This window comes from Erythrolamprus reginae, chromosome 4, assembly GCF_031021105.1.
Source record: "Erythrolamprus reginae isolate rEryReg1 chromosome 4, rEryReg1.hap1, whole genome shotgun sequence".
Classification (NCBI taxonomy): domain Eukaryota; kingdom Metazoa; phylum Chordata; class Lepidosauria; order Squamata; family Dipsadidae; genus Erythrolamprus; species Erythrolamprus reginae.
Genome location: NC_091953.1, coordinates 138,965,182 through 139,107,025, shown reverse-complemented (window position 1 = coordinate 139,107,025; position 141,844 = coordinate 138,965,182). Strand labels below are relative to the sequence as shown.

The 141,844-nt window shown below is 51.0% G+C and overlaps 4 protein-coding genes across 4 annotated transcripts in view; 1 reads left to right on the top strand and 3 right to left on the bottom strand.

Moving 5' to 3' along the window:
* VSTM4 (V-set and transmembrane domain containing 4) overlaps nucleotides 1-13,475 on the bottom strand; it is a 49,343-nt gene extending 35,868 nt beyond the window's left edge. Inside the window, exon 1 of the mRNA XM_070751477.1 lies at nucleotides 12,610-13,475. The gene's annotated coding sequence lies outside the window, so the exon portion shown is untranslated. The remainder of the gene's footprint in view (nucleotides 1-12,609) is intronic.
* On the top strand, nucleotides 12,798-22,133 carry C4H10orf71 (chromosome 4 C10orf71 homolog). The gene is made up of 2 exons (XM_070751472.1): nucleotides 12,798-12,847; nucleotides 17,515-22,133. The coding sequence occupies exon 2, from the start codon at nucleotides 17,653-17,655 to the stop codon at nucleotides 21,772-21,774; it is 4,122 nt and encodes a 1,373-aa protein (XP_070607573.1). The 5' UTR covers nucleotides 12,798-12,847; nucleotides 17,515-17,652; the 3' UTR covers nucleotides 21,775-22,133.
* Nucleotides 22,134-29,123: 6,990 nt separating this feature from the next.
* DRGX (dorsal root ganglia homeobox) lies at nucleotides 29,124-59,572 on the bottom strand. The gene is made up of 6 exons (XM_070751889.1): nucleotides 59,354-59,572; nucleotides 58,077-58,174; nucleotides 57,843-57,944; nucleotides 52,695-52,867; nucleotides 49,883-49,995; nucleotides 29,124-29,395 (listed from the first exon to the last, which is right to left on the bottom strand). The coding sequence occupies exons 1-6, from the start codon at nucleotides 59,385-59,387 to the stop codon at nucleotides 29,124-29,126; spliced, it is 792 nt and encodes a 263-aa protein (XP_070607990.1). The 5' UTR covers nucleotides 59,388-59,572.
* Nucleotides 59,573-75,688: 16,116 nt separating this feature from the next.
* On the bottom strand, nucleotides 75,689-106,274 carry ERCC6 (ERCC excision repair 6, chromatin remodeling factor). Its single transcript, XM_070751470.1, is given in 22 exon segments — nucleotides 75,689-76,258; nucleotides 77,230-77,335; nucleotides 78,391-78,562; nucleotides 80,179-80,781; nucleotides 80,880-81,025; nucleotides 82,045-82,139; nucleotides 82,356-82,475; nucleotides 82,608-82,718; nucleotides 82,948-83,166; nucleotides 83,547-83,642; nucleotides 84,844-84,960; nucleotides 85,159-85,188; nucleotides 85,190-85,336; nucleotides 88,394-88,564; nucleotides 91,623-91,758; nucleotides 92,739-92,897; nucleotides 94,327-94,455; nucleotides 99,565-100,162; nucleotides 102,593-102,734; nucleotides 103,448-103,571; nucleotides 104,181-104,625; nucleotides 105,708-106,274. Coding segments are annotated over 21 exon segments (4,269 nt in total). The 5' UTR covers nucleotides 104,621-104,625; nucleotides 105,708-106,274; the 3' UTR covers nucleotides 75,689-75,850.
* Between the last annotated feature and the right edge of the window lie 35,570 nt (nucleotides 106,275-141,844).

The following is a 141,844-nucleotide window of genomic DNA, read 5'->3' as shown; positions in this document are numbered from 1 at the left end:
ACGTTCACAATACTGTGTGTGGGTGTGTTTAAAGAACAGCGTAATGGCATGTGGGTGGCCTGAGGGAAGCCGAGGCTTTGAGGGCCGACATGGCCCGAGGCCTCCGAAGCGTTCAGAGCCAGGATGGATTGTCTTGCGGCCAGCTCTCCCGGTCCCCCAAACAGCCCCACAGCAGCACCTCCACTCAGCCTCCAGGGTGGGATCGCGTAGGCCTCCACTCCCCCATCAACAGCGTGAGGAGCCTGCGGAGTCCCTCGTCGGCCACGGCCTTTATCCCCTCAGGGACTGAAAGGGGCTGTTGTCGTGGCTCCCACAATGGAGGTTCTCAGGGAGGGCCCAGGAGCCTCAGGAGCGCAGAGGAAGATGGCGGGTCCTGCTCCTAGGAGCCGCGGGTGGCCAGAGTGGTCAGAGGGCAGCCCTGCAGGCTCCCTCCACTAACTGCTGTCTGTAGTTCAGCGGTTCAGATCTTCCCATCGGCTCAACGTTGACTCAGCCTTCCCTCCTTCCGAGATGGTCAAATGAGGACCCGGATGGTTGGGGGCAAATATGCTGGTTCTGTAAAGTGCTTAGAGAGTCGTGGTGTCTATCTATCTATATCTACTGTATCTATCTATCTATCTATCTATCTATCTATCTATCTATCTATCTATCTACCTACCTACCTACCTACCTACCTACCTACCTACCTATATCTACTGTATCTATCTATCTATCTATCTATCTATCTATCTATCTATATCTACTGTATCTATCTATCTATCTATCTATCTATCTATCTATCTACTTACTTACTTACATACTTACTTACTTACTTACTTACTTTCTTACTTATTGGATTTATATGCGGTCCTTCTCCGAAGACTTGACATTTAGGCGATAGACAGAAATTTTGTATCAATGGTTCCATCTGAATAAGGGAATTGCTATAAAACCATAATATAATGTCTTGGTAACACCACACCTGGAATACTGCATTCAGTTTTTGTCACCACGATGCAAAAAGGATGTGGAGACTTTAGAAAAAGTGCAGAGAAGAGCAACAAAGAGGATTTGGGGACCGGAGGCTAAAACATACGAAGAACGGTTGCAGGAACTGGGTTTATGTCTAGTTTAATGAAAAGAAGGACCAGCGGAGACACGATAGCAGTGTTCCAGCATCTCAGGGGTGGCCCCAAAGAAGAAGGAGTCAGGCTATTCTCCAAGGCACCTGAGAAGCAACGGGTGAAAACTAAACAAGGAGAGATGTAACTTGGAACTAACAATTAACCAGTGGAATCACTTGCCTCCAGAAGTTGTGAATGCTCCAACACTGGAAATTTTTAAGAAGAGGTTGGATAACCATCTGTCTGAAGTGGTGGAGGGTTTCCTGCCTAAGCAGGGGGTTGGACTAGATGACCTCCAAGGTCCCTTCCAACTCTGTTGTTGTTGTTGTTGTTAAAGAGGAACGGTTCAGTTCTTCCCACTTTGCTTGCAGAAGTGGACTCCACTCGCTGGCAGCTAACTCCGAACACGCAAGGCCACTCTGGCTCCCTCAGGTGTCCAAGGCTGTCTGCAGATTCTACACTTGTGCGCAGAAGTTGAGTTGGGCTGAAAGACAGTTTTTCCTCTCAAACGAAGGAATCGCTGCGCCTGCTGCTGCCTCCGAAGTGCCCATGCTGCCGGATCCTCTTGCGACAGTTGTTGTTGTTCCTCCTTCCTGTGGCATGACAGGGGCCCCTCCAGAGGGACATGGCGGAGGCTGTAGGACTGGCACGAGGTCAAGGATGCCCCCTCAGGGCTGGGAGGGAGAGGGCGGGGCTGCCCTTTGACACCCCCCCATGCGGGTTTCCCTGCGCATCTTTTTTAATAACAAAGCAGCCCTTGCTCGCCCTCGCTCGCCTGCCAGTTAGCGGATATTTCACTGTATGATTAAAATTGGAGCCGGCTGGTGTTTCCTGGCCTGGGTCATGGACGGTTCTGCTTCTATGGGCTACTGGCAGGTGGGGGGGTGAGTGGAGGAGGAGGAGGGGCCCCCTCTTCCCTCTGAGGAGAAGCATGAGTGTCCGGCCCCAGTGATGACATGCGCTATTTATGGAACCGTCCCCAGAGAGTCATGTGGCGTGAGCACATCTTTGGTCCTTCTTTTCCACGGTGACTTTCGCTCAGCCCTTTTCGAGGTGCGGCTCACGGCATGAAAATGCAGGGATGATCATCCGGACCAGCCCTGGGCTCTGGCCAGCTTCCCGGCCCCGTCTTCTGCCCCTCGGCTTCGTCTGAAGCGCTGCCAGGAGCCGAGCTGGAGGTAAAAATAGCCCATGAGAGGCTGCCTGTGCCACTCGACACTGCGTGGTTCTCCTCCTACGTAGCCCTGCTCTTCCTCCCCACTTTCCTCACCCCCCCACCACCACCCCCGCCGGGCTTTCTGCTCGCCTGAGAGCGATTTAAGTGCATTTTACGGACACTTTGGTTTTCCCGTCCGGCTCCTTTTCGGCCTCTTTGGGCAGCTCTTGGCAGGGAAGGTTTTGGCTCCTGTAACTGTTACAACTTCCACAGTTCTCCTTCCTACTCGAAAGAAAAGAACCTCCCAAGGATATAAATTACAGGAAGTTTGACGGTGAAGCAAACGACAGAGAAATTGAAGGCGCTCTGGGACCATTGGATTGGCTGAAGGCAGCGCCCTGTTCCTTGGGTCCTGATTTTAAGGAGCCTGGACACCAAAGGTAAGATGAAAGAAGCACGGTGGCCCAGGTGTGGGAGGCCCTCACAAGAATAATGGGGACGCCTGCAAGGGGACATGGGACAACATGAAGGGTCCTCTGTGTTTTTTAGGCAGAACTGGACCTCTGAATTATCCTCATCTGCTGTATATAATTCCACTCTCTGAACAGCGGCAAAACCTTAATTTTCCCATACCCCTTTCTCTTGCAATGAAGCCAAGTACTATTGGTAAATAGATCTATGCCTGGGCACTTGGGATCCTGGAGATCAGGAGAACCCATTTCTCAAAAGCATGTATAAAACTGACTCTTTGGTTTATTAAAATGTCTTTTATTTAGTGTTTGTCTCGGAGGTTGAGGGGCCCATTTGACGCATGTTTTTGTCAGAACAGAAACTTATTTTCACTTACATTCTCTAATTCACTAATAATGTGAAGGGATAAAATTACGAGGCTGTTAATTACCACCTATCAGTAAAAGTATTCTCAATAGGTTGAATTTCTCAAATCTGATTGTCAATGATTTTATTTAGTTATGTCCTGAAGCTGTTTAATATAGAAGTAAATGAGCAATTTCTCACACTTTTGAAAAAAATGGCCCGTGTAACATTATATGCACTAATATTGTTCACACACCTGGGTATATAAAAGATACCTGTGTACCACCAGATGAATTGCTTTATTTAGAGCAAAATAAATTAACTGAAAATGGAAATGCCTTATTTTCTTGCACCTGTATCCCCACCTGGCTAAATAAACCCCTGGGGGCTCTGGTCAGGCCACTGGACGTAATCCACTGCTCAGGCCTTTGGCCCCACGGAGTCCTTTGCTGCTGCTTGTCCAGTGCCTCAGCCACGGACCTCACGGCAGCCCTGCCTCCTCCTCCTCCTCCTTCTTCTCACGGTCTTCTTTCTGGAGGGGAGGCCAGCCACCCTTCCCCACCAGGACCACCAGGGAAGCCCCCTCTGGAAAGCAACGAGGCACAGACTCCTCTGGCCCATCCAACGGGACCCTTTGCGGGAGGAAACTCTGACAACAAGAACGTCCACTTCCAGCCTCTCAAGAACAAGATATGATTAATTTATAATTAGGTGGACATTATTATTTTTTCATTGTGGTTTATTCCCTGCATTAACGGCCTGTTTAAGTCCATCTACAAATGGACTGGATGTTCTGGCACAGAATGAGGGCGAACAAAATGCCACGGAATTTGCCGTCAAACAACTCGCCAGGAAGGAACGGCCGTCGACCGACGCTGAAAGTCGTGGTGGCAACCGAGGAGGAGGGAAGCCCTTGAAGTGGGAGCCACATGTGAGGGGCCACCGAGCTTGTGGACGCTGCCGTCTCCTCCTGCGAGAGGTCATTAGCCTCCTGCCCGTGTCTGCTTTGGTTGGTGCCAATTGCAGAGGAGCGAAGAAGGCCTACCGAGAAGGAACGCCGGCTGTTGCCGGAACCCGGTGATAGGAAGAGCGGCAAACTCACAGGCCCCGCTCGCGGCTGAGGCCAATTATTGGAGCAGATTGCTTGAAGTAGAAGTCAGCACGCCTCTCACGCTATTTGTGCTATTTGTGTCTTTGTGCGTGTGGCCTTCCACCATTCATCAGATCTAGTTCAGCAGGCACCAAATGATGCTGTCACTGCCCGCGAATTCAATGAGTCAATGACAAAATAACGGCTAACCCAGGAAGGGAGACCCTGCGGCTCTCAGGCTGACCATGTCTGACCAGGGGCCTGGTAGCCGTGGCCTCCGTCTGAGCCGCCCCCTCCTTGGCCATTCTATGGGGCAGTGAGGGTCCTCATGCTTTGCCTTCAAGGGCAAATTCTCTTCCTGGAGAGAAACGCTGGAAAGCAGAACGTAGAATAACAGGGCCTGGGAGGGCTCGTGGCACAGCCCCTTTTTGAGCACAGAACTATCCCTTCTTCCCTCCTAAACAAATGGGTGCCCAAGCGCTTCTTAAAAATCCCCAGGCAAGGAGGACCTACAACTTCTGGAGGCAGGCAGTTCCACCGGTCGATTGTTCTCAGTGTCAGGAATTTCCTCCTTGGCTCTAGGTTGGCTCTCCGCCCGGTGACCTTCCACCCCCTTGCTTCTTGTCACGCCATCAGGTGCTTCGCAGAATAGGAGCCACTCTTCCTTGTGATGGGCCGTAAAGAAGCGTTGGGAGACTCCCGGCTCCTCCCAATAGGCCTCGGCCAGGCCTGTATCTCCCGGCTCCATTCGCAGCCATTCGGCCTGATGGAGGCCTGGAACAAGGCTGCAGGGGAGGCTCTTGACCGGATTGCGCCGTTGCTACCTCTCCGCGGCACTAGACCCCGTAGAGCTCCATGGTTCAACGAGGAGCTCCGGGTGTTGAAACGCCAGAAGAGACGTCTGGAGAAGCGATGGAGGAAGAGTAAGTCCGAATCCGATCGAACACTTGTAAGAGCTCATATTAAGACTTACAAAGTGGCGCTCAAGGCGGCAAGATGCGCGTATCATGCCGCCTTGATTGCATCAGCGGAATCCCGCCCGGCCGCTCTGTATAGGGTAACCCGCTCCCTTCTTAATCAGAGGGGAGTTGGGGAGCCCTTGCAGAGTAGTGCCAAGGATTTTAGCACGTTTTTCGCTGATAAAATCACCCGGATCCGAGCGGACCTCGACTCCAATTGTGAAACAGAGTCGACTGACAATGAGTCAGTCGAGGTGACTGGGGCTAAACGTCTTTGTCCATCTGTCTGGGAGGAGTTTGACTTGGTGACACCTGATGAAGTGGACAAGGCCATTGGAGCTGTGAGTTCTGCCACCTGTTTACTGGATCCGTGTCCCTCTTGGCTGGTTTCGGCCAGTCGAGGGGTGACACGGAGCTGGGTCCAGGAGATTGTCAATGCCTCCTTGGGGAGGGGGTCCTTTCTGCCCCTTTATAAGGAGGCGGTTGTGCGCCCCCTCCTCAAGAAGCCTTCCCTGGACCCAGCCGTGCTTACTAACTACCGTCCAGTCTCCAACCTTCCCTTCATGGGGAAGGTGGTTGAGAAGGTGGTGGCACTTCAACTCCAGCGGTCCTTGGATGAAGCCGATTATCTAGGTCCTCAGCAGTCTGGATTCAGGCCCGGCTACAGCACGGAAACTGCTTTGGTCGCGTTGATGGATGATCTCTGGCGGGCCCAGGACAGGGGCTTGTCCTCTGTCCTGGTGCTCCTTGACCTCTCAGCGGCTTTCGATACCATCGACCATGGTATCCTTCTGCGCCGGCTGGAGGGGTTGGGAGTGGGAGGCACTGTTCTTCAGTGGTTCTCCTCCTACCTCTCCGGTCGGTCGCAGTCGGTGTTAGTGGGGGGTCAGAGGTCGACCCTGAGGTTTCTCCCTTGTGGGGTGCCTCAGGGGTCGGTCCTCTCCCCCCTGCTATTTAATATCTACATGAAACCGCTGGGTGAGATCATCCAAGGGCATGGGGTGAGATATCATCAATATGCCGATGATACCCAGTTGTACATCTCCACCCCATGTCCAATCAACGAAGCAGTGGAAGTGATGTGCCGGTGCCTGGAGGCTGTTGGGGCCTGGATGGGTGTCAACAAACTCAAACTCAACCCAGACAAGACGGAGTGGCTGTGGGTTTTGCCTCCCAAGGACAATTCTATCTGTCCGTCCATTACCCTGGGGGGGGAATTATTGACCCCCTCAGAGAGGGTCCGCAACTTGGGCGTCCTCCTCGATCCTCAGCTCACATTAGAAAAACACCTTTCAGCTGTGGCGAGGGGGGCGTTTGCCCAGGTTCGCCTGGTGCACCAGTTGCGACCCTATCTGGACCGGGAGTCATTGCTCACAGTCACTCATGCCCTCATCACCTCGAGGCTCGACTACTGTAACGCTCTCTACATGGGGCTACCTTTGAAAAGTGTTCGGAAACTTCAGATCGTGCAGAATGCAGCTGCGAGAGCAATTATGGGCTTCTCCAAGTATGCCCATATCGCTCCAACACTCCGCAGTCTGCATTGGCTGTCGATCAGTTTCCGGTCACAATTCAAAGTGTTGGTTATGACCTATAAAGCCCTTCATGGCACCGGACCAGAATATCTTCGGGACCGCCTCCTGCCGCACGAATCCCAGCGACCGGTTAGGTCCCACAGAGTTGGCCTTCTCCGGGTCCCGTCAACTAAACAATGTCGTCTGGCGGGACCCAGGGGAAGAGCCTTCTCTGTGGGGGCCCCAACCCTCTGGAACCAGCTCCCCCCTGAGATTAGGATTGCCCCCACCCTCCCTGCCTTTCGTAAACTCCTTAAGACCCACCTTTGCCGTCAGGCATGGGGGAACTAAAGCACCTCCCCCTTGCCCATGTTGTTTTGTTGATTGATTGACTGTGTGTCTGGTTTTTTTTATATATACTGTTTTTATGAGATTATTAATTTAAATTGTAACTAGATGGGTGGGCATTGGATTTGGTATTATGTACTGTACTGTTTTTTATTATTGTTGTGAGCCGCCCCGAGTTTGCGGAGAGGGGCGGCATATAAATCCAATAAACCTAAACCTAACCTAAACCAGCGGGCCCCCCCTCGGGGCTCTCCCCTGCCCGCTTTCTAGGGACTCTGCATTGGGGGGGGGGGGTTTGTGGCACCCAGAACTGGACACGGCATTCCAAGCGTGGCCACACAAGCGCAGCAGGAACGTTGATTGCAATCTCCGTCCCAAAGGAAGATTTTTTCGAGAGGCAGCTGGACTTCCTGATTTCTCTCTGAAGATGTTTCCCCCGTCATCCAAGAAGCTTCTTCAGTTCTGATTGGATGAGAAGCGAAACGTCTTCAAAGGAAACCAAGAAAGTCCAGTTGCCTCTCGGAAAAGCACCTGTGGGACGAGTGGGTGACTGGGAACCTCCATAGATGTTGAGACCTTGATAGCAGTGGCACGTAGGCTTATGCACCTCTGTCCCAGCCCTCTCTGAGCGGTCCACAGAGGGTCAGCCTCTTGCCCCCCAACAATCTGGGGCCCCATTTGACCCCCCTCGGAAGGACGGGAGGGGAGTCAACCGTGAGCCGGTGGGGGGATTTGAACTGCTGAACTACAACTACTAGGCTGGGTTCAAAACTGCGCCTGGGGTTGTTGCTGGGGCTTTTTTGTTCGTTTCTGCCGGTACCCAAAGGGCATCTAGTCTACCGAGTCAGTCATGCAAATATTTAAGTTTGGGCAACACCAGAGGAAACCAAGTGAAGGTTTATAACAGCAATAAATGCAGAGAGTAGGACTGAGGCAGATAAAAAAGTACTGAATAAAATATTTTAATTGCCTTTCAGGCCCCCAAGGCCGTATACAATTTTAAGAACCATCTCAAAACTACCAATTTAAAGCAGAACAGAACAATCTTAAAATATCAAAGAGTTTGGCTCGGGAAGGAAATTAAATGAAACAAAAGAAGCTTTACAGGTTACCTGCCCGGCCCAAAAGGGACCGAAGGGGACGTCGTCCTAAGCTTTCTAAGCCCAGGATTGCAAGTTCTGTGGCGGGCGGAGGAGTGGACGGCTCTTCTGCTAAAGTATCTCTGGACCGGTTGCCTCTCTTGAGAGGACCCCACCCCCTTCGTTCCCCTGAAAGGACTTTATGGCCATCAAGAGGGGACCTTGGACCAGGCTGGAGGAGGGAAAAGGCTGACCAGGGCTGCACGGGGGGGGGGGATCCTGGCTTCTCCAGCAACGCAGAGCTACCCTCCCCCTCCCGTGTCACTTAGAAACATAGAAGTCTGACGGCAGAAAAAGACCTCCTGGTCCATCTAGTCTGCCCTTATACTATTTTCTGTATTTTATCTTAGGATGGATCTATGTTTATCCCAGGCATGTTTAAATTCAGTTCCTTGGATTTACCAGCCACTTCTGCTGGAAGTTTGTTCCAAGGATCTACTACTCTTTCAGTAAAATAATATTTTCTCATGTTGCTTTTGATCTTTCCCCCAACTAACTTCAGATTGTGTCCCCTTGTTCTTGTGTTCACTTTCCTATTAAAAACATTTCCCTCCTGGACCTTATTTAACCCTTTAACATATTTAAATGTTTCGATCCTGTCCCCCCTTTTCCTTCTGTCCTCCAGACTAGACAGATTGAGTTCATTAAGTCTTTCCTGATACGTTTTATGCTTAGGACCTTCCACCATTCTTAATCCCAGGGACCAAAGGGACCGAAGGGGATGTCGTCCTAAGCTTTCTAAGCCCAGGATTGCGAGTTCTGTGGCGAGCAGAGGAGTGGACGGCTCTTCTGCTAAAGTATCTCTGGACCGGTTGCCTCTCTTGAGAGGACCCCACCCCCTTAAGAAACCATTCTTAAACTTAAACCCAGAGGCGGGAGTTTCTCTTGAAGGCAGCTTTGAGGGGCTGTGGAGGGGCTCTGCCCGTTGATTCTGGGGGGCAGGGGGCGTGAAGAGTCCCACGCCACAGTTGGTGCCTTCCCTCTGCAGGCCCTGCAGAAAACCATTTGGGCTCAAAAAGGCACAAAATACGAAGTGGCCCTATTAACCGTTACATGGAGAAAAAGGACATTTTGATGCTTGTGAAGGGCCGTTGTGTTATGCAACATGCCCCTTGCCAACCCTGCAGTGGTTATTCTGGTTTCCCCCGAGCAGAAGACGCTGCTGGGCATCAGCTGAGGACCATGGGCTTGTGGGGCTTTCCATGTAGGAAGTTGGGGGGAGCAGGCAGAGCCCTCGTGGCCAATGTTCCCCACCTCTTGAAATGTCCTCTACTCCAGGTCACCTGACTGGGGAAAAGAGGGAGGGGCTGAAAAAGGGAGGGTGGGCGAGGGGCTGAGCCTAGCGCCCCCTCCCATATGAGGTGGATGGTGTGTGTGTGTGTGTGTGTAAGGGTGGTTTTCTTTCTCTGCAACCCCCCCTGGCCCTGAATAAGGAGGCAGGGAGTAAATAGTCCCCAATTCCTCAAATTTCATCCTTAAGGATTTACTTTCTACCTGCCAGGTGAGAGTCAATGATTGAATAGCAGTAGCATTTAGATTCATATCCCGCTTCCTAGTGCTTACAAAAGCCCTCTCGGAGCAGTTCACGGGGGCTACGGAGAGGGGCGGCATACAGGTCGAATGAATGGATGGATGGATGGATGAATGGATGGATGGATGGATGGATGGATGGATGGATGAATAATGATGATGATGATAATGGTAATCAGCCTCTTGCCCCCAACCCTCTGGGTCCTCAATTGACCCCCCTCGGAAGGACAGAAGGCTGAGCCAACTTGGAGCCAGTGGGGAGATTTGAACCGCCGAACTGCCGCTAGTAGCCAGCAGAAGCAGCCTGCAGTGCTGCACTCTAACCACTGCGCAACCCCAGCTCATAACACAGCGGAGAAAAGACAGGGGGACACCCAGAATTTAAAACCAGGCCTGTTGTCCAAGTATGAAGTTTTCTGGCCCAGCAGAACGCCCCCAGTGGGCCAGCCAGTCTCCCCGGCCACCGCTCTGCCTTGGGCCTCATCCATCAGTCCGAGCTGCCCGGAGCTTCTTTCCAGGCTGTTTACCCAAAAGGAGGGAGAGTGCTGGGAGTTGAAGGGTCAAGTGGAGTGGAGGTTTATTTTTGCCCAGCCGCAGCCCCAGCCAAGACGTCTACACAACGCAGTGCCCACCTCCTGGACAGGGAGGGAGGGAGGGAGGGCTCAGCCCACAGAGGGTGGACGTCATCCCTGGGAGATGTCCAGCCCACCCACCCCCATCCCGGCCATGTCCTTGCCAACAGCCTGTCCGAGGGGCTGCAGCCCGACCTTCTGCTCTATATCGAGGGCGTATCAGGCGCTCAGAGAAATAATTATAGCCCACACCGAGCGTAACGTCCATCGGCCGCGTTTCGTGTCTTCACCAAGTGGAGGGACCCAGAAAGGCTAAGTGTGACATTTTCACAATCCCCTGACGCGATTCGCAAGAGTTGTCGTATTCTGCCCCCCTCCCCATTTTTATTGGAAAGCAAAAACGTCACAGTGATTAGATCGGGTGGGGCAGAACCAGGTGCAAACAGCTGCTTCCAAAGAAACATCTGCACCTGAAGGATACGAAAGGCAAACATTTCAGATGTCTACGCAAATATACCGCTAGTTAAGTATAGGTTACTATTAGTCTCCCCATCCTTCCTCTTTCAGCCATTTCCTCCCACTTAGGACTGTGTGGCTGTGACTTCTTGCTTGTATCCTTATGCTTTATATACTGATTGTCCGTTGATTGCTTATTTGACCCCTACGACAAACCTTAAGTCTTGTGCCTCCTGATTCTTGACAAATGTATATTTTTCTTTATGGACACTGAGAGCATCTGCACCAAAGACAAATCCCTTGTGTGTCCAATCACACTGGCCAATAAAGAAGTCTATTCTATACTCTATTCTATTCTATAAGAACATAAGAACATATGAAGAGCCCTGCTGAATGGGGCCAAAGCCCCTCGAGTCCAGCATTCTGTGTCCCACAGTGGCCCTCCAATTGTCCCTGGGGATCTTGACCCGCCCTTTCCTTGGACCCCCAACAAATGGGACCTAAGGCAAGACCCGCCCTTTCCCTGGACTCCCAACAAATGGGACCCAAGGGAACCCTGCCTGCTTCAACCAATAGAGAGGCGGCACTTGGACATCCCTTATCAATCACCACTTACGATACACTTGGCATCCCTGAATCTGTCTAATCCTGCCTTGAAGCTATTAAGGCTGACAGCTGTCACGACCTCTTCTGTCACACACACACACACATCCTCTCACAAGGTTTTTCTTCCTGCGCATCCACAGAAGCAAAACCTCCCCGGGACATTCATGCACTCACCCAGAGCTGTGCACGCATCGCACCGCTAGAGGCGGCAACTGGGGACCCCCGCTGGGCTGTCAAAGTCTCAGGCTGAAATCAGGTCCTCCATTCTGCAGGGAAAATGCTGACTGCTGATTGGCTAGGCTGCCCGGCAGCTGCCTATCAAAGGGCCGGACTTTAGACGCAGCCTTTGCTGCAGGGTCGCCAGGTGTTGCCAGACGAAGAGCCGTTCTTCGGAATCCGCTTCTGCCGGCCTCTACCATTCACCCGCTCCCACAGGTTTCATAACAAGCCTCATTTCTAGTGTTGGGCGAACGGAACCTGCAAAGTTCGGGTTTATACCAAACTTTGCACGGTTCAATATACCGAACCCGAACCCAAATTTTTGCAAAAGTTCGGCAAAAGTTTGGGTTTGGGTTCGGGAGAGCGCCAGGAAGCGCCAAACTCAAAAGTTCGGCAAAAGTTCGGGTTCGAGTTTGGGTGCCAAACCCGAACTTTTATAAAAATTCGGGTGCCAAACCCAAACTCGAACTTTGTTGGTTTCGCCCGACACTACTCATTTCCTACAACTTCCGCCTCTTCCTCTTTTGTGTTTATTCCGCTGCAGGCTGAAAGGATCTACAGAACACGATGAAATATGTAGCCTGGAAAGCCTTTCCCTCCCAAAGGACCCCCACTCCTCCTTCCTGGTGAGCCTCTCAAAGGGGCAGTCGGAATACGAGAAGATCAAACCCCCCCCACAGGGTCTGTTAACACAACAGGTGAGGGCCACCTGGATACAAACAGGACAAGTTCTCCATTGATAGGTAACAGGCAGGTTCTCCCAACAGTCGGCTAAGTGAACCTTTTTTTCCTCAGGTGCCGAAAGAGCATGCTCGCATGCCATCGCACATGCACGAGTGCCCACACCCATAATTCAATGCCTGGGGAGGGCGAAAACAGCTTCCCCCACCCCCGGAGGCCCTCTGGAGGCCAGAAACGGCCTGTTTCCCAACTTCTGATGTTTCACCCGCTTCAGACTCCAAAGGCTTCCCTGGAGCTGGGGAGGGTAAAAATGCCCTCCCCCATCCCCCCCCGAGGCTCCCTGAAAGCCCCAAACACCCAAAAATGGTGTTTTCCATCCGAACAATCTAACTAGGTGCTAACGATCTTCCCAGTTCTTACCTTGCAGGCTGTTTGATTGTCACTCTCTGAGAATAATGTTTTCCAAGCCCCAAGTCTTTGCAGGGTTTTTCTCGTTGCTCTACTTGCTCTGAATAAGTTTCCTTCCAGCCCTAACCAGGTGCTAATGAAGTTCCCAGCTCTTACTGCTTGCAAGCTCTTTGATTGCTACTAAGGTTTTTTAACCAGAGGCTAAAATAATGTGCTGAAACTGACCAGATGTTAGCCAGATGAATATCTGGTAAGCAGATTCTTTTCCCTATTTTCCTCTCCAAAAACGAAGGTGCGACTTATACTCTGAAAAACACGGTAATTAAAAACACGTGCGAAGTGTTTTGGCGCAAACTGACTCTGAGAACGGGGAGACCTCTTAGATCCAGGTACATCCAGATGTCTCTGGGCCAAGTTCAAGGGAGGTTTTGTTCAGGATAAAGTGACCGTGTGGAGGAGGACAGCTCGCAGGGGGAAAGAGGTGGTTCTTCTTCTCAGCAGCCTTCAGGGCCTCGCTGTGTTTCCGGCCGAGTCCCCCTTTTGCAAGAGTTCTGGCCCCTCCTGGTGCCAGGGGTCCGCTGTTCAAGGCCCACGTCATGGTCTTCCTCTGTGGTCCGTAACACAGCCAGGAGCTTCCTTGGGAGGCGGTTCAGGACGGGGAGGGTGAAGCCATCAATGCGGGCTCAGGACGGCTGAGTTCTGCTGCCCCCTGCTGCCCAACTCTAAAGATCACCGACAAGGCCTTGAAATATCGCTCCACGATCTCAGCAAGCGGAGATAATTGAGGGAGCCCAATTAAATTGAGTTTGAGGCTGCGGCCCTCCGGGGGTCTGAGACGATGTTTGTCCTGGACGGGGCTGCAGTTGCCCGGAAAAACTCCAGAACTTTGGGAGTCTCCCTGGATCCTCTGCTGGCGCTGAGTTCGAAGGTGTCTGCACCGTGGTGCCTTTACAGAAACAGGGGTGGTAGAAGGCCTGCAACCCAAGATTGGCCTTGGGTACCAACTCCTGCTTGGCCAACGTAAGGCGCTGGCCTTGTCCCCTAAAGAGGGCTCAGGTGGGAAAGCCTCTCTCGCTGGGGGCCTCCCTGGTTGCCGTATTTCTCAGAGTAGAAGAAGCGCCCTTTTCCTCCCTTAAAGAGGCTGGTGATTTGGTCCGGCTTAGGCTCTGAATGTAGCTTCCCTCCCTCCCCCAGACCCCTAACCGGCTGCTAACGATCTTCCCAGCTCTTCCATTGTTTCTCTCTGCGAAGAAGAAAGCCCCAAGTCTTTGCAGGGTTTCCCCCCATTGCTCCACTTGCTCCGAATGTCTCTTTCCAGCTGCTAATGATGTTCCCAGCTCTTACTGGCTTGCAAGCTCTTTTATTGTTACTCCCTCAGAATAAAGGTTTTTTTAAAGCCCTTAACCAGGGGATCAAATAATGGTCTGAAGCTGACCAGACTGAGGACACTGGCCAACTGGACACCTGGTGGGCAGATTCTTTTCCCCCTATTTTCCTCCCACCAAAATAAGGTGCATCTTATACTTTGAAAAATACAGTAAATCACCAGCTGTTTGTCCGAAGTTTACCTTCCACAGAGATGGGCCTTCCTTCTCCCACCTCACTCTCAAGTCTAGGAAGGGGCTGCTCTCCCCCCCCCCCATGGAGAAAGCCCCACTCCTACTTATCCAGAATTGCTCTATATATTTTAGGCCAAGCTTTTAAGTGCTGATTATTTTAATGATTCATTTATCTGCATTACTTTTGGTTTTTAAAAAATACTTTGCATTTTTATTGTTATAAGTTACTTTCAAAGTTGGAATAAACAGAATTGCAGGGTATTGTTTTGAAAAATATTTTTTGAAATGCTTTTAAATGAAAACATTAAGAGATGTACATATTAGTCTGAACCAGATTCCTTAAGGGGAGAAGGTCCTGGGAGAATCAAGTTTTATGTCTCCTGCACAAAAGCCCCCTCCCCCCTCCACCCAAACTGTCTTTATATCCTGTAGTCAAGAGGAGACACGTGGAAACTCCCCCCTTTGGGCTGCCCCCTTGAATTCAGAGTGAAATGTAGGAACGGGGGGGGGGGGGGAGGCACACGCAAGCATTCACATTCCCATCCCATTTCCTGTAGCAAGAAAAGTCGTTTCTTGTGAAACATTCTCTGCAGTATCCAATAAATATGTTTTATAAGTAACAGTTACAGATTATTCTCCTGTTACAGCAACGCTATCACTTTATGCACGAGATCTATCACCAACTTTTAATTAACCTGATTAAGGAAATAAAAACAGCCAGGAATGGTAATGGCAGATGATTTCAATAGTGTATTAAATCCTGGTAAATGTGCTATATGATTGCAAGAAATATTAAAACCACTGAAAAGTGTTAGAATGGCAGCGAGTTCCTTCAATGCTAATATCGTCACAGGAAAAATAAGATATGAACAGATTAATAAAAGGAATGATATAAGTAAAAGAACAGTGGTTAGTAAGCACATCTGTATAACTAGTAGCTGGGTACCCGTGCTTCGCTATGAAACTGAACTCCATAGCCTGGACTAGAACGGCTAAATTCCCAGCCCGCAGGCTGGATGAGTCACACTGGCAGTTGGAACAGAATTCTTTTCAGGTGGGGAGGGGGAGTAGAACGTTTAACTCCTCCGCATCAGAGCATGTTAATAATAATATACGAAATAACTAGTGCACTGATGGCCATTTTGAAAAGTCCTTTCTTAGCGAGCACCTGGAAGCCACGAGAAACATTTGTGCCAAGTTTCAAGTCTGTAAGCTTTATGGTTCTGGAGATTTTGTGATGATGCTTGAGTGGTATTTGGCAGATGATAGATAGATAGATGACCGGAAAAGAACAATACTGATTAAATTGCTTTGATAAACCAATTAACAATTAAATAATCTCTGTTTAAAAGAAAAATATTTTGAAAATATGGAGAAACAGGGTAATGCAGTTACTGGAGTTTTAGTACTGTAAGTGTCCATCAACACATGAAAGTAAACAAAAGCATTACTACGTCATAGGAGGAGGAGGAGATGAATCCAGTAAATGTATTTTCCTGGACCAGCAGTTCTCAGTCTGGGCAACTGGATGATGTGTGGACTTCAACTCCCAGAATTCCTCAGTCATGCTCATGGAAGAATTCTGGCAGCTGAAGTCCACATAGGTTCAAGTTGTTCAAGACCTGGAATGATTTGCAGTATAATTAGGAATTTTAGCAAACAGGCTAAATAACGCAACATCTACTTCACCCTTAGTTGCAGTTGGCAAATGTGAAGTAAAGCTGGGAAATTTAAAAATTAAATATAAAAAAAATAAAATTTTAAAAAACAAGTACTGTATTTTGAAATAACGGGAAGCAAGTCCAAGAGGAAGAAGGGGGACACGAAACTAATGGGGGAAGGACGAGAATGAGAATGAACACAACATGGACAGAAATGATGAACTGCAAAAATTAATAGATCAGCAATTATTGATTATTCCTAATAAAGACAAATGTCACACAAAGGGAGCCTATACAATGTTGAAACGTGACAACAGCCATTTCTCTCTGCACCCTCCATTGCCCTGCAACCCATTGAAAGGCTGAGCTGACCACCCGGAAAGCTCATCCAGCCACTGCTCAGGCCGGGCGGGTGTCCGAGCCAGGCCGACCTGGGGACTTGTGGACTTCAACTCCCAGTCAGCGTTTCCATCCTTCCTGGAGTTGAAGCCAAAGCTATTCGGGAAAGCGAAGTCTTTGCTTTTGCTCTTTCCATTGAAAATAATCGTTAATTTGCCAGTCAGCTAAAAACATTCAAGTGGGAATGTTCTGAAAATATTTTTATAATGAATGATTGATATTTGTCCCTTTATTAAAGTCACTCAGAGTCACTTTTTGTGAGGTAGGTGACCATATCTATGTGATTAACAAATAAAATCGATATAGATGCAGACATATATTTTATTATTTCCTATCCTGTAAGCATAGGTGCATCTTCATCTATCTCTTGATGTCTCCTTTCATCAGGTCAATATAGTTTAAATGGTTTACAGCTTGTAAGATTATAATTAATAGGAATTATAATAATTATTTAATAGATTTTGAACAAGAAACAAACACAAAATGCACATATTTAGGAACCTTATTGCCAATGGGCATAATGTTTGGTTTTTGTCTATCTTTGCCATATAAGTGCACACTTTCAATCAACATAAAGTTTTTATTAATCCCTTTAAGAAGCGCCCAAGCGTCGCACGCACACGGGGGCCATTTGTATTCCGGTTCAGGCCTGGGCTTTTCCTGGGCATCACCCGTTCGTCTTATTAAACACTGCAGGGGGCCCAGCACCACATTAAATATTAAAGGAGATAACGGAGATTTGCAATGCGTCCCATGTCAGCAGTCTGGTGGCTTCGTTCGTGAGTTTTGCCCTTATAAAATAGAACAAAGGAAAGAACAATAGCAAGAGGAAAGCGAAAGAAATAAATTATAAAAATTATGCACGCACTGACTTCTTATGTGTGAATGTAATTTTGGTATTACAATTTCAATAAAGGATGGCCGTAATCATCTATGTGCAATGTACCTCTGTAACCAACTCATTGGGATGTCAAAAGTAACACCAGGTCTTTGCTCCACCAAGGAACTCTCGCTGCCCAGAGTCCGGAAGGAGCTGGTCAGCTTATAAATCAAATAAATAAATCAAATCAAATCAATCAAAATACAATAAAGAAGTAAATAATATTTATTTCTTAATTATGATTATGGGGGGGCTATTCTAGTGGTTCAAAGCTATTTTGAATATATCTCATGTATGACGATTTTAAATACCAAGTAATTCTAGAATATCAGGTTAAATTGTGGACCAATGGAAAATGAAACAGAATTGAATGGAATTATAATACAATAATGTAAACTTATATGTGTTCAATTTGCAGGCTGTGCTGCCTTATGAGAAATGAATATAAAATTGCAGAACATCGAAGGAGAAAAGTTAAGCCCACGTTGTGAACCATGCCTGAGAAGCCGTAGTCCCCAAAGCCAGCCCCCCATTTCATGCCTGACCCCCATGGACCATGCAGGGGAATAGGAAGCAAGCGGATGGACAGAGCGACTCCTCCAGCCTTGGGAGTCTGCTGGACGACACCGACAGAGAGGTCTGCAGCCTGACCGACCGAGCTTTCAAAAGCCTCTGCGTGGCTGAGCAGCTCCAGGCGCCTTTTGCAGAGGCGGATCCTGCTGTGGGGCCACCCGGCATCGCCCACCAGTTCTCCGGCAAGCTCTTCCCCGGCCCCTGGAACTACGCCCTCCGCAAGAACACCGGCTTCCACAAGCAGCTCTCCAGGAAGGAGCACGCCACATTCCTACTCTCTAAAACTCACGAAGATAAAAACTATTCTATCGTCAACCCGAGCATAAGAAGGAGACTGGACTTGCCGCTGCCTGATCTGCACAACTGCACACACATCTCAAAAGTGTCTTCTTTGATAAAGACCTTCGACAAGGTCGACAGTCAGGTCTCGCTCCTGATCGCCAGGCAGCCGGGCGACGGCAGTTTGACAGAAAGCCCATTAATATGTGGAGACGACGTGGCTTTCTGGAGGGACAAAAGGATTTTAAACATCCAACCGGGGATCTCTGGACTCCCCGACCCGTGTCCGAGCGATAAGCGCAAAGGATACGGCCACATAGACCTCGTCTATCAGGGCCTGCCCGTCTCTCAGGCAAACGTTTCGGACACGCCCAGGTTCAGCATCTCTAGCAGGACGGTGAGGACCAGAAGCGGGAGAGCGAGAGAAGAAGTCTGCAAGGGCAGCTTCCTCCACAGCGAAAACAGCGCTTTCGAGTCGTGGAATGCCTACCATAAAAAAGTAATTGGAATGGGAGAGACGATGCCCCCCATGGATGGCAGCCTCGGCTACTTCGAGGAGACCCCTTTCTTCAAGAAGACTTGCATTTCTGAGCCGAGACCCATAGGTGCCTTCGTGTTAGGAGGAAGCTTCTCCGATGACCCTTCACCAAAGTCTCTCTCCAAAGCCTCCCTCTCTTCGGTGCCTCTGGCAGAGGTGTATTTTCCTTCACCGGCCGATGCAAAGCGTACAGCGGCCCAACAGCGGTTGCCCCAGGGACTGGCCCCTGTGGACGAGAGTTCTTCCCCAACCTCCCTGACATCCAGCAGGCTTTTCCTGTCAAGAATCTCCCCCTCCTCAGTTCCAATGCCCAGGGCACCAGTCCCACCGTCGTCGCCTTTCCCCCAAATCTCTCTCCCCCCAGAAGCATTATTCCACTCCACGGATACGCAGGCGGCCCCGATGCCACACGTGACTGAACTGGCAGAGAAAACCACCAAGCCAGAATTTGCACTTCGGGTAGAATGTGGCAGCCCACCCCCCTGGAGGAAACAAAAGACCACGCTTAGCAGAATGAAACTGGCGGAAGTCAGAGCGGCCAAAGGGTTAGAAATCAAAGATTCCCCATACCGAAAATCACCCGAGGTCGCCCGTTTGGTCGGGACAGCTGCCCCCGAGTCGCGAGTGATCTTGTCCGATCCTCCCTTCAGCCTCTCGGCCCTGCTTACTCCGGTTCCACCCCTGGAGCCAAAGAATGAAGGGCCGTCACCAGGGAACCGGCTTCTGGTGGTGACGCCATTCCTATTGGAAGCCGGAGCAGGCAGAGAAGCCGAGGAGCGGGCGTTTTACTCTCAGAACGACTACAAGTCCAAGGCGCCACGTTTGCTGTTTAACCTGAAGGACATCCGAAAGCGTGTGAAAAGCACGTACAGCCCCTCTCCTCTCCTGAGGGCCCTGGAGGAGAAGAGCAAGGTGAAGGAGCACCTGAAAGCAACGGTGGTGGCAGCCCACGTGTTGGAGGAGAGCAGTAAGGAAATACTTGGTGGCGCTGATAAAGTTAATATATTCGAACAAATGGACTACATTCAGGAAAAGGACAATTTCGCCAGTTTGAATGAGAATTTTATCAGCGATGGTGTTCTGTTGAGCTTATCCAAGTCAAGGGCAGGAATTTTAAAGTACCAAAATAAGAATCATTCGCGGCAAAGTGGTTCCATTTACACAGAGGACATTGAGATGGTCTCTGCGCATGAACAGAAGAGTAAAGTCCAACCTACTCCTTCACCCAAACCTCACCCGACAGACGTGGTGCAGCAGGAGGCCTTGCAGGAACATAACCATAAAAAAGTCCCTTCGGGTCAAGGTGTCGATGAAGCTTCTAGAAATTTGTTTTATCCAGCTGAAGAAAACACAAGCGACCGAGGAACCTGCTGCTCAGCCGGAAGTGACCACAAGGGCAAAAGGAGTCCTTCTCAGCAGCCGTTTCACGAGGGCCCCAGTTCCCTCATGCAGCTTTTCCAGAAGGCCTGTCTCCAGGAGAGCCGGAGGGGGAAAGACCACGTCGACGGGAGAGAAGAAGAAGAGGAGAGCAGCAAGGAGGAAGAGGAAAACGAAGCCGTGGATGAAACCGACCAGGGGAAGAGAGGGAAGGAGAATGTGGCTGTGTTGAAGGAGAAGGAAGACCGCGAACCCCAGAGCAAGCCAGGAGAGCCCCTCACGCCAACTCTATCGAGCGTGCTGAAGCCCACTTTGTTCATGATTAAAGACAACACGTTCAAGTCGCCCCCTGTGACTAGAGCCATCAAGCTGCCTCTGCTCCGGTCTTTGTCCTGTGAAGGTGCCACTCCGGTCCCCCAGGAGAACCCCAGGAACGCTGAGGAGGACGGGTGGGGGTCTCTCCAAGGGGGGAACGATGGGGGCTCTCAAGTGGCTGACAAAAGTAGCCTAACAACAAACTGCAGCTTTAGTGAAGGATTAGCTCACTTGCCAGTGACAGCAGACTCTGAAGAGACGGGTGGTTTTTCAGTGTTGCCAGAGAAAGAATTAAAAAGCCCTGAGAAATTAGCTATTTCCAAAGAGAAGGTCAGAATTAGAAAACTGAGGTCCAGTTCCGCTGTTCAGCCAAATCTAGGCTTTGAAAGTGAGCTGAGACACAGTGAGGAAAGGTCCCCTGTAAGAGAAAGGATGCATGATACGAAGAACCAGGCCTTAACGAGACACAGGGGTGGCCCTTGCGTTAAAAAGATAATAAGTCAAGAGGGAAGGTCCTCCACAGTAGCAGAGGATCATCCTTCTTCTCCCGTGTCTAGTGAGGCCTTCGGATATGCGTCATCTCCGTTGAGTAATTCAGCAGGTTCTGCCCTACAGAGTCCGAGGTCAGATTCTGTGGGGCCATCAGTTCCCACGGGTCCCTTGTCAGCTACCACTGCAAACGTCAACATCATGGAGGCTGAAAAGGCCGCACACTATCCATTATGCAAAGCAACAGGAAGTCTAGGCAGGCTCCCCATAACGCCCACGTTCGATCCAGAACCAGCGGCTCAGCTCCCTGGAGATGCCGGCAGTCCTTTGGGGGCGAACGAAAGACTCCAGCTGGTGAGTCAAATGGGGAGGACGGCAGCCAAGCCCCCAACGGTGCCGCCCAAGACAGAGAAGGCCTTGCGGAGGGCAAAGAAACTGGCCAGCAGGAGGAAGAAGATGGAAGCTCAGCAGAAAAAGGTCCAGGATGAAACTTTCGCCCAGAGTGAAGACGCTTCAGCCCTGTGGTCTCTCGCCTGCCCCGATTCTCCCTTGTCTGCCCCAAAATATGACCCGATGAAGCCTCAGCCTTTGCCCTCCATGAGCCCCACCCCATCCTTGCCCACCACTCAGCGGAAGCTGCTCCAGGACCCAGATTCCGGGGAGTTCTTCATCGTAGATTTGCCCCTCCGTCTGAAGATGTTTTATGACCCAGAAAGTGGTCGATATGTCCAAGTGCCCGCTCCTTCCTCTCAAAGGAGCTGGTCTCAAACCCCGTCTTCAGAAATGTCCTTTCCTCCTTGCGCCTGGGGGGGTCCCAGCACTCTCCCACCCAGAGTGGCTTCTGTCCCAGCCCTCCTGTCATCAACGCAGCTTCCCGAAACGTTTGCCTTGAAGGCCTCGGGGCCGGTTTCAGAGCAGCCAGCAGGGGCCGTCTCTCTGGGGCCTTTGGAGGGCCCACCTGGCCCAGAGTCAGCTCTGCTGGATGTTCACAGCCCAAAAGCTGATGGATCCCCCTCAAACTTTGAAAAGGATGTGAGCACCTCTGCCGCTACAGAGGACGTGTCGATGGGCTCGGCTGAAGAGTCTGCGGTTGAAGGCCTCTCGTGAGGGTCTCTTGGTGTTTGCTCTTGTGTTAGAAGAATCACTAGGCATCCCTGGAAGCACAAACGGTGAGGATTTCCACTTGCACAGCCATGATAACAAAACAACACCACTTCTTTTTGCCTTTTTGCCAAGATCAGGTGTAGGGTAGGAAAATATATTCATGCCAATTCACTTGATTTGTTTACTCTGAACAGTTCTAATGTATTAATGACCCTCCTGTCCATTTGATACGACAACACAGAAATACTCCAAGCTGACCACCTGAGGGTTGGTTCGGAGCCACCTGAATTCATACCTCATGGTGGAGTTATTCATAATCAAAAAACATAATTCTGAGTTTAGACATCAGGTTTTATATGATTTGAAGAGAAACTGGAATATAACATCAGGTTCTGAAACTTGAGTGATTGAATTATATTTGATTAATATATTTGAAATGAAATATGTTCACATTTCACATTTCTGTTTTCTATTGCTTACTATGATGGCAACACAGGGGGGGGGGGAAGAAAAGCTACACACATTTGTGAAACTGCTAAAAAAAGAAAGTGAGGGGAGAAAATAGGTCTAGCTGACCTCTGAGTGCCCTACCTCGCTCTGAGTGGCCGTGATCTGCCCCCTTATAGGTTTATATCTCCAGGAGGACACTGGGTGGTCAGCCTCTGCCGAGAAAGCTGCAGCTCAGAAAGAAGAGCAGAGGGGGCTACAAGTAGCCACAGGTTAGGCCTCCCACTACCCACAAAGGTCAGCTGTGCAGTTTCTGGCTGTTTTAAGGCAGCTCGTATCGTATCACCTTAAAATAGAGTTTGTGCAAATAAAACCCACACATTCTACTATGTCACTTTAAGAAAGACTTTATTGCATAAACTCACCACTTCACATCACCATCTTGTGACCTGGGCCTTGGTTTTTTTTCCTCCCCCAAATCTCTAAAGATTTTGCAACTGTTTAGTTCCAGGAGCGAGCTTGCAAGATGGAAAGGAGACTGGGGGATAGTGACCCCTTCCCTCCTCCACCTGTCCTTGTTTAAATTCCTTATATAATCAACCAGCCTAAATTTTCCCCAAAGGTGGAGATAGGTTACATGTCAGGAAACGGCACTGGAGGGCTGAAACCGTCTCTCTTGAACCTCTGCCGCACTGGTTCTCAACCTTTCTGACCCCTCGTGTTGTGGTGACCCCCAACCATAAGACTAGTGCCAATTCTCCCAACAGAGCTTGAAGCTGATTGGCAGGAAGGTCATAGGGACACCCCCACTGTCAACGCCTGATTGGTCAGATTGTAAAAATATGTTCCAAGGCGCCAGAATAAAAGCTTTAGTTCCTAACACCAGGGGGAATTTGTCTTCCCCCCCCCAGGATCTTCTTAGGTGACCCCTGTAAAACAGTCATTCAACCCACCCCAAAAGGGTCGCGACCCCCAGGTGGAGAACCGCTACTCTACCGCATCTCTCCGTTTGCTCTCCTCCCTACACCCAGATCAGCAAAACTGTCTTCCACAAGGCTAGAAATCCCCTCCTGCAATGCCCCGTTGTTGGGTGTGGGGCTGGGGCTCCTCCAATGCCCCGTTGTTGGGTGTGGGGCTGGGGGCTGGCGACTGAAGTCAGCTCTTGTGCTGAGCTCCCCATTATTGTAGCCATTCAGAGCTTCCGTTAATTGCAGGCTCCATTTCTGGGATGTTTTGCCTTCAAACAACAGAAAAGTTGAGTTGGAAAAAAAATAGCAGTTTGTTGTCGTGTTGATTGTCTGTAACTATGCAGGCCGTTCCTTCCCAGGTGAGATTCCTCAGGTGGTGAAATCAAGATATCCTCAAATATGATCTCAGTTTAGTCAGCATTCTGCAAAGAGGTTTCTCGGGGTGCAATAAGTTTAAATCTTACTAGCCACATGCTTCCCTTCAAGAGCTGGGGAGTAAGGGGGGAACCACACTGTAAAAACTGCTCTTTTTTCCTTCTGTTGTTTGAAAGAAAAACACACCAGGAATCTGGTGCCCAGCAAAGCAAAGCTCTGGATCATCTACCAGCTGTTAACAAACGTCAAGTTGGGGGAGCTCGTTTGTGTGTGTGTGTGTGTGTCTTGTTTCAAGGCATTTGTGTCAGGCACCACACAAAGTTCAACAAAGCGGGGAAGGGCCGAAGGACCCAACTGAGGCCTCAAAGGCTCCGTAGCCGCCAGCGGGAGATGGGTCAGTTCTCACAAATGGAGCCACGTTGCACTCAGTCGTCTGCCTTTTTTTCGTGACTAATCTGGTAAAAAAGCTCTTGGATTTCAAACACTTGCAAATTTTATAACACTTCAGTAAGCCAAATAAAATTATTGCCTCCACGCAATTTGGATTTTTATTTCTCGTGCCCAATATGGCTACTACTTTTTAAAAATATCATTAAAGCATATTTTATTTTAAAGAGTTTTGTCGTTTTTGGAAACAGGGAAAAATTGACTTTTAATCGAAGGGGCAGACCTGATGCAGGTAATATATTACCCTTCACCTGGCTGACCACCTGTTTCAAAACCCATTTCAGTCCCTTCATAAAAGTCCACTTGTTCTAAGTTAATCAGCGTCTCTGCTGCTCTGCCAGTGACGTTATGTTAGAAACCTTAAGACTTTCTGAACTTGCAAAGAGATGCAGGGGGGGGGGGGAAGAGTGAAAGTGCCATCGATAAAGCCTCATTATAACCTGCAATTATAATTTAATGTTATATGATATATAATATAAATTAAATGTACACAGCGCATTAACCCCAAAATCTGGTCTGCTCGATTTAGTGGGATCTCCGAAAGGGGAGAGCTATGGCTTAGCCTGTTGTGCAACTCCAGCAAATTGTGATTTGTTCTTTAAACTACGGTTAGCCAAGATGCGCCTGGTGCGAACTGTGTCCTGATGTGGGGCCTCCGTTCTGGAGGGCAGAGAGTGGGGGGCGCCCGCTGTTCTGTGCGAGGGTCCCTCTTTATTTGCAGTCTTAGAGGCGGCGGGGGGGAGAGAAATGGATCCATGGGCTACAGCCGCACTTCAGAGAGGGAGGAAGTCTCTGGCGGGAGGAGAAGGCTGAAATTTAATAAGGATTAAGAGGGAAGCAACTGCGTTCAGATGACAAAGCAAGTCTAACTTAATTAGAAAAGAAAGTTAGGCGCACGGAATTCCCCTCGGCACCTGTTGGGATCAGAGGGTCAAGCGACGTGATGGGCTGCTGACTCCAGGCCTCTGGGCCACCACGGAGGAAGCCTCCCTCCACCACCAGGCCCACCAGCAGGACTTAAAGGCCCCTCTTCCGCTCTCTTGCTCCAGAGTCCTGCTCCATCTCCAGGGGGAGGTGAAAAAGTCCCCCCACCCACCCACCCACCCCCAGCATCCCCCCCATCTATTATCCAGCTGCAAGGGGAACATTTAAGTCCTGAGAGCTTCAGGCATTGATCGTGTCTAATTCCAGCACCGGCACCGGCTAAGTACCGTCATCACACAACGCTGAATCCTGGGCCTGTTCATTTATTAATGAGAAGGAGGTTTGTCCAGGGGGGGGAGGGAGGGGGAGGGAACCCAGGTAAGGAAATCAGAAGGAAGAAATAAATAAAATTGAGGGCATCCTTTGGAGGTGAATTCAAATCCCTGTGTCCAGTCCGAGAGGGCTGAGAGAGCCTAAACCTTGAACCAATTCCTTCGCTGCCCTCTCACTTCTTTGTCCGAGTGAATGAGTCCGTCTTCCTTCTTGGGAAAGTGGAAGGCAACGGCAGGGCAGATGTTATTCCACGCAGCCAGAGGACGGGGGTGGTTGGGGAGGGGTCTGTCGGCATTCGTTACAGGTCCAGAGGCTTTTTGAATTATTTCTGCCCAAAAGTGCATGAAAAGCAATGGTTTTTAGCTAGGAGCAGCCTGATGGCGGTCAACTGAACTCCCGTCACTCCCACAAACATGCAAGCGTGCAAACGTGACGTAGCATAGTCCCAGACACGGGTTCTTCAGATAATGGTTTCTAGGATCCCACAGAGGAGAAGATGGAAAATAAATCGTGGCTGGAGACCTTGGAGAACGAGGGTCAATTATAGCAAACAGACCGAGACTGGGTGGATCAATTGGAGGCCGGAAAGAGTTTTTCCATCTCGCCTTCCTAGATTAATAGTTTGTCAGAAGGCGGAAACTCAAATGGGCCTCTATGTTGTCTCCTCTCTGCAGGATCCCCCTCGTTGGTGGGTTTGGGGTTCATTGGGGCTTGTAGGGTCACATGGGAGGAGCTCTCTGGCACACACACACACACACGCACCCCCCTACAGAGACACACCCACATGAGATGAGCCAGCCCAGGGAGAAAGGGGGAGAAAAAACCGACTCACAAATAACACAGAATTGTCTTTGGAGTCCTTTTTCTCTGAGGGTACTTACTTTTTTTTATTAAAGCCACAGACAACCCATCATGCGGAGTATTTCATACTATTATACAGCGAACCTGCCCGGCAGCCTTTGCAGCCCCCCCAGGCAGAGTTTGGGGAGGGGCCTCCAGTTTTGCACAGTCACTAGAGTGTCGCCCCATGAATTATTAAATCAGTGCTTCGTGGTAATACATAATTTCTTATCAATTATTCATGCTAATGTGTGTGCAGTTTACTTAATTGTGTTATTGACGATCAAAAGTAATTTCCTGAAAATCCTCAAGGACAGAAAATTTAATCAGCATAACTACTTTTCAGATACAATGCTGTTAAGTGTTCTTAATTTGCTCAACAGTTCACTTATTTATGTACCTTTCTGCTGGAAAAATGAGTTTAATCAAACCATTAGAACCAAGAGTTTGTGGACGTAACGGGCAAATTCACCTGAGTGGTCGGTAATTATGTTGCAATGGAAGCGAAATTGCCTCCGTTTGGCAAAGCCGCGTTGAGGGTGGGACTTTTGGGAAAGGCAGAGAGAGAGCATGGGAGGCCGAGCATCTTCTCGCGATGGTGGCGCAAATGGGCCCAGTCCCCCCCCTTCCGGGACGGGTTGCGCAGCTTCGTTGGCAGGAAGAGCTGCTCCCTCTCTCGCGCACGCGTTGCCCTTCGGATAAGTGCGCCCAGGGTGGCTGGATGGGGGGGGGAGTTGGACGCCCTGTGGGCTGCGAGTGGTTGTGTTTGCGTGTGTGTGTGTGTGTGTGTGTGTGTGAGAGAGATGTGTTTCCTGCCTCTTCTCTTTTGGGAATGCGGGCGAATCAGAGAGATCAACAGAGAGGTCAATCTGGGTCAAGTCTACAGAGAACAAACAACCCTTTTGTAGTTTGGAGAGGCGGCAGGGGGGGAGAGATGGGTGGGATCGCTGCCCCCCCCTCTGGAAAAAAGACAACACTGCAGGGCTGTTTGTCACCCTCCTCAGAAAGACCCTCCTGCCTTTGGGGCAGAGAAATGCTCTCTGTGTGGGGCTGGCACGTGCTTGGCTCTCTTCGGATCACCAGTACCGGTCATCTTGCCCTGGGGGGGGAGCAATGTCCGTTGCAGATGGAGCCTCTTCATCTCTGGTGTAGAGATCCAGGGGCTGCGATTCTACAGGTTAAAAGCCCCCCCCCCGTCTGACACACACCCTCCGGCCCCATGTCCTCTAAACTGCCAGAGGGATTGGAAGGGTGCAAACCGCACTTGTGGTGGGCGGCTGAGGGGCGAAGGCACCGCGAGTGGACACTCCCAAGGGGCTCCTCCAAGGGGTCAGTCGTAAGCCGCCATGGGCCTGCTAGGAGAAGGGAGGGTGGCCCATCAGTTGGAAACATGAAAATAAAATCAAACAAAAATAAATTTGCCAGGGCAGAAGAGGACCACACCTTCGCATCTATGGAGGACTGCTACAAAAATGGTGTGTGTGTGTGTGTGTGTGTGTGTGTGTGTGTGTAAGCTGGTTTCAGAAGATACCCAGAACGGAATTAGGACAGGGCAGGAATTGGAACTCTGGAAAAACTGCAGCCGCACAGCTTCTAATTAATGAATTACAATCACGGATCAAACTTTGGTCAAAAGTGATGGTTCCAGTGGCTTTTCCTTCCTCCTGCTCTGCAGACAAGGAAGGAAGGAAGGAAGGAGGGAGGGAGGGAGGGAGGGAGGGAGGGAAGGAAGGCAGGGAGGGAAGGAAGGAAGGAAGGAAGGAAGAATGGATGGATGGATGGATGGATGGATGGAAGGAAGGCAGGCAGGCAGGCAGGCAGGCAGGAAGGAAGGAAGGAAGAGGGAGGGAAGGAAGGAGGGAGGATGGAAGGGAGGGAGGGAAGGAAGGAAGGAAGGAAGGATGGAAGGAAGGAAGGAAGGAAGGAAGGAAGGAAGGAAGGAAGGAAGGAAGGAAGGAAGGAAGTTGGTCTTAAGCCTCTCCATGGGATCCGGAGGCAGAACTAGATACGTTTGTGTGAAATGTACAATTTGCTGCAGCAAGAAATCAGACTGACTTGAAAAGGGGGGATTTTTGGTGTGGACACAGACAAGGAGAAGAGAGCAACCGTCCCTCCCTCTTCTTCAAAGACGGGATCTGAGGAAACTGATTCATTTGCAAAACACTTCTGGTCATTATCCTACAGACATTGACCTAGAAGGAAACTCCACCGAATTCAGTGAAACTTATTTCTGGAAACACATCTACAGAATTGCACAGCCAATGACTCAAAATTAGATATAATTTACAGTCCGGCTTAAGGGGTTTGTTTTCCAAATGTGGCAAACTTAAAAAAAATGTCCCTTGACCCCTAGAACCTTTCAAAAAAGATTACACCTGAACGTCAAAAAGTTCACCAGCTGGACGCTGACCGGATGCCCCCGCTGCTGCCTTCGTGGTTCCAAAGGAGGGGGGTGGGGGGGTTTCCATGGAGGGTCCCTGGTTCCTCTCAGGTGGGCTGAGTGGTGCCGCTTCCCTCCGGGGCAGGGACAGAAACCCAGCATCACTTGGTAGAACCAGGCAAAGCCCATTAGCAGGTAGGTGATTTCGCACATGACGGATCCTTGCGCAGGCGCCTGGGTCAATGGGCACATCCAGGCCCCCTGGGTGGGCCATGCTCCTCCTGTTCTCAGGGTCTCAAGTGGGGCCATTGCAGAGGCCGGCATCTTCCTGGGCTTGCGTCCTTCCTTAATGAAGAGGCCGGTGGGCGCTACAGGTGGCGTCTCTACTCTCCCGCCACAGAGGAGACCCTCTGACCTAAATCCTCTTTCAACGGAGCCAGTGGTGGAAGGTGCCAACAGATTGCGGGAGAGCCAGGAGGAGCTTGAGGGGAGGGGAGCCACCGGTTGGAGGCGGCCAGGACAAGGGAGACGCCTAACGTCTTGCTAGTTCGCAGCAGCCGAGTCGGTTGCAGGGCCTCCCCAGGAGTTGGGCTTTCTTGGGGTGTCTGGTGGGGTCCCCGCGGGCGGAGGGCGGGCCCTCAGACGCTCTTCTCACTCTCCTTCTGCTCCAGGGCCAAGGGGGGCTTGTTGTCCGAGGCGTTCTCGGCAGCCGACTTCGGCCCCGGGGCCGGGCTGGGGCTGGGGCTGGGGGAGGCCAGGAGGTTGGCCGACTGCAGGACGGCTTCCGAGTGCTCGCGGGCCTTCATGCGCAGGGCAGCCACGCTGGCGGTGCGGTTGCTCTGGCAGCTGTATGTGGGGAGGAAGGAGAGGCCCACGTGGTCAGGGACGCAGCAGGAGCAGAGGGGGCCACCTGGGGGAGAGAAACGGGTGAGCGGGTGGGTCCACCAGAAGGACCCCAAGCAAGAGCCCGAACGGACACCCCGATCTTGGATACGGTCCAGAAGAACAGGAGGCAGGGCCTGGCCCAGCTCGGAGGGAAGCGCGCAGGGTGGATCCCGGCCTGGCAGAGATCGTGACTCCAGTGGGATGGGGAATATTTGCAAAACGGGGCCAGAATCCACGGCTATCAAGGGCATTTGGGACTATTTCCCTTAGAGTCCAGGGGCAGGCAAAATTAGCTCTTCCATGACATGTGGACTTCAACTCCCAGATGATTGGCTCAGGAATTCTGGGAATTGAAGTCCACAAGTCATAGAAGAGCCAACGCTGCCTACCCCTTGACCAGATCATGGATTGTCCGGCAGGAGCCATAAAGTCTGGATCACAGCTGGGAATTTTCTCCTCTGCCCCCCCCCCAATGCCCTAGATGCAATCAACAGGTAACACTAGGCAGTAGGTCATTCCTTCAGCCCAAACCCTTTGCCTAAAATAAGGAATAGCAATAGCATTTACACATATATACCACTTTCTAGTGCTTTCCCAGCCCTCTCTCAGTTTACAGAGAGTCAATCTCTTGCCCCCAACAACCTGGGTCCTCATTTGACCCACCTAGGAAGGAAGGAAGGAAGGAGGGAGGGAGGGAGGGAGGAAGGAGGGAGGGAGGGAAAGAAGGAAGGAAGGAAGGAGGGAGGGAGGGAGGGAGGGAGGGAAGGAAGGAAGGAAGGAAGGAAGGAAGGAAGGAAGGAAGGAAGGAATAGCAATAGTACTTCTAGCGTTTTTCCAGCCCTCACTAAGCAGTTTACAGAGAGTCAACCTCTTGCCCCCAACAATCTGGGTCCTCATTTGACCCACCTAGGAAGGAAGGAAGGAGGGAGGGAGGGAGGGAAAGAAGGAAGGAAGGAAGGAAGGAGGGAGGGAGGGAGGGAAGGAAGGAAGGAAGGAAGGAAGGAAGGAAGGAATAGCAATAGTACTTAGATGTATATACCACTTTCTAGCGCTTTTCCAGCCCTCTCTAAGCAGTTTACAGAGAGTCAACCTCTTGCCCAAAACAACCTGGGTCCTCATTTGACCCACCTAGGAAGGAAGGAAGGAAGGAGGGAGGGAGGGAAAGAAGGAAGGAAGGAAGGAGGGAGGGAGGGAAGGAAGGAAGGAAGGAAGGAAGGAAGGAAGGAAGGAATAGCAATAGGCAGCAATAGGACCTATGGCACGCCGATCAGAGGACACGCGAGACTTTGCCATGCTTCAGCATGTGCCAGCCGATCTTCGGCCTCGGGAAAGAACGTCTCACACACACCCCGGATGCTTTTGGGAAACTTCCCTGAAGCAGAAACGGACTTCCGGTTTGCCGTTGGGCTGTTTTTTGCACTGCGGAGGGTTCAAGGAAGCTTCCTGAAGCCCTGGAGTGCAAAAAACAACACAACGGCAAACTGTTTTCCCCGAACTTCCGGTTTGCCCATTTGGGCATTTTTTTCACCTACCAGGCTTCAGAAAGGCCTGTGCACTGGGGTGGTGGTGGTGGTAGCACGGGGGCGGGTGCACAGGCATGGGAGGAGGGAGAGAAGGGGTAGTGTGTACGTACATGCATGTTGGCCCTTCTGCGCACACCCCTCTTGCCTACGTGGACCAAAAAAGCTTCACCATCCCTGCTGCGGAACTTCCTGCTCCAGAGGCAGAAGACCTCCGAGTTGTTCTACGCTCTGAGTTGCTGCTTCAGCCTCTGCCGGAGTGGCCGAAGGGCAGGAGGGGGAATGACCCCCCCCCCAGTGCATAAAGGGCAGATGGGGAGGATTCTGGACACCCCAAAGGTCCCTCTGCTGGGATTTGGTTTCAAGACTCATAAATAATGTTCGTTTAATGTTTCTTTCTCCCTCTCAGAATAAGGGACCAGGTGAATTATGCCTCCAACTGGCCTAATGCGTGTATTTTATTTTAAAACCCATAACTACATAAATAAACAATTGGCAGGGGGGGGCTCTGACATTTCTATCCCCTGGGGAAGCATTACCACCAGGCACCGACCGCACGGAGATGGTAAGTGAACGTATATAAATATATAGGGTACCTATGAAAGCCAATGTCCCCCTGGCATCACAGGAGCCGCTCCGCAGGGGGGTCCGTGGCAGAAGCAGCGCCTGGGGGGCCACACGTGGGCTCTCCTCTAGCAGTAGCGCTTTCGTTTTTATGCAGACCTACCCAGTGGCCATCCCGTGACAGGCATTCGCACCCGTTACGGTGGGACTCGTAAATCTCGCTTGGTCAATCCCAGCCCTTTTTGCGGACGGAGTTTGAAGGAGCCTCATAAAAACCTCCCCAGAATCCTCGAGAGACTCCCCAGGACGAGGCGTCTGCGCTGGACGGAGCCTCGTCTGGAATGGACCGGACGGCACAAAAGAAGGAGGAGAAGAAGAGCAGAAGCTGAACCCCACCAGCACGGATGGAGCCCCACGGAGACAAGGCCAACCATGGGGGCAGCACTGAGGCCCAGGTGGCCCTTCGGTTGGGCAGCCACGTCAACTGCTGAACACAAACCCGAATTTTTTTGTTCGGGGTCGTGTTCGGCATTTGGAGCTTTGACGTCACCAGCAGGTTGCTAAGGACGCCAAGGTGATCACTTCCTGGATTCCATGAAATCCAGGAAGTGATCACCTTAGCATCCTTAGCAACCTACCGGTGATGTCAAAGCTCCGCCCCCGGAATCTCTTCGTGGGAGGGATTCCCCGTTAGGGTTCGATTTTGGGTTCGGTTCGGCCGAATTTTGCGTAAAGTTCGTCCGAACTTGATGAACCCGACCACCGTTGGGTTTGCCCATCACTACCCAAAGGTGGTTTTTCTAAAATAACGTCCATGGGGGGGGTTTCTCTCCGTTTGAAGACATCTTTCTCCCCCTCCAAGAGGCAAGATGCCTTCTGGGTTCTGCTGGGACCTACAAATCCCCAAATTTGAAATGCAGAACCTGCACAGAGGCCCCTGTGGCACTTGAGCGAGTGCAGGAAACGAAAGGCCGGACTGCCAAAGTCACGGAGAACATCAGGCGCTGGGCCTGAGCTTGGGGATCGGCCCCCGTGGTTCCGTAGTTCATGATCACTGCAGGTTCAATCACGGCTGTCTTGTGCTGAGTCACGGCAACTCTGGGGGAATCAGGAGGCCGGAGCAGAAGACCCCCAGGGTCCCTCCCAGCACAAACTATAAGTGAAATAAAAATCTGCCAAGCCCCCTTCAGAGGACCCCCAACCGGGTCCTCCTGCCTGCAAAGCAGAAAAGTCTCCACCACCCCCATCCTCCATGGGGGAGACCCTGGTGGGCAGCTCAGCGGAGGGTCTCTGGGGCTTCGGCCTTTGTCACAGGCCGGAGGGGGAATTGGCCATTATTTCCATTTCCCCTTGTTCACCCCTTGCATCTTCTTTTCCATGAGCCAGACCAGCAAACGTTTGCATTAATGGCCAAACTCTCTTGGGACTCGGTGCCCTCGAAAGGGCAGATTTTGTCTCTGGCTGCACATTTAATTTTTTAAAAAAGGACCTGTTAATAATATCATCGCAGAAAGAGTCTTCCGGAGAGTCTGCTGCCTGAGCAACACAGAACCGGATCGACCCAGACGGTCAGGCGGGATCTTCTTCGGCAGCCACAATGCCTGGGATTGGCTGCCTGACCTTAATGGCCAGTTGGGGGGATGGAAAGAAATGGACCCCAAAGGAGGCCAAGAAAGAGGAGCGGGACGGTCACTGAGGCAGCCTCGATGCTCTCGCGCTGTTCTCACAGGACCAGTGATGGTCCTTTCTTGCCCCATGTGCCAAAAGGGCACAACCCTCCCCTCCCCCCATGCATGCGCACCCCCTGCTGCTCCTGTTCATGCACACAGTCCTCCCCCCCCAATCCTCACGCATGCGAACAGGCTTCACTGAAGCCTGGGATGGGGGGAAAACGGGCAAACCGAAAGTTCAGAAAACGGACGTCTGATCTGCCCGTTGTGCTGTTTTTTGGCACTCTGGAAGGTGCAGGGAAGCTTCCTGAAGGCCCCTGAGGGCAAAAACAGCCCAACAGACCAACTGGACGTCCGGAAAAGGCACTTCTGGTTTACCCTTTGTGCTGGTTTTTTGCCCTCTGGGGTTTCTGGGAAGAGGGTGAAATGGCCCCCTCCCCACAGCTGAAAACCAGCCGGCCAGAGTGGATTGGAGTTGACACAGAGCAACATCTCCCGTGTCGTCCAACAGGGCTTTATGTGCGACCTATGGCACATGTGCGATAGGTTCGCCATCACTGTTCCAGGCCCTGAGGCCAAGGGCTGTGGGTTCTCAGGGAGTCCAGCCAGGGCGGGCTTCCCTTCCTCCCCAAAGACCCTGCTTTCTGGCACCTCCAGTCGCCCCTTTGCTTGGGCTCCACTTCCATCAGAGCTGGTAGGTTTGCTAAGGCCTCCTTTCCCTTCCCTGTGAATGCATCTGGACTCTTCAACAGGTTTTTTTAATTCTTGTCTAATCCTCATTTTCGCCCCTGCTGATTCTCCCAATACACCCAATGCCCAAGACCTCCCGTGGCTTCGGTGGCGCTTGGTCTGAGCCCAGCCCTGAGTCCTTCTCTGGAGGATCAGCCACACGGGGGGGGGGGCTGTTTTAACTTCCATGGTACACGAGGGGGGTCCTAAAAAAGAGGGAGGGGCCCTTTCGGTGCAGGAGGGCAGGAGAGCAAGAAAAATAGCGACATATGGACACCCGTAATTTTTCCAGTCCTTAAAATCTTCCGCTACTGCAACCATCAACTTGAACTGCTCCATTCCCCTCCCCTCCCCCCAAATCCAACCCATCAGGGCGGGTGGCCCATCTGGGCTGCATCAGCCATGGGACCCCCTCCCCTCCCCTGGGCATAATAACCCCGGTGCCTCTCTGGTTGGCCTGGCGGCTAATATTTCAGGCGCTTCCTAGGCGCTGCTCTGGGCCGCCTGTCGAAGCCTTTTATTTACATGCATCTGATCCTCTCGAGAGCTGGTTTCTGATTGTGAAGCATGTTAATTGATCTGTTGCATCGCTTCAGAAAATAGTTCACATGGAGCAACAAGAAAATAAGGAAATCATTAAAAAGCCTCGCTGGTGCAGTGGTTAGAGGGCAGTACTGCAAGCTCCTTCTGCTGATCACCAGCAGTTTGGCAGATCGAATCTCAGTAGGCTCAAGGTGGACTCAGCCTTCCATCCTTCCCACGTGGGTCAAATGGGGAGATAGAGAGAGAGAGGGTAGATAAATAGATGGCAGACAGACAGATAGTAAATAGAGATCATAGATAGATAGATAGATAGATAGATAGATAGATAGATAGATAGATAGATAGATAGATAGATAGATAGAGATGATAGATAGACAGACAGACAGACAAACAGATAGATAGTAAATAGAGAGAGATCATAGAGATATACAGTATAGATAGATATTGCCTTTTGTAAGCTTCTTAAAACCCACCTCTGCCACCAGGCATGGGGGAACTGAGATACTCTTTCCCCCTAGGCCTTTACAATTTTGTGCATGGTATGTCTGTATGTATGGTTTTATAATAAAGGTTTTTAACTGTTTTAATATTGGATTGTTATATGCTGTTTTTATTACTGTTGTTAGTATCCCCGAATCTACGGAGAGGGGCAGCATACAAATCAAATCAAATCAAATCAAATCAATAAATGGACGGACCGACGGACAGACAGACAGACGGGTTGGTGGATGGATGGAGACAGATATATGTTAGGCAAAGTCTAAGTAATGTTTGAATACCATCTTTAAGTGCAGTGGGATACTAAAATAACACAATAAGTTGCAGCTCAACTGTCCTGGTTCGGTGCTGCCACTTTAAGTAAACACAACTGAAGGAGCCCACACACGAAACACGCACACTTTAGTGAATAACAGCCTAACTTCATTTTGCTGCCACTGCCTTACAGCCTGTGGACTGACAGCCACGGACCCACCACAGCCTGGGCCAATGGAGACTTTCACGTGGCCTTTGTTTTACTAAATTAAGAGAAGAATTAAACCGTCAGCTTCGGTCAGAGCCTTGCTGCGAATGACCCCCCCCCCTTGGGTTCCAGAGATTGCTTTGCAAGCCAGGCTGCCCCTCCCCACCGCCTTCCTCTCCAGCTGACGGGTGTCACTCCTGGGCAGGTAGATCTCCTCTACAAAACCTCTCAACCACACCCAGGACCATCTCTCAACTGGGCCTTGGCTCGTCCGTTCCAAGAATCTGCCATCTCCCATATTCTAAATTACAAATACACAATTAGTTTTCCATTAGGTTAGAGCAAATTCTGCAAAATTGATCTGGAGCACCTACTGTTGCTATATTACATCATGCTTGAAAGGCAGCGCTCGGACATAAATACTTAATGTAATAAATACAGTCTGAAATATTTGATCCACTTGACAGTTTAATTGATCTGCGACAGACAGACTGACAGGAAAAATTAAATTAGTCCTGCCTCATTTCTGCCAAAAGCACATTTTGACTCGAAGGACTTGAATTATGGCCGGTCCACAGAGCTACCACTCAGGGGGGGTGGAAGCAGCTCAGGCCGGCCGAACGCTGGGCTCTTGGGGGCTCCTCGCGCCCCCCCCCCGTCCTCCTTCCTCAGAGTTTGGGGCCAGAGGAACCAAAAGGGAGAGAACAAATGGGGGGGCTCCATGGGGGAGGGGGGGCAAGAGGGGCAGGAGGAGTTTGGGGTCCCAGCCCCCACGTGGTTCAGGAACCAATGGGATGGCTGCATTGCTGACTTTATTTGTTTTATGTATTCAGTAGTGATACTTATATGCCCCCCCCACTCCAACAGGACTCTGGGTGGCTCACAATAATCACAACAGATAAAAACAGTTATAAAATAGAACAACAGCAAAAATAGCAAAGAGTACACGAATAACCCAAAAAAGCCACGCATACAGGCCCCCCCGTCGTTCCCAGTCCCAGGCCTGCTGGAAAACCCAGATCTCAATGGCTTCCTGGAAGACAAACAGGGTGGGGATAGTACGGATCTCCGGAGGCAGCGGATTCCAAAGGGTGGGAGCCACCACAGAGAAGGCCCTTCCCTACGGCCCTGCCAGCCGGCATTGTTTGGCCGACGGGGCCCGGAGACGCCCGGTGGGCCCTTATTGAGTTGGGAGGGATGAGGCAGGAGCCGGTCCCGTAAGTGGTCTGGCCCGGAGCCGTTTAGGGCTTTAAAGGCGACACCAACACTTTGAATCGTGTCCCAAGACCCACTGGCACCGAATGCAGCTCGCGTAGAGTTAGGGTAACATGGGTGCGGCATACAAACCCTTGCGCAGCTGCCTTTCGCACCAGCTGAAGTCTCCGAACGCTGTGCAAGGGCAGCCCCACGCAGAGCGCATTGCAGTAGTCAAGGCGAGAGGAGATGAGGGCGTGAGTGGCCGTGCGGAGAGCCTCCTGACCTAGGTAGGGTCGCAACTGGCAGACAAGACTTAAAGCAGTTTGGGATGAAGTGAGCTTTGAGTGGCAGGTCCTTCTGGGTGGCTGCCCCGAGTCCTCGGACAGGGCTGGGATATAAATCCAACCCACAAGCAAACAAGCAAACAGGCTGGCGCATCAGAGGCTCCCCCGCCATCATGCTCGTGGCCCCCACAAGCGTGGCCCCCACAAGCGTGCCAGGGAGAGAGGACCAGGTGCACCCCCCCCAAACGATCACAGCCAGGCCAGAGGGAGGCGATCAAGTTTCTGCCTGCATTCGGCCAAGAGCTGCACAGCTGTTCAAACAGCTGGGCTGAAACATGATGTTCCCCACCAAAGCAACCCCATGCTGGTTTAGCGTGACGCGGAAAGGCCCTCTGGCTGTTTTGATCACGTTGCTTCCATGTATGGCAGTAGGGTTAGCTGGCTATGATGACGAGCCATCTCCCACCTCATCAAGGGCCCTTTCTTCAAAGTGACACCGCTCCCCTGTCCTTTGATTTGATCCATTGGACTTTTAAGCCGGCCAACCTGGTGCAGACTTTTTCTACATCTCTGTAGTCTCAGTGACACAAAACAGGCCCAGCCTCTGGACCACCCTTAAGAGACGCCGTGGGGGGGGGATGGGGGGTTTGTCAGAATAGCATAGAGGGAGGGGAGAGGAGAAGACCCTGCACCCCAAGGTTATTCTGTTGTTCTCAGCGCCAAGATGTGTCCTTTCCCAGCTCTTTTTAAACAATAGCCTAAGAAAAATATTTTCTTTCCTTGAAGCATAAATAACATAGAAACATAGAAACATAGAAGTCTGACGGCAGAAAAAGACCCCATGGTCCATCTAGTCTGCCCTTATACTATTTTCTGTATTTTATCTTAGGATGGATATATGTTTATCCCAGGCATGTTTAAATTCAGTTACTGTGGATTTATCTACCACGTCTGCTGGAAGTTTGTTCCAAGGATCTACTACTCTTTCAGTAAAATAATATTTTCTCATGTTGCTTTTGATCTTTCCCCCAACTAACCTCAGATTGTGTCCCCTTGTTCTTGTGTTCACTTTCCTATTAAAAACACTTCCCTCCTGGACCTTATTTAACCCTTTAATATATTTAAATGTTTCGATCATGTCCCCCCTTTTCCTTCTGTCCTCCAGACTATACAGATTGAGTTCATTAAGTCTTTCCTGATACGTTTTATGCTTAAGACCTTCCACCATTCTTGTAGCCCGTCTTTGGACCCGTTCAATTTTGTCAATATCTTTTTGTAGGTGAGGTCTCCAGAACTGAACACAGTATTCCAAATGGGGTCTCACCAGCATTCTATATAGCGGGATCATAATCTCCCTCTTCCTGTTTGTTATACCTCTAGCTATGCAGCCAAGCATCCTACTTGCTTTCCCTACTGCCTGACTGCATAATAACAATAATAAATAACCAGAACTGCAGAAAAAACAATGGCAGCCCACCTGCCTTCCACTGAGGACCTGTAGACTGCACGAGTCAAAAAGAGGGTGGGGAAAATATTGACTGACCCCTCGCATCCTGGACACAAACTGTTTCAACTCCGCCCCTCAAAATGTCACTACAGAGCCCTGCACACCAAGACAACTAGGCACAAGAACAGTTTTTCCCCTGAACGCCATCACTCTGCTAAACAAACAATTCCCTCCACACTGTCAAACTATTTACTAACTATAGTAGTGTAGTAGTAACTAGTTTTTTCTCATCATTCCTATCACCCATCTCCTCCCACATATGATTGTAGGACTGTAACCTATTACTTGTATCCTTAAGATTTTTATGAATATTGTTCCCTGATTGCTTATTTGACTCCTATGACAATCATTACGGGTTGTCCCTCATGACTCTTGACAAATGTATCTTTTCTTTTATGTCCACTGAGAGCATCTGCGTCCAAGACAAATCCCTTGTGTGCCCAATCACTCTTAGCCAATAGAGAATTCCATTCCATTCTAAATTCAAGGAGGCTTTATCAGGAAGACGATCAACCTCCGTCCAGAAAATAAATAATCTCCTGCTTGGTTTGGTCTTCCCAAAATCACTCAGAGCTCCACACAACCCCGTGATGGTGTCCCTGCCTGCAAAGAGTTGGGTGAGTTGACAAATCCTATTAATCGGGGGGGGGGGGGACCACAATTGAGCGTTCGGCAGCCCTTCCGCAGCCCCACCAGCTCCCGAGCCCTGAATGGCCCCGATCGATCCCTGTGGCTGCTTTGATGTATAATGCAGAAGCTACTTTCCCATCAATGGTGGAGGAGGAGGAGGAAGAGGAGGAGGGGGGGAGGAGGGGAAGGGAGGAGGGGGAGGCTCTCCCCAGGCGGGAGTATCCACCGCAAGGGAGAAGAGAGCAGCCCCCCCCAAGAAAGGAGTCCTGCTTTGCCCCCCAGTTCGCTCCAGGTGAGGAGAGGGAGATTCGGGGGGGGGCAGGGGGGGATGAGGAGCCAGAGGTTCCTGTTGGTCTCCATGAATGGTTTTGCAGTTAATGAGTAGCCTCCTCCGTCCATTAAGGGAGCTGCTGGACACAAGCTTTCAGGCCTGCTCACTTCCCCTGGCAGAGTCCACCTCTCTACCTGGGGTAGGAATAAAACACGGGGCAGGAGGCAAAGTTTCTCAGGCCCGGAGTTTATTCATTTATCTGTATTTATTTACTTGGATTTCTAGGCCGACCTTCTCCAAAGGGACCCGGGGCCGCCTACACATCAAAAACAATGCAAAGCACAACGTTTTTAAAAGCCCAAAAGTGTAAACCAAGACCACAACCGCAACAATTTGAGAGCCATTCGACCTGAGTCTCATTCAGACACAATCGTGTCATTGGCCGGAGCAGAATGTCGGCGCTCAACGGGCCCCAGATCTGCCAGCACAGGTGTGTTTTCAAAACCTTTCGAAGGGCCAGGAGGGTGAGTGGGGGATGATTCCAAAGGACTGGAGCCGCCACAGAGAAGGCCCTTCCTCTCGGCCCCGCCCGGCAACATTGCTTGGCGGATGGGACCCGGAGAAGGCCGACTCTGTGGGGTCCGACCGATCGCTGGCATACGTGAGGCAGGAGAGGGGTCCCGTAGGCAGTCTATCCCTAAGCCGTGTAGGGCTTCATAGGTCACAACCAACCCTTTGAATTGCATTCGGAGAGGGATCGGTACCCGGTGCAGCTCGCGGAGTGACGGTGATACATGGCTATACCTCAGCAGGCCCGTGACTGCTCGCCCGGCTGCGTTTTGGGTCAAATCCTGTCTCCGAACGTTCTCCAAAGGGAGCCCCAAGCAGAGCGCATTGCAGTAGTCGAGCCGCGAGGTGAGGAGGGCCTGAGTGACTGTGAAGAGGGGCTCCCTGTCCAAATAGGGTCACAACTGGCGCACCAGGGGGACCTGAGCGGGGGCTCACTTGGCCAGGGAGCTCTGGGAGTGGAAGCCCAGCCGCCTCCCGGGGGCCTGAAACAGAGAAACGCAGAGGCAAAGGGTTCCCCCTCTGAGCAGCAACGGCCCCTCTCCTCGGCAGAGTGTGGGTGTGGGTCCGTGGCCTTGTGAGGTGGACCTCCACACGCTGGCCTGCCCTCTGTCCCTTTCCAGGGAGAGCAACGACGCACCAGGGAGGCCAAAGGACTGTTCGAAGGAGGAGGAGGTGTGTGCATGTGTGTGTAGGGGGGTGTTTCAGATCTGGAATGGGGGCATCGCTTGCTGACACCCCCCTTTGCCAGGACCCTCCCCTCCCCCTTCCATGCTTTCAATCCACGCAGGGCCTACTTTCTCAGCCCCCTCCTTCCTAAATCCTTTTGCAACTCAACCCCAATTTACGGCATTCGGCCGCTTCGCACTGGGCCCCGACTTCTGCATTTCATGGGCAAGAGACACACACAGATACACAACAAAGTGTGGGTTATCACCTGTAAAGCCCCACTCGGCGCAGGACCAGACTATTTATGGGACCGCCTTCCACCTCATACCTCCCAGCGACCGATAAGGGCCCACAGAGCCGGCCTTCTCCGGGTCCCGTCAGCAAAACAATGCTGGTTGGCGGGACAGCAGGGAAGGGCCTTCTCTGTGGCAGCTCCGATGCTTTGGAACCAACTGCCTCTGGAGATCCGTGTCATCCCCACCTTACCAGCCTTCTGGAAAGCCGTTGAGACCTGGCTTTTCCAGCAGGCCGGGGACCATGAAGGGTTGAGAGTACGTATGGCTTTTAGGGTAATAAGTGGTTTTTATTTATGCTTGTTGTTGTCATTTTATTTTTATTATTATTTACTAGATTTGTATGCCGCCCCTTTCCAAGGACTCGGAGCGGCATTTATGTTTATATTTATATTGTCTTATAAGCCGCCCAGAGTCCAATTGGAATTGAGCGGAATATAAATTGCATAAATAAATAAATAAATTGCATTAAATGAATGAATGAATGAATAAATGAATAAATAAGTTGCATAAATAAATTGCCTAAATTGCCTAAATTGCATAAATTGCATAAATTGCATAAATACATACATAAATAACCCAGGAGCAAATCTTTGCATCGTCCCACTTGCCATCTTGATTTTGTTGACTGCCCCGCCCGCATTGCTAAGATGCCCCTGAAATGGGGGCCCTGGACCACCCGCGACTGCTCTCAGAGGCTCAGCAGAGAAACCCAAACTGGGCCCGATCCCCCAACCAGGGGGGGGAGAGGCAGGAGGAGGCCACCTTGTCTCCTCGGAGGGGAGAGCCTCTTTCGATGAAGCCCGTGGCTAAGTGCGTGGGTGAGGGCAGCCCTGGAGCCCGTTGGGGGGGGCCTTCCGCTTGCCTTCCAGAGTGAGGGGAGTCCCAGGGGCCTTAGCCGAGAGAAACGGCAGATGGCGGAAGGGTTAAGCAGGCTCGGCAACTGCCCGCAGAAAGCCCAGCTTTTAAAAAACGAGGCCCAACCCACCCCGGGTGTGTGAGTGGTGTGAATGTGGGGCCTGGGGTCCCTAAGGGGAAAGGGCCGTGGGGTTCCTCCACTGCAGCCTCCTGGGCAACCCCTTGGAAGCACAAGGCCGGACTTTGGGCAGTGCTTCTCCAAGAGTGGGGTGGGACCCCTTTGGGGGGCACGGAGAGATGCCGGGGAGGGGGGCGCATGCTTTATTTTTGCCACAGGGAGTAGGGTTCTTTTTGCACTGAACAATAGCACATGCACACAACACAGAGCAGGAGATGTGAAGTGCAAATCACAAAACCTTTAGAGACGCCGTGGAAAAATAAATATGAAAAGAGAGGAGGAGAGAGACGGAGATAAAGAGACAAATCTCCTGAAAGCTAAGACCAGGAAATATGACAAGGAGGCCTATGTAGCGCTTGGCTTCACTCTGACTACGGTGGGAGACGAAGAAAGACCGCGATGTATACGGGGACAGCATGAAGCTAAATAGATTAAGGCGTCACTTAAACACATTACGCTTGTGTTTGTAAGAAAAACTTGAGTTTTTTCAGCAAAAAAATGCCGAATATTGCAAACAATCGTCCCGGCAGAGACTTGGCGGTGCGCATGAAATGTTTACTTCTTCCTGGGGGGGGGGGGCGCAACAGAAAATAAATGAGACACACTGACTTAGGTAAACAGGACAGGCAGGAGAAGTTGCTCAGTCCGTCTCTTGGGAAATTCCAAGGATGCATAAATTAGCTCTTTTCTAACTTGGAAACTCATCTCATTTCAATTTTAGATTGTTTTTTTAACAAAAGGCTAAGAAACATGGTTATTTTTGCCATGCTAGGACCCCTGCAACAGACCATCTATGATATTCATTGACAATATCCACCTCTAGGCTAAAAAAAGAAAAAGAAGAAGAAAATTCTTGACGTAAATATTAAAATAAATCTTTTGGAAAACAGAACCTTCCTACCCATGGCTTCCGTCAGTTCAAAGTAAGCACCTCTACCACCATAAATGATATGTACACCACCCTGACCTCTCTCTGTAAAAGAGACAATAAACCTTCAGTTCCCAGGGAGGAATTTCTGGTTGGAAAGGAAAATAAATGGAGGCCAACTCCTGAAGTCAACCAACCTCTGAAACTCTTTCTGAATGTTCAAGATTTGAATGAGGCTCCGGCTTCTCACCAGCCTCGTCTTCCATCTCTCCACCACCACCCCACCCCCGCTCACAGCCAGGAGAGTCCAGGGCCCTGAGTGCCCTCTGAAGTTGCCCTGGCTAAACACCACTCGGTTTAATCAGGCTTAATGCCAGGTAAATGCAAATATACCTGCAACTCTGCAACATCGTTTTATCTATATTTACATTTTTAAAATACAAACTTTGTTCAATATGCATCAGTCTTGGGAAAGTTTGAGGGCTACAGGAAACCGGAAGTGTCACAGTGAGAGAGGCTGGAAAATAGCGGGCTCCCTTGAGCTCCACGAAAATCCAGCCTGATGTACCATTGTTGGGGGTCTTTGGACCAGAACTGTCCTGAAGAGACGGTGAAGAAGGAGAGGCATCTCGGACGACCAAGAGGAGCGGGCAATTTCCTCGATCAGTCAGAGACAATTCTCTGGACCAGCAGTGGGGGTGGAGGCCATTTTTAAATGACCACTACAAGCTGGGGCAACTGGACTAAGTTTATGTGCAGGAGCGGTGTTTGGGCAGAGTGCTAAAACCAGGTGAGAGAGTGGTCAACTCACAGGTAAAACACAATTTTGAATTTGGATTTTAAAAGATCCCAAGCTCATCGGTATTTAGGAACCGCATATCCTACGAAAATAGACTAACAATCCTGGGCCTAGAAAGCCTAGAACTACGGCGCCTAAAACACGATTTGAGTATTGCCCACAAGATCATATGCTGCAACATCCTACCGGTCAATGACTACTTCAGCTTCAACCACAACAACACAAGAGCACGCAACAGATTCAAACTCAATGTTAATCGCTCCAAACATGACTGTAAAAAATATGATTTCAACAATCGAGTTATCGAAGCGTGGAACTCATTGCCGGACTCAATTGTGTCAACCCCTAACCCCCAACATTTCTCCCTTAGACTCTCCACAATTGACCTCTCCAGGTTCCTAAGAGGCCAGTAAGGGCCGTACATAGGTGCACTGGTGTGCCTTTTGTCCCCTGTCCAATTGTCTTTCCTCTCTTTCACCTATCATATATATTCTCTTCCTTTCTTATATCCTCTCCTCTAAGTTCACTTTTACCCTTATATATATTACTACATGTCTATTTTTCTTTCTATGTATTTGTGTATTGGACAAATGAATAAATAAATAAATAAATAAAAAATAAACTATTAAAACCCAAGATTATTCTTGCTATAATTGCAATTGGAGAAACATAAAATAATAAAAGGAAGAAATCCGTGAGAAAGCTTTTTTTGTGGATTTTTTGACAGTTTTGACTACCAGCTGACTTTTGTGGATTGGAGAGCGCCATCTTCTGGAGAGAAGAAAATATTGCAATATTTTGTGGAAACTAAAAAAGTACAGCTGTGAAATATGACCTTGACAGTAAGAAGATAACTTGGAAATTCTGAGAACTTTTACGGAGTGTTGGTTTTGCCTGTACTGTTCGGCTTTGTTTTACTACAGTTGTGGAAAATAATAAACTTTGGAATTGGACTGGATTGGATTAATATTTGAATTGAATACCTTAGAAATTGAAAATAAAGAGAGACTATATGGGCTTTAAGGTCTAATTAAATGTGATATAATATAAAAAGCTTAAAAGTCTGTTAAATTGGCAATACAGAGATTTGAATGTATGAGGAATTATTTGAGATGTTAAAAATGTGTGTGAAACTCTAAAAGGTGATAAAAAGTCAGAAATTTTGTTGGAATATACAGAGCATGAAATAGAAGAGAAGGTGGTCAAAGAGAATTCAAATGAGGAACAAGAAAACAATGCTGAAGGAGGAGGAGGAGGAGGTGGTGGTGGTTCTGAAAGCAAAAACCCGTTTGATGATTTCATAGGGATTTGAGTGGCATGAACAGGTTGACAGAGGGGAACGTCCCTCAAGAAAGAATCCATCAAAGGGAAAAAAGAGAAATAGTGGGAAGAGACCAGGAGAAATTGCGGAGAGAACCACTCAAACAATACATTGAAAAGAGAGAAAAAAGACTCAGGAGAAAAGATATATGATATATAATTTTTTTTAAAAGAAAGAAGTAAAGGTAATGGGATAAAAGGAGAAAATTTAATAAGAAGTGGAATTTTTGACAGACAAAAGAAAATGGCTAAAGAGGGGAAGGTTGGTGGAAAGGAGGAAGGAAAATAGGGTTCATATTAATAGATTTAATGAAATTGTATTAATGTTATTAATTGTGGGTAGTTAATCATGTTAAAGGGTTTTTATGTTAGATTAGAATACAATGATGTATATTGTTTATGGCAAAACAGATCAGCAGTAAAAATGGGATGGGAAGTTTGAAATATTATTAATTGTGGATAGTTAATCAAAAGGGTTTTTATGTAACATTTGAAGATGATTATGTATGTTGTTGATAGTAAAATAGAACAACAGATGGAATGTGAAAGGGTAATTTGGTTTAATTTTAAAGACAACTTAAATTAAATGAAGCTGTATGATGATGTATATCGTTTATGGCAAAACAGATCAGCAGTAAAAATGGGATGGGAAATTTGAAATATTATTGATTGCGGATAGTTAATCAAAAGGGTTTTTATGTAACATTTGAAGATGATGGTGTATATTGTTTATAGTAAAATAGAACAGCAGATGGAATGTGAAGGGTAATTTGGTTTAATTTTAAAGACAACTTAAATTAAATTAAGTTAATTAAATTATGAGACAAAGTTGACATGCAGTGGGGTAGAAAATTTGAGAAGTATATGTAGTAATGAAGAAATGAGACAGTTAATTGACATTATTGTAAGAGAATAGGAATTTAGGGCGATTAGTAATGTGGCTTATGTATTAAGAAGAAAATAAGGAAATACGTAAAGAAAATATTACAGATGAAACTGAAAACAGAGAAATGATGTAAAATGGATGATGTATATGAAAAGATATGCAAGATTGATTCAGATGACACTTTGTTCATAAAATATGCCTGTTTGAGGGGGGGACGGGGACAAAAAAATTGTAATAACAATTCATTAAAAAATAAATTCTTGGGAAAGTACAGCCTGGATCCCCCTCTCCATTGGATAACCACAATCCCACAAGACCACAATGGCCTGCACACTGACCGGTATCCAATCCTGCATTTCCTGCCACTGAGAGGCTGCCACAGACCCACCAATCACACTAGGGATAAATGGCATGCGTGGCTTTTGAGCATTGGCTTTCAACTGCTTTGAATGGCTTGGTTAGAGGTTTCAATTACACTGTTGGTTTTATTTTGTTGTTGTTGTTTTTGTTGTGAACCACCCAGTCCCTAGGGTGGCATAATAATAATAATAATAATAATAATAATAATAATAATAATAATAATAATATGTGATGTGATGTGATATATAATATAATATAATATAATATAATAATGTAATATAATAATATGTAATGTAATATAATATAATGCTGGTGAGGAAGTCATGCGATGCACATTCCTTCCTACAACCTTCATAACCAGGAGAGCCATTATTATTATTATATCTTTAGGCCCCATTCATTCATTCCTTCTCTCATTGTTGCTTCTCCTTCCGACACCTCGTCAGCCTCTTCGCTTGCTGCAGCCCAGAAAGACCAGGGTCCCAGGGCAGAGAGATCCAGAGGGTGCAGCCCGTTTCAGCTGCAGCACTGGGGCTTAATTGTGTGTGTAAAATTATATTTTAAAAAAAGCACATGCTGTTCTACTTTTCTTTTCATTTATTTACCCGGATAAAAGCGAGACAGAAAGACTTGAGCTGGAAGCAGCACGAGCTCTTTAGCCCTGCTGGCACCCGTCCCTCAGTGGCTCTCTCCCTCCCGGCCTGCGCTCTCCCTCCCTCCCTCCCTCTCTCTGCCTCTCTCTCTCTCTCTCTCTCCGTCTATTGACGGGTCGGATGGAGCCAGCGCAGCTGATGAGAGTTACAGACCTGGAACTCGATGCCTGGACTCTCCACACACACACCCCTAGAGTGCCCCAAAGCGAGGCTGGAGGCCAGAGAGAGAGAGAGAGAGAGAGAGACAGAGAGAGAGACAGAGAGAGAGAGGATTTCCTGGACAAAGTTCTGCACTCGCATCTTTCAAGTCCATTTGAATCACGTCACTTGAATCCGGCTGACTCGGTACGGAAGAGGCGCCTGTCCTGCACCCGTTGTGCCTTGTGGGTGCATTGTCTAAACACAAGCAGGGGGAAAACAAACCCCTTTTGTTTTGCACAAACGGTGTGTAGCAGGGAACCGAAACCACAAGTGACTTTAATGTGAAACAATTAGCCTTCAACCTAATCTTTTACCAACACACACCAAGGTTTGTCCAGGGTAAAACTGTTGGTGTCACACCTTGCTGTAAGGAGCATGGAGGCCTCAAACGAGCCCTTCCCAAGAACAAGCCTGGCTCCTCTCTGTATCTATCTCTCCCTTCAGTCGTTTGTTCCTTCCTTCGTTCCTTCCTTCATTCATTCGTTCATTCAGCCAGCCAGTCATTCGGATTTCTAGGCCGCCCTTCTGCAGTGGACTCAGGGCAGCTTGCAAGATAAAGTCTGACACAAAATACAAAATGTAAGGAACCCAGACAATAAAATCTAAATCTCAAAGCCCAGACAATGAAAACCGCCCAGCCCGATTCCTCCAATCCCAGCCACGCTCTCCTGGTACCAGCCGGAGCTCAACGCTCAACGCTCAACGCTCAACGCTCAACGCTCAACGCTCAATGCTCTCCACTTTACAACCATCTCAGCAAAGGTGATCAAAGTGAATTAGTCCAGCCAGGAAACCCAGACCTCCGGAGCGGCCCACAAGGTTTCATAAAAAAGGAAGTTTAAATGGCAACCCAACAACGTGGTCCGGTTGTGCCTGAATAAAGCAGCCCCCTCCTCCCTCCAGTCATTCTGCTGTGGCCCCGAGAGACCCTGCAACACAGACACACACACACACACCACCTTCACAGCAAAGACGCAGCAACTGGCATCCCCAGGCGCAGAAAAGGGGCTGAGAGTTTGGCCTCCCGTTGGGAGGAAAACAAGGGAAGGGGCCTCCCCAGGGGAAACGCTCCACTCCACTGCCCTGACCAGTGGGGCTGAAGTGGGGAAGCAGCCGGTGGGAGAGGCAGGCAGGGAGACGGAGGGGCTTAGACGGAGGGCAGCTTTCAGCCCCCCACCCCCACTCGGCAGGAGCTCCATTAAGGTCAATCAAGAAGGCTGCTAAGCTGGCACCAGTAGGGAGGGGGAGAAAAGCCCCCTAAGACTATGGGGGGTTGGGAGTTGGGGGGAGGTTTGGTTCCTTCACACATAATGGGAACAAGGCGGTCAATGCACTCCATCGGCCAAACCAGAGGGAAAACTCCCCTGATTCATAGGAGCCCCACGGAAGGAGGCCCTTCTTAAGGCTCCCCCCTCCCCCTGGGGGCTCCCAGACCCTCCCTCCAGCCTCTCCTGCCAGGGCCCAGGGCGAGAGGCCGCAGTCCCTGCTCGACGCGGTTGGAGAGGAGAATCTCCATCTTTTGCCAGCTTTCTTCGGCCCCAAAGGACGTTTCCCTTCATCCAACCAACGACAAGAGTCTCTGGAAACTTCAGAACGGGAGGAAACATTTTCCTACTAAACACCATCGTTTCTCTCTCTCTCTCTCTCCCAGTATATTTTCTTTCACATTCTCTCAATTTTGTTTTCCTTTTCTTACTCTGCTGCTCCATAGTTCTCTCTCTCTCTCTCTCTCGTAACTTCCTTTTCTTTCGGCCCCCTCTCCTCTCCTATGGACAGGGGACAAAAGAGCGAGAGATTGGGAGCCCCCAGGGCCTCCCCCCAAAACTGTCTGACATCAGCCATGAAAGCCACCAAAAAACACCCAGAGGTTACGGGAGACTGGGGGGGGGGCTTTTGGGTGGATCTACTGCACCATCCTGCTGGGCGGGGGAAGGCAAAGCTCAGGTGAACGCCAAGGGGGAAAGAAAGTTCCCAGGGGAAATCCCCCCCCCCCCGTTAGTGTTGAGTTGTGGGAGCCTCAATTCCTGGAATTCCCCAGGTGGCACGTGGCCTATTCCAGAAGCTGAAGTTCCCACGTCTCAAAGTTTGCAGGGTTGAGCAAGGCCACTTGGAGGAATGACCCAAAGGTGATCTTTGGAGAAGCAAGAAAGAGGCCGGGAGAAGACCTCCACCAGAATGAGGGCACAGAGGGGGAAATGGACGTTTGACTGAATCAAAGCTTCTGCAGATGCCACCGGAGGGGGGAGGGGGGGTCTCCTAGCCCAGCCCTTCGGTTCTTCTTTCTGCACGTCCAGCTTTGCCCAAAGAGAGGGAGGCAGCAGGGCCGAAGGAGAGGTCAGCTCAGCCACAGAACTTTCCTCACTAAAACACGGGTGTGTGTGGGGGTTGCCCTTGGGCAGAATTTGTCCAGGATAGTCGTATAGAGGGAGGGGAGGGGAGAAGACCCTCCCCAACCCTAAAGTCCTTTCTAGCTCTGTTGTGCTGAGAAGAAGCCAATGGCCCCGTCAGTCTTTCCACTTCAGCCCTTTTTAAACAATAGCCTAAGCAAGTTCCAAGGCCAGTGGGGAGGGGGACAGACTTTTTTTAGGGCTTCTCCTTTTCGGCTGAGGGTCTAACGGGATGCCCCTCTGATCAGGCCTCTGTTTCCAAGAACCCATTTTCTCCGCAGGCACTTAGCCAAATATAGTAACAGCATGAATGTTGACTCAGAAGGAATAGTTCCATCGATTTTAATTGTATCTCCTCCCAAGTAAGATTGCATCTTAAAAAATTAATAAAATTTAATTTCATTTAGAGTTGGGTCCCAAACATGCAATAATAAAATTGAACATTTAACCAAGAAGTCAGAACGTGATGTTCCAAAACACCCACTCTGCCAAGGAAGCCCAGCCAGCTCCGGGCTCCGTCCAAGGGGCAGCTGCCCTTCTCAGGGCCCGAGGAGACTCCGGCCTTCTGCTGCTGCTGCAGGGCGCCCGGTCTCTTACCTTTGAGGGAGGCCACCTGGGACAGGGCCTGGGCATAGGTCGCCGTGTTGAGGAGGGTCCCCGGCAGGCAGGAAGGGAAGAAGGATCCAGAAGGACCAACTGCTCGGCTCAGGCTGCAGAGGGGGAGGGGAGGGAGAGGGAACAGGACAAGCAAGTAGTTCAAGAGCGGATCGATCCCCCTCGTCTCAGCATCATCCGTCCACCTTCGAGAACATCTAGAGTCTGAAAAACGGCTGCTGCCCCTGCACGGATGTTGACCGTCACACAACTTTCGCCCCCTGTTCTAAAACAGCCACCTGCTAGGGTGTGTTGGGACTTCAGCCAAGGGTGTTTGGTCTGGGCCAACTCTGCACCTCCATCACTGTCTGGTTCGGTTCTGCAACCCAACAAGACCAACACAGACTTCAGAGGAGAATCAGAACTGCAGAACAAAACAATGGCTGCCCACCTGCCTTCCACTGAGGACCTGTAGACTGCACGAGTCAAAAAGAGGGCGGGGAAACTATTGACTGACCCTTCACATCCTGGACACAAACTGTTTCAACTCCTCCCCTCAAAACGACCCTATAGAGCACCGCACACCAAGACAACTAGACACAAGGACAGTTTTTCCCCAAACGCCATCACTCTGCTAAACAAATAATTCCCTCAACACTGTCAAACTATTACTGCTATTGTTATCTCATCATCCCTATCACCCATCTCCTCCCACTTATGAGTGCATGACTGTCACTTGTGGCTTGTATCCTTAAGACTTTTATTAATAGTGTTTCCTCATTGCTTATTGGACCCCTCTGACAATCATTAAGTGTTGGACCTCATGAATCTTGACAAACGTCTCTTTCCTTTTATGCCCACTGAGAGCATCTGCACCAAAGGCAAATTCCTTCTGGGTCCAATCGCATGTGGCCAGTAAAGAATTATGTTCTGTTCTGCTCTATCCTATCTATATCCTATTCTGCGTTCTGTTCTGTTCCGTTCCAGGTGCTGGTGTTGACCTTTAAAGAGCGCCTCCATCAGGCCTCCCCTGGGGCTTCGCAGCCGCACCCCTTAGGTTCTTCTGCACCCCCCCATTACTTCAGACAGGCAGCACCCCCCCCTTCAAGAGCAGGGCTTCCAGGGCAGCCTCTTCCAAAGCCAAATGGTAGTTTAGCGATTCCATTAAGCTTCCTCTCCTTTGAGTTGCCTGTTGCTACTAATCTAGTGCTCAATTTTTTTCCAGCCTATTTATAGTTTTGCACAGAGCGGTTCTCTCTTTCTCCACAGTGCAGGATACGGAGTAATGGACTGAACTTACGGGATGGCAGATTCCTCCCCTGCAACGTCCCAGGGAGCAGTTTTAACATTAGTACGGGAGAACTAGAGCAAGGCACTCCCAATTTGGCCACATTAAAACTTGTGGACTTCAAATCCCAGAATTCCCCAGTGAGCATGGGTGCGTATTGTTCTGGGTCAACTCTGAAAGATGCAGTTGACCCTTTTAGTCACACCTCTTCTCGGTGATTGGCTGCAAAAGCCACCGTGTGTATGTTGGGACAACGACAGGAGGCCCTTTGGCAGCGGCTTCTCTTGGCCTCCATGTGCCTCCTCACAGGGCATAAAGTATTCGCCTTGTCCCCTTGGTGAGCCAGGCAGAAAGCCCGCCAGATGTGGCAAAGGCACCCAAGGCTCCAAGGCCGACAGAGAGACGGGCACGGGCACCGCACAAAAGTTGGGAGGGAAGTGGCAAGAGGGCCAGAGGGGGAGGGGCAGAAGCATCGGACGGAAGAAGTGCGGTTGGCAGGGAAAGGAAGGGAAGGCTGTTGTCCAGAGGTGAGCAACAGCAATGGCAACAAAGTTAAGTTCAACTTTAAAAGACTTTACAGAAGAAGAAGAAGAAGAAGAAGAAGAAGAAGAAGAACAACAACAACAACAACAACAACAACGCCTGATCCTGCCTCCCACTTTCCACCCATGAAGGAACATGGGAAGGATGAAAAAGTAGCTTGAGCTTCATTGACTTCTTCCCTCTGTGCAACCCCAAAAGACTTGTGCAACACAACTGCAAGCCATCGCAAGCCAGGAGGGAACCCTGGTGCTTGGAGAAAAGGCTCAGAAACCCCCTCCTGAGCACAACTCCCAAATCCCCCTCCCCACTTCGCCTTCCATTTCTGTCTAGATCTCTCTTTACACCCATGCTGCCCTTATTCACTCTCTTGCTCCACAGAAGCACCAAAGCTCTTTTCAATTCCTCTCAGTTTTCCAGCACCAAAGAACTAAGCAGACAATGGAGTTCTGTCTTTATTAACGTTGCCTTAGCATGACCTTGTGTTGGAGCCATTTTGAACATCTTCTTCTCTGTGATAGGACACTACTCCTTTTAAATCTATCTGACATCAATTCATTCACATTAGTTGGCGCATCAGTTAAATTTAAATTGATGTTTCGGACTGAGGAAGGCTGGAAGCCCCTTGGACAGCTCCCCCCACCTTAGTCTGGAAGCACCTTGGGCAGCTCTCCGTCTTGGGCTGGAAGCACCGTGGACAGCTCCCCTCACCTTAGGCTGGAAGCACCTCGGACAGCTCCCCCCACCACCTCGGACAGCTCCCCGTCTTGGGCTGGAAGCACCTTGGACAGCTCCCCTCACCTTAGACTGGGAGCACCTTGGACAGCTCCCCCCACCTCAGGCTGGAAGCACCTCAGACATCTCCCCGTCTTGGGCTGGAAGCACCTTGGGCAGCTCCCCCACCTTTCATGCTCTGCGTTGTAGCCCTCCAGAACTAGCCTGCAGTTAACCGGATGCCTAGAGGAGGACCTAGACGCCAAAGCTTACCTCTGCTGGATGTCCAGGCTCTCCTTCTTATTCCTAGGCTGGTCAATGGGGGTGGGGGAATTTAAATTTCTTCCTGGGGGTGTCACTTCCGTCACGGCCTCCTTGGAACCTTCTTGGTCAGAAGACCCTCTTTCTGTTTTTCTCCATTTAGCTCTCCTGTTCTGGAACCAGACCTGAATCGGGTTGGAGAGAAGCACGGAGGACCCTCGTGTGGGCATTAAAAGAAAAAAAAACCATGCCTGTGGATTTGGACCATCTTGTCGGAAGGGGGAGGTTCTAGGAAAAGGTCATGTTCATGGGCCCCAATCGTCTTCAAAGAATAGGATAAAAACAAACAGCATATGCGCTTATACCTCTGTGTGTGTGTGTGTGTGTGTGTGTGCCAATAGGTACATCTATCTATGCAATTGTGAGGCCACCACAACTGCAAAATTATTCAAAGTGTCTGTGAAAAGCTGGCTGAGCTGTAGCTGTAGTCCCTTGCTACTAGAAGAACCGGTCCCGCAAATCGCAAATCGGAGTGCAATTATTTTAAAGGGAGAGTTTGGCTTAACTTGGTTGTTCTTTCATGGGCATTTATTAGTGGCAACGGGGCTTTCTGAGCTTCGGGCCTGGAAGCTCCCCATTTAAAAGATGATTGCAGTGCGCTGAGTATCATTGTTCTTATTATCGCTCCATTTTTATTTAGCCCGCTTTTAATTGCACGTATCAGCAAAGGCTGAATAATGATTTTTATCTGCATTCCAAATTTAGGCGTTAAATGCAAAGCCGATTGCAGACACTTCCTCGTGCCTTAATTGAATGAAGGTCACAGCTATAACAACATTTAATTGAGCTATTTTTCATTATCATATTTTAATGACTGTGCAATGACAGTTTGCCGGCTTCTGAAGGAAGCGCCTGATGAAGTCGTTTATTTTCGTATTTAGTTTTTGTTTGACAACATCATCTTCGATTAAGGCCGGCTCTTTCGGCGCATTAATCACATTTGAATGAGCGCAGGGCCAGGGTGTAAGCGGAGCTCCTTCTCCGGGGGTCCCAGCATGAAAGCGGAGCCCCCGACTCCATTGTTTGCCTGCGCGAGACTCCACAACAAGGCTAAGCAAAGCTGTAATTGCCGCCGCCCCTATCTCGCCCTTGCACCTTCCCGGGAGAAGTTACGATCTTGCGAAGGCCCCGTAATTGTCCCATTTATCTCAATTTGCAGCACAGTCTTTAGGCACCAACGGCTAAAATGGTGGGAGGGGAAACTTCCAGCCGGCAGAAGGGAGATTTCAATGTCCAAATAATAACGATAATAATAATAATAATCAGTTTAATTTCCCCTCACGTGACCGGTGATTCATGTTCAGATTTAATAATCGTGGTTGCGTAATCTGATTACGGAAGAAATGATTTGTTTACAATCCCCAATTTACTGCAGCGAATTCCATTATCTCTCCTCAGCCGTTGGGTTTTAAGAGAGGCTAACACGGCCCAGGGGAAGGGGAGGCCCCCCCGTTATGTTCCCCACAATTAGATCTTTGCATAATCTTCACCCCCAGCTGCCCCCCCATGACACAGAAAGGGGGGCAGGAACAGCAGGCAGGGGAAGCCCCCTCCATAACAGAGGGGGGGCATTTAATAGGGGGGGGAAAGAAAAACCCTTGGCCTTTGCCCAATGAGAGGCATGTGTGTGTGTTGTTGTGTGCATGTGTGTGTGTGTACACAGATGTGGGTCTATTCAGCACCTGGTTCCCTCTTCCAGGGTCAGTCTGCACTTGGAGACGTCCTCCCTGGGCAAGAAGACACAGCCGGATGGGTGTCAAGGAAGGAAGGAAGGAGGAAAGATAGAAGGAATAATGAAAGAAAGAAAGAAAGAAAGAAAGAAAGAGGGAGGGAGATAGGGAGGGGTGAAGGAAGGAGGAAAGAAAGAATAAAGAAGGAAAGAAAGAAGGAAAGAAAGAGGGAGGAAGAATAAAGGAAGGAAGGAGGAAAGAAAGAAGGAATAATGAAAGAAATAAAGAAAGAGGGAGATAGGGAGGGGTGAAGGAAGGAGGAAAGAAAGAATAAAGAAGGAAAGAAAGAAAGAAAGAAGGAAAGAAAGAAAGAGGGAGGAAGAATAAAGGAAGGAAGGAGGAAAGAAAGAAGGAATAATGAAAGAAATAAAGAAAGAGGGAGGGAGGGAGGGATGAAGGAAGGAGGATAGAAAGAAGAAAGAAAGAAAGAAAGAAAGAAAGAAAGAAAGAGGGCGGGAGGGAGATAGGGAGGGGTGAAGGAAGGAGGAAAGAAAGAATAAAGAAGGAAAGAAAGAAGGAAAGAAAGAAAGAAAGAGGGAGGAAGAATAAAGGAAGGAAGGAGGAAAGAAAGAAGGAATAATGAAAGAAATAAAGAAAGAGGGAGGGAGGAAGGGATGAAGGAAGGAGGATAGAAAGAAGAAAGAAAGAAAGAAGGGAGGAAATAAGGGAAGGAAGGGAGTGTTGTCGTTGGTTCACTGCCAGCTCCTTTGGTGATGGACTTTGAGGAGAATGAAGTAATTAATTGCTAATTAACTGGGCCAGATAGATCAGGAAGAAAGGAAGGAAGAAAAGAAAAGAAAGGGAAAGGAAAAAAGGAAAGGAAAAGAAAGGAAAGGAATGAAGGAAGGAAAGAGAAGAGAAGAAAAGAAAAGGTTGTCCCAGAGGAAACTCCTGCTGAGCGCTGAAGGGGCTCCTTGACCTCAGAGGTGGGGGGTGTTGAAGAAGGGGAGCCCCCCCCTCCCGCCGTGGCAACGGAAACTCTGGAACTTTGCACTAAGAAACCCGAGTGATTGGGGGGGGTCATTTTCCTGCCCCCGTCTTGCCGTCAGCTGCAGTTTCCGCGCTGGTTTCCCCGAAGGCTCCGAGGCGCCCGGAGGGAACGCGAGGTGGGGGGGGGAGGGGGGCACCTGTGGCTTCGTCCCTAGGAAGACTCCGCCCCTCCGCCTCCCGTTTCCCGGAGCTCCGCGGGAAAGATGCACACGGGATGCACACGGGATGCACACGGGATGCACACGGCCTCCGCCGCCGCCTTTGCCCGCAAGCGACCTCCCCCCCCCCCGAAGCGGCCCTCGGGAGAACGGGCGGCTCCGTGCAGGGCAGCCTCCGAAGGAGGGAGCCGCCCTCGCTCTCGCATCCCGGAGAGAAGACGGCCGGCCCGTCGCGGCCAAGGACAGCGCAACCCAAGGTCAAAACTAAGCGGGATCCCGGTCCACAAGCTGACACATTGTGCTAAACGTGGCTCTGTTTTCACACATTCGTTCATTTCTTCCGACACCCAGAAAGGGAGGAAAAGCTAGAAAACTTCTGGCACAATTAATATAGAAACTGCGCCGTTTTCTCTGCATCTTCTGGGTGTGAAAAAAAGATTCGGACCTTCCCTTTTAAAAGGATGAATGGAAGCAGAAATGGAAGAATGGAAGGAATGAGTCTCTCATCTCCACCCCCACAACTGTCCAGTTTGGTTCTGCAGCCCAACAAGACCGACACGGACTTCAGAGGAGAATCAGAACCGCAGGACAAAACAATGGCCGCCAACCTGCCTTCCATTGAGGACCTGTAGACTCCATGGGTCAAAAAGAGGGTGGGGAAAATATTGACTGACCCCTCGCATCCTGGGCACAAACTGTTTCAACTCCCACCCTCAAAACGTCACTACAGAGCCCTGCACACCAAGACAACTAGGCACAAGAGGAGTTTTCCCCCGAATGCCCTCACTCTGCTAAACAAAGAATTCCTTTGACACTGTCAGACTATTTACTAAGTCTGCACTACTATTACTACTAGTATTTTTCCATCCTTCCTATCACCCATCTCCTTCCACTTATGACTGTCACTTGTTGCTTGTATCCTTACGATTTTTATTAATATGGATTGTTTCCTGATTGCTTATTTGACCCCTATGACAATCACTAAGTGTTGGACCTCATGATTCTTGACAAATGTACCTTTTTCTTTTATGTCCACTGAGAGCATCTGCACCAAAGACAAATCCCTTGTGTGTCCGATCACACTTGGCCAAGAAAGAATTCTATTCTATTCTGTACATTTTATTGTTCTGTTCTGTTTTGTTCTGTTCTATTCTATTCCCTACTCTGTATTTTATTGTTCTGCTCTATTCTGTTCTGTTCTCTAGTCTACTACTCTATTTTATCATTCTCTTCTCTTCTACTCTATTCTGTATTCTATTCTATTCTATTCTCTAATATAATTTTATTGTTCTGTTCTTTTCTGTTCTATTCTCTACTCTATATTTTTTATTCTAAATAACTTCTATTCTAAATAAATTCTATTCTATTCTCTAATATAATTTTATTGTTCTGTTCTCTACTGTACTCTATATTTTTTATTCTAAATAACTTTTATTCGAAATAAATTCTATTCTATTCTATTCTCTAATATAATTTTATTGTTCTGTTCTGTTCTCTACTGTACTCTATATTTTTTATTCTAAATAACTTTTATTCGAAATAAATTCTATTCTATTCTATTCTCTAATATAATTTTATTGTTCTGTTCTGTTCTCTACTGTACTCTATATTTTTTATTCTAAATAACTTCTATTCTAAATAAATTCTATTCTATTCTATTCTCTAATTTTATTGTTCTCTTCTCACTACTCTACATTTTTTATTCTATTCCATTTTGTTCCTTTCTCTTCTGTTCTGTTCTAAACGGAGCGGCTCTTCGGGCCAAAGCTTGTTCCAGACCGGGCGAGAGCCTCGCTTGGCGAGAAACGGACCGGGGCGGCTCTTCAGATCAAGTCAAGCGGCTTTGGCCCTCCGGTCACCTTCACCGGACAGCCGCTTCGCCAGAGCCCCCCCGCCCTGCCCCCCATTCCCCGGAGGCGCCCCCTTCCCTCCCGCCCCTCCCCGGCAGGGAACTGGGGGGAGCGGCGCTGATGTAATTTAGGGCCTCAGAGACGCGGACAAATTAGTGTAGAACATTATCACTGGTTAATTATGAATGACCGATTAATCAACCTAATCTAATATTCCACATTATGTTGATGTTATTAAAGTGCATCGTGAAAATGACAGATCGGCTTCATTTCTTTCCTCTGGCCAAAGGGGCCGCCGGGCGGGAGAGACAGAGGGGGGGGGGAGGCGGGCGGGCGTGGGGGGACAGAGGGGGGGCGGGGGGGCGCCCTCACCTGCACGCGGGCCTCGGTCAGGTTGATCTTCATGGCCAGCTCCTCCCGCGTGAAGACGTCCGGGTAGTGAGTCTGGGCGAAGACCGCCTCCAGCGCCTCCAGCTGCGGACAGACAAGCGGCGCGTCGGGCGGGGCTCCCGGGAGGCCTCCCCCCCCGTCCGACCGGCCTAGGCCCAGGCCCCTCCCGCCCACCCACCCCCCACCCCGCGCGGAAGGACGGAGCCGAGCCGGTACCTGCTGGAGCGTGAAGGTGGTCCGGTTCCGCCGCTGCTTCCGACGGAGGAAGCCGTCCTCGAAGTCCGCCGTGGAGGGCCCGCCGAAGGCCGTGGCGCCTGGGCCGGGAGAGAGGCCCGTCACACGGAGGAAGGAAACGGAGCCCCGGAGAGGCGGCGGCGGGCGGAACTCCGGCCGCTCAGTTGGGCCAGGCGCGCTTGGGGGCTTCGGGACGGGGCGGCGGGGCCGCGGTCGCCCCGGTAGGAAGCCGGAGCTCCGCCGTTCTTTCCGGGAGGGTCGGCCTGGGCTCGGGCAAGGGGGGAGGCCAGCGGGGGCAGAGCCCCAGAGGCTTCAGCCGGGGTGGGAGCAGAGGAAGGGAAGCCCCGGGCCGCCCGTCCAAGCCAGCTCCGCGACCCGCCGCCCTTCGGCCTCTCGCCGCTTCCCCGCTGGGGGGTCTCGCCTGCCGTCTCCTCGGGGGTCCCGCGCACCGCGGAGGAGCCGCCTTTCTTCCGCCTCTTCCAAGGGACCCGAAGGCCTCTCCGCCCCAGGAGGCGCCGCTCCAGAGGCCACAGGTGCTGCGGGATTCTCGGGGCGGCCTCGGCCTCCTTCGCCCACAGACGCCCGAGCGGGGGCGGCCAAAGAGGCCCGAAGGCGCCCCGCCCGGAGACGGAAAGACTTCGACGGCCGAGTTCAGCTGAAGGAGCGGCCGGCGGCCTCTTCTCTCCGCGGCGCTCGCCGTCCCCGAGCCACAGTAACGCCGCTCGCTCTCTGGGGTGGGAGCGCTCAGAGCCCGCAGACCCCTTCCCGGAGGCGCCCACAGCCTCTCCTGCCCGCCAGGGTTTTCAGAGCCGGCGCTGGACCCCGCTGGACCCTCCCCCCCTGCCTTGCCCTGCCCTGCCCGCCCCCGCCGACCGTTCCCCCCCGGAGCGCCTCCCGCCCCTCGGCCGCCCAGCCTCCCTCCCCTCCCCGGGTGCGGGTCCTCTCCAGCCGGTCCCACAGATGGATGCCGCCGCCGGGCCAGCCGATTCCAAGCGAGGCGGGAGCAGCTGGGCGGCAGGAGGCCGCCGGAGCCTCGGGGCTCTTGGCCTCGCGGCGCCCGTGCGCCGCTCCCCGGCTGCGGCGGAAACTGGTGGGCCGCCAGCCGCCAGACACGTGCGGCAGGCCAACCCCGTTCCCCAATGGCCAGGCCGCCCCGCTCGCTTCTCTTCGAGGGCCCCGGCCGAGGGAGCCTGGCCTGGCCCGCCCGCCCGAGCAAGTGGGGCGCCTCCTGAGGGCGGGGGCCGCGCGCGGACACTCACCCTCCAGCGGCGGGGGACAATGGAAGTAGAACATGCCGGGCCCGGGCTGGCTGGGCGCTGCAGGCGGTCGACGCGGCTGGAGCTGCGGAATAAACGAGGCAGGTTGGCCCGACCGGACGGCGCCGCTCTTGGCCCGGGCCCGACGCGGGAGGGAAGAGTCGGCCTGGCTCGCCCCGACGGCTCCTCCAGCCTGCCCGGCAGCGGCCGAACAGAGCGGTCGGAGGCGGCGCCCGTGCAGCTCCGGCCCTCCCCGTCGGAGGCTCCCGGAGAGCGGAGGCCGAGGAAGCGCTGCCCTCTCCTGCGGAGCCTCCACCCAGCGGGGCCTCGCGGGCGGACGGGACCCCTCCTGCCGCCGCCTGAGGAACGGCGCCCGACCCGTCGGCGCTGCCCGACGCAGCCAAGGCGGCCGCCGGGGGGAAAAGGCCGCACTCACCGGTGCGGAGAGGCCGGGCGGCAGCTGTGGGCGTCGGGGCAGCCGCGGGCCTTTGCGGAGCGGTGCCGACGGCCAGCTGCCTTTCCGGCGCTTCTTCCAGCCCACTCAGGCTCCCCGCGCCCGCTTTTATAATCTCACGCGTAATTGGCCTTAATCTGATTATTGCCGGCGCTGCGAGGAGCGCGGAACTTGGATAGGTCTGGAGGGCCTTCCCAATGACCCACGTGGTGCGTGGCGGGGGGGGGCGCGAACCGACGTCATTTCTCAGTCAGCACCCCGAGCGCCAGCCGTGGGGGGGGGGAGGGGAGGGGCGGGGAGGCCGAGCGCGCCGCCCCATCGGAGCCGAGGCCTCTTGGACGCGCGCGAGACTCCGGGGCCCTCGGGAGCCTCCCGGCCCGCCCCTGCCCCCGCCCCTCTCCTGGCGGGCTTCGCCGCTGGCACTGGGGCCGGGCTGGCGCGCTCCTTCCCGGCGGCGCTAATGGGCCATTGGGCAGGCTTTCCAGGAGCCGCCTCGCCTTTCCGCGGCGAGCTTTGATTTGGTTCGCAGCAAGGGGTCTCCGGGTTGGAGCGAGCTTCCCGTCTGCAAACGAGCGGCGCTGGGACCCTCCGCAATTACTTTTAAAGCGCACCGGAGACCCGGCGGCGGGAGAGGCGGCGCAACCCCGAAGCCTGGGCGAGCACGAGGCTCGGAAGCCCCCGGCTGAACAGGCGGGTCGGGGGGCGCCCGATTGGAGCGGAAGACATCAAACGGGGGTGGGTGGGGGAAGGGGAGGGGGGGTCTAATAGGCTCCATAATAGCGGCACTGCCGACGGGTCCCCCGCCCGATTAAGAGCTTCCCTGGCGCAAAGCCTTTACGGCCTGAAAGGGGGAATCTAACGATATTTGGGTTATTAAATGCGTGTAATTAATTTATGCGCCACTGAAAATAAAGTTGGTTTTTTGACCCTCTTAAGATGCATTAGGCGATGCCAGTCAAACAACTGTTGATAAATGTATCTGACTTTCCTCTCCGGTTGGGGAACAATTCCCCCTTCGGAAAAGTTAGAAAGGCCAGACGTGCGGGGGTGGAGGGGGGGGCTTCCCGAAACACGGAATTGAAAGGCTAATTTGCAAGCCGGGACCAGCAGAGGAACACGAGAGAAGCGTCGGAAAGCCGAGATTTAACACTCGGGAGGTTTAGGAAACGGGGAAGGGGAAGAAGAGGAGGAGGAGGAGGAAGGAAGGAAGAAGCCAAAAGATTACACGTGAAATACCTCCACACACACATTTTGCCAGAACTGGTGCTGGGTGCAGGTTTCTGTCCTCGCAGCTAGCCGCAAGAACGGGAGGCGAAGGAGGGTTTTGCTCTAGACTGGCAGCCCGACAAGGAGCCGGGGGTCCGGGCGAGCAGGGCCTCCTTGGCATCGCCACCGCCCGGATTGGGGGCGGCGGATTTGCGGCGGTCAGAGCGGGTCCCGTTTGGCTGAGCAAAGCCCGGGGCGGTGGGGGCCGCGGCGCTCCTTTTCCCCGGCGCCTCCCTGGACGGGCGGAGGAGGGCGGAGGGTGCGGCACCTTGGTCGGGGCGGGCTCCCGTCAAGACGGTGGCGCGGAAAAGAGCCTCCCGGGCCGTTCCCCCGCTTCGCTTCGGCCTTTCAGTTGACCACTGGCCTCGTTCCGGCCGACGGGGGGAGGGGCTTGGGAGAAGTTCCTCCGGGGCTGCGGGAGGGGGGCAGTGGGCGGCCCGGCAGCCTCTCCCCTTCCGCGGTTCCCCCGCCCCTCCGCCCCGGGTCCAGCACCAAGGACAGCGGCCTCGAGAGGCTCCCTAGCGGCCTAAAGGCGGCTGAGCGGGGGAGGGGCCGCTCTGCTGCCTCTGCCGGGGCGGCGCGGGGCTGGGCGTGGGGACCGCTCCCTTCCGAGGCGCCTGGGAGACCCTCCCTCGCTCGCTCGACCCAGGCGACGGGGCACAAACTGCACCGGACGGAGCTTCCGCTGGAGCCGCCACTGCTAAGGCCCCTTTCCGGCGGCCTCGCCGCCTCTGCTAAACTGCAACCATCCGGGCGGGCGGGCGGGGGGCGCGGAAGACCGGGGGGAGGTTCCTCTAACCCGGTCCGGTCTGCGCGCAGGCCGCTGGCTCAACATCCGGGAGCAGCTGACCTTGATGGCTGGAAGGCCGGGGGCGCGTGGGAAGGGGGCGGGCAAAGGTCCCCCGGCCTCGGGCGCTACAATGTGGCCCCTGCGAAGCCCCGGGCTCCGGGAGCGCCGCTGGGACGGGACTGGTCAGGAGGCTCCTCCAGGGAGGGAGGGGGGCGCTCTGGTCCCAGAAGTCGCAGGCTCAGCTCAGCCCCCCCCCCCCCCCACTCCGAGACGGGTCGATTCTCCTGCCGGGGCCTCTTCCTGGGGAGGGGGGGGCGAGGGAGCCCGGCGCAGCGGCGGAGAGGTGGAGTGTTTACGACGGCTGTTATTTAGGGCTTTTATGGGGGCTTTTATTTTCCTATTATTTAGCAGCGTCGTTGACCGCCAAGACTTGTAACGGAACGTTTCCATTTCATCTCGGTCCGCGCGCAGTAAAATATACTTTCCAATTAGTCAAATTTGCAGATTCTCCCCGCTTGGACTGGCTGGTGATTTATAAGGGAAGAGGCGCTCTTTTCTTTTTTCCCTTCTTTCCTTCCTTCCTTCCTTCCTCCCTCCCTCGGAAGACCAAGGTGACTGCGCTCCATTCTCCCTCACCTTTTTTTACAGACTCATAATGTTAATTGGTTTCATGTACGGATCATCAGTTTAATGACGGGATCCATCCCGGGCGTCGTTCTTTATGGCCCTCCGCAGCCTCCGCAGCCCCGGCCGCCGCGACGGGTGGAGGGAACAAGGCCCCGAAGGGAAGGCTGCCCGAGGGAGGACGCCGGGGCGGCAGCCGGGAAGAAGCCCGGATGGCAGCAGCCCCACTCTCCGAGGAGAAGGAGAAGGTGGAAGGAGGAAGAAAGAAAGAATGAAGGAAGGAGGAGGAGGAGGAGGAGAAAGAGGAAGGAAGGAAGAAAGAAGGAAGGAAGGAAGGAAGGAAGGAAGGAAGAAGGAAGGAAGGAAGGAGGAGGAGGAGGACAGGCACCCAAGAAGTTCTCTGGGTGCAAGCAAAACAGGTTCATTCCACACACACACACACCCCAGTTGCTGTCCGTCCCTCCTTTGCTTTGGGGCCCCTCCTCCATCTCCTAGGCAGGAATGAAGGCAACAAAACAAAATCCTTTTTCTTGACCGTTCTGAAGTTCTAAAGTAAGTCTACTCATTGTTGCACAGTCCACCATTTTTGATCACCATATTTTCTGTCCGTATATTCTCATTTTTTCCTAACTGTGCAAAAGATCCTCTAGCCACTGTTAAGGTAATTAATTAATGGTTTGCTTTTGTATGTTGTCCTCTAATAGCATAATGGCATTTAGCACTTAGACCTATATACCGCTTCCTAGTGTTTTTCCAGCCCCCTCTAAGCAGTTTACAGAATCCGCCTCTTGCCCCCAACCATCTGGGGCCTCATTTGACCCACCTGAGAAGGATGGAAGGCTGAGTCCACCTTGAGCCAGTGGGGAGATTTGAACCGCTGAACTAGAGCTAGCAGTCAGCAGAAGTAGCCTGCAGTGCTGCACTCTAACCACTGCGCCACCCGGGCTCTTAATTCCTAATAAGTGTGTTTCTGCCTTTAATTCTACATGTGTTTTATTGTTTGTCCTGGAAGGGACCCCGTGGGCCTTCTAGTCCAGCCTCCTGATGGTGCAGGAGACCCTATATATCATCCCAGACCGATGGCAGTCCGGTCTCCTCTGGAAGGTCTCCAGTGTTGGGGCCTTCACCACCTCCGCAGGCAGCTTCTGTCCCACCAGTTGATCGCTTTCACCGTCAGAAAGTTCCTCCTTGTTTCCAGGTTGAGTCTCTCCTTCCGTCTGTTGATGGAACTTTGTTCTTTTATCAAATTTTTAATCCCATTCCAATTTTTTTTTTGTCTCTGGACATGGCCACCATAGGCGGCAGTAGGTACCGTGGGTTGCTCTTCCCTTCCAACATTTGATTGAGAGTAAGTCTCATATCAAAGACCGAGAGATCTCTTCTGAGTAAACATGCTATGGCACATGTGCTGGCACCACCCGCCTGGAAGGAATCGGAGGCCAGGGCTGCCCTCCCAAACCCCCTTGCAATGGGGCCAGAGGGAATGGCTTCAGAATCAGGGAGACCTGGCAACTAGCCCCCCCCCCCTCCAAGTAGAGTGATCAAATCATCCTACCTACGAAGACAGAAGGGGGAATTCTCCAAACCATCACGGAAGAGCAATCATTCTGACCACATTTAACTTTGGGGAAATTTAAAGAAAATGCAACTCAACTGTTGTCCTGGCTCACTGGGTTTTTGGCACATGACCTGGGGAAAAAATGGCAAATCCTAAAACGGGGGCACTGTTAGGATCCAGGCAATGAATGCTGTAAGACTCACCAGTGACGCTTGTCAAATAAATTTAGCTGTGAATTTCTCTGACACAAAGACAAATCGGCTAAGGTCTAGAAATTGCACTCTCCCCAACACGAAGAGTAATTAATTAAAGAAATATCTGCCCCAAAGAAGAGGGAGTCAAGCTATTCTCAAGAGCACCGGAGGGCATAACCAGAAACTATGGGTGGAAACTAAACAAGGAGAGGAGAAACCTGGAATTAAGGAGAAATTTCTTCTGAGAACAATTAATCCATTGAACAGAAATTGCCTCCAGAAGTTGTGAATGCTCCAACACTGGAGGTTTTTAAGAAGAGGTTGGACAACCCCCTGTCTGAAGTAGTGTAGGAGCCCCTGCCTAAGCAGGGGGATGGACTAGAAGACCTCTAGGGACCCTTCCAACTCCCTTATTCTGTTCTGTTCCAATTAAGCAATATGAGTAATCTTCTCATGAAGAGGGAGAAATCAGCTGCCAAGTCAGGAACATTCTCTCTCTCTCTCTCTCTCTCTCTCTCTCTCTCTCTCTCTCTCTCTCACACACACACACACACACACACACACACACACACACACACACACACACACAAATACTTCTGGCATCCCAGGATTTTCCTCTTTACCCAACCCGGTTCTTCAAGATCCTGATTGATTGCCACATTAATGATGCCTCCACGTTTTAGATATTGAGTTTAATTTATTTCTTGTATTGTTAGGAAATGTTTATTGGATTATTTTTTATTAGGATGATGTAGTTAAAGATTTTTTGACTATTACTTTATATCAAAAAGATAGAACTCTAATTTGGGGGGGGGGGAAATGGACCATAAAGTGGACTACAAAAAATATGGCTTTATATCAGGGAAAATAGAAATAATGGAATCTTGATCAAATAAGCCATTAGGAGACAAATGGACGATTTCTGTAATGGTTTCTGGGGTGTGTGGGGGGGGGAGAAGAGCGGAGCAGTGGGGAGTGTGGAAATAGAGGAAGAAAAAGAAAATTGGAATAGAAGAAGGGAAGCAGAGAAGTCGGGCTGGCACAGTGGTCAGAGAGGGCAGCCCTGCAGGCTCCTTCAGCTAACCGCTAGCTGTAGTTCAGCAGTTCAAATCTCACCACCAGCTTCAGGTGGACTCAGTCTTCCTTCCTTCCCAGGTGGGTCAAATGAGGAGCCAGATGGTTGGGGGCAAGAGGCGGACTCTCTGTAAAGTGCTTAGAGGGGGCTGGAAAAGAACTAGGAAGCGGTATATAAGTCTAAATGCTATTGCTATTTCTTTCACTCTCCTTCCTTCCTTCCTTCCTTCTTTCCTTCCTTCCTTCCTTCCTTCCTTCCCAGGTGGGTCAAATGAGGAGCCAGATGGTTGGGGGCAAGAGGCGGACTCTCTGTCAACTTCTTGGAGAGCGCTGGAAAAGCCCTGGGAAGCGGTAGATACGTCTAGGTGCTCTTGCTATTGACTGACCCCCCCAGTTTTGGTCCTTCTTTGTGCTCTGTTCTCTCAGTGGCCCAGATTAGCCGGCAATGAGGCCTCTGTCCATTCTGCTCTCTGGACGGATAGTTGGCAATTTAAAAAAGTAACAACCCAGAACAGGTTGCGTTCAGGGGATGCTATGCTCCCATTCAGCATAACTGGAAGGATCCTCATTGCCCGAACTGAGCAAGCAAAGCCTGACGGCCGTGGCCACAGCCTGAAGCCCGAGGAGGCCACCAAAGGCTGCAATCCGGTGGAGCCTCCCTAGCAAGGCTACTTGGAGGAGGGGCAGTCAGGGCAGCCTGGCAGGGGCCGGAGAAAGCCTCCGCTTGCAGAAGGGCCTGAGGGGCAAGAGGACCAGCTGAAGCTCAAAGCTCGGCTGCCTTGCTAGAGAGCCCCTGGAGGGGGGCATATACGGGGGGGGGGTGTCTCCCCAGCCTTGCCTGCCCTGCAGGATCAATCAGCTGCCCCAGGTAAAAACAAGTCATGTAGGTCATTTGGATGAATTAAACGAATCCAACCAATGGGCGGCATAGAAGTCAAATAGATAAATAGATGATAGATAGATAGATAGATAGATAGATAGATAGATAGATAGATAGATAGATAGATAGATAGATGTAAATAAATAAATAAATGAATAATGAATGAATGATAAACTAAACTAAACTAAACCAAACCGGGATAGTTGTGATCAAGATATTATTCTGTGCCACTCCTTGCCCGGGAATTATAATCTAATAATTAAGTCACTAGAAAGAGGGAAAGTACAGATACTCCTCGACTTACACCAGTTCACTTAGTGACCTTTGAAAGTTACAACAGCACTGAACAAAGAGGTCCTTTTTCACAGTTACGACCTCTGCCACTGTTAGGACTCGGTCCATAACTGTTGGGTTGGCAATATACTGGCTGCAGGTGTTGCAGACTGCCACAAGAGGGGGCTAGAGTTTATAGCTTCTTTCTCTGAGTCACCCTCTCTGTTTCTCTTTGTCTAAGCTACTCAGATAGCTTTGCTCTCCAATGTCTCTGCAATCTCTCTGTACTGTAGTCACACATTGCAGCTAAAGTGTGTTTAGGCCTGATGTCTTTGTTTGCTGACTATGACAAAGCCAACAAGGGATGAGAAAGGCTTTGGAGTTGGTAATATTTGCATTGTTATTCTGACTTATTAGGTGTGTGACTTTAGACTGTTTATCTGAAGATGTTATTTCTCAAAGTGAACTTTAATCCCAGTTAGTGCATCTCTGTGTGGCTGAGTGGTTATTCACAACCCATCACAATCTAAACGTTTCTGTGTGTGCGCAACCTCGGGAGACAAGGATGACTCTGCTCAGACATTAACAGCCACATCCCAAGGATCAGGGGGGATCAAAGTTCAGATCCTTGGCAGTCGCTTCGCATTTGTAACGGTTGCCGTGTCCCCAGGCCACACAATCCACTTTGGGGACCTAGACCATGGGGGGGAGGGGATTCTCCTAATGACCAGGCTATTGATTTAGCATCTGCTGTGACTCATTTAGAAGAAAGGCAACAACAGGTTGTAAAATGGGCAAAACCTGCTTAGCAACTGTCCTGCTCAGCAACATAAATTTTGGGCTCTTTTGTGGTTGTAAATCAAGGGCGCCTGTATTGTACAGGAATTGTATTTTGCTTTCTAGAGCTGACCAGTTTCAACCCAAATGTGGACATAGGCTAAAGAGGCTTTTTAAAAAATATATCTTTATCTTCAACACAGTCTAAAGTTAATCCATAACAAAACACATGGGACAAACTTACATAGATTTCAAAAAAACCAAGTTGTTTTTTTTAATTAAAAAAACCCAGCTAATTGCATAATGGGGGGGGCTTCCCAATTTACAGTATTTTTTCACTTGAGGAATATGGTGATAATTATCCTGACCGAATTTAGCCATGCCCGGCAATTGAAGGAGGGGCCCTCCGTTCTCCTGACTTCATTTTGCTTTTATAGGAACAACCCACTGACGCGGGAATGGAGGGAATGGGGCTAAAATGAGGGAGTGGGAGAGAAAGGGCTTCATCCCATCATGATCATCCTACCAAGGAAAAGGGATTGAAAGCTGGTGATGAATCAGTTACCGGTAGTGGCCTGTGCTGTCGGTTAGAAGGCTTCTCACACTGAAATAGTCCCAGAAGATGAGAAAGACCAAGGACCGAACCGCCAACGGAGTGGAAGTCCAGGCGCTGGACGGTTCTTTGGGAGGAAGGGCGTCCTGGGTCACCTGGAGGAGACCTTTCCGCAGCATCCCAGGCTCAACAAAGGAAAGGGGAGAGGGCCGGCCTGGCCAAGGCAAGATGGAGTCTCCAACAGGAGGGCTACAACGTCCATATATTAGGAGGGTTACCCGGAACAGCCAGGTTGCAAGGCCCGTAGCTCTCGCGGGGGATGTTGGCGGGGGAAGGTGGTGTGACTATCGTGTGGCGGGAGGCCGGCAGAAGAGAACGGGCAGGGCCGGGGGTCAGGAGGTCATCAACTGGCCTTGTGGGGAAGGTTAGAGAGGAGCTTCCTCCTTCCGTTGCCCTCCAACACTCTTCCCGCTACACAATAGTCACACCAACTTCCCCCGCGAACGTTCCCCAGGGGAGCTGCGGGCCTTGTAACCTTCCTTTCCGGGTAACCCTCCTGGAGAGCCCCAAGGGACGGGTCACCTCTCGCCTTCCCTTCCCCCCCCCTGCCAACACCTTCAGTTTGCTAAGTTTTTGGTTCTCTTCTTTCTTTTCTTTTTGGGTCGATCCCAATTTTTAAAAACTTATTTCCTCTTTAATGTTTCCTACCTGCAGTTTCCTGAAAACCTCTGAATGGCTGGTTCAGTTTGCAAAGTTGGCTGCGAATTAATCACCTTGTTTTGTTCTGTTCTTTGGGCTGCAGAAACTTATAAATAGCTGGACTGGTGGAAATTTAGGTGGAATGTTTTTCACCCCACTCCCCCCATTATTATGGACTTCATTTCCTTGCACAGTTCAGGATAAACAATTCCAATATATTTTGTTTTAATTATTAGTGTTTAATGGGGCATATTGAGAGGATGCCGTGTGGTGCGTGGAAAAAATGGTAATTTACAGTTGTGCTGTTGAAGGCTGGGACTTGGCCGTGAATATTTTTGCCTAGAGTGGGCAAGTGATGTGCTATTTATAATCAACACGCACAATGTCTTAATTGCACCTGTTTTCCCCATCCCTCTACTCCGAGCTCTGCAGGAGACAATGAAGTCCCTCTTAAAAAAACCCACCCTCCTGGAGCAGGGGTGACACACTCAAGGCCCAGAGACCAGAACCGGCCCAGGGGGAGGCCCTGGAAACACCGAGGGACTGGCCCGTGGTGCCACTGCCAGGGAAATTGGAGCTGGGGGGGAGGGCTGCACACAGCTCCCTGATCCAATAGCAGTGACCGCGAGAGGTGGACAACCAACTAAATAGGAGCAGCCCATGTGCAGCGGCAGAAGCAAAATGGACCAACCCAATCCTAAACTGCATCAACAGAGGGAGACACTCCAAGACCAGGGAGGTGCCAAGACCACTCTACGAAGCCCTAGCTGGACCACACCTAGAGTCCTGCATTCAGTTTTGGTCTCTTATCCATTGTTGAGCTGCCCAGGGCCACCCCCGGCCCCCTGGAGTCCAAGCACGACCCTGGTGGGGCCCCCAAAGAAACGGACCCTGAGACCCCCGCCCCCCAGGAGGGAAAAGGCTGGTTGCCCAGCACTGCAGAGGGAGGTTTTTGGGACACCTACCACATTAGGAATTTAGGCTTTAGCAAACCTGACTTAAAACTGAAGTACAGCACAGGAAGAAGCCACAGCTGCCGTCTTCTAATTGTATCAAATGATTTTTAAACATCTTCATGTTTCTGGCATAAATAGTGGAAACCAGCATTTAAAGATCCACGCCTATAAAGGGATTATGTCAGTGGTGGGAGGGGCCCTGCTTCATGCCCCCCCCCCCGGGCCAGCTCTAGAGACAGTCATAATAATAGAGCAGTTGAGGTGAGTGCTGACGATCTCAGGAGGCGAGGCGGCTGGAGGCCTTGAGCATAAGCAGAGTGCCGAGTAAACTTCATCCCATTAATAAATCAGAAAGACCAACACATTTGCCTTGGAGCGTGTAAGGGCAGGTGGGAAAGGGGGGCCGTGGGGCAGGGCAGACGCTTCAGAAGGGACAAACACCCACCCTGGGTTCTTGGGCTGCAAGAACAAGGAACAAGAGGGAGAAAGATCACCTGGAGGTTCGACTACTACAATGCTCTCTACGTGGGACTACCACTGAAGAGTCTTTGCACACTTCACATTGTGCAGAATGCGGCCGTGAGAGCAATCATGGGCTTTCCAAGATCTGCCCACATTTCTGCAACACTCCGCGGCCTGCACTGGCTGCCGATCAGTTTCCGGTCACAATTCAAAGTGTTGGTAATGACCTATAAAGCCCTACATGGCATCGGAGCACAATACCTCCGGGACCACCTTCTGCCGCACGAATCCCAGTGGCTGATTAGGTCTTCTCCAGGTCCCATCAACTAAACAATGTCAGTTGGTGGGGCCCAGGGGAAGAGCCTTCTCTGTGGTGGCCCTTGCTCTCTGGAATCAACTCCCTCTGGAGATTCAAACTGCCCCCACCCTCTTCGCCTTCCGCTAGACTCTGAAGACCTACCTATGTTGCCAGGCATGGGGTAATTGATGTATTCCCTGTTGACTAGTAAGATTTGTGTGTGGTATGATTGGGTAGTATTGACTGTTTTTAGATAATAGTAGGTTTTAGCTTCAGTTTTTTAATTATTGGATTCGTACTAAATTGTTTATTGTTGTTGTGAGCCGCCCTGAGTCTTCAGAGAGGGGCGGCATACAAATCTAAGGAATTACTATTAATTATTGAAGACAGACGTCCAGAGGTACATTAAGATCCCGTCCGTGTAACCTGGCCGTAGAGTTGGTGCTCCTGCACAGACCTGCCAGGTGGGACCTCTTGCCCCGTCCGACTTCGCTTCGTCTTAAGGTGCAAGAGATGCTCCAGGGGCAGAAGACACAATGTAACTCGGTCGACAACATGAAGGAGGTTTGGGCCGTGACCCAGAAAGGCCTCGTTGTTTTGCGACCTCCTTGAAATTCTCTCCCCTCTTAACCCCCCTCCTCCCTCCTGAACCCCCCAGTGCAGAGAGGGGTTGGTTGGAAGACAGAAGGGGCGGAGGGAAGATCCACAAAAGGATTATTAAACGTATGGTGCACATTATTCAACATACATGCACACGATGCTCCTGTGCAGAGCTGAGAAAGCAGAAGCATCATTCACCTGGCGCTTAAGCTTTTAGGAGAAAGCAGCTGGGGAGGAGCCCCGCTCTGTAATTACATATTGGGAGGCATGAATTTGCTCAGATCTGAATCCAATGGTTGATTGTTGGTCATCAATCTAATCCAATTTAAGCATCCGAATCAATTAGGAAAATCGAGGCATTTAATTTGATTCTTTGGTGCAAATAACTGACCAAGATGGGTCCGACCCTCCCCAGCCACGGACTCAGATGGAGGACAATCTCTCCTTTAATACAGCCTCCAATTCGCCTTTCCAACTCAATTAGGGGAACTGATTCAATTTGGAACTTGAACCAAATTGGTTTTAAATTGAATCTCAGAATTAAAGTTTTTTGCAGCCCTAGTAAATAGAAGCAGTGTTTGCTGCAGGATTTTGAAAGGTTTTATTTTAAAAAAAAATTATCTGGAAGTGGCCCCCGGTCAGGTGCCGAGTCTCAGTTTTTCACAAAAGCTTAAATTACATCAAGAATATGTCAGGTGCAGCAATTCTATGACTTTCCTGAGAACCGTGGGTGAAGGCGAACGGAGCCGTGACCAGGGATAGATGTGCATGTATATACACACACACACACACACACATATTTGGACTCATCCACTTTCCTTTTCCTTCTCTTGCACCCCACCAACCAATCCCTGGGACGCCCCAGACGAAGCTCCCCACGCCGACCCTGAATGTCCCCCCCTCACCCCCCCTCACCGTTTCCCTTGTGGAGCCAGGCGGCCGCTCGCCCTGCTGTGGTTGCCACCTGCTGGAAGAGGACCTGCAAGTCTGCTCAGTTATGGACCACCTCCAATTACAGGTCTCCTGCCCCCAACCCCCAAGGAGACCCCCCCACCCTTTTAAAGTCAGTTCCCAAAGCCTCCGGTCCCCCTCCCCGTGGAAGGAGCCCTTCTTATACTGTAGTGCAAACCCACCTTCGTGCAAGAAACTTCGGTCTCCTCCCGTCCACAGCCCCCCCTCTCTTACTCAAGGGGGGGGTCTTCCTTCCCCAGGGCCCAAGAGCCAGAAAGCGAGAAGGCCAAAGAAAAGAGCAGCCCCACTTCCCAGGGTCTGCGGGGCAGGGTTTTTAAAAAAATAACTTTTATTAAGTATAAATATTGAAAAATCATTTAAAATATTGAAATAGAAAAATATAGACAATACAAAACAAACCCATCCCATACACCACACCACACCTCTTATGACCTCTCTATGGCAAATTGTCCTGACTTTCACTTTAGGTTTATATAGAGTCCTGTTAAATTGTATTTCCTTTACAGCTCTTGTCTGTCTACTTAGCCATCAGTAAATGTACATATGTTTATACGTTATCCACATTCCTTACTTATCCTTATACATACATTTGTCAACTTAAAATAACTGTTTTCCTTTGCAATCGTATTTATAAATATATGCAATTATAGATCTCCCCCCCCCCTCCTTTCTTTCTTTCCAACCCTTGATAAAACATGTTCCAAACCTCAGAGAATTCCGAATCCTCTTTTTTGATTTAATTCAATTGTGGATTTGTCGAACTCTGCACATCCTACGATTGTCCTAAGGGTCAGCGGGTGCAACGCCTGGCTGCCAATATTGGGGTCTGCATGACATTTCATCGGTCATTTCACAGGCTGCACGTGGGGACCCACGGGGGAAAGAGCCCCACTTCTGCCTCCGTTGCGCAAGACCCCTCCCTCCCTCCCGCCCACAGGAAAGGGGGGGGGGAACCCCGCAGAATGAAAAGCAAGGTGTGTGCAGCTAGTCCTCAACGCACAGCCAGTTGGTTAGTGATGGTCAGTATTCAAAGGCACGATGGGCACCGACAACTGCTCCTGGGAACCGGGACAAAAAAGATGGTAAACCTGGGTGTGACCCACTTTAACAACCACTTTGCTTGACCACGGGCATCCTGTGGTTCTTTGTTGTTATCCTTCTCCTCCATCTTCTTCTCTCCCTTGACTTGGCCATGTAAATACTCTCTCGTCATCACACCCTTAATTACATGCGGCCCCATTGATGCCAATTGCAAATCATCCTTGATTAAACACGGCCCCATTGTTAATTGCACATTATCCTTGATTACACCCTGTTCTCCCCCTGCAGTCTCCCGCCCGGCTCCTTCATCCTTTTGAGGGAGGCCACCAAGCGCCACAGTCTCTGCTTGTAGTATCCCTCCGGGAGAACTGCACCGTGTCCCCCCCCCCATTGATTTTAATCCTGTGATTCGCACCCGGTATTTTCAACGGTTCCAATCCCACCACCGGCTCAAGGTCGACTCAGCCTTCCGCCCTTCCCAGGTGGGTCAAATGAGGACCCAGATTTTGGGGGGGACAAGAGGCCAATTCTGTAAACCGCTTAGAGAGGGATGTCCAAGCACTGGGAAGGGGCGTATATAAGTGTAGATGCTATGGCTATTTAACTGACTGAAGAAATGTTGAACAATTCTGTCTTGTACCAGGCCCGATTTTAATGGTGGCTGTTCCTCGCCTCCTTCATCCAAGCCATGAATAAAAATTATAGAGGGCCAGGCCTCCCCGGACCCAGGAGGAGCCATTGGACAAGTGTTTTAGTTGTTTATATTATCACCCCCTTATTTTTAGCCTTATAAATGAGGAACCTGTTCAGGTGGGTGCCGAGACAGGGAGCCTGACCCGTGAGCTGAGTGCGGCCACTTAGGGAGGCTCCGTCCACCCTCACGGTCATCACCAAAGACGCCTTGCCAAGGCCAAAGGCCCGGGTGACCGTGCCACCAACCGCAGTCATATCATGCCTTTTCCCGGAAAGGACCATGCCAGATTCTGGTGCACATTCTCTGGACGAAGGCCTGGCCCTTGTGGGGGTCATTCGTGGGTTAGAAGCCCCTCCTCTTCTGCCGTTTCACTTTGCCATTGTTCTGTTTTCAAACTTGGTTTTTAACTATAGCACATCACCTATTTTATCTGTAAACCCAGCCAGAGGGGCCCACACAAACGGGACGGTCTGATACAGATATCGGATCAAATAAGAGTGGAGAGGAAGACCCCCAAGAGAACGTGAATGGGGGGCGTCATCAGGGGTCCACCTTCCTCGGCTGAAGGCCTGCAGACCCAAAAGACGCGAGGGCCCCTTGCTGCAAACTCTCTGTGACGCAGCAGTCTTTTCATTTGAATGAAACCCTGGTCATTCTCAAATCCCCAGCTGCACCGAGATGGAAGAGATGCGGAGGGTCTGTCCTGTCATTCAAAACTGCCACCACCTCCATCCCAAGTCAATTAACCGGCAACGTTGGCTCCTGGCCTGGGCCTTCGCAGACGGGTCCCCTCTCCTGCTTTCTCAGCAGGCCCCCTGGAGTTTTCTCTGGGTGGGTGACAGGCACATGGAGGTGGTGTGGATTCAACAGAGGAGGGAGCCTCAGAGGGTCTGCAGGCCAAGACAAAGGTGGCCGAGGGGAGAAGCTGCTTGTATTTTATAGGCTCACAGCTTAAACTCCTCCACTGAATATGAGGAGAATGTTCTCCTATCGAAAGCTACGCAATTGTTTTTTTAAAGGTTCCCTCCAGTAAGGGCCACCTCTTGGGGGAAAAGAGAAAGTCCTCCAAAATAAAAACTTGTATGATATTTCTGGCGGTACTAAATGTGCTAATGAGGCCCCGTCTTCAACTCTAGTAAGGGGGGAGGGGGCTTTGGGTTCAAAGTCCTCCATTCTCCAGGATTTTCTTACCACTTGGTCCATATAAAGTTGTGTTATTTTTACAACCAGGACAAACTCTTAAATACCTAGCAGGCCAGTTAGCTCCCAAAATGTCAAGAGGTCTGTTGTTATTACAATCTCAAAACCAAACGTTGTCATTATTAGGAAGGGAATCGAAAATAAGTCAGTAAGTGTTGTATTGCCTCTGTACCAATCGATGGTGAGACCCCACTTGGAGTCCTGTGTCCAGTTCTGGTCAAGGAAGATAGAATGGAACTGGAAAAGGTGCAAAAAAGGGCCACAAGAATGGTCAAGGAAACGGAGCCCCTCCCTTATGAAACCAGGTTGCAAGGCCTGGGTCTCTTCAGCCGTGAGAGACGGAAGCGTTGAAGGGTGGACTTGAGTGAAGGGCCTAAAATCTCACATGGGAGAGAAAAGGTGGATAGGGAAAAATCACTTTCTTTATCACACAATACTAGGATGAGCCCCCCACCCCTAAAGCTCATGGGTAGGAAAGTGAGGCCAAATCAAGGGAAATGTTTCTTCTTCACCCAGGGTTGATGGGACTCCCTTCCAGAAGGGGCCGTGACAGCTGTCAGTCTGCAGAGCTTCAAGGCAGGACGAGACAGATTCAGGGAGGCCGAGTGTATCCATGGTGGTTATTGAAGCAGATGTCCAAGTGCCGCCTCTATGTGGGTTGGGGCAGAGGCAGGGTTCCCTTGGGTCCCATTGGTTGGGGGTCCAGGGAAAGGGAGGGGGTCTTGCCTTCTCTTTCTGCTCAAGGTCCCCACGGACCATTGGGGGGGGCACTGTGTGTGTGACCCAGAAGGCTGCAGTCGAGGGACTTGGGGCCCCACTCAGCAGGGCTCTTCTCGGGTTCTTGGGTAAAGCAGGCGAGTGAGGAACGTCCACTCTGGGGCCAGAACCTCTCTGGCCTACAGACCACATGTTTCGGTGATGCTGGTGTTTCTCAGCCCGGGGCCCCTCCCTGCAATGCTGCTCTCAGGCATCGTTTACTTAGACACGGTTTTATTGCAAGGCTTAGCAGGGAGCCCCTTAGAAAGCCCCTTAGGTGAAGCGAGCGTCCGGCCGGCCCTTCCACTCCCCCCCCCCCGCCCCCTCTGTGTAGGAGAGGAGACGCAGCGAGGCTGCTGAAAAGGCCCCGAGGGGGCGGTCAGGAGAAGTCTGCCTTCAGCCTCCAGACCCCTTGGCCCCCCGGCTGCCGGTGGAAAGTGCAGAGGCTCCTCAAAAGCTCCCGGAAGACGCACGACTGCTCCACGCTGAGCCTGGGGCCGAACTCCTGCAGGACTTCCTGGGTGCTGGCCTGGCCCGGCCGCTGCGCCTGGAAGGCCAGGAAGCTGCGGATGTCCGAGAGCAGCTCGTCGTGCGGGGTGGCTACGGGGGGGCCGGGCTGGAGACCCCCCTCGGCCGGATCCTGCCCCCGCTGCTGGGGCCTGGTCAGGTGGTTCCTCTCCCTCATCCGGGCCAGCAACGAGGAGGAGTCCAGCGCGCTCGAGGGGGCCACTCCGCCCGGGTGAGGAAGGCCACCGCTGGCCGGCTCGCCCTGCTCTCTCTCGCCCTCCTGCGAACAAAAACCCCAAAGCCAAGCGGTGGGAGGGGTCCTTGCAGAATCACAGAATATAAAAGGGGCTGAAAAGGGGTGTTCCCCCCGCCCCTCGATTCACGTGAGGCCAGTGTCCCAAGGGCGGGGCAGCTCCCTCTGTGATCCGGGAAGGTTGTTTTTGGGGGGGAGGGATGCGGTCATCATGGCCTCTTCTTCTCAGGGCCCTTGGCACGCTTGCCCACATATTAAGGAGAACATCGTGAGGGGCAAGCGTGTCACTCCACCCCCCACCACTGCCCCCGCCTACCAAGGGAGCAGCACCGTCAGAGGGGGCACAAGGGCCGCTAGACTCCTGCAGCCCCATGGGACCTGGGCAGGGCTCCCAAAAGGTGCCCAGGGTGGACCTCCCAGGACCCCTTTCTTCTCCTTCCGGGGGAACTGAGGCTCGAGGGACGTGTGAAGGGGGGAGAGGAGGGGGATATCAATGGCTGCAGACGTAGCCACACTGACCAAAAGGCACATCCAGCAGGCGGCCACAGCGGAAGGCAAAGGGCAACTAAGCCAGTGGTCTCTCAACCTGGGGGAGGGGACCCCCTTGGGGGGCTCAAATGACCGTGTCACAGGGGCCGCCTGAGACCATGGGGGGGGGGGGACAAATTTCCCACAGTGTTAGGGACTAAAGCTTCTATTCTGGCGCCTTGGAAGATATTTTTTGCAGTCCGACCAATCAGGCGTTTCCAGTGGGCGTGTCCCTCTGACCTTCCTGCCAATCAGCTTCAAGCTCCGTTGGGAGAACTGGCGCTAGGCTTATGGTTGGGGGTCACCACAACACGATTCAGGGGTCCTGGCATCAGAATGGCAGAGACCCCCTGCATTAAGTGGAGTGCAGCAAGCAAACCAAGGCAAAGGCCGGGACTGGCCGTCCGGAGTGGGGGGTGGATAACGACCGTGTGACCCTCCCCCCCATGGGGAGGGGGCTTCTCCCTTACATTCACAATGAGCTGCTCGCGCGTCCGCTTGCCCTTTCCCCCTGAGGCCGGAGAGGAAGACGGTGACGTCGTGAAATTCGGGTTCCTCTTCTGGCCAAACCTGCTCCTGGAATAATTAATAATAATAATAATAATAATAATAATAATAATAATGATAATGATAATTTATTAGATTTGTATGCCGCCCCTCTCTGAAGACTTAGCCAGGGAGACGCCCGTCACAAACTGACCGCACGGCATCGCAAGGCATACGCATAGACAGAGGACAGAGGGCCAAGCGAAATGCAGGAAGGCCGACTCCCCGCACCCCCCCCTGCTGCGGCCACCAGCCACAAACTCCACCGATCAGCGCGTCTCCCCTCCTCCCTCCCCCGAGGGCCCTTCTTCTTCTTCCCACGCAGAAACACACAACGTTTTGTCACACTGCTTGTGGGAAGTGGGCACGTCCAGCCTAACAAGAGAGGAACAAGGGGCAACACGATGGCAGCCTTCCAGGATCTGAGGGGCTTCCACAGAGAGGGAGGGAGGGCCCCACCTATCCCCCAAAGCTCCTGAGGGCGGAAACTAAACCAGGAGAGAAGCAGCTCAGAGCTAAGGAGAGATTTCCAGAGAGTGGGGGCAATTAATCAGTGGAACAGCTTGCCACTAGAAACTGCGAATGCTCCAACACTGGGAGTTTTCAAGAAGAGGTTGGTCAGCCATCCACATCTTATATTCTGCTGTCCTGCAACTTATACATAAGGTTGTTTTGGGACTGGGACTATTTAAACTTCTGACGAGCCTTGTGTCCTATTAACTTGGACACAAGGAGACGCTGCCCCCCTCAAAGCATGAAGGAAGGGTTATTACGGCCACAGGTCAGGAATTCCTCTCACAGGACAGGGTCAAGACAAGCGAGAGGAAGGGAGGGGGGCTCGCCCGTCAACCTTCTGGGGGTCCTCCGTGGGCCCCCGGGGAAATCTTTCCTTTCAGGCACTGAAGCTCTGTGTCCCTTTCACAACGGCTGAAACCCAGAGCCGGACTTTGGCAAGAAGCACGGGTCGGAGCCACCGGGCTGGCCGCTCGCCTTCCCCCTGAAGACGGTCCTGCCTTGCAATGAACCGTCCAAAGGAAAGTGAAAAGGACCCCCAGAACTGAGGGGGGGGGGCTGCTCCCTCTGACCTGGCTGGGCCTCCTCCGGCCCAAGTGGAGGCGGCTCCCCGGTACCGTTGCCGAGAGACCTTCAGGGCTCGCAGGGCGTCTTGGGCCACCCGACTGGCCTCCGCCTCCACCAGCACAAAATCTGGACTGGAGGCCTCCATGATGGCGTCATGCTTCATGATGCTGTGGATCCCTGGGAGAGGGAGGGGAGGGAGGGGAGGGAGGGAGAGCTTTTGAGAAGCCAGCCCACCCCCCTCTTTCTCTCTCCCCCCCCCTCCCTTCAGCCTGAGTGGACGCGAACGAGGTGGCTTTGCTTCAACCGTGGCTGCTCTGCTCCTAGGAAACGTCCACCGACTTCTGAACCTAAGACTGCCAGTTGCCCCAGAACAAAATGGGGCAGAATCCCCCCACACACAGCATCTCCTTGTCTGAGGGATTCTGGGAGTTTTTAAAAAAAAATATTTTCTCCACCACAAAACTATTCATAGGAAACAACAACAAAGGGCCCTAAATGTCAACTATTCGTTGCCTTTAAAGAAGGGGAACGATATCTGGTCTTCTTCCTTTTTCAATTCCAGCCCCCTAGTTTTTTATTTCTTCCGTTCAGTTTCCATGTGTTATATATATATACAGTGAACCCTCGATCATCGCGAGGGTTCCGTTCCAGGACCCCACGCGATGATCGATTTTTAGCGAAGTAGCGGTGCGGAAGTAAAAACACCTTCTGCGCTTGCGCAGATGGTGTTTTTGCTTCCACTGCCGCCCGCCCTTCGCCCGCCCACCCCGTTGCTCGCGCCCCGCCCACCCCGTTGCTCACGCTGTTGCTGGGGCCGCTTCCCAGCTGGGGAGCGGAGCTAGGGATTCCCCAAGCGCGCGCGCTTTCCCCAGCAACGCGCGCGCGATGGGGACTCCCTAGCTCGGCTCCCCAGCTGGGGAGCGGAGCTGCGATGTCCCCAAGCGTGCGGGCACCGCCCGCCCGCCCTCGCTGTTGCTGGGGCCGCTTCCCAGCTGGGGAGCCGAGCTAGGGAGTCCCGACCGCGCGCGCGTTGCTGGGGAAAGCGCGCGCGCTTGGGGAATCCCTAGCTCCGCTCCCCAGCTGGGAAGCGGAGCTAGGGATTCCCCAAGCGCGCGCGCTTTCCCCAGCAACGCGCGCGCGGTCGGGACTCCCTAGCTCGGCTCCCCAGCTGGGGAGCGGAGCTGCGATGTCCCCAAGCGCGTGCCGCCCGCCCGCCCACGCCATTGCTCGCGCCGCCGCTGGGGTCTTACGGGGGCAAGAGGGGGAAGACCCAGGGAAGCCTCTGCCCGGCAGGGAAACTCCACCATCTACGCATGCGTGGAAGGGCACGCATGCGCAGATGGTGGAGTTTACTTCCGGGTTGAAAACTCACGAAATAGCCCTTTCGCGATCCTTGAGGACGCGAAACTCGAGGGTTCACTGTATTCAATTAATGCTTCCCTCCTTTTCTCTGCCACCCAGATTTTGTCCATTCTGTTTCTCATTTATTACTCCTGTATTATAGCTACCTTACACTAACTATTTTATTCATTTATTATTTTTATTTTCAACCCATTCATAAAAATCCCCCCCCCCCCAATGTTGCAAAGCTCCCAGTCTTCTTTATCCCTAGTTTTCATGGAAACCCTGTTCATCTCCTTCTCCAAGGTTGTGAAGGGGTCAGTGACACTGTGAACGCGGATGACCGGAGGCAGGAAAAAAACCCTCCCGATGATTCTTGCAAAGGGTTGTTTATAAAAGCCTCTTGGAATCATCTCTACACAAAACAGGAAACGGCAGGAGACCAAAGATACCTGATTTTTTGAAGAGCTTCTCCAAAACGTAATCGTCGCTCTTGCTCGGCTCCTGGGGCTCCTGGTGGTCTCCCTTCCGGTGCCTCCTCTGCTTCACCAGGTGGGGGACCAGGACCCCCTCGAACCGGGCGTCCCGAGAGCGCCTGGGCCTCTTCCGCCGGCCCTGGCTAGGCTCCGGGGCGGAGGGGGGCTCCCTGGGGGGAGTGGGCAGCCGCTGGTCCCAGGGAGCTGGCCCCTCCTGGCTTAGCCCGCTGGCCGCCTGGCCCTTCCCCTTCAGGGCTCCCCCTCCTCCCCCCGGGGGCTCCTCCTGCCCCACCCTTGAAGGCTGCCCGCCTCCGGTCCTCAGGAAGGAGTCTGTCTGGGCAGCAGGCAGGGTCTGGATGGGGCCTTCCGCAAGGGGGGGAGGAGGGGGAGGGGGCGTTTCCGAGTTTGTCTCGACGGGCCCCCCGCCTGGAAAGGGGGCGTTTTCGGGCTCCCTTGCTACGAAGGCATCAGGCTGGTGATAGGAGGCCACCTTCGCATGGCGCCTCTGGGAAAATTCGGAAAGGCTGGCCCTGCGTCGCTTCAAGGGCCGCTTCGGTGCTGGGACATCCGATCCGGTTCCTGAAACAGCCACACCACACCCACCGTCACCACTGGCCTCCCTCGGCCCTCCAGCGTCCCCCCCTCTCCCTCCCTCCCTCCCTCCCCCTGGGGCGCACCTGCAAAGATGGCGCTGGTCTCCGTGCCCTGGGCTCCGTCCGGCGTGCTGAGGGTGAAGAGCTCGTAGAGGTCGTTGGACTTGAAGAAGCGCCGCTGCTTCGGGTCCTTCAGGATCCGGTTGGTCAGGAACTGTTTGAAGATTTGCCTGCGGAAACAAGCGTTCTGTGAGGAGGGGGCCGTGGCCTTCACACACACACACCCCCTTTTGTTGTGGTTGTTTTCACGTTTAATGTTTGGGAACTGAGCACTGGGGCCTGAGTAAGCGTTTCAACCTGCCGCCACCTGTTTGCAGTGGAAAAACCCGCCCCTGGCCCCAAAGGTCCCCTCTGCCCTCAGGGCTACCATGGACTCTGGAGCGCAAGGCCCAGCCAAGCCCTCTGCAACCACAGGCAGCCCGACCGACCACTTACGGGGGGTTTGGAAGGAAAACAGGGTGAGGGTCTCTGAGTTTAAGACACGTGCCGAGTGTTACATGTCTACTATCAAGTGTCCAGCCCGATGCCCCTAATTGGCCCACACCTCTCCTGCTATACCTGTGGTTGCTCTTTTCTTCTTCTCTCTCTCTCACACACACACAAACACACTCACACACAACTCAACTATGCATGAACATACTGAAGAGATCTCGAGGGTTAGAAATTGCTTCAACGGAACGAAATAAAACAAGCAAAATGATGCTCCGTTTCCAGTGGCCGGCTCCTGTCCACTGCAGCTGACCCAGGGCTGCCTCTCCGAGTGGGAGGTTATGGGGTTTGGTGAGAGCCGAGGGCTCTTTGGGTTTTGGATGCTCCAGGAGTTACCAGGACTCTTTGACTACTTCACAGTTATGTGCAGCTTGAGGACTCTTGAAGGGGGGGGGGGGCGGGAGGGGCTGTGACGTCTTCGCAGCTGCCTCTTACCTGCTCTGCTTTTGTCTTTGCCTTTCACAGCATTCCAGGCTGGTGGTTTGCGGGAGAGCACTTTGGCTTCTTATTAAAGTGCGTGTGTACAATATTTTTCTTTTGATAAACCGACTCTGTTTACTTTACAACAGTTTGTGTGTTTGAATTTACGCTTCGGACCTAATTGGGGCTCGTAACATGAGGCCCGGCATAACACCTCCCGAGGGAAGGAGGGGCCAAAAGGAGGAAAGCCGCCGGGCCCTGGCCGAAGGGGCCCACTGACCTGTGGTAAATCTTCTCCTCAATGGTCCCGGCAGTGAGAAGCCGGTAGACGGTCACGTCTCTGGTCTGGCCGATCCTCCAGGCGCGTTCCCGGGCCTAGAACACAAAGGCCGGCTGGTCTTTCCAGAGGCGATGCAGGGGGAGAAGGGGAGGTGGGGTGTTGTTGCTCTGGAGGGTCCTCCTCGCTTCCCCTGGGTGGCCCTCAAACCCCCACTACCCCCCACCCCACCCTCCCCGAGCCTGCTCTAGTGAGAAGGTGAGGCCGAGCCCACTGGACTGAACGCCAGCAGTCCTTGTCCTCCACCCGCCTACCTGCGTGTCTGTGCTGGGATTCCAGTCGGGGTCGTAGATGATCACCCGGTCTGCGCCGGTCAGGTTAATGCCGAGCCCCCCCACTCGTGTGGTCAGGAGGAAGACGAAGACGGAGGCATCCTGTTGTGAGGATTGGCAAGACAGGGCACCCTTGGGGAGCGTCCTCAAAGACCACCACCCCCCCCCGGCCACCACCACCCCGCCTTCCAAGCCAATCTCACAGCTGGGCTGGGCTCTGCACCCCCTCCTCACCGCATTGAACCTGGCAATGAGGGGCTGCCTGGAGGCCACGGTGGTGGTGCCGTCCATTTTGAGGTAGGAGTAGTCCCTCTGCTTTAAAAAGGCTTCCAGGATGTGCAGCATCTGCAGCATTGAAGGGGGGAGGGGGGAGAGAAAAAGGAACCCCCCCACAGGGGGGTGTGTGTGTGTGTCTCTGATCACAACCTCCCAGCTGTGCAGAGGAGAGGAAGGAAGCCCAGCCAGCCAGCTGGCCTCCATCGAGCCAGAGGGGGGCAGCTGAGGGGAGCCAAGGCCACTTCTGGCCTCTCTCGGGACCTGTCCACCCTCCCTCCCTCCCTCCCTGGAGGCTGACCTGCCTGGACTGGGTGAAGAGCAGCACCCGGTGGCTCTGCTTGTGCCAGATCTTGAGCAGGGACTCCACCACGATCATTTTCCCCGAGCGCTTCCAGAAGCCAAAGCGGTCCTCCTCCTTCAGGCCTTCCTCGGGGGTCCCCACCAGGATCTTGGGCCCACCGGAGAAGATGTCCGGGTGGTTGCACATTTTTCTCAGGGCCACCAGCCCCGGGAATATCTGCGCAGGAAACACGGGGGTCCCTCCCATCAAGCCTCGGCCAGACACGAGGAGGGGGGGGCCTCATGAACGGAGCCCCCCCTCCGTCAGTAATTATTAGTTCTCACCCGAGAGCCCCGAGAGAGAGAGAGAGACACGTGGGGGCTGGCGGAGGTCCAAAGCCATCCCCCCCCCTCTAGTTTTCCTCTTCAAAATCTTTTGTGCATCTTATACTCCAGGGCGCCTTATATCCCCCCCCCCCAAAAACGTGGTGGTCTGACTTCCCTTTTCTTCCATCGCCTGCCTTTAGTTTGTTCCACTGCCAATGGCCACAGCCTTGGCCCTTCTTTTCTGTGGGTCTCCCCTCTTCAATGCCCCCCAGGGCTTCACTGCCGCGTTACCTGCATTTCTCTGTTGAGGATCTGATGGACTTCTTTGGAGTCGATAAACTTTTTGTAAAGCTCTTGCTGTTCATCCGTCAGGCGACAAAACAAGACCTAGAGAGAGACAATCGAAGGAGTCCCTACGCTTGCCTTCTACTGCAAGCAAATACTGTAGAGCCATAAAGGCACCCATGCCCATCTTCTGCCCCCCCCCCCAAAAGAGCTGACCAGACGTGACCGGCTTCCGTGACTGGGATCGGCTGCTCTACGGGGACTGGCCGTACACGTTGGGCCTGCCCTGCGGGAAGGAATCCCACCTTACCTGTGCGCACAACCTTTCATTAATTCCAGCCTGTGCCAGGAGTCCCCGCCTGAGAGCGCTCTGCCCCACGCAGCAGGGCAACCCCCGACCCACAGACGCCCCTCTCAGATACAGCCCCCCCCCCCCCCCCCCGTCCTGGGGTGTTTTAATTTTAACCGACACTTTTAAACTTAACCACATGAAGTATGGACTGGGATACGAAAGGGGGTTGTAAACTGCCACCGATTGAACAGCCGGTGTGAACTGGTTGAATCCCACCGATTAAGGCTCCCTTCCAGGATAAAACATGGGACAAGTGGTGTCATTGGCCAAACTACGTACATGGCATAGGGGCGACTTAAGAAGAGCAAACAAAGACAGAGAATTTGAATAGAGATTTAAAGATCTGAGACAGAAAAGATTAGAACTGAGGACGGCCTAATATAGAAAGATGAAATATATTAATTATAATATAAATTATTCACCATTAATAACTTCTAATAACGTTATAGAATTACGTTATGCCAAATATGGGAGATTGTAAATATGTCAAACCATAGGAACAACTGCATAAAACATAGTCAAGATATAAGTAAGAATAAGACAGCAGAGAGAGAACCAGGGCAAAACCCCTCTTGGTTTTAGCCACAATTGTGTTTTCATTTTATTTCTTCTTCCCCTTCTTGGGGTCATGGATGCTTATTACTACTCGGCATCTTGAAATCTGAAGGCATTATTTTGTATATGCTTGTGTTTTTAAAAAAACAATGAACTTTTTCTCATTTTTTCAAAATAAAACCCTCGTTTCCAGGATGACCATCCACTTGAACAAGGGTCAATCTGTCCGTCTGCAAAAGATCTGACCTTCGTCTATTCCCCACTTTAAGGGGTCCTGTTTTATTCTGCTAGGCCAGAACTGGCTTCCCGGGGGGGGGGGGGGGGAGGGGGGGACCCGTGACAAATGGAGGGGAGGGGGTGATGCGCAAACAGGGAAACTCTAAGCGTTAAAGGCACCTGTTCATTTTTGTCTGGCAAGGAGAGAGTCATCTGGACGTCGGCCTTCATTCTGCGCAGCAGGTAGGGGTTGATGGTATCCCGTAAAATGCAGGCACACCTGTACGCAGTCTTCACCTTTGGGGGAGGGAGATGCCCTTCTCACGCTCATGGAAACGGTAACAGCGAGTGCCCCCCCCAACCCCTCCGTCTTGCCTCCTGCAGCCCCCTCCTTGCCATAGGCTTCAACCCCTGCACCGCGGAATCCACCGAAGGCCCAGAGAGGGTCTCCAGAGGGGGCTTCGTAGGCCTGCAGGGGACCCTCCTGGCCCTTACCTGGACCGGGGAGGCGTTGGAATAACCCCCCCATGGTGATGGGGACCGAGAACTGCTCCAGGAAGACCGGCAGGGTCCCCAACTTCCCTGGGAAGACAAAATCCAAGAGGGACCACAGCTCCTTCAGGTGGTTCTGCAGGGGCGACCCGGACAGGATGATCCGATGAGGGGTGGAGAACTGCAGCGGAAGGAAAGAAACCGGGGCATCCCACCAGAGCCAAAGACCCAATTCTGCTCAAATACGGTGCTGTGTGAGACCCTGCTGTTCTGTTCGGGTCCTATGTGACCCGCAGCCAAGTTTGAGTCCCTGTAAAAAATTTTCCCTGCATATCTGAAACTTGAAATTTCACGACTTTTCATCATTTCAGGGGTTCTCTCTATGAGAATTTTTTTTGGGGGGTGGGGGGTTTATTTCTTGCTGAAAAACAAAAAGTCACACTTTTTCTGTTCCCGGGTCACCCTGACCCGGACCGAAAACTCTTCATTTGAAGTGCTTATGTTTGGTCAATTTGAATACTTTTTTCACTTGGAAAGTAGTCTGAACATTTCTGCACACAATGATATGAACATTGAAATGAAAAAGGTAATTCTTATTGGTTTATTTTGTTGATATAATGCATGCCCCCCCCCCCCCCGTTTTTCTGAATTTCTTTCAATTTATAGATAGTTTTGCTTGCAAAATGTGTTCAATTTTACTAAAGTTGGTGTGGGATTGGTAGTTTGAACATTTCTGAATATAAGAAAAATATAAATGAACTGAAAGAAATGATTCTTTTTGTTTTTTTAAAATCAGAAATAAGCCCCCCCCCCCCCCCCCCCCCGGCTGCTTGCAACCATTTTCACTTTTTATTTTTTTATGCTCCAAATCCGAAATATTCTTTAAAATCTTAGGCATTCATTTACTCAATTTAACATCATAAAAATATTTGTGGGGGTGGGGGCTAATTTTTTTCGGGGGGGGGGGGGGGAGTCACGTTTACTCTGTTCGGGTCATATAGACCCGGACCAAAATGATTTTTTTTAGGTACTTGAATTTGGTCTTTTTGAAAACTTTTTCCACTGGGAAACTAGTTTGAACATTTATGAATGTAATGATATGAAAATTGAACTGGAAAAATTGAGACTTATATTTTTATTTTGATCAAAAAGCCCCTCCCCCCATTCTTTCTGAATTTCGTGTCAATTTATATTTTTTAAGGCTACAAATCTCTAAGGAATTTCCCCCCAAAAGGTTTGATATACTAAATTGAACAATCCTGAACGTAAGAAAAATATAAATGAACTGAAAAAAATGATTCTTATTTGTTTATTTTTGCCTCAAAAGGGCCACCCCCCCCTCGGCCTTGCTTTGTGCCATTATGTTCACTTTTTATATATATTTGGCTAGAAATATTTGGAATATCCTTTTGAAAATCAAGCACATTGTAGCCAGAGAACTAATTTTATGAAGGAAATCCATTTTACTAAAACAAGTATGTAAGTTTGAAATCAACAGCATAATTTTTATATAAATTGAAATAATTGAACACGGGGGGAGGCATACTTTTATGTACAAAATAAACCAATATGCATCAATTTTTCCAGTTCAATTTTCATATCATTATGTTCAGAAATGTTCAAGGTACCAATCCCACACCAACCTTAGTAAAATAGAATGCATTTTGCAGGTAAAATTATCAATAAACCTAAAACAAATTCACAAAAACAGGGGAGGGAGGCACTTTTATGTGCAAAATAAACCAATAAGGATTAATTTTTTCAGTTCAATTTTCATTCCATTGTGTGCAGAAATGCTCAAACTTGTTTCCAGGTGAAAAATGCTTTCAAAAAGACCAAATATAAGTACCTAAAATGATCAATTTGCAGTCCGGGTCAAATAGACCCGGGAACATAAGATTAGGGAGTTTTCTCGAACAGAACAGCAGGGTTAACGTGAACTACAAATCATCACAACAGCTTTGCAGAATTGCTCCACTTGAGATGATTACTACAGAGTTTTTAAAAAATAAATTGACCATTTTCTTCTTCACAACATTTCCACATATTGCTGTACATTCACAATACATCCATTTTCTGCCCTTGATCTATACACGTGGTTCCATTGTTTTTTGTACCTATTAGTATATTGATATGCTAAATTACAATAGTTCGTTATGTGTCCTTTCCACTTACACCAAGTTGTTACTGATTTCTCACTCCCGTTTCTTCTTCATTTAATCTTTCCTTAACTCTGACACTTACCCTCTAACCGCTGACACCGTTCATTCCACACCATACGGAGACTGTGTCTGCTTTTATCTTTGATTTCTTTTGTGAGTCTCTCCAACTCGGAACACGCTACGACTTCCCTTATCCCATTTTTCTCTGGTGTATATGGTGATTCTTCCAATTCTGTGCATGCATTGTTCTCGTTGTGATGTGTAAAATGAAATGTTATATTTTTTGTCACAGTTCCTTATAAATACTCCTAATAAGAGCAATTCTGGTTCCATATCTATTTGCTGTCTAGTTATCTCTCCCAGCCATTTTCTCATTCGATCCCAATATTGTTTTGCTTTTGGGCAGGTCCACCACATGTGCTGGTATGTTCCCTGATTCCGTCTGCATTTCCATCAGTCCGGTGAGGTGTTTAGGAACCTTTTGGCCACTCTCGCCGGTGGAAGATGCCCTCTGTAGAACACCTCATGCCAGTTCTCCTTATGGTCTACTGACATTGTCCATTGGTGGTTTCTATCCCAGAGTTTCTCCCACTTCTCCAACTCAGTGTTATAGCTGAAACTGTTTCTCAAATACTCTCAATTCCACCGCCTCCTCTGCAATTTCATGCATTGCGAATCATTTCCTCTTAATTTATAGCTTCCATTTATCTAATTAGCGTTATTTCTATGTTATTTAATGAATGCATTTCCTAAAATAATCTGTAACGATGAATAAAGCGAAATACTCCTTGGAAAGGCTGGGAAAGCCAGCCTCTCTCCCCTCCTCCCTCAGCCGCCCTCAGGGCAGAGAAACAACAGCCCCACCCAGGTTGTGTCATAGGTGCAAAGGACGGAGGATCGTGCGGCTTTGAAAAACGTCCAGTTGCAGAGACTCGTAGAACTCCCCCATTAACCTCACTGGGGAAGCGGGCACACGGGGCCTCCGGGGATTCTATCGCCAGACCTTGCTGGGGCCTGAATGAATGGATGGGGGGAGGCCACCCCCGCCTGGGTCTGTCCCTTCGAAGGGATCCTACCTGCTTGCAGGCCAGCGTGATAGCCGCCTTGGGGTTCCGAATCTTGTGCCCCTCGTCCAGAATCACGTAGTGCCAGTGGTACCTCTGGAGACTGTCTTGCAGCAAGCGGATGTAAGAATAGGAGGTGATCAAGATGCCGTTGCAGGCCACCATGTCGCGGATCAGCTTCGCCTGCAGAGAGATGGTATCGAGATGGTGAAAGGGCGGAGGGCCCACCACGGCTCCGGCTGAGAAGGAGGACAAGGGTCCTGGTAGTGGGGGGGGGACCACCCAGAGTCACGGGGAGTTGGGGCCCGTGGGGGGGGGGACCGCCCCCTGTCCTTATGTTTCCCCCTTGCACGGTCACATCTTCGTACACCACCAATACGTACTTGACAAAACGAATAAAAAAATAAGCCAACTTTTTTAAATGAAAGGGACACGTCAGAGGCGATTCTTTAACAAAATGACCCTTAAGAAAAAGCGGTCCAGCCGTCTAGGCCCCGTACGTGCGCCTCCTGCTATTGTTATTATCATTATTACGAGGAGGGCGTTGGCCCAGGTCTGCCTGGCGCACAGCGACTCACTGCTCACAGTCACTCACGCCCTCATCACCTTGAGGCTCGACTACTGCAACGCTCTCTACATGGGGCTACCTTTGAAGAGTGTTCAGAAACTTCAGATCGTGCAGAATGTGGCCACGAGAGCAATTATTTCCCAGATATGCCCATGTCACACCAACACTCCGCGGCCTGCACTGGCTGCTGATCAGTTTCCGGTCACAGTTCAACGTGTGATGATCTGCAGTGGGCGCCTCCCCCCAAACACAGCCCCTTTTAATAGAAGAAACCAGCCTGACCGAATGGACTCTCCCTGAATTCACCACCTGTGGCGGGGGACACAGAGCGGCTCCTGATTAACACGGCAGCAGCAGCACCACCAGCCCTGTGAGCCAAGGGGGGTGGGGGGGCTTCCCCGGGAGGAGCTCCGAGGGTCCCTCCAGCCGTGTCCTGGGGTGGCCAGAGAGCCCCAGGACCCTCTCTGCTCCCCTGGCCTCTCCTCTGCTCCCATCCAGGGAGGAACCATCCGAGGCGCCTTCAAATTAAAAGCTTGTAGGAGGCGAAACCTCTCCTAGACTTTGCAATTAATAGGGGACGTGTCTGCCATTATCCCCCCCCCCCCCCGTGCTTGGAGGCACCGTTGTCATTAAAGGATGCTCTGCTGCGGAGGAAGGGCTGCTGCTCTTGCTGGGGGGGGCCCAGGAGACCGAACCCTCCTGGAGGGCAATCAGAGCCCAGGCAGGAAACAACAGCCATAAATCACACTGTCAGCGCAGGGGGGGGGGAGGAGGAGGAGGAGCCCGGACGGCCCAGGCAGGCAGAGCGCAGGCAGAGGCTCAGGGCTCCCGGCTTTCACCCAAGCTGTAATTAATTAAAATTTCCTTCAAGCCAAAACTTTATTAAACAAGGAGTTGTGCTGACAAGGAAGGAAAAGGCCAGGGGGCGGATTCATCACGGCCACTTCCCCTCCTCAGCTTCAGGGGAAGTAAAAAACCCCATAAATCTTCTCAATCTGTTTAGGAAGGGGGTGAATGTGTCTATGGGGGTGTGTGTTCCCTGGAGGGGCTCCCCCCGGCTGGAATAAGGCCCCGCTCGGCCCTTCCATTAGAGCAGGGGTTCTCAGCCTTTCTAATGCCTTAATAGACTTCCTCCTGTGGTGGTGACCCCCAACCATAAGCCTAGCGCCAATCCTCCCAACAGAGCTTGGGAGCTGATTGGCAGGAAGGTCAGAGGGACACCCCCACTGCCAACGCCTGATTGGTTGGATTGTAAAAATAGGTTCCCAGGCACCAGAATAGAAGCTTTTAGTTTCTAACACCGGGGGGGGGGGATTTGTCTTTCTCTCCCCCTCCCCCCCCCATGGTCTTAGGTGACCCCTGTGAAACGGCCGTTCGACCCCCCAAAGGGGTCCCGGCCCCCAGGTTGAGAGACCACTGTTTTAGAGGGAGGGTCAGCTGGACGCCCATCCTCTCAGATCTCCAGCATCCGTCATAACTTCAAACAGTGGCTAAGTGACCGGTGGCTTAGTGAGGACTGCCCTTAAAATCCTGGCTACTATGACGAAATTAAATTCCAATATGTAATAGTATAAATTAACTAAGGAAACTTAATAGTCTTAATTAACTAAGGAAACGGTTAGAGCAACACACCAGTTATTGAACGGATTTAAAGATTTAAAGAAATGCATTGCCTGGAACCTCCACAAACAAATCTGATTTTTGTTTAATACAATGAGAAAAGATTTAAATAAAAGGTATAAACACATATAATACATATATAGGAGAATTGCTGACAGGCGCCTTGAAGGTCTTTGATGCAAATATAAACGTGTAGAGATGGGATTACAAGGACAATGTACGTACAGACTTCTAGGTGTCTCTGTGTTAGATCATTTGTCCTTCTTTATGTACGTACAGTATTCAGTAAAGATTTTTTTTTTTTTAAAGTCCTGGCTACTATGAATACACTGGGCGTTTAAGGGACCCCAGTCAATGCAGGCGCCTCAAGCTATACGATGCCCAAGGAGAGGCTGCAGGAGAGGAGCAGCTTTGGCCTCTGAACCCACAGAGCTCTGACACTGCGTGACAATTCCAGCTCAAAGGCCCTGGGTGTCTGCTTGACCCACCACTGGGGCTTCCTTCGTACTATCTTCTTGGCCTGATTCAGTTCTCACGGAACTTTTTAAAAGTTTCCTTGAATATCCTTGTGCTCACACTTCCTTAACAAATGTCCCCTGGACATCTGAAAGCCCACTCAACGGGAGTGGAGTCCCTGGAGGCCTGCGACTGGGGGGTTACGGGAAGGTCAGAGAGGGCAGCTGACTGACCGAAGCAAAAGGGACCCAGTTCAAGACTGAGGGAAGGCACCGCGCAAGGATGCTCCCTCCTTGTGTCGCTTCCGAAGGCTGTGACATGGGAACCAAAGAGTCCAGGCAAGGCCCTCTGACTTAGGCCGCCTGGGTGGTGGTCTCTTCCCTACGGCCCCCTGGGGCACAAGGCAGCCCACCCGGAGAGCAGAGCTCCCCCCCAACACCTCCAGGTCAGCTGAGGGCACAAGCAGCGTCCAGGAATAAGGACACGGTGTTTGAAATGAAGGGGAACGTCCCTCGCCCTCCGGGGGTATTTGATGCGCTCAACAGGAGGCCGGGCAAGTTAGTGGCGCAGCGGAGGGGGAAGAACAAAACCAGGTACCTTCTTGTCCGCGTAGGAGCCCGTCTCGTGTAGCACTGCGACCCGGAAGGGCGGCCACCAGGTGTGGAACTCCTTCACCCACTGGTGCATGACGGTGGTGGGGCACACGATCACGGTTGGACCCAGCCCGCTGTACCTGGGGCAGAGAGGGGGCGGAAGGGAAGCCTTGAGAAAGGACCCCTGAATGCCTTGGCCGAGAGGCTGAACCACCGCTGGTGGGACCAGGAGGAAGCCAGCTCACGGCCAGATTCATCGGAGGCAAAAGAGCCTTCTGGTTGTGCTGCCCACCCCCCCGCTTGGCCCCCCCGGCTGCGGAGACTGTCGCTCCCACGGGACCCTCCACCGCGGACACTCAACTGAATGTTCACACTCCAACTAATATACGGTCACCCCTGGCTACTTCTTCACGGTTCATCTTTCACGGATTCACTACTTCAGGGGTTTTCAAAGGGGGCTAAAATCCATTGAAAACCCATGAAATCCTCCCAGAGTCCCCCTGTGCCTCTATTAAAGAAACCGGTGGGACATCCCAGGTAGTTCCAGCTGAGACACATTAGAGAGGAGGGCTGTTTCATGCAAGGGGTGGGGTTCAAAAGGCCAAGCCCTTGTTAAATACATAAAAAAAAATCTTTCCCCTACTTCATGGAAATTCCTTTTTCACGGGTGGTCTTCATCCCCCGCAAAAAACGAGGGACCCCTGTACTGCGCGCCAGCACCACAAACGCAGGGCAGGTGTTTTACAGGTAAACCGCCACGAGGCCTCCAAAACCCTTGCACCGAACTGAGGGGTCCCTTGTGGGCAAACTATGACTCCCGCCAGCCCCCTTGGGGTGGGGGTGGGTGGGGGTGCTGGGCCGTAGGAGCAGATCCAACCCGGAGCCATGGGATTCATGAGGAGTGTTAGGTGCTTAATTTCTCCTGCCCTCCAGCTCCACCGTCTCAGGGGGGGTGGGGGGGAGGGGAGAGTGCCTGGCTCTGTCCCCCAGTAAGGATGAGAGAAATATTGTAATTGAAATATCATCCATAATGGATGGGGCTCCCCCTCCTCCTCCTCTGGGGCATGAAATATGCATGGGGCTGCAGAGACGGGCCGTCTGCTGGCGAAGGAGCACTTGCCTGTAATTTGTGCCGCGGGTCCTGGTGTTGCTGTGGCTCAGGCCGGCCAGGAAGGCAATTACCTGGATGGTCTTGCCGAGGCCCATCTCGTCCCCCAGGATGCCCCCCACCTGCTGGCAGTGCAGCTCCCACAGCCACCGCACACCTGTCTGCTGGTACCTGCGGAGGGGGAGGAGGAGAGAGAGAGAGAGGGCGCGAAGAAGGGGGCCGGGAGGGGGCTCCACTCACGCCCTACCTCCTCCGACCGACCAACTGCCACGTGGATGATGCCGCAGCAGGGCCACCGACCCAAGTTCAAAGGTGGCCCTGCAGTGGTCAGAGCGCAGTCCTGACAGCACCTCCTGCTGCTCACCGGCTGACAGCAGTTTGGCAGTTCGAATCTCACCACCGGCTCAAATGAGGACCGGGATGGTTGGGGGGCTGACTCTCTGGGAACCGCTGAGAGGGGGCTGGAAAGTGGGACGTTGCTATGACAAGGGATGACACAGACTGGGCAGAGTTTTTTGGAGGGGCATCCATATTCTCTCACTCTAGGGGCAGCAAATCTCATTCACAATGTCAGAGCCCTTTGCCCAGTTCCTGCCTGAGAAGGGGCCTAACCATGTGCTAAAAGGTCAAGCAACCATGGACTATGGATAAAACTGAGTCCACACATTTTGCTACTGCAGTCTGCTTGGCTTTGGGGCTAAGCCTTCATCCGGTCTCTGGAGTGTATAAACCATGATTTAGGGCTGAACCCCCTGTGCACTTCCAGACAAGTGTAGATGATCAGCAATCATGGTTAGGAAACCAAGGTTGACCAGGTGTGAAATGGCTCCTTGGAGGGGAGGGGTGAGAAGGGCTGACCCGCGTTGCAAATGAATTAATTAATTAATATCGGCAGGAGCAGGAGGCCCCCACCTGGTAGATAAATAACCAGGGGACGTTAGCGGAAGGGAGGCACTCTGCCAGATGAAAACAAATAAACCCACCACCCAAGCTATCAATTCATCAACTGGCGCTTGGACACAGAGCTTCGTTTCTGACTTAAAATGTGTCGTCGTCCCCCCCCCTCCACTGGGTGACCCCTGGTGTTAAAAGGGCCCCTGGTGGTGCTGACAGTCTCTGCCCTCGGGCTCAACACCCAGAGCCCAGGCCACCCCCTCCCCACCGTCTCCTCCCCCCTCCCTCCCTCTCCCCCCCCAGGCACAGTGGGTGTCACGTAACCTTTCTCACAGCGACCCCCCCCGGAAAGGGAGCCCTTCTCAGCAGCCGTCATCAAGCGCGGGAGGGTGGGGGGCCACAACCATACAGGCTCCTAGCAGAAGTAGCAAAGCAGGCAGCCAGGATAGTGCAGGGGGGGGCACAATTTCTGCCCAAATCCTGTCAGGAACCATTTGAGGGAAGGAGGAGGGCAAGGACTTTGGAGGACCCGTTGGAGGACTGAGTGAGGGTCACTGGGGCAGCCCAGAGGGGGCTCCAAAGGGTCAGCTCACAGGGGCCCCCCTTCCGTTCCACCCACCGATACTCTTCCCAACCTTTCCCTGAAACTATTCGGCCACCAACGCTTTTAAGAACGAGAGCTGGGGGGGCGTCTCGAAATACCTACTTGTAGAGTTTCTTGAAGAGGTGACCTGGAACCCTGAACCCCTCCAGAAACTCCACGTCGCTTCCGTCCGACTCCTCGGCCGTGGTCGGTCGCCCCTTTTGGTCCGTCAGTTGCTGCCTGTGCCACCGCCTGAAATTGGGGGTGAGAATCACCACTTCCTGAGCTGCGCAGAGGAGCCGGTTCCGGAGGCAGCTCATAGGGGAAGACACGGAGCAGCCTGGTTCACGTCGGCCTCATCGCCGTCCGTTCTCAGAGCCCTGCTGCAGGGTTGCTCTGGAGACGGTCAGAAACGTCAGCCAAGCAAATCCACATTTAGACTATCCAGGCCCCCACTAAGCGGCCGAGAGGTCAGCCATGGAGCCCGGCGAAGGAGCACGTTGCCTGGGGATCCGTCCCAGCCCTGGCCTGCCCCTCCTTTAAAGGAAGGGAATGGGAGAGAAACATTCTGTAGGAAACACCCAAGACCCACACACACAAACTGGGCAAAAACACCCTCAGCAGCAGAGAAGGTGGGAGAGGTCTTGGAGTCTTGGTGGACAACACACTCAACATGAGCCAACCATGTGCGGTGGGGGCTGAAAAAGCCAACGCCATCTTGAGCTGAGGAACACAAACAGAGGGATACACACTCCAAGACAAGGGAGGGGCTAATACCACCACTCTACAACACCTGGAGTGCTGCACAAGAGACCGGGGGCCTTGGAGCTCTTGTCCAGGGAGGGGGACTTGAGTCTGCTGTGGCCTTACCATGCGTTCCCCAGAGGTCTGGCGCATAAACACCTAAACGAAGCGACTCTTGGTATGACATTTGGGCATTTTGCACACACACACGTGTCCCTTGAGTCTCCCCAAGAGAGCTGGACACCTTCCACAATGCTGACCAGGGAGGCAACTGCGGCCATCGGGGGCCCCTGGGGTGTTCCGCTCTCCGCACACTTTTTCTGTGCCCGCTGCAGAGGAGCTGCGGCCTGGCCCTTCCGGCCCATCCCTGGCTGGCTGGGGGCTTTTGCCAGGGGGCTGAAGAGGCAGCATCCGCACTCAGGTCCTGGCAGGGCCACGCCAGCCAAAACAAGGGCAGGACCAGAGTGGGGGGGGGGCCTCAACGAAGCCACCGGGTTAAAAACTGTTTCTCTGTGCACATCAACCCACAAAATGTTTAGGTCAGTTACATAATAACTAATAACGTATTATTATTATTATTATTATTATTATTATTATTATTATTATTATTATTATTACCACCACCACTACTATGGATTACACACTTCATAACATCTTAGAAGTTTGAAGCACCAGGATCTCAATTCTGTCTAATTTCTAAAGAACTGTCATTTTTGACTTCATGTTCTTGTTTACAGGATTTAACATTTCTATTATTAGTATTTTTAATGTTTACCTTATCAAAAGAGCGCTTTATTCAGTAATGGTCAACCCTTTCTTAGGGAAAATAACATGGCAATTGCTGCATTTAATTCAGGCAACGTCAAATACTGTAAAATATGTCATAATTGTGTACGGTAGATTTTAAAGTCGAAACGCCCTTTTAGTTTCAACAATTCCCCCTCTCCTAACCAGAGGTCGAAACAGCCCCATGTTTAAACTTGGAACAGCACAATCCGTATAACTGGATGATTTCTTTGGATTCAAAACAATTTATTTGTTGGCCCTTATTGGCTATTACAATCAACTGACTGAGCACTATACAATTATATAAGTCCACAATTTCAGTTAAAATACACAAAAACCCTACATGACAACTCAACCACTTGGTATGCCAGGAATGAAAAAAAATGCGAAACCACAATTAAAAGTAATTAATCATTACTGAAGCCGATTCCTTCCTTCCTTTATCATACTTTCAGTCATCATCTTGAGTGTCTAACTTCCACAGCTGTCTCTTTTCATGTGATGAGACACCTTGTAATAAACAAGGGAAACCATGTTATTCAGTCATATTGCCATAAAAGAATTAAGCAAAATGAACCAGTTGATGTTTCAAAACATAGGCAGGAATCAAGCTGGGCTTATATATGGTTTATGTTTCTAGAAGACAAGGCTTTTTTATTTCAAAGAAGACAAGGGTCCCTTAACGATCGTTATCATTTCGGAAACCGAGAGAACAATTTATTCTTCAGATCTGTTTACGACTTGTGCGAAGTCGGTCTAATTGCTGCTATCAAAATTACACGTCTTAACAAATTAAAGGGAAAAATGACTGAAAATTAGGAATGAAAGCTGCGTTTTGATTCCTACTCAGAGTCTATGTTCCCGGGTTTTACGAAGCTGTTGGCATTTTGGATTAGCCTGTGCTTAAAATGCAACGTTTAAATGCATCTTGAAACGTCGAGATTGTTTCAAAAGAACTTTTAAAAGGAGAGGCTCTTTCATTATTTCCGGCTGGGATACTGGAGAACCTTATTAAACACACAAATTTCCTATACTGCTTAGAAAGACCCCCTCCTTCCACCCGTACGTGTTCTGGGTACCATCTACCCATCTTCTTCCAAAAATGGAAGCGTGCTTAGTGGACTTAACAAACCTATGTGTCCAGCCAGCCAGCCTCTCAATGCCTCTCTTGACCAAGGCCACCCAGCAAAGGGCGTTTCTAGGTCCAGGATGGAGTTACGGTCCCCTGCCTTGGGCAGGAGAGACGGGGTGGGCTGGACTGGAGGACCTCCAAGGTCCCTTCAGCCCTAGGGGTCTATGGTAACGAAAGCACTTGGACTTATAGACCGCTTCACAGTGCTCTTACGGCCCCCTCTAAGCGGTTGACAGAGAGAGCCAGCCTCTTTGCCCCCCACCATCGGGGTCCTCGTTTGACCCACCTGGGAAGGATGGGAGGCCGAGTCCACCTGGAGCCCGTGGGGAGAGTCCATCTGCCAAGTGCTGGCAGCCGGTGGTCAGCAGAAGGAGCTGGCAGGGCTGCACTCTAACCACTGCACCACCAAGCCCCCCCCCCCACACACACTCCATCTATCCCGCCCTCTCGAGTGCCCCCTCCCCTCCTGGCCACAGCTGCAGGCAAATGGCCCTGGCCAGAACTAGTGGGGAGTTCCCCTCCATCCCCCCTCTCCCCCACTGTCTCTCTGGAATCCCCCCTCCTTTAATTGGCCTTGGGCTTCAGAGGTTCCGGGGAGACCCCTCCCCCCACACACAGCTGGCTGTCAAGCTTCACCCTCGTAATATTTTAATGGTGATGAAGAACCGTCTCCCCAGCCCCCTCCCAAAAGCTTCTCTGTGGGAAGAAGATTCATTTTCTTGCTTTCTTTCCTTTTTGTAAGGGGGGGGAACCACCCAGGGGGAGGGGGACGGGGGGAGGAGTCTCTGATATCTGGCGTGGGGGGGGGGGAAGCCAGCCCACCCCGCTCCCATCCACTATAATCAAGAAATAAAGAGGCGACTTCCCTCCCTGGAGCCCTTCCCGTAACGGAGCTCCTCCGGGGAGGGAGGGAGGGGGTAGTACAACAACCTGTCAACGTGGACAGATGCAGGCTGACAGCTGGAACAGCCTGGGTGTGCATTTGTGAAACTTCGGATGTAATGTTTCCCTAGCAATTATAGTTAGCGATAGATAGCTCCAAAATTCATTTAGGATTTTATTGTTAACTTCAGCAACTGCAGGAAACGTATAACTTTACAAAGGATAAATTGCTAGTGTCTTAATGTTATTAAATAAAAAAAATCCACCTTCCTGGAATGGATTTCAAATGTGAATCATATTAAAACTTTCAATCAAAATAAATTACTCTTGATGAAAACACTGAATTAAAAATGATTTAATATTGAGCTAGCTTAATGAAAAAAGCTAACTTTTATAAAAATAACAAATATCTTACATTTAACATACGTATTAATTCCTTGCAGTATCTCTCAAAAAGATTTTGTTTTCTTAAGCCGCAGGTATTTCTTGGCTTCTTCTCAAAAACAGAGATCAGGGTATATTGTTCTTTTGAAAACAAGCATTTTAACTTATTTTGCAATTGGGTTAAATATTCATGGGCAATTTAGAGCGTTTAGTCCAAGATGTGGAAAGACAAGATGGGTTGGTTATTTCTTACTTTAGAAGGAATATTGAAACAAAATTTAAAATATCAAACTTAATCCTTTTATTTTTAAAAAAGAAAAGCCTAGAGCCTAACTTCTCCATTATCTATCAAGCTGGACTTAAATTCCAAAGCTGTAAACTCCAATAACCTTCTAATAACTGGAATTACACAACTGAAATAACCCAAGTCTTCAAAGAAATTTGGAGTCTCTGATCAAATAAAGTCAAGACGGAAAAGCCACACAATACACACAGGGCAGATTTTCTCTACCAAGACAAGAAGGTGCTTTAGTAATATCACATTTGTACCCACCAGGTAACTATTATTAGCCGCTCTGAGTCTTTGGAGAGGGGCGGCATACAAATCTATTTATATTATTATTATTAATTATTATTATTATTATTGTTATTATTACTATTATTATTATTAATTATGCCTTTGCATTTCCCACAGAGGTTGAACTAACGGCCCTTGAGAGAGAGAAGCATCCACTCAGGATACGAGGTCTAACCTGAAACAGGGACTGGAGAGGAAGAATTGCAAGAGACTAACAAGCACACAATCTCTTTTAAGCCCCCCCCCCCCGAGTTCTTTTCTTACTGCCCCCCCCCCTTGTAGGGATTGGAGACGAGAGGACTGCAAGAGAGGAAGCAAGCGCATCGTAGTGGGGAACGCGCCTCAAAAGGAACCCCTAGCTACTATGGTTTATGTATGGTCTGTTAGGTTGTGTGATTGTTTTTCTTTTCATAACAAGGGTTTCAAACTGTTCTTTCAACATTAGATTTTTACATGGCGCATTGTGGTTGTGAGCCACTCTGAGTCTTCGGAGAGGGGCAGCACACAAATCTAATAAATAATAATAATTATTATGATTATTATTATTGTTGTTGTTGTTATTATTATTGTGAACGTGCTGACCACGGCCGTCTACAGCTGAGCTACCAGGGTGCCAGGCCCAGGGTCCCAGCGCTGCCCTTCCACCTGTGTCCACCACTGCGGTTCCTTCCTCTCCAGTGGACGTACGTGCAAATATTAGTCCCCTCATTATGCTAATTACCGGAGGGCTGGGCGGAGCATTCCGTGGGACGGAGGGGGGGGGGGAGGACATCCGAAATAAAATGATGAGCACCCGTGCGCTCTCAGGACACCCCCCCCCCCACCTTAATCCGGCCACCTGGGCCTTTGCGCTGACCTGAGCCTCTGCCTGTAGTGGCCTTCATCGCCATCGTCCTTGCACCTCCTCATCCTCCGCTTCCTGGTGACCTCCCCCTCGTTGCCTCCGTCTTCTTCGGAAGAGCTCGGGAAGAAATCACTGTCCGAGTCGGCGCCTGGCTTCAGGGGGTCTCCCCAGGGCGCGGCATGGTTCTCTGGGTAAACCCCCTCCTCCTCCTCTTCCTCCTCCTTGGGAGGGCTGAGGTCTTCACGGGACCCCCGGGACTCCTGCTGGCCCCTCCTCTCTGGCTCCCTGGCCTGGGGAAGCTGGGCTTTGGCCTGGAGGTGGAGTGCCCCCTCTTTGCTCCTCTCCTCTTTGGTGAGGGGGGCCGGGGGTCTGGGCCGCCCCCCCTTCCGAAGTGGGGTTTTCTTCCTCTCAGACAGGAGCTGCGCCTGGTCGGCCAGAAGCTTCTCGAAACCGGACGTCTCGTTCAGCATTATCCGTCGGGGCTTCCTCTCCCCTCGCGGAGGCATCTTCGTACCGAAGGGGGTCATCTGTCCGGTTCGGATGAGCTCCTCCCACTCGGTCTCCCCCTGGCCGGACAGGAGCATCCTCCCCAGGGACAGAGGGCCCGGAGCTGAGAGAGAGAGAGGGAGAGAGACGCACGCTTGTTTTAAGCACATCGGAAAGGCCGACCCCCGAGTGGTCTTTTCCTAACCACAACCATCGCTGCAAGTAAGAGCTGCCTGTGCAATTTGCCCGTGGTTATAACTAATATTAGAATTAGACCCATCCTCGAATACAGCTCATCCGTCTGGAACCCACACCGCATTTCGGACATAAACACTTTAGAAAACGTCCAGAAATACTTCACAACAAGAGCCCTCCTCCACTCACAACAGAATCCCCTACGCAACTACACTTGCAAACCTCGGTTTAGAAAGCACAGAACTACGTTGCCTTAAACACGACCTAAGCACCGCCCACAAAATCACCTGCTACAACGTCCTTCCTGCCAGCGACTACTTCAGCTTCAGCCACAGCAACACACGAGCACACAACAGATACAAACTCAAAGTAAACCGCTCCAAACTCGACTGCAGGAAATACGACTTTAGTAACCGAGGAGTTGGTACATGGAACTCACTTCTGGACTCTGTAGTGTCATCACCTAATCCCAAAAACTGTTGACCTCTCCCGATTCCTCAGAGAGGTCAGTGAGGGGCGTGCATAAGTGCACCAGCGTGCCTCCTGTCCCCTGTCCTAATGTTTCTCTCTTACTAGCATCATGTATATAAATATAATTATATGTTTTCGTAGATTTTCACGGGTACAGGTATGACGGTCTTGGTATACAGTGATCCCCCGCTCGTTGTGAGGGTTCCGTTCCAGGACCCCCCGCAACGAGCGGGTTTTCGCAAAGTAGCGCTGCGGAAGTAAAAACACCATCTGCGCATGTGCAGATGGTGTTTTTACTTCCGCAGCGCTAGCGAGGAGCCGAAGATTGGGGGCGGCGCGGGTGTTTTAAAACGTCGCCGCCGACATGGGGGGCTCGCTAGCACCCCCCCTAACCCGGGTTGGGGGTTCGGGGGGGTGCTAGCGAGCCCCCCATGTCGGCGGGGACGTTTTAAAACACCCGCGCCGCTTTCCAATGAGTCCCGAAGACAAACGTCAAACTTCCGCATTTGTCTTTGGGACTCATTGGAAAGCGGCGCGGGTGTTTTAAAACGTCCCCGCCAACATGGGGGGCTCGCTAGCACCCCCCCGAACCCCCAACCCGGGTTTGGGGGGGTGCTAGCGAGCCCCCCAGGCCGGCTCCGATCGTTTTAAAACAGGCGCGCCGTTCTCCGCTGACTCCTGGCGAACTTCCCGGGCGAAGGGCGAAGGGCGGGCGAGCGGGTGCTGGGGGGGGCTTCGCCCTCCCGCCAGCAAGAGGGGGAAGACCCAGGGAAGCCGCCCAGCAGCTGATCTGCCCGGCGCCATCTACGCATGCGTGCCCATAGAAAAAAGGCACGCATGCGCAGATGGTGTTTTGACTTCCGGGTTCAAAAATCGCAAATTACCCTGTTCGCAATGGTTGGGGACGCAATAACCGGGGTATTACTGTATTCGGGTTTCTTTCCTACACAGGAAGAAACCCGAATATACCAAGACCGTCATATAATTATATCTTTGTATACCATCAACACGTACCTGACAAAACAAATACATAAATAAATAGTTAGGGAAATGTTCTAGGTAAAAATGTAAAAGCAGAGCAAGAACTATTCTCCACCATCCGAGGAAACGAGGTTGTGGAATGACTCCAATGATTTAGATTTAACTGGACTTGTATGCTGCCCCTCTCCGAGGACTCAACGACTGAAGAAATGATCTTGGGGAAAAGTTTAAAGGAGCAGCTAGTCCACCCTGAGCAAGTGCCCCCCGTCCTTTCCTGGCTCTGCTCAATGAGGCCTCAGCCTGGACACTCCCTGCCCTCCGCCAGAGGCCTCCAGGGCCCTAAGGGGGAACCGCAGGATTCCGCCTTTTCCAGGCAAATCGTTCATGCCAACAGCCCCCCTGCTGCTCAAACCTCCCGTTCTCTCTTATTAACCGTTAAAAAGGCGAAGTCGCATTTTCTCTGGCGTAGAGTCTCGGGCGGGTGTTCAGCGTTTCAATATGCACAGATAACGACCAATACTCCAAAGAGAGCTGGCTCCATTAAGACAATGCTGTTCTACTCCGCGTAATTCTAACTGCTGACAGATAATATTGCAATGAAAAATAGGTTTCAATCATGCTCTTTGTCAGCTTAAGCCTTTTCTGCAGCTCCGCTCATTTGATTAACACTTGCAATTGATTAAGACCAATGTTCCCATCCCGAGGGGCCCAGCCTCCCCCTCCTCAGCTGTCTGGGGGTTTCCTTTCATTTGCAGAAAATTCCCACGCGGCTGCTCAGGGACCTCATTCTGCAGGTGTGCAAAATTAAAGCAGTGAGGCATCCTCCCAAGAACCATCCGCTGAAACGCGCTGGCAGCCTCTCCCTTTCCACTCCACTGCCGAAATCCCATGGGAAGCAGACAGATACCAGAAGGGTCTGCACGCTCAGCCCTGGGTCCCTTCGCTCCGTCTTCTCCGACCGCGGCAGCAGCAGCAGCCACGCCAACAGGCCCTTCCGGAGCATTCTGGAGGTGCTTCTGCTTCGTTTTCATTTTTTTAAACTCGTGCTCCTGAAATGATTAAAAATAATAATAATAATAATAAGAGCTGAGTGGGGAAAGCTTCTTTCTATACACGGCACGTCTGCTGAGGTTTTGTACTTCAGCAATGGAAAATACAGTGGCACCTCTACTCACGAGCTTCATTCGTTTTCCTGGTTCTTAAGCAGAAAAGTTTGTAAGAAGCAGCCATTTTTCCCATAGGGATCAATGTAAAAGCAAATAATGCCTGTGATTGGGGAAACCACAGGGAGGGTGGAGGCCCTGTTTCCTCCCAGGAGATTCCGAGAGAGGCCCCAAGGAGGCTTCTCCCTGCCTTTTCTGGTTACAGTTTCGGAGGCTGGGGTTTGTAAGTGGAAAATGGTTCTTGAGAAGAGGCAAAAAAAATCTTGAACACCCAGTTCTTATCTAGAAAAGTTCGTAAGTAGAGGCGTTCTTAGGTAGTAGAGGTACCACTGTATACAGTAACATTACTGGGCCCTGTGTCCCTGGCCCAACAGGGAGGTTTAAGACAAGGGCTTAGTTAGTTAACATCAAAGCCAGGGAATAGCTGGTTTTGTGAGGTTTTCAGAGGTAGCAACAATCTGCAACCATTATGTACTAGGCACTAGGTACACAAAATTGAAGCTTCAAATGAATTTAAACGAGTATTAAACAGGGATCCTTCCAACAGCAAAAACAAAGAAAACAAAGGTTACGCTGCACAAGTAATAACCGTCCGTTACTTGGTTGCCGTTTTGTTCTTCTGCAGAACCCCGTTTCCTACAGAGATTCTCATTAGCAGCAGTCTGAGGTCTAACTCGCTCCATATGGTTTGCAGCAGATGGTTCTGGAGAGGAGGTGCATGGCCTGAAAACGAAATTCAACTACATTAAAATAATTGGATTAAACAGTGGGTCATAAATATATTAATAGGAAATACAAACATCCCTTTATTTCTGTGAAGCCACAGTCTGCCTTAGGGTGTTTGATATAATTGAGCTCCAGCCAGTGAGACCAGACGGCGATCTGCAAACCTCAGTTCCCAAAATATTGGCTATCATAGAAACATAGAAACATAGAAACTGACGGCAGAAAAAGACCTCATGGTCCATCTAGTCTGCCCTTATACTATTTCCTGTATTTTATCTTAGAACCTGAATTCAATTTATCTATCAACCTGAATTCAACGCAATCTATCCGAATCAGCAATTCCACCTTCGTATTTTCACAATGCTAACTGGACCTATTGTGTGGCATTTGATGCTTTTGAAATCATTATTTTCTGTAGGGTGGAAAAAGGCCTTCCATTCCGTGGCTGAAATGAAAAGTCACCAGGGCCAGTTAGCAGCAGAGATTCAGAAGAAATTATGTGATGACGATGCAGAAACTTTGTTCTCCAACGCAGCTCCTTTATTTTAAGCCTGTCGCCCCACTCTGAACTTCCGGGGAAGGCAATGAAGACTTCGTTTCACTTACCCCCCTCCTTCCGATTCATCTCGGCCTCCTGTTTCAGTAGCATCGCAGACTAGGGGCCCTCCAGCGTCCTCCCCGACCGCCTGGTCTATCTGCTGCAGGACTCCATGCTCCAAGACCTCTTGGTCGTAGACCTCGACTCCCAGCAGGCCCCTGAGCTCCAGCGCCTGGTCCTCAGGGGCCACCGACCGAATCTGCTGCCGGTCGATGAGCAGCGTGGGCCCCTTCCGGAGGGTCCCCGGAAAAGCCGCCTCCGCCGATGGTGCTCTGTCCTCCAAGGCATTCTCCTCCCCTGCATGGTCCCCTGCGTGGCCTTCACGGGGCGTGCAATCACCCCCTGGCTTGTTCTCTTCGTCTGCTTGGCCGTTACTTGCATGGCTGCGGCTGACATCAAATTCCTGGGCGTGGAGGCTTCCTTCTGGCTGGAGCTTCTGGGCAGGCATCCTCTCTTCAAACACAAAAGGAAAAAGACATTTTGGATGCTGAACTTTAGGGTTTTGCCTTTCAAGCAGCTCTGATTTTGAATTTCCATGGAAGAAGCCAAAAATCAGATGAGACACTTTACGCTCTTCAAAACCTCTAATCTCATCTCAAGTTATATTCAACAGCCACTACAGCATCATATGAAAATATGAGAATCTGCTTATGTTGTTACCAATATAAGGTATGTAGGCCAAACGGCCAAAGTTTTAATGTGGGAAACAAGCTCGCCTTATTTGTTATTATCTACATTTTGCCTCCAAAGAATGTATACACAGAAAGGATAATCTAGAGATTATTAAAGACTGATCTTTCAAAAAGAAAGAAAGAAAGAAAGAAAAAATATCACCCTGCAAAGTGAGCATTTATTTAGGAACCTGTCCACAATACAATAAAACATCCCCCCACTCTCCTTCCTGCAATGCTACAGAGGAGCCCTTTGGTCCTTTCGCCAGCCGCCCTTAAAATACCTGGGCTGCAAAACCAGGTGATTTTTGCCCTGCAGGAGAGGCTCTGCCTCCTTGGGCAAGTCTGCACAGGTCCCTTGGCGGCAAGGTGGCACCAGGAGCCTCCCTGGGTTTCTCCTGTTAGCAACTGCATTTAGACTTATCTACTGCTTCCTAGTGCTTTTCCAGCCCCCGCTAAGCGGTTTATAGTATCATCACATTGCCCCCAACAATCTGGGACCTCATTTGACTCACTTTGGAAAGGCCGAAGGCTGAGACAACCTGGAGGCCGTGGTGAGATTTGAACTGCTGAGCTACTGCCAGCAGTTAGCTGAAGGAGCCCGCCAGGGCTGCACGATAAATAGATAGATAGGTAGACAGACAGACAGACAGACGGATAAAAGATAGATAGGCAGACAGATAGATAGATGGATGGATAAAAGACAGAGACAGATAGACAGACAGACTGGTAGATGCATGCAGTGATAGATCAGACTTATATTTAGACTTATATACCACTTCCCAGGACTTTCCCACCCTCTCTAAATGGTTTACAGAGAATCAGCCTCTCACCCCCAACCGTCCGGCTCCTCCTTTGACCCACCTGGGAAGGACGGAAGTGGTGAGATTTGAACCGCAGGACTAGGGGCAGCAGTCAGCTGAAGGCGCCTTCCTCTTCCTCCTCTTATAAAGTAGAACCCCCCCCCCGTTCTTTAAAAACCGCCCTTCCCTCTGAGGCGCACAGGCGCCAGAGCTTTTATAATATGTATTAGAACGCGATTTAAATAAGTTTAAATACCCGTAATAGATTTAAATACTATTTAAGTAATAATTTATTTAGATCCCTTCAACCTTATTCCCATGGCAGGCCCCGCACAACACCAGCCCTGCCAGGTGGGCCGCCCGCCCCCTCCCGCCTCCCCTCAGCCGCCCCTCGGGCCCCGGAGCGGGAGGCGAGCCGAAGACCCAGGCGGCCGGGAAAGGCCCGGGACGGGCGGAGGGGATTCTGGAGGAGGGCTCTTCCACCGGCCGCTCCGCTCGGAAGGAGGCCGCGGGAGGAGGAGGAGGAGGAACAAGAGAGGCCGCCAGCAGCCCCCTCAGCCACCCCGGGCCTGCTTTCAACCGGCCACGGCTCCCCGGCAGCCCTCTGCGCATGCGCCCACGGCTCCCCGATTTCCGGCGCTCCGCCCATGGAAAGCCCAGGGCGCCTGCGCCAAGGCCGCCGCCTTCCGGTCTGCGGGTGGGCTATGAGTTGGGACTGGGCGGCTCTCAGAAGGGCGGCCTTGAAGGATGCTGGGAGTTGAAGTCCACCTGTTGTCAAGGTGGAGGAACATCACCGGCAACATTAGAGGTACTGTAGGTTTTTAGCTTTTTATCCCGGCTTCATTATTTTTATTATTATATTATTTTTATTTTATTATGATACTATAATTATTAATTATTATAATTGTAATTATTATTATTTAATTATTATTTAATTATTGATTTAATTCGACTTCTAGGCCACCCAATTATTATTATTATTATTATTATTATTATTATTATTATTATTTATTAGATTTGTATGCCGCCCCTTTCCGTGGACTCGGGGCAGCTCACAACACAATAAAACAATTTATAACAAATCTAATAATATACAATTTAAAATTTAAAATAGTTAAAAAAAACCATTTTTAAGCAGAGATACCTACAAACATACCATACATAAATTGTATATGCCCGGGGAAGATATCTCAATTCCCCCATGCCTGACGACAAAGGTGGGTTTTGAGGAGTTTACGAAAGGCAAGGAGGGTAGGGGCATTTCTAATCTCTGGGGGGAGCTGGTTCCAGAGAGTTGGGGCCGCCACAGAGAAGGCTCTTCCCCTGGGGCCCGCCAACCGACATTGTTTAGTCCTTCAATCCTGAAGGACTCAGGGCTGCTCACAATAACAATATGAATTCAAAAACCATAAAAAGAAGTTAAATATACATATCAAACCCTCATTAAAAACCCATGATTAAACCATCAGGACAACATGCATGCAGGCCATCCAAGCGGTCACAGTTGTTAATTCCTGGCCCCCCAGGCCTGCTGACAAAGCATGTTTTTATTATTATATTAATTTCTATTATTATATTAATTTTATATTGTTATTATATAATTATTAATTATTATCATAATTATTTTGATTATATTATTTTCATTATTATAAATAAGATAACATGGACGACTCTTATTGACACGAATGGACAGAGTGACACAAAACAGCACGGACCAGCCCATCAATCAATCAATAAAGGTGGGGATGTCAATAAAGGAGGGAAGCCGCCTGGGTCTTTGGGGTGCCTGGGAAGGTCCACCCTAGGGAAGGAGCTGCTGGGGGTGGGGGTCAAGGGGGGGTAATCAATGCAGGGGGGTGGGTAGTGGAAATGCTGGGCAAAGAAGCCCCCGCTCGCAGTGGGGCAAGGAAAGCAGTGGGCCATCCTGTCCGAAGGGAAGAAGAACTGGACAACGGACCAAGCAGGTCATTCCTGGCTCCTGGCTTTCAAGGAAGGATGGGACGAAGGAAGGGTGGGTGGGTGGGTGGGTGGGTGGGTGGGTGGATTGGCCTTCACCATTTGCTCACCCCCACGTATTGGATGGGGGGTCAGATGCAATTTTAGGAAATTGCACACACTTGGAAATTGCCAAGGACTTAAAACAAGATAAACATTTCTCCTGCTATGGAAGGTGGGGTCACTCCAAAAACACTGACCAGCAGAAACAAATAATACAAGTTGTCGGGCAATGAGATGACTCAAAACTAAGGTTGTAAAGGTTGTACGTGCAGAAATAAGGGCGTGAGGCTCAGACCCTTGTCCAGTGGATTTATGTCTGGATTTATGTGATCAGCATCATGTCACGATGAGCTGTCATATCAGCTATGATTTTGGAAAACACCAGACAAAATTTAGAAATGGCTCAAACTAAGACTTTCGTGGGTTAGACATAGACACAATTTCCAACTCTATAATAATTTTAATGCAGAAGAAAATTAACTTAAAATGGATGTGATATATTATCTGCAGTGTGGCCAATATGGAACAGAGAGTTACCCACGTCTGGTGCCTGGCGTTTCCAAGCTATTTTTGCCACAAGTCTAAAACTGTTCCAGAAAAGCGGCAAAGCTCTATTTAAGGTAGCCGGAAGAAACTATTGGACGGCCAATGCGGTGAGCGGAGATTTCTGCCGCTCAGTGTTCCCTCCGGCCACAGCCTCTCCGTGCCCTGGGCTCTCAATGCCCCTGAGTCCATGGTCAGCTCCAGAGACTCAATAGCTCTTCACCTACTTTCTGGCTACTTTCTCAGTCCACAAGTGGCCAGCGTTCTGCTACCAGATTGGGATGGTCTGGCTGGAGCCTATGGGGGAAGCTGAAGGCCGTGGTGGAGGGTCTTCAGGAGAGGAGAGGCTTGGCAGGTACAAGAGAAGGCCAAGTTTCAACGGGGGGGACCATTATTGCACTGCCAATTAACACAGCAGCCCTAGACAACGTGGCTTGGGGTCAGGGGATGCTTGGGGCAGCCTAACATGGCCAGTGAGTGCGGAGTGAACCTCAGTCCAAGAAACTTTAATCAGCCGCCTTCTCAGTGAAGGATTTTACATCACATTCGTGGCTATGTTGGGGGAAGAGAGGAAATGCTCCTTGTTGGGGTGGGGTGGCCAAAGAGGGCAGCTTTGTTGGGCTGGGGGAGGAAGTGAAGGCACTGCCTTGAAGGGATGCCCTCTAAGAACGGTCAGCAGGGCCTGCTCATGGGAGGAATGGAAGAGAAGAGAAGAGAATTCTTTCTTGGCCAAGTGGGATTGGACACACAAGGGATTTGTCTTTGGTGCAGATGCTCTCAGTGGGCATAAAAGAAAAGAGACATTGGTCAAGAATCAGGAGGGGCAACACTTAAGGATGGTCATAGGGGTCAAATAAGCCATCAGGAAACAATATCGATATAAATTGTAAGGACACAGGCAACAAGTGACAGTCATGCAGTCACAAGTGGGAGGAAAGGGGTGATAGGAAGGATGAGAGAAAACTCGTAGTAGTAGCAGTGCAGACTCAGCAAATAGTTTGACAGTGTTGAGAGAAGGATTGTGTAGCAGAGTGGTGACGTTCAGGGAAAAACTGTCCTTGTGTCTAGTTGTCCTCGTTTGTGGTGCTCCATAGTGTCGTTTTGACGGTAGGAGTTGAAACAGTTTGTGTCCTGGATGCGAGGGGTCTGTAGACATTTTCACAGGGGGGAGAAGGGGTCACCCCTGTCCATTGTTTTAGGACTGGACAGAAGAGGTGGACCAGCACAGCCTTGTTTTTATCCCAGGGGCTGAGCAGAATGGAAGCAGGCTTTTGCCTTCACCCCTCTGACTTTTGCATTCGGTGTGGTAGGAAACACTTCTGTAGGGAGAGGCCGGGCCTAGGTTGCTTTCCTGAAACAGTTAAAGGAAATTTGCAGGGGGGGGGGTGTGGTGGGGGCTGCTGGCAGGATTTCTGAGCCCTGCAGATCTCTGCATCATTACAGTCGATTTTTGCTCTGAGAAAGGAAGATTTCTCCAGGTGCTTTTTAAGACTTCCTGATTTGTGCTGGCAAGTTGTTAATCAGTCTGTGGCAGCATAAATAAAATTAAGGAGTTTAATTAAAACTAATGAACGAGCGAACAGAGAATAGGTAGCACGTTTCACTGTCAGAATCCTGATGTTCTCCATAATTAAAGTGTCAAAGATGGCTCGGAAATGTCAGAAATAGCGAAGAAAGAAAAGTTTTGGAAAACAGACCTGCCATTTCAGAACCGCTTGAGAGTTTACGTGAGTTCGCCCGGCAAATGTAAAACCCCATGGAGGCTTTTCTAGACAAGCTTCGTTCCTCCAGATGTCTTCTGCTGCAATTCTTCTGTTCTTCTTTGTCTATTAATTTCCACCTGGAGATGCTTCTTTGGGGCCACACTAATGCATTACTGCTACCTGCGTATGACAGAGCTCCTAGGATTTAGGACAATGACACGGATGCTCCAAGCGTCACTGGGGGAGATGGTGCAGCCCACGGATGGACCATCGCAGAGCAGGGCGGACGGTGGTCGCGACTGAGGTTCTGCTACCGATGCAGCTAGCCACGGGTCCCACCCCGGCATCCTCCAACCAACATCTCAAACAGGCTGTAAACTTGTTATGTTCCAGCACCGAGCTCCCCCCCCCCCCAAGAATCCAGTGCAGGCCACCGGGTGTAGATAATAAAGGGTTTACTTTGTACAAGGAATATTTACAAGCAAGATTGTTTCAGATAAAATCAAAGTCTCTAAATGTCTTTGCCGGAATGAGCAGAGAGTCTTATCAGTTGGCTAGAGTCCCAGAGAGAGAGAGAAACACAGCAACAACTACCCCAGCTGTAACAGTGTTCAGAAACAGAGATGTACAAAAATAATCTTGAAGTCCAGAGCTCTTTTGAAAGGCAAGAATGTCCTTTTAAGCACAAGCCAAATTACCACGAAGCGAGAAGCCAGAATGAAAGACATTATTATTCTCTGGAAAGAGGTGTGGCCTGCCTCACACTTAAATAGTGTGAGAGCGTGACCCAATAGCCAACAGTACTACTCGTGGGTAAATCTTCTCTTAGCAAACCACTCATGTCTCTTAGATGCCCTGCGCACCCTGGCATCCGGAAAAGACTCCTCCTCTTCTCCTGAGTCACAGGAAGTGCTGTGTCACTCATCCCAGGAAGAACAGAAGGTCCCTGTTGTTCTGACCCTGACCCCTCATCTCCTTCAATGCCCATCTCAGGGGCCAGGAACACAGGAGGTCCACAGCCTCTGCGTCCTCAGAGTCCGTGATTATTTGTGCACAACAAAACTATCAGAGACCTTTGAAGTTTGGCAGGACAGAGAACTAAATAAATACCATGGGGCACTGAGTTATAATGAAAGCAAGACAAGGGACGTATGGTCCCATACAGGGAGTCCTCGACTCATGATCACAGTTGAGCCCAAAGTATATGTGGCTCAGAGAGACATTCGTTACGTGAGTTTTGCCCCCTTTTACAACGTTTCTTGCCACATTTGTTAAGTGAATCACTGCAGCCGGTTGAATTAGTCACAGGGTTGTTAATTGAATGTCAGAAGGTCGCAAACCCCGAGATCGCAGGAGACCGGGACACTGGAACCGTCCTAAATGGGGGTCAGTTGCCAAAGCATCCGAATTTGGATCACGTGACCATGGGGATGTTGCAACAGGCATAAGAGCCCCCGTGCTGCAGTGGTTAGAGCTCAGCCCTGCAGGCGACCTCTGCCGATCACCGGCTGTCAGCACGTTTGGCAGATCGAATCCCTCCACCGGCTCCGGGTGGACTCAGCCTTCCCTCCTTCCCAGGTGGGTCAAGTGAGGACCTGGACTCTTGGGGGTAAGAGGCTGACTCTCTGTAAACCGCTTAGAGAGGACTGTGAAATCCACGTGAAGCGGTATATAAGTCTAAAGGCTGTTGCTATAAGTGTGAAAAAATGGTCATAAATCACTTTATTCAATGTTGTAGCTTCGAAGGGTTACTAAGCGAACTGTTTTTAAGTCGCGGTCTACCTGCACACCCGGAGTTGAGATCAGTATCACGCTCCTGCCTGACCGCCTGCCAAGCCCAGGACCCCACCCCCCACCCTCGGACACAAACATTTTATTTATAGCACAAACCTATTTTATTAGTGGTGGAAACAGAAACCTCAGCAATTTGACGGTGCAGGAGCCATTTAAGTGCTTTGCGGCCAAGGAATTCCCCGCACGACAGGTCCGAGCAAACACAAACTGATACTTTCCACGCAAACGGTTATAAATAAAAGCCAAAATTTTGTCAAACTGATTGTGTAAACGTAACGTATAGGCCCCTTGGTATCATTTGAGGGAAATTAATGTGGGAGGCCGAAGAGATGGCGTCTGCAGTGCGCAATGCTCGGGAGAGCCGCTGTGATTTTGTTCTAGGGCAGCAGAAATAAAACGCTCCGCAAAACCTTCGGGGGAAAATGAGACGTATATGTAAGGAAGATTAATCTGCAAAGCTGACGCCTGTCACGAGTCAACTTTTGCAGTGCGCTGCAGCAGGTTGGATACGCAACTCTTTCCCACCTTCATCTAAATATTTAAGAACGGCAAAGTCCATCCAAAAGGAGGAAGTATTCTTTTGGCCACTGACCACCACTAAATGAGGGAATAAATACGGGAGGCCGTTTCCTTGATTATCCTTGCGTCCCGTAAAGGCCTGGAGGACAGTCCAACACCGGCGCTCGGTATTTCACCAAACCAGCGCAAATCCATCATCCCGTCCAGGCGGCCCCCAAAGGAGACGGGTTAACGAAACAGGAAGAAATAGTCATTTGTGGCTATGAATTCCAGGTGTTAAAGGCTGGCCCTGAAACCTCTTAATCACAGCCCTGACCCACTCTGGAGGTAGATACCTGCGTCAGGTAACGGAGGAGGAGGCGTAAGGCAGCTGAAAAGCACAAAAGCCGTAACCTGGTTGTCAGCATCCAGCAGTAACAGGATACGGTTCTCAGAGACTGTCTGGCTAAGTGAAGGTCCCAGCCAGCAGTGGAATCCAGTGACGTTTCCTCAGGGTTCCCTCACTGAACTTTCACATACACCCTCCTGCTTACAAAATAAACCCCCTGTTAGGACTCTGCCCATAACTGTTGTGGGGGCAATATGTTGGCTGCAGGTATTGCAGACTGCCACAAGAGGGGGCTAGAGTTTATAGCTTTTTTCTCTGAGTTTCTCTTTGTCTAAGCTACTCACGCTTAGGTTTGCTCTGCAATCTCTCTGTATTGTCGTTATTTATATCAGCTATGATTGCAGTTACAGTAGCTCTGCAGTCTCTCTGTATTGTAGCTATGTATTACAGCTAAAGTGTGTTTAGGCTTGATATCTTTGTTTGCTGATTATGCCAAAGACAACAACTGGTAAGAAAGGCTTTGTACTTGGTAATATTTGGATTGTTATTCTGTGTTATTATGTGTAAGACTTTAGACTGTTTATCTGAAGATGTTATTTTTCAGAGTAAACTTTAATTCAAGTTAGTGTATGCACAACCTTGGTAAACAAGGATTGCTCTGCTCATACATTAACACACCCCACCATATCACTTCAGGCGTGAATTAACTTAGATTCTCTTTGACCCACCCACTAACCGAAGGAGGAAACTGTTGGGAACTCCGAGTCTTCAGAGAAGGGCGGCATGAGAGGTACAAGACAAGGCCAAGTTTCAACAACAATGCAGGGGCAGCAGATGTTCCTCCAGAATAGACAGCAGTCAACTCACCTGGGGGGAAAGGTAGATTTCCATCCAGATTGAGACTGTCCTCCCTCCCTCTCCCCATAACTACCCACCGGAGGGGAATGCTGGGATATGCGCAAACAACCCCCATTTTGTACACAGGGCGCTGGTCCATTTCCCAGTAGCCGCCGAGGATCCAAGACCCTGGGGCTGCCGAGTCCCTCCTCCGACCCTGCGCTGCTCTTGGCCTCCTCCGTCAGGCCCTTTCTGGCTCCGGCTGCTGTCCAGGGAGGCCGAAGGGTCTGAGTCAAGAAGACCTGGAAGGAGTGGGGCCAGCCCTAAGAGGACACTGCAACACGCCGCCTGGTGGAAGTAGAATAGAATAGCATAGAATTCTTCATTGGCCAAGTGGGATTGGACACACAAGGGATTTGTCTTTGGTGTAAGATGCTCTCAATGTCCATCAGAGAAAAGAGACATTTGTCATGAGGGACAACACTAAATGATTGTCACGGCACACAAATAAGCAACCAGGAAACAATATTAATATAAATCTTAAGGACACACAAAGTGCCATCCGAACCAAGACAGCCCCTTCGTGCTTCCTGCTTATTTCAGCCTGGGAACTGCTAGAGATGGACTTCAGGGGATGGATTGGGGACGAGATGAAGGCCACGCCATGAGGACACGGCCTGAAGAAAGAGGTCCACTTTCGTTCTGGTGAGGTGCAAATGTGGACTAGAGCTCCAGGGGTGAAGAGTTTCATTCTGCCTGGCAACTACAAAGTTCTCCAGATGGTTTGTGCAGATGTAAAGGCTGATATCTCAGGAGTGACATATCTCTTAGCACATGCCTCCCTTCTCTAATGATGTTTGCAGATGAAGGCAATTTTTTTTCCCATTTCTTTCCTCCTTCAACCATAACTCAGCCTGGTTTCCTAGGAAACAAAGAAATAAAGTGGAATTAGTATTAAATGCATTGGAACAACAAACCCAAGTGATTAAAACAAAACCGACGCAGAATGGTTCCAATCCGTTGTGTGTATCCACTTCCTCCACACATCTCCGAAAAGCTAATTTAGCATCCGCTTCCTTCGGTGGGGGGGGGGGCTGCTGAGTGGATGGGCGGTGGAGTCGCCAGCCTTATGGTCTTCTTTGGGGGTCCCTATCTGCAGCCCCGGTCTCAACAAGCGACCCAAGGATTGGCCGGTTCAAATAAACCGCAAGCGTTCTGGAGAGGTTTAGTCTTCCTAACTTCCCTTTCCACCCGCTCTGATTGCTCCCTTCGCTTTCCAGGGTCTTTTCTGAAACGCACAGGGGGATGCTGGCCCTGTTTCCGCCAAAGAAAGACCCACCACCGCTCTTGGGTAGAACAGAGGGTGGGAGCGACGAGGAAGTGGGAGAAAGAGGAATGCAAACGGCCATGATGCTGCTCCAGTAGAAATCTATTTGGCAAGGATGCAAGAGAATGGGGATTTCACACAACCCAGCAAATGAGGGGAGATATATCTGAAATATCATGGAGGCCAAGTGTATCATAGGTTGAAAGGGACAACCATGTGCCTATGCCTCTATGTGGGTTGAGGCAGGCAGGCTTCCCTTGGGTCCCATGTGTTGGGGGTCAAGGGAAAGGGAGGGTCTTGCCTTCTCTTTCTGCTCAAGGTCCCCAGGGACAATGGGGGACACAGAAGGCTGGACTCGATGGGCTTTGGCCCGGTTCTGCAGGGCTCTTCTTAGGTTCTTTTAGGAGCATCACATCTATAAAAATTCAGTATGTTATATTACGGGAATATATAAAAAACCATGTGATTGCTTACCTACTTTTTAAAAATATATTTATGACATATTATTTAATTATATGATTCTCATTATTTGCAGCCTGAAGGGGCACACCTGAAGATGTACAAATTCAGCCAGGATCGGCTGCAAGTCTTCATTAGATCAATATTTTCAGGCATTTTGTTTGTTTGTTCCTACCAGGAATTCCCCTTCGACAGTGAGGACAGAGGTGGGTTTCTACTAGTTCTAACTGGTGATGACGTCACGGAGCCGGTTCCGTTGGTGTGTCCGTGGGCGCCGCCATCTTGGATTTTGCTTCTGTGCAGGAGGCACCAGGGTCAAGCCAGATCCCATCCTCATCGCCAGTATTAAGTTGGAGACGCACAGGACAACCGGTACGTAGTAGGAACAGAACTCAGCTGTCCAGCAACAGGACAGCTCTTTATATCCTGGCAACGTGAGGCAATAACCAGTCAGAGCTAGGAAACTCTCCCACTTGAGTTTCTACCAATCACCGCTCAGCAGGGACAGAACAGGTTCAGCTTCAGGGGGGCCGCTGCAGATGAGCCTCTCTCTTCCGAAGCCGCTGCCATTGGAGCCGCGACAGGCGAGAGGCAGGCGCAGTGGCTGTATATGTTCGGGCAGGGCGAGGGGGGGCCAATGGCTCATCTGGAGCAACTCCCCATGTCCCGGGTGCGAAGGAGTACTTGCAGACGAGCTGAGGAACTGCCGCGTGTTGCACTCTCCACCAGCCTTCACCAGCCTCTCCGCGCTGCCAGCATCTCCCGAAGCCACCGCTGTGGGAGTCGTGACAGGGATGCCGGCAGCCTGGCAAGCTGGGTGCCCGGACATGGAGTGAACGCGAGGGCAAAGGCTGCGAGGGGGAGGGCAGACGCTGGCAGGGAAGGGCCGCTAGTCTCACCTCCTAGCGCTGCGCCCTCGTTGGTGCAAGATTTGGCTTCTGCGCATGTGCAGCAAGTGAAATTTCGCACGAGGACGCGCACGAAAGCAAGATTTTGGTGGGTTTTGGTGATATTTTTGCTTCCGCGCATGCCAAAATCTCGCCCTCATGTGAGTCCCTGCATGGAATTTCACCAGTTGCAGCGCATGCGCAGAAGCCACGCCTCACGTGGGGACGCACTGGGCCACACAGCTGTGCACACAACCCAGAATTTCCTCCCGGGACGGAGGACCTGGCCACACCGGCTGCTGCCCACCACTGACCACAGGGAAGGCCTGTCCGAGGTGGGAAGGCCTGTCCGAGGTGCTTTTCAGCCGGGGAGAGCAAAGGAGGGAAAGCCGAGATGGCCCCCGTCACCCCATGGCCTCCTGACCTGGACATGCGGCCGGAGTCCCCAAAATTATGGGCACCCTTTTGGTGGGCGTGGCTTGGTGTGGGAGTCATGGGACTGAGTGTGTGTTGAGTGATGTCACATTGGCCACGCCTAGCCACACCAACAGGACCGGTGGTGAAAAAGAAAGAGTTAGACCCCCCCCCCCCATGCTCAAGGGACGTGACGTGGTCACCTCCCCCCGCGCCCTCTTTGAGCATCACCATTCAACCAAGGTTGTGCCAAAATATCATTGATGAAGACACGGGCTTTGTAGACTCCCGGTGGAGGCCGCGCTATGAGACTCCGAGAGTCCCCGTCTCCCTTCTGGGCACATGGGGAGCGCAAGCGGAGCATAGAACCCGGAACGACAGAGTTGGGAGGGGGGGCGTCTCCTAATCTCCTCCTTCCTGCTCAGCTGGCCAGGGTGCCCGCACGCCCTCCGGTCAGGCCCCGTGTCCGACCTCTGCCGAGCGTGCCCCAGGTGAGAGGCGGAGCCTGATTGACCTCTCCCAGCCCCAGCGCACACGGGCACCCTGGCCAGAGGGTCTTCAGCCTTCTCTCGGGCCTTTCGGAAGTGAACATCCGGCTGGGCCTGCTTTTGGCCCTCCCCCTTTTGACTCGGGGAAGCTTCCTTCAGGGGGGCCCTTGCGCATTCGCATAGGGGCAATACAGGGGGGGGCTTGTTCCTTTCGGCATCCAGGGCACAAAGAGGCTCCACGTCACTGCCCTAGGCTGCCCAGAAAGACGGGTTGAGCAGCCTTGGGGTCCACCTTGGTGCACAGGTAGTTTCCAAGGGGGTTTCGGACTCCACATCTCAGGTAACGTTCACGAGCATCCTTCCCTAGTCTGGACCTGAGCGCTGGCTTCATTATGTGGGTGGGCATGCACCACCTGTGATTGCCACTAGAGGGGGCCCTCCTCTCAGTTGTAAGCTGCATCCCTAATCAAGCCCAGGTGGTTGTAAGGGTGTGAAGTAAAGAGACTCGTGCAACCCTTTTAAATCCAAGTAAGATTTCTGAGTAGGAGCCCTGGCTGCTGATTCCATCCACGCCGGGGGGGGGGGCATGGGGGGGAAGGACAGCAAGGTGGATTCCCAGGCGGAGGACAAAAGTGGCGGGAGGTGAAAAGAAAGGGGAGGGACTACACCGCCCGGAGGTTCCTATGAAGCGGAGTCTGTGTGGACACATAGAAAAAGCCCAGTGGGTAAGAAATACAGTGAGACTTTGCACTCTGGATTCACGAAGGGTCATTTTTGTTTTATTTCTTTATTTTGGTCAAGTAGGTATTGATGGTATACAAAGACATGACACCGTTTATCTACACGGCACCAGTGTGGGAGAGAAACCTTAAGGTCAGGGGACGGAAGGCTTACACCCCCCCTCCCTGACCTCTGAGGAATCGGGAGGGGGGGGTCGACAGCAGGGTGTGTGTGTGTGTGTCACCCATCATGAGTGTGAGGGGTATGATGTGAGTGAGTGACAGGTGTGTGCGTCTAATTGGATTGTTTCCTAGGGTTTATTAATTGTTTATTAACTGTTAGTATAATGGGGTCTTTTATTATTTTTACTATTCATATTTGACTTTTCACATTGTATTTTATTATTGTTGCTGTAGATTGAGTGCCATAGAAGTCTAGATAGACAGACAGACAGAGAGATCCTGCCTCTTCAGTTTTCATAGAAAAAGACCCACCGAATCGGCCCTTTGAGGTTTTTTCTTTGGTTTTGTCTTCTATTTGATTATTATTATTATTATTATTATTATTATTATTATTATTATTATTATTTTTGCCCCCTCTCGCATGGCAGAAGACAGCGGGACAGAAGAGACCCCAAGCGCCCAGAGAGATGCCTTGAAAGTTTGGTGCTGATATTTGGGGTCAAAGTTGAGTCGCTGGGAGAGTGAATATTAATTAGCCCATTATTAGCGCTTCCTGTTGCACAGCTGACCGGGCGGAGGGGGCTGATTCATTGAAGGGGGCCTTTGGGGGGGGGTGGCTGGGCTGGTGGGCTCCCCTCTTCGGTTATTGTTCTCCCAGACCCCCCCCCCCCAGGACCTGCTTCAGGGCGTCCAGGGAGAAGGCGGCTGGATCGAGTTCCATTAGCAGGAACCCAGGGCCAGGCAAAGTGCAGGAAGCTGGGTGGGGGCTTTTCTCAAAACAAGGGACAATTTCAGAAAACGCAACACGGAAGAAAAACACACAGAGGATGGAACTAAGAAGGCCCAGGATGGGGGGGCTGCCTAAAGGATTCAGACCGAAGACTTAGCCAGAAACTTGGGGAAAGTGGGAGAATCAAAGCGCAGGTAGTGGTCATAGCTCCCAGCCTTTTAAACAGGACAGGACAGGACAGGATTCTTTCTTGGCCAAGTGTGACTGGGCACACAAGGGATTTGTCTTTGGTGCAGATGCTCTCAGTGGACATCAAAGAAAATACACATTTGTCAAGAGTCATGAGGTCCAACACTTAGTGATTGTCATAGGGGTCAAATACGCAATCAGGAAACAATCCATATTAATAAAAATTGTAAGGACAGAAGCAACCGGTTACAGTCATAAGTGGGAAGAAATGGGTGGGAGAAAACTAGTAGTAATTAATACCTGTAGTGATGCAGAATTAGTGAGGAGCTTGGCAGTGCTGGGGGCCTGAATGGTTGGGGGCAAATGTGCTGATTCTGTCAACCGCTTAGAGAGGCCTGGAAAAGCACCGGGCGGTGGTGGATCGGTCTCAATGGTGCTGCTGTTGCTATTTGGTTCTCCTGAGCAGAGGAGCAGGCCCTGGGTGAGCGTCCTTGAGCCCATTTGCCTGAAAGGCACCGGCTACGCTTCCGCTCTGGGCCTCCTTCCTCCTTCGGAACCTGGGAATTTCAGGAGTTTCTCCCAGGTTTTCTCAGAAAGTCGAATCCGAGTGAGGAAGAATCAGGCTGAAACTCTTCTGCAGAGAAGGACTTGACTGACCCGTTGTTTTTAGCCCTTTTTCCCCAAAGACAAAATAAAGCTGGTTGTCGCTTGGCCCTTCCCAGAACCTAAGTACCCAAGAATTCCCATCCTTCCCCGTCTGCTGGGACAAGAGACGCAGCTGAGCTCTTCCAGATGGACGTTTTTCTAATGAAGGAAATGACAGTATATTTGCTCTAAGTGTTTCAGATAGGAAATACACAGCCCCCCCCCCCCGGTTTCTAACCCTGAGTTATAAAGTCATACATTTTAACGGACATTCCTGTTCTCTGCAACTGACAAAGTCCAGGTCTTCACATAAAGGAGTGACCCAAGGAGTGAGTTCAATGGATCCTCAATAGATCCCTGCCACTCAGAATAGATTGCAGAGCGGTTGCAGGAACTGGGCATTGGTTGGTTTCATGAAGAGAAGGACCAGGGAGGACATGAGAGCAGCCTTCCAGTCTCTCTCAAGGGTTGCCCCAAAAGAAGAGGGAGTCAAGCTCTTCTCCAAAGCACCTGAGGGTAGAACAAGAAGCAATGGGTGGAAACTAAAGAAGGAAAGAAGCAACTTGGACCTAAGGAGAAATTTCCTGATAGTGACAACAATTAATCCGTGGAATAGAAGTTGCCTCCAGAAGTTGTGAAGGCTCCAACACTGGAAGATTTTAAGAAGATGTTGGATAACCCTCTGTCTGGAGTAGTGCAGGGTTTCCTGCCTAAGGAGGGGGTTGGACTAGAAGACCCCCAAGGTCCCTTCCAATTCTGTTGTTGTTGTTGTTGTTGTTGTTAGATGCACTTTGGGCCAAGACGTTGCAGAATAAGAGGACTTGGGAGAGACCCTGGAGGTCTTCTAGTTCAACCTCCCCAGCAGTTTATTGAGTTTATTGTCAACCCCGTGTCCACTCAGTGAAGCAGAGGGAAGGATGGGTCGGTGTCTGGAGGCTGTGAGGGTTTGGATGGGGGTCAACAGGCTCAAGGCAACCCCGACATGACGGAGTGGCTGTGGGTCTTGCCTCCCAAGGACAATCCCACCTGTCCGTCCATTACCCTGGGGGGGGGGAGAAGCCTTTGCCCCCATCAGAGAGGATCTGCACCTTGGGCATCCTCCTCGATCCACAGCTGAATTCAGAAGACCATCCCTCAGCTGTGGCGAGGGGGACGTTGGTGCGGGTGTGTTTGGTCCACCAGGGACAGGGAGTCAGCCTGGGGGTCAGAGGGGGGCCAGGACCGAGGGGGAAGACAGATCGAGGCCTCTCCAGGGGATGTGGAGGCTGAATTAAGGTTCCACTCCGCAGCTGTTCGGACGGCTGTCTTGGGAGGCTAAATATAGCCTGACGTTGTTGTCGGCGGTGGTGCTGCCTCCGTGGCTAATGCGCTCCGTCTGGGGTCTTCATTCTGAGGTCTTCATCCCTCCAGGTTTTGGCTGCCTCCTCCTTCGCCTTTTCCTCCCTCACCCAATAAATAAAGAGCTCCGGAGGGTGTCGCCAAAGCTTGTGCTGCAGCTCGTGTGTGGAGCTAGTTAAAATATTCTCTGATCACGGGACGAGGGTTACCTTGTGCCAGCTGGGCAATGGGGAGGATTAAAGCCCCCCACCCCCACCCCCCATTATTGGCTGATTGACAGGCCTCCCTCTGCTACGGCCGACTGCAGCCAGCAGGTATCTCAGCCCAGCTGCGACCTAGAAGGTGGCCACCTTAGAGCCAAGAGCCGGAGAGATTCCGTTGCCTTTCAAACATTGCGGTGAGTAAAAGAATAGTAAATAAGCAACTCAGTAAAAAATACACCAAAGTAATAAACCTGACCGTTGATTTAAACCGTAGCCGTCCTCAGGCCCAACGTAGAATTCACGAAACCTCTTAGTTAACGGTTTATTGCTGCAGAAACCAGGGAACCCCCGGCCCTCTGGAATCAGCTGCCCCCCCCCGGAGATTCATCCTGCCCCCCACCCTCCTCACCTCTTGCAAGACTTTGGAGACACACCTGTGCCAAAAGGCTTGGGGACCCTTACATTTGCAGCCCCTGCCTCTGAATGAAGGCGTGCTGACTGGGAAGTAGGTTGGTGGACTGGATGTGACTGGTTTTAGATTAAATTGGTGTTTTTAGACGGTTTGTTTTAGTTTAGTTGGATTTCAGAACTGTACTTTTCATGTGTTGTAAGTGGGGCGGGATAAACATCGAAGAAACCAACCCACCAGCACTTTGTCTACTCCAGGGACTTTGAGTTGTGGAAGCCTCCCCTCCCCAGGCTGTTTGGGGGGGGATTCTGGGAGTTGGGGTCTCGGAACCTAAAGCTTCTGGGATTGAGGAGCACTGACCTTCTGCAATACCCGAAGTCCTCTTAGGCCCATTCTGGGACCCAGGAGAGAGAGGATGGATCTGACCATCCTTTCCCATCCTGGACTCCTGGCCCGAAGGCTCGCCCCGTCCTTTCATCCCACCAGGCCCTCAGCAAGACCCAGGCCCAGCCTGACCTCACTCTCAAAGTTCAGGGATTCCCATCTTCTCATCTGTTCCATTGCGGGTGGGGGGATAGAGCCCCAATTTGGAAAATCCTGTGGCAGCTCTTCCACCTCTATCCTGGCCTGGCTGGCCGAAGGGCCGGAGAGCACGAGGGGGCCCTTGGGTGGCACAGGGGTCTGGATTTGTGAGAGGAAGAGGCTACATTGGAGACAAGTGTGAAAGAACCGCAGAAGACGTCTCTCCGGGCTCTTGAATCCTGGCGTTGTTTGGGCTGGATCTCACTCTGGGCTGCTATTTTATGTGATTGTAATTATCACCCCCCCTTTTCTTTCCTAAAGAGGAAAGGGCTTGTTAGTGGCCGGGGGGGGGGGGCTGGTTGCAGAGAGTGTGGATGGCTGGAGTCTCCTCCGCGTGAGGTTTCCAGCCTCCCCAACAGCTCTTTGGTGGGTCACAGAAGAAACATCTGAAACCCATAAGGTGAAATGAACCGCATGTGCTGACCTTTCCCTTACTTTATCTCGGCTTTCGTCCTGCCCCACTTTGAGCCTTGAAAACGTTTTCTTCGCAATGAGAGGAGGGGAAAGCTGAAATATGAGGAGTGGGCGCTGGTTCGTGCGTGGTCTGCCTGGCAACCAGGGAAGATTCAAAATCAAGGGAGAGAAAGCGATAAAGATTAATCCAAGCAGGAAAAGCATCTAACGGAAGGGACGGAGTTTTGACCCTGGCAAAGCACAAATATCCCATTGCTATTCTATCAGCCAGGCACTGCTGAAAGTATTTATCCTGTGGACCAATGACCACTGGGCAGAAGGTGTGTTTGAGGAGACAGCCTAGTGTTACACAGGTGGATACGTAGAAAATATTTGCTGCCAATAAAGGAGAATATTTGTAGTTCGGGGCTGGAATGTGCTGGAAGGGCTCTGCTCTTGGCCGTCCGTTTATATTCTGGTGTCTTGACTGTTGGGGGGGTGGGAGGGGGCAGTTTTAGGGATTATTTGGTTGGGCTCCTTTGCTGGTGGCTCTTTGGCCATTTCTTGGTTGAGCTGTTGTTTACTTTTCTGCTGGTCTTTTTTGCTTCTGGCTCTGATGGAGATTTGGTGTGAGACGCCTGTCATGATGGGAGAAATTACGTCCTGGAGAACCAGACCTTTGGGTTTCAGAGCCAGCTAGCACGGAACACTCCAGAATAGAGACAGAAACAGGTCCATTGGCCCAGTTTTCTACCCCTCTCTATTTAATCAATTGCACAAATCTGTAATAGCGCTGTCTAGCAGCTACAACAACCGGATTGAAAGGGACCTTGGAGGGTTTCTAGTCCTTATGCTGTTCCGGACTGACGGCTGTCTTGAATGTTCCGTAGTGATCCCACTTATACAAATCTAATGTCATCAGGATCTGGAGAAGAGGCAGTGGGGAAAGAAGCAGAAACCCCTTGAAGCAGTTGGCATAATGGGCAACAGCTCTGGAAAGGTGGTTAGTTCTAAGCTTGCATTGGCGGCTCAGCTTCAACCACAGCAACACAGATACAAACTCAAAGTGAACAACTCGACTGCAAGAAATGCGACTTTAGCAACCGAGTAGTTGATGCATGGAACGCACTACCACACTCTGTAGTGTCATCCCCTAACCCCCAAAATTTGACCCTTAGACTGTCCAGTGTTGACCTCTCCCGATTCCTCAGAGGTCAGTAAGGGGCGTGCATAAGTGCACCAGAGTGCCTTCCGTCCCCTGTCCTGATGTTTCTCTCTTACTACCATCATGCATATAAATATTATTGTATCTTTGTATACTAACACTACGTACTTGACAGAACAAATAAATCTAAGCCTAAGTCTATCTCTAGATCAAACTCTCGATCTAAATCTATGTATGTATCAGGCCATTCAAAGGAGACCCATCAGTGTGAACTGACAGCCGCCAGAGACAGCCGTCAAGAGCCTCTTTGTTATATGTCCTGGCAGTCGTTGTTGGTTCCTTATTGCACAGGGACGTGGTTGCCAAATACAATGTCTTGGCCACACTTACTTCCAGAGGCCGTAACCCCTTCGTGGCTTCACTTTGTCCCCAGCCGAGTCAGACGTCGGTTCTCCTGGGCTCTGGTACCAGCACTGAAGTAGCATTTTCCCACCGTGTTTCAAGGCCAGCTGCAAGATTCATAAAACCAGGATTTATGACTTTGGAAGCCAGTCAGGTGATTCAGTAAATGAAAAAGAGGCCACGTGGATGGAGACCAGCAGTGGAAGGAGGGAAATTTATGGTGATGCATCTTTTTCCCAACTTACATCGAACTTACGGGAAACCCAGTGAGTTCTGGGTGGGGAAACAGCTTAGCCCCCTTGGGGAGAAAGAGTGGAAGTGAGAAGTCGCTCCCTTGCCTTCTGAGAATGGGGGTGGCTTCCACCCGTCCTCCCAGCCCAGAGAGGTCAGTAGAAACGGAAAATAAATACAGTTGAACCCCGAAATGGGGGGGGGGTCTGAAAGAGGCTTCAGTTCTACAACTGAGTTACCTGGATGCCGAAAGAGCGTGTGTACACACTATCGCGCATGCACGAGGGCCCACACCCATAACTCGATGCCTGCGGAGGGCAAAAACAGCTCCCCCCCCCTGCAGAAGCCCTCTGGAGGCTGGAAATGGCTCTTTCCCAACTTCTGCTGGGCCCTGGAGGCCCCTGTTCTACTCTCTCCGCGCTCCAAAGGCCTCCCTGGAGACAGGGGAGGATAAAAACGCTGTCCTCCAGCCCCCCCCCCCCTGGAGGCTCTCTGGAAGCCAAAAACACACACACCCCGGAGCCTCCGTGAGAGCTAAAGAGTCACCTGGCTGGCCCACCCATGCCCGTTGGAGCTGAGCTGGGGCAACGGCTCCCGTGGCAGAAGATTTCCCCCTAGGCCTTTACAATTCTGTGCATGGTATGTATGTATGTATCTTTGGTTTTTATATTAATGGGTTTTTAATCGTTTTTAGTATTGAATTACTATTGTACACTGTTTTATTGTTGCTGTTAGCTGCCCTGAGTCTCCGGAGAGGGGCGGCATACAAATCCAATAAATAAATAAATAAAATGTGGCTCCGCGTGCCACCTGTGGCAGACCGTGCCGTGGGTTCGCCATCCCCGGTCTAGGAATTGGAGCAAGGAAAAGATGTGATGCATTGTAAGTAGAAACGGAAATAGCAATGTATGAAATATGGATGTAGACCTGTGTAAAAATGACACCGTGTTTAAAGATGAAAAACCAATAAAAAACAAAAGAGAAAAAAGAGGAGAAATCGGGAAGAAGATCGGCCCATAAAATGGAGGGAGGGGGGCCTGGAGCAGGAATGGAAATGGGACCGAGCCCCCCCCCCAGAGATGGTCCGCCTCCATGCAAGGACTATGACGACCCTGGTGCACAACTCCTTCAAAGGCCACGGGCAGAGGATGAAGCGGGGGGGGGGGTGCGGGAGGGGAGGGGGCCTTGCAGCCTGCGTTCAAAGGCTCCCGCACACCTGCTCAGAATTCCAGAGGAATGAACTTGGCCGTGGCGCAGAGAACATCTGGGCTAAAATAAGCAGGAAAACAAAGGGTGTTGAGTTTTGCTTTCACTCGCCCACCCAAGCAGACGGGGAGGGAGGGTCTCTCCGAAAGCAAAGAAGGGGTCCCTCTCCGAGAGCCACGCAGGGACCCCGATTGTGCTGCCAAGCGCAGCCGCCATCCCAGAGCAACTCTCTCTCCTTCCAAGCGGCAAGAAGGGGCCGAGCATGGCCAGACGAGGGGCCGGCAGCACAAACCCCCTCCTCCTCCTCCTAGAAGGGAAGGCTGCCGTCAGGATGAACCTCCAGGGCCCCCTAGAGTCCAGCTAGCTGCAGACGTCTTCTGCCACCGAGAAAACACGCCGTATATTTCAGTGTATAGGACGCACATTTTTTCTCCCTTAAAGAGGCTGATAGTTTGGGTGCATCTTATACTCTGAATGTAGCTGCTAACGGCCTTCCCAGCTCTGACCTTGCAGGGTCTTTCATTGTTACTACAGAGCCTTCAATGAAACCCCCCTTGCTGTGAGTGGATGGGTCCTCACGGAGCCCCCTGGTGCCCATTGACTCCAAGCTTAGTTCAGACGGGTGGACAGCTATCTCTCTGGACCCAGAAAACCCTTCCATGGTGATGGCATTAAGGGTGGGTGGGCGTGGGGTCGGGGGTCGGTGTGTAACGAGAGACAGACAGACAGACTTTCCTGGCATCATCTACCTGTTTATTTGTCTAAAGCAAACTGGCCACCCAATTGAACCCAGGACCAAGATAATTGCGGGAGGCTTGAGAAAATTAAACAAGACCTGACAAACAGATGGCAAAACCCGTGGAACAAAAGGCAGCTTTGAAGGACAATAAAGTGATCCATCACATAGTTAAAATCTCAGTCCGTCCATCTGAGCCTGGAGGCAGAGCCGGGCCTGGGCAGCCTCTCTGAAGCCAGCACAGGTGGGGCTAACCCTGCAATGGGGTTATTCCGAAAGAGGGGTCACACACCCCCATCCCAGAACCCAGAAGGACCTGGCAGCAGCTTTCTCTTGGCCAACAGAGTTGAGTGGGTGTCTTCGTGGTTCTTTGACTTTCACTGGGTCCGTTTCGGGTTTGTTCCTCCAATTCCTCTCAGGAGAAAGAACCTCTCTAACAAAACGTGAGGGCAGCAGAGTCCCAGGAGCGGGAAGGGATCCTAGAGGCCTTCTCACCCAACCTGCTCAAGGGTGGTGGACAAAACATGTAGAGGAGAAGGCCAGGTTCTTCAGTGGAGTCCCTGGGCCACTTTGGAGAAACATTTGAGAGCCACAGAGTATGACACACACACACACCAAAAAAAACCCCCCTCAAGAGTTGGTTGTGATGTAGCAAGCAAAGTTCTGCTTGGGTTTTCGGTCAAGCGTGTGCAACACACACATTAGCAATTGGTGGGCCTTTGAGTGCCCCACGCCTGGTACCATCTTGAGGTTTCTCCACCACGACTTGTGCGACTCAACCCATCAACGCTGTGGAAATTAAGCAACTGACTTTCCACCTCCACCTAGATAAAGAGCGCAGGAGGTATCTGCAGAAGTGCTTTCACTGCGGAGAATAATTGCAATTCCTTCCTCCACAAAGTTGTGTTTTGTCTCTGTCCTTGACCCCAGAAACAGCCCCGAGGAGGGTGAGAATGACCATGTGGGAGTGGGTCCTCCGAAGGCTTTTTGCAGGAGGCAGAAACAATCCACTCTAGAGGTTAATTAAAGGCTGCAAAGGGGAATGTAAGGATTGGGGATTTATTTACTTCTGCCTTCTCCTTTGTTTTTCTGAAAGTGGCTCTGGACGTGCTTCCAGTTTTATCCAATGGGTTTCTATTTACACAAGTGTTTCTACACTGCACGTGTGTGTGTGACACTTTCGGTCCCTTGTCTGTGGGACGCAGCCACGAAGCCCAAGAGCCCTGGACGCTGTTGACATCAGAGCTGAAGTTTTCACAGATGGGCAAACAATGAGTCCGTTCTTGGCCGGAGAGGAGAGCAAAGGACCCTCTGGAGAACTTTGACAAAGAATTACGCGCTCTGGTAAGAGTCGTGAACATTATTTTTTAAAAAGTGTGATTGCAGCACGAATTCGGATCGTTGGGGTTTTATTGAAATAGTCCTAGATGTCAATGCATTTATTCTACATGGAGACAGATAAGAACCTTTGGAAAGAAAGATTCCCATTCATTTTGCAGATCGTAAAGTTAGGAAGGGGAGGAAAAGGTTTCTCCCCCACAGACAAGAAAGACCAGCCTGTTTCCTCCACCACAGACCCTCAGACCCCCTCCCACAATGGCAGCCCTTGTGCTGGGCAGAAGCCACGACTCCCTCCATCGCATTCCATAGGGCAGAGAAGGACATGTGCGTGGCGCATCCCCGGTGGCGGCTCTCTAGCCCATCAACTCTATCATAGACGTCTGGCTCTGCCCAACTGGAGGACTCCGTTCCTAGAAGGGCCCTGTGTTAAAAGATAAGGGGCTGGGTGGTGACCCACCAGTCAGATGGTCCGTACTTGGGGGAAAGGTCAGAATCTCTGAAGACAGCAAAGCAGACAAGGGGTCAGAGCAGACTTATATCCCGCTTTGCTAACTGCAATCCTGTGGTTTCCCCAAGGCCGCCTGCCTCTGCGGCCGTTTGCACCAGGGGAGGAGCGGGGGGGGGGAGGATCCCACCTTTGATACCTGTCAACTCCCCAGGAGCGAGCCCCCCACGCAGCACCACCTGAGGGTCTGAAAATGGTTTCTTACAAATCGCACTTGGTCGGAAGTGCAACCTGGTGCCCGGCCGGGGATCTCGGGTCACGTTTTCTCCAAGGTCTTTCCAAATCCTGATGGGAGGAGGCGGGTGCTGAACTGGTCAGCACGGGGCCAGTTATGCTGAAGCAAGGAAGTCCGAGGCCCAAGCCTTCTCTCCAGCCGTGGGAATGTTATCCTGGTTCCTTGGCTGAAACTCTGGGTATATTTTCTCCCCAGTTAGGAGGTCTGTGTCTACATAGGGCCCTTGATTTAATTTAATTAATTTAATTCAATTTAATTGACTGACATGCCACCCAATCCCATGTGGGCACCACCGGGGCAAGCGGTGCCAATCAACCGTAGCCGAAGGGCAGGTTCAGGAGAATCAGCTAAGAGCCAGACAATTACGGGCCACCACATCTACAGCGGCCCCTTTACGAGCGACCGGTGGACTCCAACTCCCAGAATTCCTGAGCCAGCACAGAATCCTGAGAGCGGTTGAGGACAAGAGGCTGATTCTGTAAACCGCTTAGGGCTGTAAAAGCACCATAAAGTGGTCTATAAGTCTTAATGCTATTGCGCTCGCGCTCTCTCTCTCTCTCTCTCTCTCTTTATCATTGGTCCTACTGTGGGCCCAACCTGGTCCAGGAGCGGAGAGAAAATAAACCCTTTGTGGGTCCAGCAGAGAAGCCAAAAACCTCCCACCCCCATGGCCCTGCTCTCTGCATTTATGGGGGTCAGCACTGTGTCCACGACAGCCCCCAACTCTCCCTTGCTAGCCAACCTAAAGAAGGGACCCTGGGCCCAGGCGAAGCTCCCCCCCCCCCATGAAAGGCCCTTCGTCTTGGCTTCTCTCCCTCCCTCCCTCCCCCTTGGCTCTGCTGCCAGGCCTTCCAGAGGGGAGGGCTGCTGGGAGGGAGGGAGGGGGGGCTGCCCAGCTGTGGGTGTCATGGAGGGAATGTGCAAAGCAAGGAGTGCAGCCACAGCCCAACTCTGCAGAGTGCCGTCCCTCCATCCGTCCGTCCGTCCGTCCCTCGAAGGGTTCCTGGCTCCAGAGTGTCCCCCCCCCGGAGGCAAAGGGGAGGGTGGCTGGGAAGGGTCGGGGTCACGGAGCCTCCTGCCCTCCCCCTTTGCTATCTCCCGCTTCCCACACCCGGGGGAGGGACCTGGCTGCCTGGCACCCCTCTGCTCCAATCAGGAGGCTTCCGAGGAGGCTGAGATCCATCATCCCAATTTTGGCTCCTGTCACTCTGCTATCTCCACACCTATCGGGTTCTGGGAATCTGGGATTATCCCATGGCCCGGCTGGGCTGATTCACTGCCCCCCCCCCGCTTCTGTTTATATTGGGACTGTTTGTGAGACCCCTGGAGTGACCCCTGGCTATTTACAGACTGTCCTCCTGGGCTGCCCGGTTGCAACCTCTGGCAGAGACACTTTGTCTGGACGGGGCAGCCTGTCTGGGCCCCCCAGCACCGCTTGGACAAGGCCCCCCAGCAGCACAGGCCCCCCAACAGCACGGCTCAGCCCCAGAGGGGCATCACCGCGAGCCCTGATGCAGCCGGTACAGTGCAGCACTGCAAGATGCTTCTGCTGACCACTGGCTGTAGTTCAGCAGGCTCCAGGTGGACTCAACCTTCCCTCCTTCCCAGGTGGGTCAAAGGAGGACCCAGATTGTTGGGGGCAAGAGGCTGAGTCTTAGGGGGCTGGAAAAGCACTAGGAAGTGTTGGAGAATCTTAAGTGCTAAAATGCTGCTGCCGTCAGGGCAGCCCAGATGTTCCTTGCAGGAAGCCGCGGGGGTCTTTGAACTGATCTCCTGGCCAAGGCAGGAATTGTTCAGGGCTCCCTGTGTAATGGCCACTTCTGGGTCAGAAATGGGAAGCAAAGACTGGAGGTCCCGAAGGAATTCCTGCCTCCTTATAGAGGACGGCTGGAGATTTTGCAGAGCCATCGAAGCCCCTTCGTGCAGAAAGGTCAATAAGTCAGAAATAAAATAAGTACAGTAAATAAGTAAACAAAAGTAAGCGAGCAAGCAGGCAAACAAACAAACAAACAAAACCAAATGCTTTCTTGTCATTGTATGTCTACATACACAGTATACCCATACAACGAAATTCCCATGACGTCCAAGGGCCAAAGAAAACAGACAGTAAAGATTAAAAAGCAGGCAAACCAGCGACTGGGGGACACAGTCGATCAGATCAAAAGAGAAAGTTCTGAGGTGGTGTAATTTCAGGTGGGCCCTGCAGGTGGCGGTACCTAGCCATCTTTGGATGATCTTCTAGAAAGGGATCTAGAAGGAGCCCACGGGAGGCCAAGATCTCTTAATCCTGGGATAAAGGGGGGCCACGCTGGGAAGCCCCAGAGGAACGGGCCACGCTGGGAAAGGGAACGAACGGCCGGGTCCTTCTGCATTTACCACCAAGCAAACTGTGAAAACCTCTCCAGAGAGAGAGGGGGTGGGGGGGTGGGGGGCTTTTTCTGTGAACTTTGCAGTTTGGACCTGAGATTTCAAAGCGACTTTGGGGGGGGGGCAGTGGGAATCTTCCATCCAGCCTGAGAAGGACAAAGGGCCGTTCTGTGCAAAATATGACCGAGTGTGTCAGGACAAATAAACAAACCCTCTGAGCTGAAAGAAAAAGCGCCATTTCATTGGAATTCACTTTTTTTTAATCATTCGGGTTTCTGGTAATCCATCTGGTGCGTGGGTGGCTTTGTCTGTGAGTGGATGAAGGAGGCACAGAGGACAACAACAGCCCCCACTGGGGGGCTACGGCGAAAACTCCCTCCGCCAGAGGGGCTCCGTACTGGGACAGTAATAAAGAAGGGGGCATCCACAGGACTAGAATCTTCCATTTCAAAATTAAAAAGAAGTCGGATAACCCCCGCACTCATAACCGGAAAGGGGTTTCCCCCCCCCAGGCTGAGAAAGGAATGCTCTGGAAGAGTCTCTGATTTGCCTGCCACCTTTATTATTAAAAATGGACTCTTGTTCCAAGCGGATCCCAAGTGGAGGACCGACCGGCCTCCCGTAGCAATGATAAAAGGGGCCCGTGATTTTGGTCCTTTCCTGCCCTTTATCTTGAATCCAGGAGCTGCCTCTCTGGTCTGATAAGATAAAAAGGGGCCGTGCCGTCCCTGTCCTCCTGCCCCCATTTATCTGCATTTACTCCATGTGTATGTTTACACCAATACCTGCTATCTTGCATATGTTCTGACAAAATAAATAAACATTTCTGTGTGTATCTGTTAAGGAGGCTGCAGAGTGACCCCCGAGTTATCAAGGATGCACATCTGCAAAGGAAACATGGGATCCTAGCAGATATCCAGCAGGTAGTCTGGACACATGAGTAACGGGTCAGTCATACACACCAGATACATTAAAGCGCATAAAATAGTATCTGCTTTAGCAAATATCATAGTTAAGTTAAACAGTTCAGTCATACACAGTCAAATCAGTCCACAACTCTCAATACATTAACAATACCACAAGCCTTACTTGTATTGCTTGCATTATTTATGGTCAAAAAGAGGCGCCTGGGGTGACAGTAAGAACCTTTAAAATTGCACCCAAAGCAGAACTACAACTGGATGATCTGCTCGATGGCAAAGGAAGCCAAACTTTACTTAAACGAGGATGAGAAACAGAACGAATTCTTTGCATCTCACCCCCCTGACGAAGGTGTAATGGGGCAGATGCCTGAGCCAGTATTGTCTTTTGTAGGGAAGGAATTGGAAAAACTATGGACAATCGGGGTCTTCAGAGACGTCTCCAGGATCCTTCAGCTGGACGGCGTCAGCTCAGGAATTGTCCAAGAACGCAATGTGGGGTTGCTAACCTCTTGGCCCGTAGCTGCCACTCAAGTGGAGGTGGGTGAGGGGGAGAAGCAGCACGATGCCTGTGCTTAAAAAAGGACCAGGGGAGCTCCAGAAAGAACGAAGCCCCCCCCCAAACCAGGCTGGCTGCTCTGTTCCAGGTAAAGGGATGCTAATCAGAGGAAGAATAGTGTTCTGTCCCAGTGTTGGGCCTCTCAAAATTAGATGCACACCACCAGATTAAGTACTAAAGGTTTACTACAAATAAAAGCATGACAAGAAACACACACAAAAATTGGTTAGTGGATGTGGCAGGACAGGAGGGAAGGGAAGAAGAGGAAGAACGGGAGAAAAACTCCCAAGTGCAAATCCCTGCAAAGGGGGTGGAATGATCGGGGCAAACGGAAGCAAAGACTCCAATCCCAAAACATCTGGAGCGCCTCTTGAACATTGTTGGCATATGCAAATTCACACCCGTCCGTTGCAACAGGCAGCTTTCCTTGGGGGAGGGAAGAGGCCTTAAAGATCATTAACCCCCCCCCCTCCGTCTCTGTCCCGGGGTGCTTGGCAAGGGCTCAAAAGGCCGACAAAACCGCCAGGTCCTTTCTCAGCCTCCGTCTGGCTGTGCCATGATGGTCCCTCCACCTCTTCCCCCCCCTTGCTTTGCACTGCGTATGGTCACTTGACGCTCTTTAAACAGAGGTTGCCGCCTGTCCGAATCTCCTTAGCAGAAAAAAATTCCCTCCTTCCAATTTCCTCCCTGGATTTTACAGTCAGTTTTCTGGGAATTCCTACAGAATCACATATTTCTACCCTGCGAAATGCAGGCAGCTGGTGTGCAATAGCAACTGTGGTTGTGGTTTGAAATCACAGCTGGTGAGATAGTCTGATTGGGCTCATCTGCTTCGCGAGGCTTCGTTCCTCCACTCCAGCGGCTGAGTCAACGGTGTGACTCCCTCCCTCACACGGAGAGTTACTGCTAGTCTGAGTTGGCTCCTTCCTTCCTTCCTTCCTTCCCCTTCTTTCCTTTCTTCCTTCCTTCTTTCCTTCCTTCTCTCCCTTCCTTCCTTCCTTTCCCTCCTTCCTTCTTTCCTTCCTTCCTTCCTTTCCCTCCTTCCTTTCCCTCCTTCCTTCCTTCCTTCCTTTCCCTCCTTCCTTCCTTCCTTCCTTTCCCTCCTTTCCCTCCTTCCTTCCTTCCTTCCTTTCTTGGATCTGACAAATCTCCATTCTTTCCCATCAGCTGACGAATGGACTCTCCTTCCTCTGGAATGGTGGGGCTTTTTTAAAAAAAATAAAAGCCAAAACATTTGCACTTATTGGGTGTTTGTGAGGCTGTTCCTAGGCAGGAAGTCAACTCCGTGGCAAGGGCTGCCAGCCTAGAAGAGTGACGGCTCTGTTATCTGTTTGTTGGCACGTTTCCTTTTCAGAATGGCCCCAGTAGTAAAGCTTGTTTTCCCCCTTTGGCCTGTCCAGTTAATTGAATATAAATGTGCAACTGGGAAGGAAAACGTTTCAGACTCCGGCTTCATCTCTCCCACCAAATACCCAGGGGCCAAAAGTCCCGTGAATCCGCCCAGTTGCCCTCGGTGAATTTGCTCCCTGGAACCGGATTCCTTGTGTCCCAGCTACAGAGCAGGAAGCTTCGGTGCCCCGCGATGGGCAGGGAGCCCTCTTCAGAATGGGTCTGTTCTGTCCCAGCACCGAGCCCCCCAGAAAACAGATGCACACCATCGATTTTAAATAATAAAGGGTTTACTATTTACGATCATTGTTTGCAGTTCAGGTTTTTTCAAAATGAAAGTCTTTCAAACGCCTTCCCCAAAATGATTAAAGAATCTTATCAGCTGCCTGCAGCCCCAGTAGGAGATAAGCATGAGAATAATTACTCAGCTGGAAATAATAGTTAGAAGCGGAGATGTCCAGGAGCCTGAAGTTCTTCAAGAAGCTAAGAATATGTTGTTTGGAAACACAAGCCAACTAGCTGCTAGAATGAAACACATTCTCCGCAATGAGGTGGATCACACCTCACACCTAAATAGTATGAGGGCGTGGCCCAATAGCCAACAGTATTACTCATAAGTAAATTCTCTTTTTATCAAACCACTCATGTCTCTTAGATGCCCTGCGCACTCTGGCATCCAGAAGAAGCTCCTCCTCTTCCCCTGAGTCATTCCTCACACAGGAAGTGCAGAAGACCCGGTTGTTGTTCAAACTCTGACCCCACATCTTCTTCACTGTCAATCTCAGGTGCCAAGAACATAGGACGCCTGTCCAGCCTCTGTGTCCTCTGAGCCCATAAGCATGTGTGCAGGACGCAAGCGAACCAAACGAGTGTCTTTCACTGCGTCCCCATCCCTTCCCTGCCAATCCTGAGCAGCGGGCGTTGTCCGGCGGCTGGGTTTCCCTCTTCCTTACGACGCACGGCTGCTCTCCTCTCTCCCTTCCCCGGCCTCATTGTTCACCATTGTGGCAGTTGAGAATGCAGCTCCGATAAAGACGCAAAGCTCTTAAAGGGTGTGGGGCATTGCTTGGGGGAAATGCCGGAAGATCTTCCCCTCTTCCGTGGGGCTTCGGATCCCCCAGCAAAGCCTCCAGCAGCCTCCCGTCATACTTGGGCGAAGGACGCGGGTTCCGCTGACAGGCCGAGAGGGGCAAAATCCAAGACGCGGAATAAGCCGGTGTGAAACATAAGCTTGTGTGCAATGCTTACTCAGCTGGAATTCATTTCCTCTGTGGAAATTTTGCAATGACTATACACTTTCCCCCTGCTGCCGCCTTCCCCCCATAACTGAAATGAAACAACTCTGAATTTTTTGTTTTGCTTGGAGCTCTTTGCTCTCAGCCCCACGGACCTCGGCGTGTTGCGGTCGGATTCTGCAGCTACTCCTGCAATTCACAGAGAGACACAAGACGCCTTTATCCCTTCAGGAGTGGACGGCATATACAAATGCAATTAGTAAACAAACAAATAATAAATAAATACATAGATGAGGGAGGGGCGTGGTCACCAGAGCCCCCTCGGCAAGCATCAGTGTGAGTGGCAGGGAGGAAGGACCTACGTAGATCCAGTAGACCCTGGAGCTTCCTTCTGGAACCCAAGGCCTCCACTTCACAGGGCAGGGGGCTCGCCGTCCAGGAATGCAACGGGGGTTGGTGGGCTGTGTGCAGCTGTCACAGAAGGGGCCCCCTCCCCACTTGATGCATAAATGATCCGAGGGAGCTGTTCTCCATCCCCCCCAAAGTCTTCCGTGGGAGCCTGCCTTCCTGTAATCTGAGCCCCTCATTTCAAGGGAAAAGGGGTCTGGGCCCCCTTCTGCCTGACCCCAATCCAAGGAGTCCAGGAACGCTCTCTTTGCTACTAGTGGAGCAACCCTCTGCTATTAATATACATTTCATGAATGAATAAATAATCTGGAGAGGAGACACGTGTCACATCTTCAGATACAACTTCCCAGTTGTGGGTTTCCATGCCGTTCAGCCACATGTTGTAATTTGTTTCGAACTACATGGTGGTTTGATGAACTGCACACACACACACAAACACACACAGTCGTATGTGTGAACAGTTGCAGGATTTGGGTTTGGCTAGTCTAGAGAAAAGAAGGGCTCGGGGGCATATAGAATAGAATAGAATAGAATTTTTATTGGCCAAGTGTGATTGGACACACAAGGAATTTGTCTTGGTGCATATGGTCTCAACGTACATAAAATAAAATATACATTTGTCAAGAATCATGTGATACAACACTTAATGATTGTCATAGGGGTCAAATAAGCAATGAAGAAGCAATATTAATAAAAATCTTAGGATATACGCAACAAGTTACAGTCATACAGTCAACATGGGAGGAAATGGGTGATAGGAATGATGAGAAAAACTAGTAGAGTAGAAGTGCAGATTTAGTAAAAAGTCTGACAGTTTTGAGGGAATTATTTGTTTAGTAGAGTGATGGCGTTCGGGAAAAAACTGTTCTTGTGTCTAGTTGTCTTGGTGTGCAGTACTCTGTAGCGACGTTTTGAGGGTAGGAGTTAAAACAATTTGTGTCCAGGATGCGAGGGGTCAGTAAATATTTTACCCGCCCTCTTTTTGGCTCGTGCAGTATACAGGTCCTCAATGGAAGGCAGATTGGCAGCAATTGTTTTTTCTGCAATTCTGATTATCCTCTGAAGTCTGTGTCGGTCCTGTTGGGTTGCAGCACCAAACCAGACAGTTCTAGAGGTGCAGATGACAGACTCAATGATTCCTCTGTAGAACTGAATCAGCAGCTCCTTGGGCAGTTTGAGCTTCCTGAGCTGGCGCAGAAAGAACATTCTTTGTTGTGCTTTTTTGATGATGTTTTTGATGTTAGGTGACCATTTTAGGTCTTGAGATATGATAGAACCTAGAAATTTGAAGGTCTCTACTGTTGATACCGTGTTGTCTAGTATTGTGAGAGGTGGAAGAGTGGAAGGGTTTCTCTTAAAGTCTACCACCATTTCTACGGTTTTGAGTGTGTTCAGTTCTAGATTGTTCTGGTCACACCACAAGGATAGTTGTTCAACTTCCCGTCTGTATGCGGATTCATCATTGTCTCGAATGAGTCCGATCACTGTTGTATCATCTGCAAACTTCAGTAGTTTAACAGATGGATCGTATGAGATGCAGTCATTAGTGTATAGAGAGAAGAGAAGTGGTGAGAGTACACAGCCTTGGGGGGCACCTGTGCTAATTGTACATATATCTGATGTGATTTTTCCTAGCTTCACCTGCTGCTTCCTGTCTGTTAGGAAGCTTGTGATCCACTTACAAATGGATAATAGTGGGGTTCCCGTATTTGGGGAGCCCTGCAGTGGTTAGGGTGCAGTCCTGCAAGCGACTTCTGCCTGCAGTTTGACAGATCGAATCTCACCACCGGCTCCAGGTGGACTCAGCCCTCCCTCCTTCCCAGGGGGCTCAAGCGAGGATTGTGGGGGACTCTCCAGGTCAACCGCTTAGAGAGGGCGAGAGAAGCGGCATATAAGTCCAAATGCTCTTGCTGTAGCTGCCCCAAAGAAGGCTTGGGAATGAAGCTATTCCCCACAGCACCAGGAGGCAACGGAGGGGAATGAATCCGGGAAAGAAGCAACCTGGAACCAAGGGGAAAAATTAACAGCGTTAAACAGAAGTTGCCCTCAGAGGTTGTGGAGGTTTTTAAAGAAGAGATTGGGCAGCCACTCACACAGCGTGGCATGGGGTCCCCCACTCAGCCAGGAAGGTAGACTAGAAGGCCTCCAAGGCCCCTATCAGATTGATTGATTGATTGATCAATTTATTTATTCACATTCACATTCACATTCATATTTGCTGCCCAACTCCAAAATGGACTCTGTGCAGGGTACTTAATAAAATCAAATATACCAGCATTCTGATTCAACAACAACAACAACAACAACAACAACAACAACAACAATAATAATAATTTATTAGACTTGTATGCCGCCCCTCTTCGAAGACTCGGGGCAGCTCACAACAGCAATAAAACAATACAATACAAATCTAATACTTAAAACTATGACTAAAAAAATGCTATCTGAAAAAAACAATCAATACTATACAATCACAACCACACATAACCCTTAATGGCCAGAGAAGGGGGGACGTGTGTGTACATGTTATGTATTTACAGGAGAGATACACACACGCGTATCTTTCATTTTTCTTCCTTTGTATTATTGTAAGATGCCCAGAGTCACCCCGTGGTGAGACAGGCAGCAGATACATCTCCCAAATGAACAAATGTGCCTACAATGTCCCCATAATCTACGGGGGGAGGGGGGGGAGGACACACAACCAGGGAAGGGAGCCTGGAGACTGTGTGTCCTTGGGAGAACCACGTTCTTTCTCCCCAAGTGTTTCCAGAGCTCTTCCTTTGGAACTGTTGTATCCTGAAATGGCTACCTTGTAACTCTGTAAATAGTTTGTTCCTCTTTCCAGCGCTGTCTGAGCCCAAGCAGGAAGTCGCTCCTGATTGGCTCAGACGCGGCCGGCTCTAGCTTTGGCGGGAACCGCAAAAGTATAAAAGAAGCGGTTTCTCCAGGCAGAGTCAGTCGGTACTCGCTGAATTGTCACTTTACCTTGCTGAGCTGTCACTTGTTCTCTGAGCTGAATAAAAGTACCGATTGCTCAAAACCCTGTCTCTGGGTCTACTTCAGGAACCAGTTCCAGCATCTCCTTCAGCATCCCCACCGGCCTCTCCAGCCACAGGAGGCCAGAGAAGACCAGAGCAAGCGTAAAAGACCGGCTCCTTCCTTCTCTTTCCTAGAGTGGAATCCACTGGGTCCCTAATCTCACTCAGAGGAGAGATCTCCTTCCATGCAGTCCTCGCACTGGCTGGAAACCCTGGGCCAAAATAATTCCCACATTCTGACGTTTCATTTCTCTTTGCAGCACAAGAGTCTTTCGAATGCAATGAAAAGGAAGAGAGGCCAGAAAGAATGTCCATCCTATCACTGCTCTCTCCTCTCGCCTTGAGCCCTGGGAGTGACCCAGCCCTGAACCAGGGACCCGTAAGGGGCCATCAATCTCGGGGGCTTCTACCTATTTGTCTTGGCTGCCCCCCCCTCGGCCTGGCTGCCTCGAGCCAAGGGGATGAATGATGGACAGCAGGGCCATAAAATCCAGGCAGCCGGTTCTGCAGGGTCTCTTGGAGGTAAGAAACAGCCCCTCGGCCACCAGCGACTTCCCCCTCTATCTGGCCTGGAGCTGTGAACTCATTGAGGTGGGGTGGGTGGGGGGGCAGGTTATATTTCCATCAGGATGAAGCAGAAATCCTTCCTGCCCACTTGGCTTGAAAATCTGGCCTGGGAAATTGCAGGACCCGGCCCAGGTAGCCGCCAGGTGTCAACATTGACCCACCCAGGGACGAGCGATGCCCATACAGGGGGGGGGGGAATGTCAGAGTTCATCAAGGAAGAATAATGCGAGCGTTGATACCGCAAAGCAAACTTTTGAATCCCAAACCTCCCACGCCAGACTAAATCATGAGGGAACAGAAGGGGAACTAACCAAATTTGCACTAAGCTGGCAGGAATAGCTAACACCCTAGAAGACAGGCTCAAACTCCAGATGGATCTTGACAGGCCTGTACACTACCTGATAAAACAGAATAGAATTCTTTCTTGGCCAAGTGTGACTGGACACACAGTGAATTTGTCTTTGGTGCAGATGCTCTCAGTGTGCATAAAAGAATCAGGAGATACAACACTTAGCGATTGTCATAGGGGTCAAATAAGCCATCAGGAAACCATCAATATTAATAAAAATCTTAAGGATAAAAGCAACAAGTTACAGTCATGCAGTCATAAGTGGGAGGAGATGGGTGATAGAAATGATGAGGAAAAAACTAGTATTAATAGTAGTGCAGACTTAGTAAATAGTTTGACAGTGTTGAGGGAATTATTTGTTTAGCAGAGTGATGGTGTTCAGGAAAAACCTCTTCTTGTGCCTAGTTGTCTTGGTGTGCAGGGCTCTGCAGCGACATTTTGAGGGTGGGAGTTGAAACAGTTTGTGTCCAGGATGCGAGGGGTCAGTCAATATTTTCCCCACCCTCTTTTTGACTCGTGCAGTCTACAGGTCCTCAATGGAAGGCAAGTGGGCAGCCATGGTTTTGTTCTGCGGTTCTGATTCTCCTCTGAAGTCCGTGTCGGTCTTGTTGGGTTGCAGAACCGAACTGGCGGGAATTGCCAATTTTTGTGAATGGTGTAGGGACTCCTGGCAGAGCGGGGGTTGGACTAGATGGCCCACAAGGTCCCTTCCATGTCTAGTGGTCAAAGTCATCTGGTCTTGCCATCTCTTGAGCTCTGCCTGGGATTGTCTCTGTTGTTTGCGCCTTCTCCCCTGAGCACTTAATGACCTACCACCCGGCCAGGAGTTGTGAGGAATTGGCAAAGCTGGCCGGCCTCCAGCCTCCACTTTCCTGGGTGACAAATGGCCTTTAGGAACCATGTTCAAAACATCACCAATGCATTTCTTCAATGCAATAAATAAGCTCAATATAATGAGTCAGAATAGGGCTGTTTTGCAAAACACCCCTGTAGGGAACCCCCATTCCTGACTGGCGTAGGGCGAATATAATGGGGTTTGCATTGTAGGGTGGGGGTTTTGCTCCCAGCTAAGCAGAACAGCAGCGAAACGAAGACAAACGCTCCAAAACGAAGCTTCCTGGCACGTTCGTAAGACTCTGATGAAGAGAAATGGGCATATCAGGGAGAATTAGCCTTAAAACATGAACAATAACAGCAACTGAGTGAGGAAAAATGCATCAACATCGTGTTGGCAAAACCCCAGCAGCTGTGAATGCACCGAAAGGGACTCGGCTCCTCCGAGACCAGGAAACAAGACTTCTCCATATTTGGTGTCTGGAACAGCTTGGAGATAAAACATCGATTGGGCTTAAAGGAGGGTAAATATTTATTTCGTGCACCAGGACAGAAAGTTGCTAGGATTGTGCATCAAAATTCAAAAGAAAGAGAGAGAGAGAGAGAAGGTTTGCTCCTTTCTTACGTAATTACGCACAGAGAGAGAGAGAGAGAGAGAGAGAGAGAGAGAGAGAGAGAGAGAGAGAGAGAGAGAGAGAGAGTGCAGGGAAGACAGCGTAAAATAAAAACGCACCGTTTCAAACTCCAGGCCAGAAATGGGAAGCGAATGCCAGAAAAAAGGGCAAAAAATAATAATCACAAACCGGAGTCGGGTGACCACAGGAGGCTACGGACAGCTGTGGCCACGTGCCCAAAATGTCGTCCAGTGGCCGGAGGGGGGGAGGCTGCCACCAGGGTAACTTTGGAAATGGGTGGTAGGTAACTGGGGGGAGGGGGAGGCGCCCGCCATAACGTCAAAGGACGATCGGTCAATAACTGTGGGTGACGCACCTGGGTCCCATGAGGAGTCCAGCCCTTGGCCCACCTGGAGGGCTTGGAATCCAGCCTTGGCTGGCTTCATTCTCAGGCGGTTTCCTCCCCATAAAACCCAAAGGGCCCCCCCTCCCTCCCCCCCTCCCAGCCACTTCAAAGTCCGAAGAGGCACCCTTGAGCCCTCTGCAGCATCTGACCTCCGGCCCTCCCTGCCTGCCTTTCCCGTCCCCGACTCTGAAAGGATGGACGCAGGGCCCTTTCCCCGCCACGGGGCTGGTTTCTTCCGCAGCTGTGGCCTGGATCCTAAAGGGGCCCAAGCACTTTGGTTTCCTGCATTGTCCATCCTTGGCTCCCCTTGAAAACGGTCCCTTCTCTGGGCCCTTTCAGCATGGAGGCTGCTTGTGTCCTTCAAGAGCATTAGCAACAGGGTTTAGACTTATCTACCACTTCCCAGTGCTTTTTCCAGCCAGGAAGGAAGGAAGGAAGGAAGGAAGGAAGGAAGGAAGGAAGGAAGGAAGGAAGGAAGGAAGGAAGGAAGGAAGGAAGGAAGGAAGGAAGAGCGTTTAGACTTATCTACCGCTTCCCAGTGCTTTTTCCAGCCCTCTCCAAACGGTTTACAGACAGTCAGCCTCTCGCCCCAAGGGAGGGAGGGAGGGAGGAAGCTATTGACCCACCTTGGAAGGATGGAAGGCTAAGTCCACCTGGAGCCAGTGGTGGGATTTGAACTCTAACAGTGGTTAGAGTGCAGCCCTGCAGGCTCCTCCAGCTAACTGCCGGCTGTGGTTCAGTGGTTCAAATCTCACCACCGGCTCCAGGTGGACTCAGCCTTCCATCCTTCCAAGGTGGGTCAAATGAGGACCCAGATGGTTGGGGGCGAGAGGCTGAGTCTGTCAACCGCTTAGAGAGGGCTGTGAAAGCACCAGGAAGCGGTAGATAAGTCTACACGCTGTTGTTATCTCTGTGCAGGGGAAGGAAAGCAAAATGCACACAGCAAAGGCAGCACTGGAAACCTTTAAGCAAACAGAGGAGGTAATTAAAAAGAAAGAAA

Coding starts and splice junctions, on each gene's coding strand:
- DRGX (XM_070751889.1), bottom strand. CDS start 59,387: ATGTTCTACTTCCATTGTCCCCCGCCGCTGGAGG. Junction 58,175..59,353: donor TTGTCCCCCGCCGCTGGAGG/GTGAGTGTCCGC, acceptor CTCCCGGCCCAG/GCGCCACGGCCTTCGGCGGG. Junction 49,996..52,694: donor AGCCTGGACATCCAGCAGAG/GTAAGCTTTGGC, acceptor CCCCCTCTGCAG/CCTGAGCCGAGCAGTTGGTC.
- C4H10orf71 (XM_070751472.1), top strand. CDS start 17,653: ATGCAGGGGAATAGGAAGCAAGCGGATGGACAGAGCGACTCCTCCAGC.